The sequence below is a fragment of the Corvus kubaryi genome, unplaced genomic scaffold (genome assembly GCF_017639235.1).
Source record: "Corvus kubaryi isolate FWS band 111438036 unplaced genomic scaffold, C.kubaryi_AGA036_p1.0 37385, whole genome shotgun sequence".
Classification (NCBI taxonomy): domain Eukaryota; kingdom Metazoa; phylum Chordata; class Aves; order Passeriformes; family Corvidae; genus Corvus; species Corvus kubaryi.
The window spans coordinates 13,810,455-13,954,633 of NW_024581127.1; the positions used below are offsets into that span (position 1 = coordinate 13,810,455).

At 42.3% G+C, this 144,179-nt stretch overlaps 2 protein-coding genes and 2 long non-coding RNA genes across 4 annotated transcripts in view; 2 read left to right on the plus strand and 2 right to left on the minus strand.

The window, feature by feature from the left end:
- Positions 1–13,795: 13,795 nt before the first annotated feature.
- Positions 13,796–18,659, minus strand: LOC121668430. Its single transcript, XR_006017372.1, has 2 exons — positions 17,880–18,659; positions 13,796–15,162 (listed from the first exon to the last, which is right to left on the minus strand). It is a non-coding gene; the product is annotated as an uncharacterized LOC121668430 (long non-coding RNA).
- Positions 18,660–43,064: 24,405 nt separating this feature from the next.
- Positions 43,065–102,235, plus strand: SDC2 (syndecan 2). The gene is made up of 5 exons (XM_042036023.1): positions 43,065–43,335; positions 90,947–91,058; positions 98,762–98,895; positions 99,701–99,836; positions 101,037–102,235. The coding sequence occupies exons 1-5, from the start codon at positions 43,276–43,278 to the stop codon at positions 101,198–101,200; spliced, it is 606 nt and encodes a 201-aa protein (XP_041891957.1). The 5' UTR covers positions 43,065–43,275; the 3' UTR covers positions 101,201–102,235.
- LOC121668330 lies at positions 73,578–98,832 on the minus strand. The gene is made up of 3 exons (XR_006017344.1): positions 98,739–98,832; positions 88,710–88,717; positions 73,578–73,589 (listed from the first exon to the last, which is right to left on the minus strand). It is a non-coding gene; the product is annotated as an uncharacterized LOC121668330 (long non-coding RNA).
- Positions 102,236–113,349: 11,114 nt separating the features above from the next.
- Positions 113,350–144,179, plus strand: part of CPQ (carboxypeptidase Q) — a 149,090-nt gene continuing 118,260 nt past the window's right edge. The window contains exons 1-3 of the mRNA XM_042036244.1: positions 113,350–113,436; positions 131,295–131,752; positions 143,183–143,390. Coding sequence (XP_041892178.1) covers positions 113,357–113,436; positions 131,295–131,752; positions 143,183–143,390 — 746 coding nt within the window. The 5' untranslated portion in view covers positions 113,350–113,356. The remainder of the gene's footprint in view (positions 113,437–131,294; positions 131,753–143,182; positions 143,391–144,179) is intronic.

Genomic DNA, 144,179 nt, shown 5'->3' on the forward strand with positions numbered 1-144,179 from the left:
TCTTTTGTCAGAACTACAGTTCTTAATAGGTTGGGTAAAGTCACCCCAAACATTACTAATTTTCTTGTGTTGTCGTTCTTCTGCAGAGGACCCAGTCTGTTCTGTCTGTCTCTGCACATGACATACAAAACAGTGGGCTTTCAACTTTCTTAAAAGGAAGGATGACTTAGAAAGGGGCAGAGCTGTGCATTCCCAGACCATGAAAGCCTTCTGAAAGCAAGGAAAATATCAGGACTACTATCTGTAACATTTTCATGGATGCATGTGAAGGGGTGAAGAGCAGGATTTTTGCCTGGTTTCCCATGCCACCTCTGCCAGACCCCTGACTGCCCAAAAGCCAGGGGCTGTGGGTTGACAGACAACAGCAGGACGGACAGACAGACACCTGAGTGGATGGAAAGGGAGAGGAGAGAATGGCAGGCTGCAGTTAACAGCTCCCTTGCCATGAGCATCACTGCCCATGGGTCAGGATGAGTCATTTTGCATGGTTTTTATAGTGTTTGAGAAAATCTGGCAGCACCGGGAAAACAAACCTTGGGAATGATTTGCATTTATTTATTGTTTGTCTGTGTGAAGGGGTGACTCTGCAGAAGAGCCCACAAAGAGTGTGATCTGGGTAAGACATATGGGAAGCTGGAAGATAATGACTGACACCAGGGAGGAGGGGGAAATATTATTATACTGATGTTGTATGAGCACCGTAGAGGAAGTCAGTCTTTAAAGTGTGAAACCTCCAGCACTGGAAAAGATAAGCAGAGCCTGCAGAAATCAATTTGTGGGATCTGTTTCTCTTGCTGAGCTGCCTTTGAAGACTGGGGGGCTGTTTTGCTTTCAATACCCCCAGGGAAGTTTTCCCTCCTTTCTAGTCTTGCCATTGATCTGAGCTACACTCCCAGATCTGTAGGTGTCTGTACTCCTGTGGCAGCCCATGATAAAGCCAGTGGTTTTTTGAACAATGAAAATGATTGTACCTCACCTCCCTGTAGGTCTTGAGTTCAATGGCCACAGGAGACTGAGCCTGTCAGCAAATGAGCCCTTCATGGCTTCTGCTTTCTTAGTGAAGTGTTGGTTTCATGGCTCCTGACAAGTGCATCTCGATATAAAAATCATGTGTGCAAGTTCACTGTTCCCCCTCCCTTTTTCTTTTTCTTGTGAAAAACTGTTCTTTGCTTTCCTGTATTTCCTCTCTTGTGTAGGGATCAAGGACTAAATCAGTGCCTGCCAGCTCCCCTGCTGAGTCCAGGGCTCCACCTTCCCTCTAGGGACTGCATGTACTTTAATGGTTGATGTTCAAGTGGCCTTGGACAGACTAAAACTCTGGAGAAGCTCCTCCATCACAAAATCATAGAATATTCTGAGTTGGAAGTGACCCACAAGGATCATCAGGTCCAGCTCTTAGGTGAATCACAGCCTTTGCAGCGGTCAGCAAGCTGGAACCAGATGTGGACAGCTGCTGATCTAGGACAAGGCCACCAACGCTGGGGGACTTGTACCAAAGGTGGATCCATCCATCCATCCATCCATCCATCCATCCATGTGCATTCTGAGGCCAAGTTACTCGGGTCACCTATTTACACGCACAGCTTACTAGCTTTGATTCAAAGAATGAACTAGAAGATGTACTGTCCTGAAGACGTTCTCTTTCAAACCTGTTTCTCCCTGCGGGGTGGCAGGGGAAGTTGCTTAATGCAAGGTTGTCATCTGGTGCCTGTGACACTTGACTGATATCACAGCTCAATGTCTCCAGCAACATCGGACCTACAAGCTCCACAGGGATGACTGCATCAGCTCCCCCAGCCTACAGCCACACAAGCGCCTTTCCTTGTAGAGCAGCTGCTGCCTTCCTGAGCGGGCCCAGCCAGAGCGGGGGAGACAGCCATGCCCAGAAAGCTTGGGACCTCCTGTCCTGTGCTGCTCTGGAGGTTGCACACCCCCAGCACTGCAGGATGTCACTGCCTAGCTGCTGCTCCTGCTCTCAGCTGGCAGCCAGGCACATGTACAAAGCCTTGAAACTCAACACAGGCAACATGCAGAGGGGTGGAAAGAGGACAAATTCCAGATATATTGTTTTCCCCTTCTTTTCTATCCCTGAATCTTTCCTCTGGCAGCCTGTGTTTGACTGATAGTGAATCCACATCAGCTAATCACAGTGTATCCTGAGTATTTCCAGCTGTTCCTCGACAAATGGTGAAGAAAGTGGCAGAGCTTGAACCTCATCAAAGAGACCCTGTGGTCTCCCCTGGGCTTCCCCGTGACACACTCAGCCACTGTCACATGCAGACATCCTCTCTCCAGCCTGGCACACACAGCTCCACAGCAGCAGTGGGGAGTCCTACCAGGGAGCCCCAAATCAGGCTTGGGTTATTCTCCAGGCCTGATGGGAGGCTGCAGGAGTGAAACAGGGTCTTGTTGACCAAGCAGCAGAGCCAGCTACCTCACGGGTGGGTAGAGGTGCTGTGAGTGCTAGAGCAGGCCAAGAAACCAGCCAGCTCTATCAGAAGCGCCTATGGCAACAGCTGGGTCAGAGCAGGAACTTGAAGCCACACCTCCAGATGAGAAACTATAGACCCTGAGAGATTGACTTGGAAATGGGACAAAAGGTAGCAATTGTGTTTGTTTGCCTTGCCCTCTGACTTCACCCTTCGTGTTTCAGATGGGTCACCCTGACCTCATTTTCAGACAACATTTTCAGATTTCCTGGAACCACGATGAAGTCTGGGTAAGAGCACTGAGGGCTTTCCTGGTAGGTTTGCAAATGCATTTAGGCTTGGATTCAATGGGGTACAAAAAATCTTCAACTGTATTTCTTTCCCCTGGTCCTGGAGTATGGTATTTCATTTACAAATCTTTCAGGCTGCTGGCAGATTGCAGTCGTGTGACCAAAAGGGCCAGTACAGGAGTGCATGGGGCTGTGGCTGGAGAAATCTGATGTGGGGTTTTCCATTTGAGCTAAATCTCTTCCTCCCCATCAGGGTTAAAGTTAACTCAGCTGTGCAAACTCATTTATATTCAGCCACACGTGGCTATAAATGGTACTTTTTGTTCCTGACAAATATGAATATAATATTTGCTCTGAAAATTCACCATTTCTCATGAAAAATCTTCCCCCCTTGCCATTTGTCTCCGAGATGTTGAATTTTACTTGGCAGATGGACAGTGCAGGAGGGTGGCCAGGCTCCGTGGGAAAGAGCGAGTGCAGGGATATGGGGCATCCTCTTTTCTTCTGAACTCTAGTGCAAGTTTTACTCATTTAGTATGGTGAAATGCCAATGGCAAAAAAAGAAGCATTCTTACAAACTGTTGAGGACAAAGGGAAGACATCCTCCAAAGAGAGGATGGACAGAATAGTGGGTGATACAGTCCCCGACAGAAAACTTGTTTCATCTTATTTTCCAGCTTGGATTTAAATAAGGGAGCTGTCAGGACTCAGAGCTGTTATTCAAAGGCGTAGCGTATTTTTTCAGCTGCCCTTTCTGTACTGCTGGGTCTTTACTCTGGATGTAACAGCCTGGCACACAGACTTTCCTAACTAACTGGAAGACAGCACCCACATTCACTCGACTGGTGGTTGTTACCAAAGAACATCGATCATGACCAGTATGTACAGGACTCATTATATAATTTTTGATAGCATTAAGAGAGCCATATCAAACACATCTCTCAATTACTCAGGCAGTTTTGCCACTGCAAAACATAGCTAGTTGGAACGGGTCTGTCTTAGCCTGAAAGTTACTCAATGAAGAGTTTTTCAAGAATTTGAAATTTTAATTTTTAAAAGCTTTCCACTCTCAAAATCAGCAGGCTCTGGCATTTCTTTTTCATTTTTTTTCTGGAATTATCATCTCTATCTCTTAAAAACTATAACATTCTCTACATAATGTAAGTGAGACAAACCCATTTAAGATATTTCGGCTTGAACTTGGGAAATAAACTCTCCACATGAATATTTAATGTTGTAATGTCAGAAAATACATATATATATGGGGGGGGTGTGTATGTGTGTGCATATATATGTGAACAATTGCATATCATTTCCCTTGTTCTGTGAGCTGGGAAGATAATGAAGAAAGATTATTAGATAATATTATGCTGTTGGCCACAGAGCCGCTGTTCTCGGCACAGAAGGGCTGACTTTACATTCTGCCTGTTCACATTAACCACAGGCACAGAACTGAGGAGCACAGGAGAAATGGAAAAGCTATTCAAGAAGCTGGCAGTTGACAACAGGATCTTGAAAAATTATTTCCTTGGATTCAACTAAATTTCTTCTTACCCCTTTCCAGACAGGCCTCTGCTAGGAGACAGTTTGGTTCACTGTGGTTGAACCAGCTGTTGAAATCCCAGCCAGCTCCTGAGCGAGTGAAAAACTAATCAGAAGCTGCGTTCAGCAAGCTTTGCTTTCCTGAGCCCCACTGTCTCCTCACTCAGGCAGCGTGCTGCCCATCACCAAATCAACAGGCATCTTATTCCTGCTTGGCTCTCGAGCAAGGTGCCTCTGCCTCCTGGCCCCCTGCTGTGCCCTGACTACCAGCCCCCCTCCCACACCCTCCCCCCCATTCGGTCCCCTTGAGCCATCTAAAGCAGTGAAAAGTTTCTTACGCTCTAATGGCTTGACGCTAGACTTCTGCCAGCACAACACTGTTGATCTAGGACCAGGGGTACTCACAGCCCTGACAAGCAGGACATCTTTGACCAAGAGACCAAGGGGCCAGGAGGCAGAGCCACCTTCTCCAGGCTTTGGTCTGATGATGGGCCGTGTATGGCCTGGGCAAAGAGGTGGCGGTGCTCAGGGAAGCAGAGCTTACTGAAGGCAGTTTCTGATTAGTTTATAGCTCACTCAGGAGTTGGCTGGGATTTCAACAGTAGGTTACAAATCCTATTCAAAGACCTCAATTCTGTCCGCTCCTTCACCTTAGTGTTAATTGCACCTGTGCACTTTGAAGACCAGAGCCAGCCCTGATTCTAAGGCTGAGGCAGAATTCAAGCTCTGGAAGTACAAGCTCTCACTCCCATTATCATTTTTTTGGCAATCCCATTTCCATGTCCTCACTTTTAACCAAATGGAGGATACTCCAAGGCAGCAGTACAACACTGCACGTCCCCTCTCCATGCTATTGCTTGCAAGACCAGTCTCGATTAAAACAGGGCTGGTGTTTCCTTTCTTGGCTGCCCACCCTGGCTCACTGTGTGGGTGTCCCCACCTTGGCTGAACAGAGCACTGCAAAGCCACCCCACCTCTTCCAGCTGCACAGAGCCAAGCTTGCTGTGCCATATGGGTCTGCTGCTAATTGTGTGGAAGCTGCAGCGATACTAAGGCTGGACACGTGGTTTTAGCAGTTTAAACATAAGCCTAGCTAGGGCTTGCACTGAAGTCCTGGCCCTGATGGAGCACCAGACATGAGGACACCTGTTGCTGTGTACCTGGTGTCCTCCTGCTGCAGAGGTGGCCCCAGCTAGAGCCCTCCTGTGGTCCTTCTCACCCACATGTGCTGCAAACTCTTCTCCGATGATTAGATAAGAGGAATTGCCCATTGACTTTCATTTCAGTTGTGCGTGACTGGATCAAAGGATGCATGCTCTCTTTGCTTCAATTACGTATTTTGGGCTAATGTAGTCCAGATGGCTATTTCATCTCAGCCTTTATATTTATTCATGGCCTTTCTATTTAACTTTCCTAAAACAAATACTCACTTGTAGGCATATATTAATTCAGGGAAAAGAACTGCCTCGATCAATATGTTGAGGTTAAGTTTCTGTACCACAATAGGTCCTATGTACATAATTTCTATTTTTATTACCCCAACTCTAGCCTCAGATATATGAGCAATTTCTTAAAAGTGTTTACTTTGGCTTTTTACAAATTTACACAAATTACTTCTTCTCTGATTATTAGATTTACAATATGCAGATATTCTTTCATTGACCTTTTAGTTAAACCCTTCTGCAAACTTTGGCTGAATACTAATAAATTTACAAAAATACCAAGGGCTCAAATGTTTGCCAACATGATATTGCACCATCTCTGACTGCAGTGTGCCTGTCCAGCAGAGGACAAAATTTGCTGTTGAATTTATGTGCAATCTTGCAACCAATGTGTGAACACAAAGAGTGGAAAAGCTGAGGAGACCAACGAGACAAAAAGTTTCCAGTTTGAATTTACATCATCTTTTAAACTGGATCTGCAGGTTGGTGTTGTGAGTTGGCTCAGAGGCTGCTGGTGGAGAGCCGAAGGCAGTGCCTGGCAGGAGATGTCCAAGGAGGGGCAGTGCCTGGCTCTGGGCTCAGCAGAAGGGAGGGGACATGGGAAGCCACAGTTTAATCTGTCTGGAATTTGATTTGGGCTTTTGGTCCTTGTCGGGATAACAGGATTGCAATTCCTCTTGGTACACTTAAAATAAGAACATCTGAAACTCAGCTGCAGCCAGGCACGATTTTCATTTTGGGTAATCTGATTTTAGCTTTGGTGATTAGCTGCTCCATTGTCAATGGCCAAATCTAATTGCCATTGTAGTTTCTCTTCTGGATCCAACGAGTGTTAATGTCTTACAAGCTGGGTTTTACTTCACACCTTCTCTTCTTAAGCAACCTCTTCCAAAGCATTTGCAAACAGAGGAGGTGATTTCAGACCCAAGCATGAGGAAAATGGTAGCAATCACCTGTCAATTTTTCTGTTGCATGAAATGGACACAATGGGCCATCTTTTAACATCCTGGGTATTAGTACTGGCCTGAAAATCTTATATGTATATTTATATTTAGCATTCATAATATAACATACTTTCCAAGACATAGGTTAGATGAAGTTTTCCAGAACCAGATCCTCTTCAGCATTTTACACACATATTTTTATGTGTGAGTTTCACACTCCAGAAATCAGTGTGAAACTGGGACACGACAGCTCTCCAAGTTTTATTAAAGATTTTTTTGTTGTTAGTAGAACAATTTCCTCCAGAGTTTGTTTGATTTAGAATTAAAAAAAAGGGATGGTGAAACAATTTATGACAGCTCTTCCCTTCCCTGCCAACCCTGTTAAATCAAAAAGACAGTTAGAAATGTAGAGTTAACCTAAGTACAAATCCTTAGCCTGAGAAGAAAAGGAGACAGCAATAATAGTATGAAGACAAGTTTTTTGTAATGCCACTTTCCTTTTGGTTGGACTTCTGCACCAAATGAAGCTAAGGTTTAGATCCATAACCTGGCTGCTCTTGGAGAAAATATTTCAATCTTCTCTAAGGCTAAAAGCAGAAATAAAATGCTGTGATGGCTTGGAAAGGCACATGAAAGACAGCCTGCTCTGCTGTGTGTGGACGGATAGCATTGCTAATGCCACACGTATATAAAACAGCATCCACACAGTGATGCTCAGCACCTTCAGACTCTCCTCCCATGGAGCCCCCTGGGGGAACCCTCAAAAGCCAGTTAAAAGTCCCTCCCAGTCTATGCTTCAGAGAAAACCCCGAAAACCCCCATGTGAGAAACCAAGTGCTTTCCAATGAAATTACCTCAGACTAATTGGAAAAGCAGGAACAGTATGCAATTGCCCTCAATGCAGTGATATTTAGAGTTTGCCTGCACCAATTAAAGTCCACCCATGTGTCAATATTTCTCCAATTACTAGGCCACTGGTGTCCTTGCTTATCCCCAGCTCTGAGCAGCTCCAGCTGCTGTGGGTGAGCACATCCTGTCTGTGGCTGCTGGGATGGATGGAGGCAGGACCTGCCTGGCTGAGTGCCATCCACACCAGCCTGTGGAAGTTCCCAGGTACCTAACCTGCTCCTGCCCCACTGCTAGCCAGCCTGAATGAGGCGTCTTGTTTGTATCCAACAGCATGGGTAAGACTGGGGCTGGCCTCAGGTGCTTGACCCTGGGCAATATTTTTCCCTTCAGCTGGGGCCTGCTCTTCTCACTCCCATCGGTTCCCCATGAGGAGTAGTTGCCACTGGCAAGGAATCGTAAGTCTTGGTGGCAGTACGTGCAGAGATGGTGTGGGAACAACAGGGAAAAGAAGAGAGGATGTGGCATATTCAGGGCTTAAGAGACAGTCTTTCCAAGGAAGGATGGGGAGATTGTTTCACTCCAAAGCCACCACTGGCAAAGGTCTCAGTGAAGAGCCTTGGCTAGAAATTCAAACTTCAGCTTGGTTTCAGAGTCACTGAAATTATGCAAATACTTCAGTTACTGTGGATACAGGAAGAATTGTTAATTAGTCTGTTTTCTGGGTAAGCAATAAATACAAGTATTATGATAAAATCTGGCCACAAATTTGCTGGTTTGAATTTCTTTGTCTTAAATAACATCTTTGTGAACATGTTTTCGAGATCCTTTCCCAGACTTCCCCATGCCAAACTACCAGTACTTTGGAGTGTAGGCTTGCACAGGGCCAGCGACATGGGAAGTCAGCACAGCATTTTGGGTTATTCTCAGCAGTGCCTGCATTAAAAGCTGACATCTTCTGCAAGAATTTGGATTGTAAGTATTTGATGCTTCCTCCGTGCACACACACACCCCCGTAATGATCACACGGAATTTTCATAACCGTTTATGGTGTTGAAAAGAGGAGCCAGGTTTCTTGCTGTTTACTGTTATGGATATTATCTCAGATTCACTTTCCTTTATTGCTGTAGTTTTCTTTCCTCTGTTTTAACTCATCCCCATGGGCCGTCTTTAGCCAGATTACTGACAACTGATTTAATCGGTGTTATAGGGATGAACTCAGAGAAGGTCTGATGGCACAGCATGAGCTGCCTGGAGCTGGCAACCAGCTGTAACATACCCCAAGTAACTATCCTTTTCTATTTATTTTTGTAGTCTTGAGTGATGATGCTCTTCTTCATAAATGGATTGGTTTTGGACAACAGGATGCTACACTATTTTGAGAGTTTGTTATTGTTTTAAATGAACACCACTGTAGTACAGGTGGGAATTTAACTCATGGCTGGAAATCAGGAGGCCATCAGTCCTACACCCAGCTTGGACAGGCTGAGTCAAATCTTCTTTTGGGTACCTCTTTATGGACTAAGACAGTGTGAGTGCTGTGCTATGGGGCTGGAAACAAAGCAGGTTATTAGGAACCTTGGGTAGGGTGCTGGGGAATGGACTCTGCATGGGTCAGCTTGCAACTGAGGGCCAGTTTGACTTCTTCTGGCAAGGTGCTGGCTGGGCGGAGTGATGTATGCGGGTGGCTCAGAGTCAGTGGTGTTACCAGCTCTTCTTGCATGAGATCACTATTCAGGAAGCATTAATTTTAGCAACAGAACATGACTTTGTGTTGAGGGGAAGTACACAGAGAGCTTTGAGTAAAAAGCACATGACTACAAAGGAGTGTGATTACTTCCGAATTGTGAAATAAATGAAAGTGGCTTGTGTATTGTCTTTCTGTGGTGCTGCTTATAGACAGCAGTTGTACAGCAGCACTTGAGTTTCCTTTCTGGAAATATGCTGCAGACCACAGGAAATTTCTAAGTCTAAATAAATGGGTTTATTAACTAAATAGGAAAGCTACCAAGTCCAGACCCCTTGTGATCACATTTCCCATTACATTCTGGTAACTGTTTGAAACTCAGGCAAAAATCCTGAAACTCCAAATAGCAGAACCTGCATGGACTATCCCTGGCTTCAGCAGAACTGCATGAGGATGTGAAGAGGGACTGAGGCATGGAGTGATGCAGCCTTAGATATCACGTCCAATCTTCACAGCATGGGATCTCAGATGGCTCTGACTACACAGAATTTTAGATTGCAGCTCTCCTGTTTCCTTGCCATTTTCTCAGTTCCCTTACCTTGACTGGAGACTAACTTTGCATTAAAGAGATAATTGCTTCTGGCAGGTTGGAATGGGGTACTTGCCATGTGCCAGAAATTGCTGCAGCCTATGATGCCTGCTTCTGAGATCCCACCAAAATTACCTGACTCATCTTGGAAACACTGCAGGTAAGGGCAGGATTCTATAAACTTAATACTGCCATGAGGGGATAAACACATCCCACGGAGGCAGGCACAAGAGGCTGCTGACCACAAGACATAATGGAAAAATACCATGCTGAAAAAAGGTTGGTTTAAGGCCATTTGAATAATTGGTTTCCTCTTTGAAAATGTAAAAGAAGTGGAGAAAACTACCTTAGAAGTAGAAGAGAACTCAACAATACCCATAATGAGGAATAAGGAGGAGCCTTTTGATGCCACATAAGGGCAATGATGACTAAATGCCATCATCAAAGGTTAATATCTGAAAACAGTATTGGCCAGCATTTCTGTGACCCTGTACAACACTCCATGAGACAGCTGTCTGATCCTCGGCGAACACAGCTGGTACCATGTAGATGGAAAAACACAAAGCCTGTAGCTTCCTAGGAACTTGGGTCTCCTAGGTCCAACAACTCACTGAAGTCCTTCACTAAAAGGATCAAGCTCCATCTTAAAACTCATCAGCTTATTTTGTCCCTACTGCCCAACTAGGAAGCTGACCCATGACCTCCATGTCCTTGGATGGTGAGGTAAGAATTTACAGAGAGCAGCAGCCAAGGTCTCACTTTGTTAAGCTGAAGCAGCCAGCCTCATGCATTCCTGTCTATTAAGAGAAGACTGAGACAGCCAGAAAGCCACAGGGGTGGAAATGCTCTTCAGGAAGCTTTTGAGGTGTTACTCCCTTCATTACGGAGGTCAAAGAGCTGTCTAGCTGTGCTGCTTCTGTCCTGACCAGCTGTGCTGGTGACATGCTGGCTCTGTGTCATCCCACGAGCACATGGCCGTGGAGGGCAGAGCTGAGCCCTGTGTCACTGAACAAGAGGAAGTGTCTGACTCTGCCAGGGAGGAAACGAGTTCAGGCCTTAAAGACAAGAGCAGCAGGTCACTCTTCCTTTGTAGAAGGAGCTTTGATGTGCAGTTATGATGTCCAGTTATCTCTCTGTCCAATTAAGAAGCAAGGCTAGTGAGGGCTGTCCTGCAGAAGGCTGCTAGCCATCGCCTGAGCCACTGTACCAGCCAGAGGCGCAGCTCTGGGAATGAACCTGAGGGGACTTGGCTGATGGACACCCAAACACCCTGCAAACCCCTCCTGAGCCAGCCCCTCCAGCAACTTTTCAATGAGCTGAATCTCAACATAAATTTCAAAGGGGGTTTGAATTACTTGCAATTTTGTATTACAGCTACGTTATGCTTGAAGGCCCAAGTGTCCATGAGGGTCATTGAAATGCTATTTTTGCTTCTTCAAACAAAGGAACCCTTGATACCAAATGAGTGACTGTATCCCCCAAGTATACTGTCCTGTCTAAATATGGAAATATTAGTAAGCATTTGTTTTCATTATCCCAAAAAGGAGGAATTGCTATTTCAGTTTTTTTTCCTGAATTTTAATAGAGAGAAGAAAAAAACTCCTGGATGAGGACGGGTTTTTATTTTCCCAAGAAAAAATACTTCTGTGTGTGCGATACTGGCCTTGCTTCTGCAACAAAAATATTCTTTCAGGATATTTTGATGATGTCCCCTGGGGGGACATCATCATCAGCTGTTTTCCAGATGTTTTAGTCTTTCTTAATCATACTCTTTCACTAGCCAAGAGATCTGATTCAAAGCTGAAGAACGTCATTCCATCCGGCACAGCTCCTCTGAGTCCCCAGGAAGTATTTCGGTTTTGCAGCTTACAGACATGAATTTAATTAAAATATAAACTGAAATAAATCTATTTACAGTGTAGTTATGCATACAACACACCACTGGCAGTCTAGAGCTACCAGCATTGCCACTAGGCAATGCATGTTCAGTTTGTATCTCATGTGTTTTATGCATCAGGTTGAACTTTATAACCCTGCCCTGGGAAATGCAGGCTGCCTTGCTATCCTGAATACTTACTATCATCTGACAATGCTCTCATCTTGCTGCCCACCTCTCTGCCTAGGTCATTTGTGAGTCTATTGATCAGCAGGTCCCAGCACAAATTGCTAGTCTTTCGGTGACCTTCCTCCATTGTAAAAAAGTTGTGGTTTGTTTCCTTTCTTGTAACCAAGCCTGCAGTTGCCTGAGGCTCTAGTGGGGAGTATTGTCAGAAGCCTTTGGTCAAGAAGCAAGGCAGTCTCATCCTTTGCATCTGCCAAGAGTCAGTGCACAGTGGTTTCTCCACCAGCTCCGTCATGCAGGGATCTGCCTTTACCCTAAACACCAACCTTTGGCTTTTAGACCGAAGATCTCCATCACAAAGACTGTTTTCTCCATTGCTCCACTCTGTGTAGTCATCTATTCCTGCTCCTTAATCAAAACTGTACCCTCCACATCCATTTCCTATTGTATAATAATAATAATAATAATAATAATAATAATGACTTGCTGTATATTTCTGCTCTTTAAAGTAAATTGGCTGTGCATGTCTCAGGGAGTTTATGCAGGACCTAGTTTGGAGGGGTCCAAGCTGTGAATGAGGCCCCTGGGTTCTCCCTGGAAGCCTAACATGGAGATGACAGTCCTCTGTGTGACTGGAATCATGTCTGCTACACACATGGCGATCCCGATATTTTCCTTGCTCCATCAAGGGGTGTAGTCTCCAACTAGCAAAACAAAACATAGAAGAATTTTTGAAAAATTAGGTTCTGACTAATTCTGACTTCTGATTTTTTGAAAAGAAGCTTGGGGATTTTTTGGAAAGTGGTTTTTTCCATAATTCTGTAAAAATGGAAATACTTTCTTTTCATTGTTCTAACATTGTTTCTCCAGGAATCTTTGCTTTAAGTCATGTTGAATTCAATTAATTTCTCTTGTTTTCATTCATAAAGGACCAAGTCTTCCAAACACCAGAACTCAGCAGAACTTTGTGGGAAGTGGACATATCCAGCTTTGTATGCACTCTTGACCTTGTTAGCTTCCTAGAAACGTATCAGCCAGTATTTTTTTCTTTCAGAAGGGAGGGGAAAAAAAAGATCCTGTTTATGTGGATGATGAAAATAAATACTTTTTTAATGGATGCCAAATGTCAGGCTAACAACCTTGAGAGCTTGATCACACCTCCTAAAAATGCAGATGAAGGCAAAACTCTCTAAGTTTTTTCATGTTTTACCCTGGATTTTCCCAGTTATCAGACTCCTGGGATTTGCATTTTCGGGAGGAATGATGCGGTGTGGCCCCTTGGCTTCACAGAGGCTGAGTGCATGAGGTGTCCTTTTGCCAGACTGAAGACAAGACTTACCAGCTCCTTCCCACTTCCCTGTCCCCTGTGCTGGTTAGAGCACGTCAGAGCACAAATCACACTGAGGTCACAATGCCACCAGCATCCTAGGGTGAGCCCAAGGCTCATTACTAGCCTGTTCTGAGCACACACACTGTCAAGGTTTCATCCTCCCCAGCCCCTTCACTGTATCTCCAAATACATGTTGCCAGCCAACTGGGAGAGCAGGTCTTGTTTTTGTGTCCATGCCTCAGCATTTTGCTTCTGCTCTGGGACTGTGACCCCATCCATCCTTGACCTGCCCATGACAGACTCAGACAGGATGAAAGAGCCCAAACATAAAAATTCTCAAAAATGTAAGGTAGAATAATTTTTCTGTCATTTATTTTTGTCTACTGTCTACCACTGCTGTGGGAGAAGTCCACAAAAGTGAGCAGCAGAGTAGGTGGATTATACAAGACCATGGGCAGTTCCTGTTGCCACTGACTCTGCAGGGGCTGCAGAGTCCCCCAGAGTCGGAAAGGGAAGTTTTCCTGATGTGGGAATGCTTGAAATTGTTTAGGCACCTGCTCACATACTTCCACAAGTCTCAGTTAGAGGGAGGAAGAACCACAAAACTTAGAACAAAAACATATACATTGGAAAGTAAGATCTGGTGGGGTCTTTTCTTTATTTTTTGCTTTTGTAAAGGAAGCGGATGCAGGTAAGTAAAGAAAGGAAGGTGGATTCTAATTTCTTGGTATTTGATTATTCAAGGGAATAAGAGGTACAGCAAAAATCCAACATGCAGTTTGGCAGAGTACAATACCATTATCCCATAGGAAGTAAAGACCATTTATTTCAGTGCTCTCTCCTCCGGATTTATAACTCCCATGTAAACTTTATGCAGACTTCACAGAGCAGGACTGTGGCAGGTTCAAGGAGTAAGGTCTTTCCTGTACAGTCACATTAAAACAAACCTCGTATTTGCCAGAGGCAGCCTCCAGTTTGTTTTCAGAAAGAGGAAGTGCAGTGAACTTCTTCATGGAGACTTCACTTATGATCTTCCTCATTTTATTTCCCCTTCATATTAAAATAGACCTTTTAGGCTGAAAGTTGATGGTTCCACTTTGTACATGCAAAGTGTAACAGAATGGTGTGAGATGAAATGTAGAAGCTAGTCCAGAATGACACAAGGAAGAAAACAGCTTCAGCTGCAAATGCTGAACCAGTCAGGACGTGAAAATCATTCCTCTCCTTCAAGCTGAAACAAAAATGTAGCAGAAAATATAATGTCTGGGTGGCATGAGCAGAAGTCCTGGGATCAGAACAAAAAAAAGGAAATTATTTAAGCATATTAAGTTTGTTGTTGGAGCGTATAGAGGAAGGAATCATTTGCTAATTGTGCCATACATTTTAGAGGTTCTCCTTATTTATTCTAGTCACATACATATGCACTCTTTTACTACGGAGAACTATTTAGCCTGCAGAGAACTACATTTTGATGTGCATGCATTGTAAAACCACTATAGGAAGAGTGTTTAGTAAGCAGCTAATGACTTCCTTAAAAGGATAATACAGTTAACAGTTGAGAGGATGTACAGCTAAATATGGCCCTTGTAAAACTTAGCAGATTCCATTAAAAAACAGACGTGCAGGAAGTGTCTAGTTCCTATTAGAACTGATTGTACACAGTTGCATGGGAAGAAATAAATTTAGTGTACAGAATTTTACATCGCATCCTTTGAAAGCATTGATATTCTCTGGGGTCTGCAAATCTGTGCATCTGGTCCACATACACACACATACACACACAAACAATTAACTGGTGTGCAACTGCTTTAAAGGAAAACGTACATCTAAAACTCAGAGTCTGCACATCCCGAAGTGAAGGGCAACATCCTACTGACTGCAGCAGGTCTGGGTCTGGTTACACCTGAACCTGTAAGTTAGGCTCTCCCCTTATGGATACTGCACTCACCCAGAGGGACTCCAGGTCTGTGTAAAGGAGGGGGAAATCCATCCCTGTAATTTCTGTGTTAGAAAAACAATTCCATTTTATTATTTGATATAATTTTCTATTTTGAAAATTAAAACAGAGCTAATGCTAAAATTTCCTTCATTGGATTAGTCATTTATTATGAACAGCAATTATGCATTCAGTCTTACTCAAGTTAAATGATTTTATGAGACGCTGTGTTTATTTTCAAGGTATTTTCAAGGAAAAGATTTGGAGCCGGAATCATTTAGCATTGAAAGGTCGGTGGTCACAGGAACCTGAAAAACCTTTCTCAACTGTATTTGAAATGATTTTTTAATTCATTTGCAAGGACATCAGAGAATCAATTTGCCTCTAGCCACAGTCCTGACGCCAGCGGGTAAAGCCAAGGAAATGACCCAGAGAGCATCAAGATAAATCCCTGATGAAATCCAAGGCAAAACTGCCTACCGGAAACCTAATGAAGCGGACTCAGAGGATATTCATGGACCCAAACAAAAGCTTTTTCTTCCCCCAGAAAGACTCAATTTCCATTGACACAGTGAAGCATCAAGCTTGTAGCATGGGGATGCCCCAGATGAGTTCAGGACCTCAGGAAGGAGTGAAGTTTCAGGCATCTGAGCAGCAAGGGCTCTCACTAGTTACTTGTGCTGCTCTGCAGACCACGGTGGGGACAAGACTCATGTGGGGCTTCCTTGACCATGCTGCCCTGTGGCCTGGCAGCTGAGGAGTGACCAAGGAAAGAAATGTTTAAAATAAATAGTTATAGAATTGTTTATGTTGGAAAAGACCTCTAAGATCATAAAGTCCAACCATTAACTTGGAACTGCCAAGTGCACCATTAAACTAAATGCCACATCTACACATCTTTTAAATACCTCTACGGATGATGACTCCACCACTTCTCTGAGCACCCTGTTCCAATGCTTGACAACCCTTTTAGTGAAGAAGTTTTTCCTAATATCCAATCTAAACCTCCCCTGGCACAATTTGAAGCCATTTCCTTTTGTCATAGAGATTATTACTTGGAAGAGGAGACTGACCCTCTCCTCACTACAAACTCCTCTCAGGCAGTTGTAGAGAGTGAAAAGGTCACCCCTGAGCCTCATTTTCTCCAGACTCAGCTCCCAGCTCCCCAGCTCCCTCGGCTGCTTCTCATAGGACTTGTGCTCCAGACCCTTCACCAGCCCTGTTACCCTTTTCTGACACCAGTCTTTTGTGTAATGAGGGGCCCAAAACTGAACACTGAACTGAATTCAAGTTGTAGTCTCACCAGTGCCCAGTACAGGCGGACAATCACTGCCCTGGTCCTGCTGGTCACACTGTTTCTGATACAGGCCAGGATGCCATTGGCCTTCTTAACTACCTGGACACATGCTGGCTCACATCCAGCCACTGCCAACCAGCACCTCCAGGGCCTTTGCAATGAGTCACTTTCCAGCCACTCTGTCCCCAACCTGTAGCACTGCCTGTAGCACTTGTGACACAAGTGCAGAACTCCTCACTTCATCTTATGGAACCTCTCACACTGGCCTTGGCCCAGCCTTGGCCTTCCTACCCTCCAGCAGATCAACACTCCTATAGCCAAACATCCTTGAAACATCTTACTCTGCAGCACCCCAAAATATTTCCCTTCCTCTGGTGTGCAGTCCATCATAAACAGAGAAGTTAACTCAGATTGACAGAAGAAAGCAGCAGCTGTCATACTGTGGAAGGAGTCCTTCTTTAGCAGGTTAAAAACAATGTATGCCTGGTAGCAAATATTTTTCATATTCCAAAGAGAAAATTAAACCAGTTTGGCAGACATATCTGGGCTCTCAGTACCAGTAAGCAAGAGGGAAGTGAAGAGTATCACTATTGCAAAGAAGAAGGTTTAAAAAATGAGGAGGACTTTTCATTGTGAGGCTTGAGTTTATGTTGTATTTTTATTACTACAGATGGTTTTGTGGAGAATATGATAGCTATCCTGCTGTGATGGAAGAATTACTTTCTATTTAGAAACCTGAATTTCCAGTCTACAGGTTTTGAAGGAAATAAATAAACAGTTTCACACAGGAAATGAGCAGAAGTCTCTCTGTGGCACACAGCATTTGCACATCATTGATTTGTGATCTGATATTTAATGGACTACCTTGTGTTGAGAATACGGCACTGACATAAACTTCACAAACAGCACCAACAACCAGCTTCCTAAGAGCCCAGGAAAAATGAGTGCAGTCCCCAGCATCTCTTGTCATCCCTCTTCCAAATCTGCTGAAGTGCTTGGGCTAACAGCCACTCTACATGTGACTTTTGCATAGTTTGTCCGGAACTGGAGTGATACACTTGTGTTTTTACACACATAAAAATATAAGCAGGTTATAGATGTGGTGCTTAGAAACCACTTTTAGCAACAGAATCATCACCGATAGGCTTCTGCTGAGTCTGAGTCAAAACCACATAACAAGGGCTAACATGAGCTGCTGCACAAGACAGCAATTGGCTCTGATGGGCCTCTTGTAGGGCCGTCACCAACCTCTTCCTTGCCCTTTCCAGCCTAACCAAAAAGTCACTAATATTATTATTAGTAACACAACAGAAATCCTAACACATATTAAAAAACCTTGTAATTTGCCATGTTTGCCCAAGATGTCAGTGAAGGCTCAAGAGTTTCTTGCCTCCTCCTTCCCAGAATTGGTACTTCTGGTGGGATTTAGGCTCCTGGTCCAAGGGCAGGCAGCAGCTGTCCAGTCTCATGACCTGTGAGGCTTACCTGGTATCATTGGGGAGGGAGCTCATTAGCTCAGTTCTGTAACGCCACATCACATCATGTTGTCAGGCATAAGATCACCAGCAACCACTGCTGTCTCTGGAGCCTTCTCAGGCAGAGTGACTATCTCAGGAGCATTTCTTCCCCCTCCTGCAGTCTGGAGAAGTTGAAACTTTGCACACCCAAGGTGACATCCTCATACAGCCTGAGCAAACACCCCCAATCACTTTCTCCACTTTCTGTGCAGATGTTCATCTTCTTTACAGCTGATGGTTTGTTCACGCCGTTTCAGCATTCTCTGTTGCTCCAAAGCAGCAGCCCTCTGGGCAGGGACATGACAGACACCCTCCAGGTTTAGGACATGCTCTCCACAATAACCCTTGATGGGTGGAGAACCTGTAGTTGTCCTATTGTTTCCTATGACTGTCGCGGACCGCGCAGCTTGTCGGCGCCAGAGCACGAGATGCCGCGACCTTCCTAAAAGCGTCTCCAAAGCGAAGCCACTCCCAGCACACGCTCGCACACACACACGCATGCACACACACACATGGATAGCTCCAGGAATGGATGGACGACAGAGAGCCGGGAAGGGTCTCTGTATGGGGTTCCGCGGATGAGGTTTATTGCAACCACACCGTAAAAGGTTCCAGGGACGAAGACAAAGAACAATGGAGTGCCCAGGTTTAAGTCCGGGAGCGGATCGAGCTCCAGGGCCCAATGCTCTGATGGCACGGGAGCGGTACGAAGGCGGGACTGGGGAATGGGAGCCAATGGGGAAACTCTGAGGCAGTGGGGAGGGCCAAAGGCCAATGGGAGAAACAGGGAGTGGAGAACTTTCTAGGGCAGGGACATATCAGGTACAAAGGGGCGGGGAGGCCAACGGGCCGGCCGGGGAGTCAGAACTGGGGTGCATTACCATACCAAAGCAGAGCCGTCTGGGGGAAGCCTTTTCTGTTCATCCTAACCTCGGGAGGCTCTCTGATCTTAGGGACTCTCCTACTAGTGGCCTCTCTTTGTCCCTTGTTTCATAGGCTCAATGCCCGCCACATATGACTCCGTGTAGGGCAATGTAGCTATTCCCAGCTTGTACCATGTGGTGCTGTTTCTGTGTGCAACCCCAGTTCAGGCTCCCCAGATTTTCTGCCTGATGCCTCTTTTCTGACAGAGCTGTAGCAGTGCCTGCTGCAGCTGCAGGACCAGGTCAGCCTGTCCTCTGTAAAGTTAATTTTGCATTGGGCGATTTCCTTTGCCTGTCACGCATTAAACAGGAGGCTTCTGGCTCCCTACTACAAATGTCTTCAAGACACAAGTCCTCTCAGTAAAGATGATCAGAAAAGGATGGGAGAGGAAGGGTTTGTCTTTATAGCAAGGAGTGAAGAAAGAAATTACAACTGTCAGATGTGAAGTTTTTCTCACAGCCATTTTTATACAATAACACAGTGGCATGTTGAGACTCATGAAGTTACACCACCACACTATTGCATTAACACCACAAAGAGCCATCAGCCACTGTCCTCTCTGTAGCAGTGGTTGATCTGGGAGAGTCAGTCCTTCAGGAGATGCCTGTGTTATCTGCTGGCAGCAGGAGCTGAGGGAGGCAGCCATATGATCACATCATGTCTTAAGATCACACCCTTGGGCTGAACTGCCCAAATGACAAGTGATGTAATCCTATGGAAATCTCAAGTATATCTTCAGGGGAAGGGTGTTCTCCAGCAGCCTCAGCAGAAAGCACAGGTGCCCATCCTTCTCCCAGATGAATCCACCAAGATTGTCCCAAATCCCCCCTCCAGTTTGCATGGACACTGAGGCAAACACCTCTTTAGCATGTCACCACTGTTATTAGGCCTCTTTTAACTATGGAGATGGACTGCACCATCTCAGTGATCTGGTAAAGCTGTGAGGCCACGAAGCACCTTCTAGAGGGCTGTTTTCCTAAGAAGGGTTCCATCAACAAAAGGAAGAGCCAGGTCTCAGCCAGTTTCAGGACACCTATACTGGTCTGGAATGTGCTAGGTGGTAGGCAGGCCTGGAGGTCACACAGAGGGATTGTAATCTTGCCTGTTGCTTCATTCCATCTGTAGCCAGACACAGTGGATGAAGGTGTTGATGAAACCAGTTATTGCAAAGCCAGCATAAAGCAAACAGCCCATCTGAGAGCTCATTACCCATAAAAGAGGATGAGGAGTGGAAAGTGCTGGCCACCGGTGGTGATCTGCAGCCCAGGCTCCAGGGCTTGGCTAAAGAGAGCCTGGCACTGAACCAGAGCCTTGCTCAGCTCCCTGATGAGCTCTGGGAGGAGAAGGAGATGAACAATGTCTGAGGTCTCTCCCAGAGTGTCCAAGACCCAGATCGACATGCCACCATGAGTATCCACTGGCAGTTTAGGTTGGGAAGTAGGTTGGAAATGTAGTGCACCAAAAGACCTTGACTGATGGCAGATATGTATAACTGTGCATTTAAGTGTGGTCATCTCTTCTGTCTTCATCTTACTTTTCTACTCACCCTCTCTTGCTTGCAATCCCTGAGTAAAGCCAACCTTTGTTAGAGTGGGAATATAAACACTTATTTTTATGCATATAAATTCAAGGCCAAATCATGTGGCCATAAAACTGGAGACAAACAGGACATACCATGACAAGCAAAGAGATGGGACTCCCATTCAACTCCTCAGAGGTCACTGGCTCCTGAGAGGACTAACCAAGGGGAAGGTGGCACATCCCACCAGCCACCCTTGCACATGCCCCAGCACAGCAGCAGCATCAGCCCTCACCCCAGGGTGGCTGGGGCTCCTCTCTTTTTGCAGCAGCCATCTGGTCTCAGTGTCCGCAACCCTGTGTGCCCGACTCCTTGCACCCGAGTGTGGACAGCAGGAGCAGTGCTTCACCCGCAAACTTCAGAGCACAATCACGCACGGGGGGTTGAGGGTCTTTCTCAGGGAACCACTAAGAGATTCCTCCAAGAGCAAAACAGCTGCAGCAATGCAAACCAGAGGCAGATCAGCCACTCAGGTGCTGCAGCAGCACCTCTGCAGCCCGTCACCCACACTGAGTTCCCAGGGATCACATCAGAGTTGGCCCTGGCTAATTACTGGTGACATCCATGCTTAGCAGGGGTCAAGCCCTGGCCCTGTCTTTCTCAAAACAGGCTTAATAATTATTAACTTCAGGCTGGATGAGGAAAAAACAAATGTTAACTAATAACCTTGATTTCCTAGTACACACAAACCACAGGTTTTTCTAAAACATTGGCTCTGCTTGACTTTCTATTTGCCTGGGAAACACTGGTCTGATGCTTTACCCCCTTCCTGCAGTTTTATACCAAGGGAAGGACAGAAAATCTGGTGTGATGAATCAACAACAAAAAGTGAAGTCACAGATGTGCCCGAGTCAGTGGGTATGTGGCCGCACTGACAGAACCAGGACTTCTTTTCTTCCTCTTACCTTTCGAATTAATTTGCCTTCATGTCAGCTCACTTGTAACTAAACCGGCTTCTTTTCATCCCATTTTTTTAATGACGCACTCTGCAGCGCTTCGTGTAGCCTGAGGGGCTCGAATGGCATGTAAATGGATATTGCCCTGCAAGCTGCACTCTGCCATACAATTGCTATCGTCTCTTAAGTCTTAAAAGCCTGTGCATGATGTGAACTACAGGCTTTTCTTCTCCATGTGGGGCTCACAGCTTATAGTCCTAAATTACATTTTGGCAGCCTGTTGTCAAAGCAAGATAGAAAACCATTAAAAATAAGCTGCAGTTATGTAAGTGTTCATGAGTGTCTAAATATTAATGTCAGGACTTTGCATAATGGTAATACTCTAAATAGTCTTTTTAGCCTTTGTAGTTTAATCTTTGTTCATATTTTATCCATTAGTTACCTCTAAATAGCATGGTTCTTTTGATAAGTAAGAGGCTATGAATAACATTTACTGAAATTTCAGCAATCTTGTCTTTCACTGGCACAATCGGAAATGACTTTGTTCCTGGGGCCACTTGGTCTTTGGTACTTTAATTGCAACTGAACGACACAACCTGCAGCAGTTTAAACAAAAAAACCTCAAACCCAAACCAAAACAAAACTTAAAAAAAAAAAAAGGCAGACATCCCAGTGCCTATCTCCTGCTTCTACCATCTGCAGAGGTTGTTGAAATCTCAGCCCACTGGCAATTAGGATTCACACCACTTTTCTAAACAGTGTTATTTACTGGCTTCCAAAGCGTACCAATAAAATGCTGCCTCCACGACAAGGTGATGAGATAAAATGATAAAAGGCAGGAATTGAAAGTTTCATACTGTGCCTAACTAGCTGCCAGTGTCCCCATCTAAATTGTTGTGTCAGTGAATTGCTGGCCTCGACTGGAGGCCCCGGCAGTGGGCACCATGGATGCTGTAACATCCAGCTTTGGAAAAGGAGGGTTTCATTTATTTTATGTGATCTTGATATGGTGCAATCCTACCCTACCAGGGCTTTGATCTAGAAAAAAAATATGATTGACACCTGGGTACAAGGCATGTAATGTGCTGTGAGCATGGGTTTGGTCAGGGAAAAATAAATTCTATAAATACCCTAGCCCTCCCTTTTTTAACAAATGCAATTAGAACCTCATTGCTTCATTATTTTGTAAACAGCCAACTATATCAGCTGGTTATAAAGTTTTGAAATTTGTTTCCAAAATATTCTCTAATTCTTTTGCTAATTTATATTGCACTTACCTAAATAAAAATAACCAAGAAAGAGAGATTGAAAAGCTGCAAGAGGTCTTCCAGCAGGAGAACTGTTACGATTTAACTCATTCCACTACCATTGTTTAGGGCCATGGACTTTCTCACGTCCCCCCAGTGTCAAAGGAATGCCATGCAGACAGCTGAGAAAAAAGTTAAGGAATTCCTCGCCATTAGATTTGTGAACAAGGTTATTTTCTAGGCTGAGACAGTCTCATATCTGAAGATCCTATTGTGCAAGCTTTGCCATTGCAGTTGGGTTCTAAGAAAGGTCTGACATGGGTATAGGCTGTTGAGAAAGCACTAAACACTGGTGCTGAATGACTCATGGTATCACACTGGAGCCTGTTGCAGAAATAACTACTGACAGCAGAGAGCATCCCAAACTCTGGCCTACAAAGCAGATCCTCCAATGTGAATCACTTGGGAGTGATTCTCTCTCCTTGCTTCCAGATGCTAAATTATTTTAAATGTTGCTAAAAATATGACTATTGCCCAATATTACCCTTATAAGTAGTCTTTTTGCAGTATTATCGTGCAAGCTGTATGGGGAAATTCTCCCACCCATGTGACAAATATATTTAATAACTCTTCAGGATCTAAATATTCCAGTGGAGGCATTCACTTCCCCTATTTTAAGCACATCCTTCCTAGTTTGGTCAAATGGAAATGAGCATTAGATCATCAATGAGGTGAAAAGGAACCCTAACCTTCACTTTTTGTTAGCTCTGGAACCTGCTGATATGGGGAGGACTTGCAGGGAGGATGCACTGCCAAGCTTTTGCTTTTCCACAGCCTCGAAATCCTGCTGGGCACTGGAGCTGCTCAGCCCTCACCATGAAGAGCTGTGGAGCAGTGAGGGGGGCATGGCACAGTGAATTGCTGCCCAGACCCAAAATGCCTGGGATGACTATGACCCTATTTTGGAAATACCTCTGTGGAATAGCTGGTTTTATCTTACATCAGAGCTGCTGTTAATGGTAATGACTCATAAATTTTCACTCGTATTACCCAGGCTCTCTAGAGCACTCCAGTGTCCTGAACAAAAGGAGAAATAATTAGGTACCACTGCAGTGGCTAAATATTATTTGATTCTAAACATCAACTTTAAGGAAATTGACAATAAAAATGCAGCTCTCTAACCTTTTTTGATAAGGCTTTTAGACTGCTAACAGAGTACTAAATCTAGGCAGCATTTAGAGATTCTGCACAATAATATAGTTTGTAACTAAATTATTTAGTTTAGTAACACTAAACATTTCCTCAAACTGTGCAGAGGGGTCTCAAAATTGTATATTTTTACAGTAAATGCCTAGAAACTGTTTGTGCATATGGTATTTGCACAAGGTTAATACTTTTTTTCTGGTTTTGCATCCACATGTGTCCCTATACAAATGTGGGTGTGTATGCAGGCACATGAGGCCAGTTGGTAAAAGAAATCTACATTTTTAATATATTTTTTTAATACTCTGGGTCCAGTGGAATTGTCTTACTGACATTTTGACAGTATTTGGACCACTGTTCATGCCTACAAAAATTCCATGGAAGTTGATGATGAGCTGTAGAAGAAATTGTCTTCACAGCAGAATGGCATTGTATTCTGTCTGCTGTTCTCGCCTCTTTTCTTTAAAATACTTCAGCCATCTAATCCAGGATCAGAAATGACACTGTGTCACTTAAATTGCCAATTGCACAAAGTAAGTCCTGAATTGTGAGCGGGTGAAACAAACAAACAAGAAGTTTGTGCACAACCCATACTCTACAAATCGTGTTCAAGAAATTCAGTGTCAGCTTACAAATAACAAGCACCTCTGAAGAAATGGGTGGGGGCTCACAAGCTGACCTGCTAACCACCATCCAGGATAAAGGATTGACATACCCCCACAACATCTACTTTACTATCATGGAAAATTGGAATGCAGTACCTAGGAAATAAATACTTCTAGAGCAGTCTGCAGTGACCTCTCTGTGTTGCCTAATATTTTGAACGGGGTGAGGTTTTTGCAGTCATTTCCTATGAAGCTCTGATATCACCCTGATGTACCACTGCCTTGGGGGGCAAGGCTGTGGGAGAGGGGATGGCCAGACACCATGCAGTCCAACAGAGCTGAAAGTGGAGGAGGGATGATGCTCACTCTATCCTTTTGGATATTTCCAGTGCTGTGTAGGATGTTTTGCTGGGAAATGCTGGCAAAAGGTACCTGGAGACCTTTGCTAGAGCCACAGGGTGGAATGGTGAGGGAGGAGGGATGCAGGGAGTGGTACAGGGGCGTGGGCATGGGAGCAAGAGCTATTGCCCAAGCAAGGGCTGAGGCACTGTACCCACGCCCCAGGACAAGGAAACTGCTCCCTTTCTTACCACCATATCTTACACATGGCAAGCAAAAAGCACACATGAAGACACGTGGAGTAGTTCCTATTTTCAGCAACTGCTGTATGCATGCCAGAAACAGGCTTTTAGTTCTTTGCCGGCTTCCAGTTCATGCTAACGAAATACAATGAAAGCAATTGCTGAGCAAAGCCAGAACTGGAGACAGATGCAAAGGGCTGGGAGACTAAAAACTGAATGGCATCCCTGCCCTGCTACCCAGCAAGAACCACTGCGCGGTATTGCTGGGATTCTACCAAGTACAATCACTGACCAGGCATCACATATTTTCCACCTTTCTAAGCAAAAAAAAATTTGCTATTTTCTCTTTGAAATCCTTGGAAACTCTGCTAGAATAAACTCTCTAATCCTGTTTGAACAAGTGTGATTTTTTATTCGCAGTGTTTGCTTTGTGTTGCATTACAAACTCCCATAGCCACTCACTTGAAAAAATGCTTGTGGCTCAAATACATTGAATAGTCAAAACCAAACACTGTTTACTCGTCTGATTGAATTAAAAGCATTCTATTTAAAGTGTTTACAAAATCTTCTACATGTAATAGGGATTCACTGCAAAGCCAGAACAGCGCTTTTACGACTTTTTGAAATCACTGCCGAGGAATCATGGTAATTTGATTATGTTAGCAAGTCTGGTTAAAAATTCAGGAAATTGGGTCTCTGTTCAGTAAAATGAAAATAGGTTGTAGGAGAGAGATACTTGGGCATTAAATGCTACAAGACGTTCTGCTGTAAATTGCCAGATGTTCCCATTCGGTGAACTGAATGTAGTGAAACGTTTTGATTGAGGATTGCAACATGCAGTACAGAGTAATCAAACCTCCCTCAGGCAATGGGATGAAACTCCTCGTACCCTGCTGGAATTAGTCAGTGCAGTAAGTTCCTGTAAACTCTCAGCTCGGTGCATGGAAGTGGCTCACACAACCAACTCAGGTCACACAGTTCAGAGTTTGTTGCTTTGTGTCTCATCGTCCTATGCATGGGCTTCACAAAAGGTATCAGTTCTGGACATATGCTTCTCATTCAAAGTCTGCCTGTGTGCAAGAGCCATTTAAAATTGAAATTGCTGTGAAATAAGTCCTGAGGAATTTGGGTTTGTACTGGATTTTTCACACTTGGGGTACGTAAAACTGCAGTGAAAATCCATCAGCTGGTAACAACCATACAACAGTGTTGCATAGGTAATTCTCAGGCACAGTAACTCCAGTGGCTCTGGATGGCTCTTTCATTTTGTTTAATGGTCAAAAGGAATTTTGGTGACATTGCTGAGGTTACACATTCACTCTTCTGTTTTTCAAGGAATGCCACAGGATTGATCCCTGACCTGGAGGGTGACACAGAGGCGACCTCCACCTCTGACCTCCCTTCCCCTAAAGAACCCGGCTGGGTGATGGGCGGAGCAGCAGCCTGCCAGCCCTGTGCTGCTCTGCCAGTGCCACCCTCAAAAACAGGATTTCCTGTGGTTCTGAAGCAAATTTTCCCACCTGCCTGTGTTTCAGTTTTAGTAGCAGGTATACTGAGACCCCTGGCTGTTTGGCAAAGATGTATCACTGGAGGAACAACAGGAGGATTTTTATGCAATAGGCACAGCTGGAGAAGATACCAATGTGCTGAATCCACTGTGATTTTGGCCCCATTTCCTGCTGAGATAAATACAGAGCTTCTGAAATTGCTCTGCAGCAGTATGGTTCTTGAAGGGGCAGCACCATGGGCAGAGTGTCCAACAGGAGCGGTGCAGTGGTTCATCTGCTCTCTTGAACCTTACCTCAGGGTCTGGTTCTGGCGCCAGAGGGCAAGTGAGGACTACCTGAGCTGGATCAACACTGAAATCCAGGAACCACTAAGAAAGGGTCATTCTTTCCTGAGATAGCTGTGGCCATTCCTGGGTCTCCCTTGACCCTTTCTTGCTGGTGTCAATTTCCATGTGAGGCTGAACCTTTCTCTCCCCTCAGGTGTACAGATTTTGGATCAGATACAGATCTGCAGGAAAAAGTACAGTTTCCTTTAAGTTGGCACGCCAGCACTTGTGCCTTCCTCATGTTCGCCATGGTGTGAGCAGGCATTTCTGGCTCCATATGATGCTCACCCACTCTTTATAATCACAGTTTCTACCTGTTAATCCCTCATTTTTGTAAAATTTACTGTCAAGCTGACACAGATGTGAACCTCCACCCAACAGGTGAAAATCCCTACACTGTTTATACCTCCCAAGCATTCTTCTTGAAGCACTTTTATCAGCAGCACATTTGGGATCAATTTCAGATTTACATTAAAAAGGCACAACCCTCATCTCTTGCACTGTCACTACTTGGTACAGCTTTCTAATAATCTTCAAAGCGGAGGTCCAGAATAGAAAAATGTGGCTTTTGTAGTATGTAGAATATCCTTTAACACCACAGAGGTGTATCACAGTGAGGTTACTTTTCTTATTTCCTTTTTGTTGCTGCCATGACCATAAACTCCTGGGAGAGGTGTGCAGGCAGGGCAGGCAGCTCAGCAGAGCAGGCTGCAGAGAAGAGCAGGAGGCCTGGTCTCCATGGCTGAGCTCATATTGTGCTGCACCGTGGACCACACAACACCTGGGAATTACAGAGGCATCAAAATGCAGCAAGAATTTTCAAACACAAAAGTAGCTGCATGTTGGCATCACAGAGATCTGGGAGTCCAGTAAGCTGGTCTTGGATGTTGACGTGAGGAAAAGCATCATCGTGAGGCATTTGTGGAGTTCAGCCATACTCTCTCCTGCCATTGACACCAGCCATTCAGCAGGTTTGGGGTCTCTTTTGAGAGAAAGGACCCATAGTATCATGTTTGGAGAAGGACTCCCTACAGGGGCTTGTCTGGCCTCATCAAGTCAGATCCTCAGCCATCTACAGGTGGAGGGACTGAGTCCACCTTGGTCTTCCTCCTTTCCTATCTAAATCCAACATTGAGCCTGGCAGTAGCTCTTTCTGTGAAAATCCCTCCATCTGCCAGTACCTGAGCAGGGTTGAAATCAGGCTAAACATGCTCATTCAGCTTTATCTTCTTCAGGCAGGACTGACTGCAGAGGTTGGAGTCATGCACCATCGCTGCCCAGCACCATGACATTGTGGACCCAGCACTTTACAAAGGCCTTTAAGGGTGCTGATTATGTGGTGCTCCCTGGGCACAGAGTGATATGCACACAGCTTCTCACTGGTGTGATACCAGAACACCAAGAGACAGCAAATTGAATTTAGCTTCTTAATAGCATTTATTTAGATTTGCTTTAGTAACGGGCAAGAATAAGGGCCTAAGAGCCCAGGGGACTATAATCCTTTTAGACACTCAAGCTCCTGAGCAGAGTGAGGTGAATCTTCCAATGTCATGTAAAAGACCTGAGAGACTCAGAACCACAGGAAATGCAGGGAATCCTGTTGCCTCTGAACGAGGCAGCAGATGATGGATGGCCCAGAGGTGTTGTCCTCTCCTGATTTTTTGGTACTGCTGGGCTGAAGAACAGGGGTCATAAAGACAGACTGAACTGGCATGAAAATTGCCTTTCTAATATCTATAACAAGCTGTATCTCTTTTCCAGAAATTTTGTGAGAAACAAGAGAGATTTTGTTAAATCCGCACCTTGGCTATTAAGGCTTGAAGTTGTAGTGCTCTAAGCTGCTGAAAAAGTATCAAATCCTTCAGCAAGGGATTTATCAAAACATTTAAATGAACTCCTTATAATGTGGAGCTAGTATCCTTGATAATATGGTTTCTTACGAAGTAAAATAATAATGTAGGATTTTTGAAACAATTCAATTCTTGGAGTCTACTACTGTCACTGTGCTTTCTCATCTCAGGAAATTTCTGGGGACGATAACTGGTGAAGATTTATTTCATTGTGTACTTCTGAGGAAAAACCCATGTTAGAAAACAAGGGCTTGAGCTGTGGCAGATGGTGCTTTTCTGAAGAAGAAATTAGTGTTTAATAAGGATTGTAATAGTGCAAACCAGATGTTCATCTCACATTTAATCTTTGAAAGGATTTGGGACTATGCCATATAGATACATATGTGCATCACAGATCTTGAAAAAATACACAACTGGATCCCCAGGGGCTCATTAAGGGAGGAGTAACTTTCTGTGAGACATCACACTCCACTGAAAAAGCAAGGTCTGTTTAAACTGTGACTAAAGATCTCCTAGGAACTCCCTTTCACCTCTCACATGGATAAAGCAGCAGTCCAGAAGAATGAGGGTAGCAGCAACCTAGTTTTCCAAGCAAAATGGTGACTCTAGTTTCATAATTTTGGGAAATAATACTTTGCTAAGGAAGGAAGGCTCATCAAGAAATGCTACTCTTACTGGGCTTTGTCTAGCTCTGCACTGGGATGCAGGTGTGAGTTCTTAGACAACCATACTGTGACTTCCAACAAAACACAAAGCTGTAGACACTTTGCTCCTGCTACATGACAGCCTCTCAGCCTACAGTGCGCTGTCCCTGTTTCTTCCTGTGCAGTAGAGAAGTGTTCCCACTCCTTGTCCTTCCACCTGCAGCTGAGCTACCTGAAGGCTCAGCCTCACAGTAGGTGCTCCTGGCAGGGCAGAGGCCCGAGGTCAGAGCTCCCAGCCTGGTGCTGAGGTCTCGCAACAAGGCTGTTCTAAGCCACGTGTGGCTGTCACTCCCCTGCCTGTGCCACGGACCCCTTCCCACAGTGACACACGGCCTCAGCTGTCTGTGGACAGCACAACTATGCCTGTACTTCCCCACAGGTACAAGCCCCTCCTGCCATGCATCCCCAGGCCTGGCTGGTGTCAGAGTGGCTTCACGGGCAGTGGTGTAGAAGATTATTATCCTGGCCTTGTTTCCCTTTTGCACCTGCAGTAAACAAGCCCTTGCTTCCAACCAAGATTCTCTGCCTTACTATCTTCACTTAGCAAAACCACACCTTGCTGTAGAAAATCAGCCATGGATGGCTAAATGTCTACCCACCTGGGAGAAACCCAATTAAAAATGCAGGTGGCCAGTACTCCATCTGCAGTGCAGCCCTGCAGCTCCTCCCAGTGCTGGCAGCAGTGTCCTGGGACAGACAGAGGCACCCATGCACCCTCTGAAAAGAGTTACTCCTTTAGTTGTGCTGCAGGCCTGGCTCTTCGCAGGGTGGGTAAAATTCAGGGGGTTTGTCCTATGTCAGGGGCCTGGAAGCACCCATGGCTGCTGACCTGGGAGTGAGAGGAGGCGGGAGCCCCGTAGGAAGAGGCTGCTTCTCCAGCAGTGGCTGCTGACCTGCTTCAGTCCTTACTACTGCAGCAGCTACAGTTGTTCTTTATTTTCAGTTTTTTAAACAAGGATTTTGTCATAACACTGAAATAATGACCAAGAGGCTGAGCATTTTAGTTTGCTCTGCTATGATTACAAGTCTCCTGCAAGCCAACAGGGAGACCAAGTGGCTACATGCTCCATTTGTTGAGGAAGCACCTCTGAGTTCCTGCTGCCCTCCTTTCTCACATCTCTGCAGGCCTGCCTCAGCATACAAACAAATTCAGAAAGCACGGATGCTCAAGTTATGTGAGGCACATTGGAGAAGCACACAGAAAAATATCTTACCTAAGAGTCCATGGTGGGTGTAATTGCCAGGATGTTTTTTCTGGGCATGGCATTTGTAGTTCTGCCTATTGCTGGGGCATTTAATGCCATGGTTGTTTTTGCAGTCAGAGTTCAAGGTAGACTACATGAAAAAGTTTCCAATATGTATTGTATAAACACCAAAAAAAATTACATTAATTAATAGGTTTTTAATTAAGAGGATGAGATATATCTTGCACACTTAAATTATTTTATAACTGATTTACATAAATTTCTTTGCTATTAGTAATTTGTAAATCAATTAAATATGTCCACACAGGTTGATATAAAAGGCAAGAATGATTCTCAGATTGCTTGTACTTTCATTCCAGTTCAAGGTCTCTTCGCAGTGGGGCCAGACACCATCCTGTAAACAACAGGGTTATCTTTTCCAGCTTATTGTTTTCTTATGACTCAGATACAAAACTGAACTACTGTCATTCAGTTCTGGAGGAAATGCTTTAGCTTGAAATGCTCCCACCAGAGTTCATGCTGTTGCCTCACCTTGCAATTAGAGCAGGTGAGGAGTGTACATAAATGATTACTGACGTCTTTAGGAGCTCAGCTGATGCAAGGTTAGTTACTTAACTCAGTTATCTGCTGGAGCCCTTGAACTAAAATAAAGGTTATTCTCACTGACAGCATCTTTTGTGTGTGCAAAAGCACAGGAGAACTCATTAAGGACTTTTTTATTTGAAATTCTTAGGAGTTGCACCAAAACCCTGCAGCTGCTAAATGTGTCCTTCTAGAGTTGGAATTCAATGAATTTAAAATGTTGTTCACTACCGAAAAGAAGAAAGAAAGAAAAATCTTCAAGTGTCACCGTCTAACATTATTGAAGAATTTGGAAGGCAAATAGATTTTTTTTTCCAATGTGAAGATATTTGCAAGTTTTTCCAGCTTTTCTGGGGTTCTACAGAGGCACTGCATCTCGTACTGTCAAGCAAATCTTACTCTGTAAAGAATTTCCTAAGGACAATAGTGTGAAAGCACCTGTGATCTCAGAAGTGAGGTTTACTTTAGAGAGACCACACCAGTATTCAGAGCCTTCCAGCACAGGCTGGGAACATGGGCTCATTTCTGACCGAGTCACAGCTGGCACTACACCTGAAAATCAGCAACATCCTCTACCTCTTTAAGTCTCTAAGGCTTAAAAAGGACAATATGATTCTCCTTCTTTGTGCCTATTGCTGTTAACATGGGAAAGTCATACCAAATTTCAACTAACTGGTCAAAACTGTAGAAACATCCCTCTGTGCTCGTTCATCCCAGATGTAGCTGTCCATTATCCCTGTTCCTCATTCATGAAACGTCTAAGCAGTGAACCTTGTGGGACAGAAGCAATGATTTTCCTTGTGCCTAAAGAGTTGTTGTAGCATTTCAGGCAATGTCTAAGCAGATAATTTGAACAGCATGTGTGTTTATGATTTTGTTGGCTGCAGAAGAGTGGTTCTTCACCTTTGTCCTGGATCCTGTCCTGAAGGACTCCAACACTACGCAGTGTCCAATGCAAACTAATGTGCTGGCAGGGCCTGCCACTGCAAGCCGGTGTGCAGAGGAAGGCGCTCACAGAGCAATCCCAGTGACACACACGTGGGAATATTCAAGAGACTTCTGTTGCTCGTATGGGTTGCCATTAACAAACATGAGTCTTTATCATAAAGTTTATGACTGTGCCTACTACCCCATGTAAAGAAAGAGGGGAAGGAAGAAAGCACCCACTGCCTCTGTCAAGGTGATAATTCCCACTCCAATGAATATTAGTCTTTTTTCTCCCTAGTGCTTGCATCCTTCTCCCTCCCTCCCTCCTATCCTCCCATTTCCTTCCGCCACTACAAAGCCCTTCAAAGATCAAAGTCATCATTGACCATGAGTTTCCACAATGTTTCTGCTTCGACATTGGCTGGGAGCCAGCTGGCATGTGTTAAAAACCATCATCAGAATCTGTTTAATTACTGTTCCCAATGCAGTGTTTTAACAAAACACTGGGATGGACACAGTTCCAGCAAGCTGATGCCCAGTGATGAAACACTGCAGCAGCACAGACATTTGCTGTTTTAATTCTTTTTTATTCCATACTATTAATCCATTTTTTGGCCTGTTTTGAAAAGATGCCTTTTCAAGAACAGTAAAAGGATACCTCTATGATTTTCCTCAATTTAGTATAAATTTACTATTAAAATAGGTCCCATGTAGATTTGGATTCAAAATATATCATTCACAAAAGAAGACACTCTACTATGTCTCCTCGATCTGTGACCTGCTCTTGGATAAGGACACTCTCCTGGCTAGCCTTGGAGCTGCATGTTGGTGTGATGATCAGCTGCTCCAGGCGGTGCTTGCAATTCATACACTTGTTAAATTAAGCCCATTGTGGCTGTGGCTAAGCCTTTTCCTGACCTTTGATATATGTCTTGACTTCTGGTCCTCCCCAGAATCACTAGATGGTTCCTCTGGCCCACACCTTCTCTGGGTTCTACCCTGATCCAGGACCACATGTTCTCGCTGCCTCAGGAAATCACAGGCAACAGAGGCCAGGTCAACCATGCTCCACGTAGACAGTGGCTATCTTCATTGAAGGGCCTCATGCTGTACATCTCTCTAGCCAATGGCAAACATTTCCTTTCCCACCATGGTCTCAAACACCTGCAGTCAGCCAGCCTGGGCACATGCTGCCTCAGTGAGCAACACAGTCTGGCACCAGTGTGCTCACAGCTACCATTACCACTGTAACAGGACAACCAAAACCTCTACCCTCTTCAAACTGTGTAGCTGGACACCCTTCAGGTCAATCTGCACATTGTGTCTAAGACTTTGCAGCTCCAGGGACTCTGCCTGTGAGCCTCTGTGGTTACACTCACTTGGTCAGACTTGATCTCCTTGAGCATCTGCACTATTGCCCAGAATTATACCATAAGATTGACAGCTGCAATGCTCCAAACCAAGTGCATCCAAACCATGGAAACTCAAAGATTACCTGGTGTAGGAGAAGTCTGAACTATCTGGTAGTAGGAGAGCACCCATCCCAAAGTGCAAGGGAAAGGCAACAGTTTCACTGTGCCACTCAAGATGGAAATTACATCTGTGAGGCAGCAGCACCATCCACTGAGAGACAAAATCAGAGCAGTCTCTGGTCGATGCATAAGTTACCTCTGTTTTGAGGAGTGAAACTGTGTTCTTATGACCACTTTGACCACTGCTATAACCACCTGTTATGCTTCTTGTCACCCAGAAATTTAAACTGCAGGTGCCCAGGACGGGATGGTGATGACAAGGCAAGTCCTGCAGTTGAGGACACTGCTGTCCTGGCAGACGTGTCCCGCAGCTGAGGACATTGCTGTCCTGGCAGACGCATTCTCCTGTGAGCCAGGGAACCACTCCTGCTGCTCTGCAGTGGACAGCCTCTTTGGCAGCTCGAGGGACTGTGAATAATCCTTTTGAGCTCCTGCCACCAGTCCCAAAGTATGATCAGTACACAATGACGCCAATAGCATAGTGTGACCCTTCTCCTGCTTTGAGTGGCTGGGCTTGAACAACAGTGACAAGAAAGAGCTGGAATGTAAGGGACATTCAAAGGGCTCTCTCCTTCACACAGATCTCATGAGAGGAATGCAGTCACCCCATCAGATCCCAGGACAGTGCTGCACACAGGTCATGTATTAGGGACATACTGTCATGGCATCTTCACCTTGCCCCTGTCTCATGTGACAAGTCTATCTTCTAGTCCTGCTTCCCTTGTTCCGTCACACAGCCCGATGTGGAACTCAGCCCTGAGAAGCCTGACTCCCAGCATCTTGCCACAGGGTTTTGCCCATGTCAGGAGCAAATAGCCTGGGGGAAAAATGTGCCTTCAAGACAACCATGATGCTGGACTGAGACCCTCAGCATCCAGGATCCCCCAGCAGGGCACAGCACAATGTGGTGGCTGGGGCTTGCAGCACTGTCCCCGGTGACATGGTCATTTTAATAACTCCTCTGCTGCTCCTTCTTGTATACTAATACGCTTCATCTCCTCCATGGAGGATTTAATTGAGGGTTAACTGCTCAGAGCTTTTGTTCAAAAAGACATCAGAATCTTCAAATCCTTGGTCACCTATCTCTGCAGTTAGGGTCTGAAAAACTGTCTGGGCATTATCCTGAGGAGGAGGGTAAAATCTTGCCCTTGGAGAGATCAAATGAGAATTTTACCATAGATTTTATCAAATCCCTGGAGATGGGATTTCCCCCAGAGATTTCTTATGCCTTAACTGGGTGTTCAGTTAAAAAGACCGCACATGGTGCTGTCTGACTGGTGTTTAACTTTTCAGCTTCCAAGATTTGCTTGACCTAAGACAAGAGCTATGAGTGGAGGGGAGGAAGGGGAGACAGGCTGGGCAGGAAACAGAGTCCAGTGAACTTCTACAAACCTTAAACAACTGCAGTTGGCTGGGATTCAGTATGTGAGATGGATCAAGGTTCAGGCTGATTTATTTTATCTGGAATTGTTTCACATCTCTGGATGTAATGTGTGGGGTTGGCTCTCGCTCCAAAAGCAAGTGGTCTTCTGAAGAAGGCTTTCAAGACAATCTTTCATTTATCTGTAGTGCAGCATTTGCCTTCTCCACATTCACAAGTTTGGAACTAATTCCCTGTATGACATAGCATTTAATGAGTTTGTCTCCTGAATTCTGCAAAGCATTTAAAATACTTTGACGGCATTTTCTATTTAGTAATTAATGTCTTATCAGTGAGTTTTGCAGAGAACAATGGCTTGATTCTCCTTCAATGCTGTTTTACATCTCTGTAGCTTCACTGACTACAAATGAGTTACTCCTGCTTCACATAGGGGGAGATGAGAATTAAGACCTTAAGCCTACTACTATTTAATCACATGCTTTGAACCACTTTTCTCTCATTCAGAATCTATCCCTTGCTTGCAGCCCTGCATAATTGCCATTTTACTATCTTAGAAAGCTGGTCATTATTGAGAACATGTGTACTAAGTACTCTTTGATTTAAGAAACCCAAAATTAGGGATACTCCAGCCCGGGGAAGCCCCACACCACACCACCTCATGGCATGGTGGTCCTTCTCACCCAGGTACCAGACTTCCCCTGGAGACTGTTCTACAAGCTCTGAGGGACAGTGGTTATTATTTCATTTCACCCCTAAGAAGCAGCCTTTCTACATACCTGAGGAGTTTGCAATTAGACTCAAAAAATAAAAGCTTGCTGCATGAAAATGAAGCTTTCTCTCTAGCATGAAAAGTCCAGCTGCATTTTCTCTTGAAAACAGCCAGACCATGGACTCTCCTTGTACTGTAGACTAATTTGTTTTGATGCTCACAGGATGTATATCCTGAAATTGGAATAAATATGCTGAAACATGCATAACCTGGACACATCTTTATTTAATTCTTTTGGCTCTGGATCCAGTTCCATCCTGAGAAGGCAAAAGCAACACCAACAGAGAGAGCAACAGAAATGCAAAAAACCCAGATAGCTGTGATGACACAGATAGATGCTCACTTGCTGTTGGAATATATATTTATTTAAAATATATTTATATCTGAACAATAAAGTAGAAGCAGGCAAGAGGTAGCAGATACTGTTTTAAAATACTTTCATTAATTGCACACAAATCTGGACTAACTTTAGCATGTTCAGTGAATTAAATGGGCAAGTACTTCAGGATCTGTTTACTCCCATAAGTTAGGAGGTGATAAGTGGTGTCAGCTAATTCTGGTGATTTTTTCATGTCTGTAAGCATTCCTCATATAGGTACAGATTTCCAGGGCCAGACAACAGAAATTAGTTAAATGGGACACATTGGGCATTATATATTAAGAACAACATTAAAAAAACCTTTGCTATAAAAACATTCAAGCTACAAAACAAAGTGCTTGAAGTTGAAAAACATCAAAATTAAGGCTGTCCTTGCAACTAAAGCTTTATGATACCATCTTTAATTATAGTTGTCTGTGTCATTGTCTCCATAGCTTTAAATTTCTGCAACAAAATACTGCATGGATCTTACTGCTGCATGGATCTTATTGACAACATTATCTCTCACTAAAAAGCTTATTATTTATACTGATCACCCAGTGCAGAGCGTTGGGGCCAACAGACATCTTCCCTTTGCTACTTGCTGACAGCACAGGAAGATGGTGCCTTACCTCTGGTGGGGTAATTTCAAAGTCTGGAGGAGAGCACAGTTGTTCAATGATGGACAGTTATCATCTTGTCTTGGTCAGGACTGCATCTTTCCCCTTCTCCTCCCAGCCACCCCAGACACTGCATGGTCCTGCTTTCCTCCCTTGCTGCCCCCATGGGTATCACCTACCATGGGTCTGATGTCCTGGCATTTGCCCCGCTGTGCCAGTGTCTCCCTCCACCCTTGGTCCTGTCCTTCTTCCTCCCCATATCCCTCCTATATCCCCCCTATCATTATTATTACTATTATTACTATTATTACTCTTCTTCTTCTTCTCCTCCTCCTCCTCCTCCTCTTTGTCCTGCTCCTCCTCTTCTTCCTCTTCTTCTTCTTCTTCAGTCTCCAAGTCTTACAACCACTGACCTTCTCTTTATTCCTCCCCTCTCTTCCCCCTTTGCTGCACAGGCACACACAGCAGACCCTGTCTCACAGGTGCTAAGGGGAACTCTACAGCCAGCTGTTTTATTTGGAGACCAAGCAAAGAAGGATTTCTGTGGCTCTGAGCTGGAACATGTCTGGCTTAGATGGGATTTTTCGATGTCAGAATTTAACAAGTCTCTACTGAGCATGTACAAACTGCAAAGAGAGTAATGCTTAGATATGGTACAAAGCTGAGAATAGTTTCCCAAATGTGTTGAAAAGAAAATTTCTGGTGTTCGGTTGAGTCCTTTTGCCAAATCTTTGTGCTTTCCTCCCATGCATGGAGGTAAAACATTTTCTCAGGGAAATATTGGAGGGAATTTGGATTACCATAGACAAAATAACATACTTTCTCCTAACCTTGCTCTTGGGAACAGATGCACCATTCTTGATAAAACTTGCAAAACAAAAATAAAACAAATGAAGTCAGCTGGAGGTTGATACCCAGTATAGGAAATTTCAGCTTGATGCATTAAACTTTGGCAAATGTATAAGCAACTGACAACAAGATATAATAATGAAAAAGTGTTGGGCAATCATTGCACCTCTAATTCATAACTCCCACACATTTTAAGATAATGAAAATTACTCATGTTCATCAGGAATTGAATAGATGCCTCTGTTATTACTTGTATTATTCAGTTAGCAACAGCAGCCAAATGTATGTCTGACTTTCATTAACTTGAGCAGTATACCTTGCAGTATTGAAATCTATTTCAATTCAACCCTTCTGTATTTTTCTCCTGGTGTACTGCATACAAACCTTAACCATGATATGATCTTTTGGGATAATAAACTAAATCAACAATGCATTTCATTTACAGAGATCATCACATATGAGACACTTTCAGGTATGCAAATGTCTCAGGCAAATACTGAGCCATGGCTCTAAATGGAACCTTCAGAGATAAAGAAATATCTTTTCTATTTTAAAGGTACAGTTTGTCCTAATAAAAAAAAAGGGCAATAGCCTTGGCTAGAATTGTCAGAGTGGTAAATTTTACTCTGTTCAGGAAGCCAGCACAAAGTGACACTGAGTTTCTTACAGCAGTTAACGTCCAAAGACAAAGCTTCTGTACCCAGGACAGAGTGGGTTTTGGCCAAGTTTCATAATTTTTTGGTAGTTCTAGCTGTCAGCACTGTCATTCACTTTACTTATAGTTCTTGGTAGGCATCTCCCCTGGAAAAGAGATCAGCAAGGCACTTGGGGCATGTATGTTACATTTAAAAGATTTAGCGTGTTGCTGAATAGCAGGGGACAGGCCCTACTCAGGAGTGCTGCCAAAGCTGGACTTCAATGCCAGGTGTAAAGGCCATCTTTGAATCTGGATGAATAACTGGTTCAGGTGTTCCCCTCTAGGTATGGATCAGGACTTCCCAAAAGTAACTCTCCTGGAAAGCTGGCTGACCCCATTCTCAATGAGCACGGAACACTCCAGATCCCCCTGCTGCCCTGCACATCCCCCTCTACATCCTCTCACTGGCGCAAAGCCCCCAGCCTGGGTGCATGTCCCCGTCTCTTTGCATTGATACTCACTCCTTCTGTTGCACAGTGACAAACACAAACCAGCCCCATTTGCAGGCTACTTCTGGACTGTTTCACCCAACCCACCATCTCATAGAAGGCTGCTGCTTGTGCTCTGCCTTTAATGCCAGCCTTTTATTTTTCTTATTATGTCTCCCTACCACTATACTTGTCCATGAAAAATGAACAACAAAAAGTTCTGTCAGCTGCATGTTTCTGTTGCCAGTTGTTGCAGGCCAAGCTCAGACTTTCTGCTGCATTCATATAAAGCCCAGCATTATAAACCACCTTATAAACCCCATACAGCCCAGTTGTGCAGCCCCAGTGGTGCCACAGCAGACACAACAAGCCCTGGTTGCTCAGCAATGCCCTTAGCTCCCGCTGCGCTGTTGTTTCAGCTATCAGGGATACCTTGTTTTGTGCAGACATGTTTTTTACTTCATATCTAACCAAAATAAAACTATAGATACAATAAAAATTAAACAACCTGCATATCTCTGTGATTCAGAAACTGCATAGCAAAAGAAGCCTCTGGATCAAAGAGAGGCAAGCATGTCCTAGGGTATTTTGGGGATGCTTAGAAAAGCTACCCTTTAGAACAAGAGCCTGTTGAGGAAGGATGCATGTTCATGTAATTACACTGTTAAGACCTGATGCAGAAAAGAATCATTCACTGATGTGTTACCAAAAATTGCTGGCACCTCTCCTGTGGTTCAATGGCCCCATGAGTACCAGTCCCATCCTATCACATCCCTGAATTCAGACTATAATACAGAAATGAACACAACTGCACTTACAAGTATTGCAGACATTTTTATAGAAGAGATGAGCAGTTCTCAAATTGTTCTTAAATTAGAAGCATAAAATTTGGGAGTTTGGGGATGTGGTAATAAATCTTTTTAAACTGTCCTACCAACATATTTTAGCAAGTTTTTTTCAGATCATTGCCAGTGTGGGTTCAAACAGATTTAACATCAGCTGCTTTCTTCCTTTTCACAGGTTCTGTCCCTCTTTGAATAAGTTATTTGAGAAAATTTGCCACCTCTTATGATCTTTGAATGTGATGCCAAGGCTATCCCATTCTGGGCATAAATACAAACATCAGTCATTTACATAACAAACAGCTCTGGCCAACACCACCTTGTCACCCACTGCAGTGTGAGGTTCAGGGCTGTGCTTTGGGTCAAGCGTTCTCAACCACAACTTGTATTATTGAACAAATCTTAATAGAGAAATGGCATGATTAGGAACTCTCCTCCCCATGTAGATCTCTTTCCTTGGCGCTGCTTGTTGTGCAAGTCCCCTGCAGGATTGACCGTGCAAAAATGAATGCTTGGGAAGCACTCAAAAAATTGTGATGCATCCTTATCCTTAATGGTGCCTTGGCAGCCATAGGCTGGAAAACTTTTTCCCAAGATTTCCCAACTTGCTTTTTTGCACAGCTCCCATGTGCTTCTAACCATGACTCTTCCCTAAAGTTCCAGTAACTTTCCCGTTAGGAGAGACCCAAAACTGAACTTTCAAATTTGGTAGACAACTGGGTCTCTTCTGTATTTGATAACCACATGCTACACATGAGGTCCTCTTGCATTCTTCCACCATATAATACATTTTGAAAAAAAAACGGCCTTTGGTGAAGTTTGTCTCAATCCCACCTAAATCCCACCCCTGCCTGGTTTGACTCAATGTCGGGGTACTGACTGGGTGGCCCGTGTCCATTGGAGGGCTGGAGGTGAACACTGCCTGACAGTCCGCATAAGAAATGCCCAGGCCTGCAGCTGCTTCTCCATGGGACCACATAAGGAAGTGCTCTTAGTGCTGTACTGTGCTCCCAGATAGAAGACTCAGGAGAGTGGGGAGGGAGTAAGTGGAACCCAAGACAATATTTTGTTATTTCTGTGAACTACAAGGGTTATTTGTTTTCTATTCTTTAATCCTCATGCTCATTTCTATCTTTTCAAATCATCTGTGTGGCTTCCAGTCTTCAGTTCTGCTCCTTCTAGCATTGTGTGTTTATCTTCATGTTTAGCATCAGATATCGTCCACACAAAGGCTTAAGGATTTGTGTAAGCCTTTGGAGGTTCTGCAGGTCTTAGCCCCAGATCCTTCAAGGGCACTGCCCATACGTACACTGGTGGTCCATGAGGAGCCCATTTGTTGCCATCATCTTTGCCTGAGGAAGGTCTTCTCTTCGCTTGCTGCAGGTGATACTTTGATCGTTGATAGATTCTGCCAAGTATGTAAAACTCTGATAATCATGGATTGTAACACGGAAGTAAAGCTGAGCTTGGTTTATATGTTAAAAGACATGCCTGTTAAAGAATGTTAAAGAAATACCCTACTGTAGTAAATCACCTGCCCCTTGGTGTTTGACAACCCTTAGGATGCCTCCCGTATGCAGCATCTCCGTCTTCACATTTGCTCTTTTATGGTATTGGTTTCTAATGTGGCGTTCTGTTTTCCTACTGCTAAGGAATGCTGTTTCTGGTTTCCGCCTTGACTGGGGGCAAGTTGCAGCCTCTTCATCTCTCCCCTCCCGGCAGTCTGCGCTGCCTGTAAGACCCCATGCCTATGTGAGGTCCTACAGATTTTGCCCAAACGGAGTTTTACTCCCTTTTCTTCACTGTACTTTACTCACCCACATCAAACAGTGCTGAAATTGTTGCTTAGTTGAATTGAAATCTGGCTGCCTACAAAGGAAGAGGATACACAGAATTAGGTCTTAAGTATTTGCAACACACTTTGAAGGAGAAAGATAATATTAAACAATCTGTTTAATATAAGGAATACATTAAAAAATCTGTGTGTGTGACACCAACAAGGAGCAGACCACTGAAAATCTGGTAGGATTTCAGTGGGGAATGCAGCCTAAAATCAATGACATGGCATGTCCGGAAGGTGGATCTAGAAATAGCAAGTGTGGTAACTGTTGAGAGGTATCACGTTCCTGTGAGTGGGTCGCACAGAGTAAGAGCACTCCAGGCATGGCCAGCCACCCCTCTGAGGACACGGGTCCTGCCATTTCCCAGCACAGAGTCAGCCGCCGCGCCCACACTGCACAAGGATCGCCAGGGATGTGTTTGCCTGGGAGAGGCTGGGAAAGTGATGAGTGGGGTGAGAGATTGCTTGTGCCAGATTATTTTATTTTCTTACATGGCATGCCTGTTTTGATAGGAAGGCAAGCAGATCGGGAACTGGAGGCGGTTGGGATCTCAACACAACCTGTTGGCCAAAGTCCTTCACAGAGCACAGAGTAAGCAAAGTGAAGGGCATGCAAAAACATCTGCCTGGGAAAAACATCTGCCCAGGGTATCTCCCTGGGCTCTTCTTGAGCCAGGGTCCCCTGAGAGAGATAGATTTTGCTCAAACAAAAGAGATCATTATGGTCCTTGCGACCTTTTGATTCAGGCTATAAAACGCTGTTTGCTACCTTCTGACTTAAATCACCAGTGGTAGTTTGCAAGTGAGACTGATATATTTTGCTTTCCTGGTTATTGCTTCTTTCCCATATCCAGTGACTGATGTAATGTATGTACACTTTCAGTGGTGGAAACATGCTGGCATACGCAAATGGATTGGGTTGAGGCTTCTAAGCTCTGCAAAACCACCATTTTCCCCAGTTGAGAAATACCATGGACTAGTCGTAGCAAGACTTCTTGTTTTGGCTTCTGGAGCACACATTATTGGTGCTGTCAATTCCTGCAATATTTATTTTGAAAACATAGCTTCTGGATCCATGTCACTAGCTACAAATCGCGGCCCTCTCTTACTTTGCCACCCCTCACCCTTAAAAGTTTCTAGTCTTCTTGTTGAGGGCGAAGTGTCTAAAAAAATGAATTCTGAGGCAAAAAGCTAAGTGGAGATTCACAATGAGCTGGCATTTTTGGGATAGCCCCGCTTCCCGTGATTTTTGACCCCTCCATTTTGGTTTTTTTCCGACCCTTGAAGCTGCCACCGAGGCTAACCGGGGAGGGTGGCGCGGAGCAGCGGTGCGAACCCCGGCGGCACAGCACTAAAAACACGCGGTCGCGGCCAGATTTCTCTTGCGCAGGGGGAGCCTTTCCACGTCCCCGCTTTTTTACGGGACCAGCCCTCTCTTAGTCGGTCCGCGGCGCTGCTCATGTTTTCCACTGTGGGGGAGGACGAGAAAAGGGGAGACCAGGGCGGAGAAGGAGAAAGAGGAGGAGGCGGGGGGAGGAAAGTTGCTTGAATTTGCGAGGGGCGAGAGCCGGCGGCGGCGCGCTGCTTGTTTCCACTGGCTGGGGGAGCTGCCAATCTGTGTTGTAATCCTGCAGGAATTTCTGCGGGGTTTAACTGGGAGCCGCGGCGCCGCCGCCGCGCACTCGGGGCGGAGGGAGGGCGGCGGAGCCGGCAGCCTGCAGCCCGCGCGCCCAGCGCAGCACCGGGCCCGCCGGAGCGGAGTGCGGAGCCCAGCGCAAGGAGCGCGGCGGGCCGGATCCGGGGCGCCGCCGGCCCTGCCCCGCGCCCCTCGGGCGCTGCCGACGCCGCCGGCCCCCGGTTTCTCCTTTGTGCCCGGCCCCCGGCGGCCGCCGCGCCGGCTCCACGGGAATAATGCGGGGCGTGTGGCTGGCGCTCACCGTCAGCTTCGTGGCCTGCGCCTCCGGGCAGCCGGTGAGTGCCGGGGCGGAGGGGAGGGGGCGGCGGCAGCCCTGCGGGACGGCACGGGACGAGGGCGGCCACCTCGGTTCCGTCAGCCGAGCGCCGGGCGCGCAGACCGAGCCCTGCCCCGTGGCATCGCCGGGCACTGGGCTGGCTCCGGGGGGGCATCTGTTGATAGCTGAGCGCTCTGCAAACGGCAGGCACCGTTCCGTCCCACCGGCCAAGAAAAGAAAGAAAGAGACGACACCCCCGCAAAAAAAAAAAACCAAACAAAAACAAACCCAAAAACCCGAGCACCCCACGAAGCCGAGCGGAGCACCCTGCCGGAGCGGAGCACCCTGCCGCCCTACAGCGAACCTTGGCCGGAGTTTGCCGCGACGACCCAGCCTCCAGCCGGCCCCGGAGCCCCCCCGGTGCCTCTTTCCCTGCCTCCCCGGAGGAGGGGCGGCTGCCCGGCGGCCGCGGGGCGCCCGAGGGGCCGCGGTGCGGGGCTGGGTGCGGGAGGGGGGATTGTACCCGTCCCGGACCAGCGCCGGGAGCCGCCGGGCCGCCCCGTGTCCGAGCGGCCGCCCGAGGACATCGCCGCCTCCCCCGGCTCCGCGGGCGGTGAGGCGGGAGCGTCCCCTGCAAAACCCGCCCTTCACGGCCCGTTGCTAAAAAGAGAAAAGAGGCAGCAACTACCTTGGCTGCGCGGCTCAGGACCTCCCAGACCCCTCAGACATAACGCGCTGCGCGCCTCCCAGCCAGCCCCCGGTGCCGGCTCCGCGGAGCCCGAGCGTGCTGCGGACCCGGCCGGCCCTTCCCCGCGGGCTTGCCGCGAGGTGCTCGGGATAATACCGCTGTTTACACTTTTTCCGCGCCACCAGTATATTCGCTAACCGGGTCCTCTGCTTAATGCAATTAGCTCTGTTGCCGGGATTTGTACCTCTGGGAAAGCCTCTCTCCGGCGAACGCTCCCACCCTTTCGCGGCAGGAGCCGGCGAGGGCTGGCCAGAGGGTTTTGGTCTTTTCCATCTGTGGATCTGAGATTGTCTTGAGGGAAGGGATATGCAAATGACACTGATGCAGTGTTTGGGCAAATATTAGGAAATGATAAATTGAGGTTTCAATATGAAATTAAAAAAATACCATGATAATTTAATCCAATTAAAATGAGCCGCTTCACTGAACTAAATAATGTCACTAGCTTGGGTTAACTTTAGAAGTTCTCTAGCTATTGTATAAATTAGCCAAGTCACAACCTTCATGAAATCTGGCTCATCATTAGAGATTTCTAAGGATACAATTGCAAAACACTTTTCTTAAAGACTGATTAAAAAAGGGTTGGGTAGAACAGTGACTCTTGTTTCCACTAAGTGTAACTGTGCTGCAGAAACACCCTTGGATAATGAGGTACAATATACTTTAATTTTATAAAAATGCTGTTAGTACAAAGTTCTCTGATGGTGGAGTAGCTATTAAACTACCACAGTAATTAGTAAAATATTAAGTTTGATGGGCTTTTGCCTTAGGATGAACACACTGTGGCAGTGTGAGGTACGTTGTCGGGGTATACCCGGGGCTGTGTGGTTCAGGGGGCAGTGGGGAGAGTGAGGTGGGGGGAGCCTTCCTGGCTCTGCTCCACTGCCCTTACTACTGCCAGAAAGTTGTGGAGGGACTGGGAAGTAAAAGGAGGTTGGTGTTTTTCCTTTTCTTTCACCTTCCTTCTTTTTCCTCTAACTGTGCCTGGCAGCAGCTTCATGGTCCCTGAAGATAGGATTTTGTAGACCAGTCTGTGGGAAAAGACAGATGCCAAATCTGTCTTCCGTGCAGAAGTCTGTCCTTGTCATAAGAGGAATTCTATACGGATGCATAAAAAACTCCTCCGAGCTCTCCAGAGCACTGTCAAGTGGATTTAGCTCTTAATTTCTTCTTGTGTTTAGATTCTACTATTTATTATCATTAGCTAGGCAAAGCCATAAGGTAAAACCCTCATTTCTGAAGAAGTAAATTATCCATGAGTCTTTTAAGTAGAGGAGGGGGAAGCTGCAGCAGACTTTGTTTCTTAAAGCAATGAGTTCCCTATGTTTGGTCCACATAATCAGCAAACATTTTTATTGGGGTGGGCCAAGTAGATGTTAGCACTGTGTTAAGAATGTCCTGGAAGTGAGACCTGCCACTGAACCACGGGAGTGGTTTGTCGGTGCTGGGTGTGTGCTTCGTGTGGCCTGACGTGGGCTGTGGCTTCGCAGCCGTGCTCTGCTGTGCCGTGCCAGCTGCCCCAGGGGAGCAGCTGCTTCAGGACCGGGCTGTGATGGAGAGGGTGAGAGGGAGCCCAACCTGTTAGTGCCAGCCTGCACATGGTGGCAAGCGTTACCCACACCAAAGCTGGTGGAGTGCACCCAGGTCTTGCCGAGTGATTTGCTGCCATCAGTGCACTGTGCCGTGAGACATCAGATTATGGTGGGGTCTGGTAACCTGTGTGGGTCTGCAAGGATATGGGGGGATTCACCCAGGGTTGGCTGAATGGCAAAAAAATGTGCTTTCTAGCTACCTTGAAAGTTTTTTGGTTTGCTTATGCAAGAGAGAAAGACAGTGACATGAAACTGCTGGAAAGAAAAGGAAATCTCTGTGAGTGAGAGGCCTGATGTGCCTTTTAAAAGGCTGAGCCCAGTCTTGATGATGTTGGGAGTCAGCTTTTGCTGATTTTAATAGCACCAGAGAGCAATGCCTAGTATCCAGCTGTAGTTGTCAGCTCCCATTCGGAAGAGGTTGATAAACCTTTCTGTTTCGTTCTAGTTTGCAAGAGTGGGACAAATGGTTTTCCCGAGCTTGTATGACAGTCTGATCCTCTCTGCATGCCCAAGTACACATTGAGAAACTTTGCTGGCTAGCAGGTAGTGTTGCATACTGCAGTATTATGGTGCTGCTCTCCTCACAGAAGGTTAATTCCATCTCTCCTTGGGAAGATTCTGGAGTCTGGAGACTGCTTCACGTCAGCAATGCGTGCGTGTGGGGCTGGGTTTAGGACCTCCAATGAAACAGATCGTCGGGCCATCAGCTGAGAGGTCTTTCTGTTTCTTGTGTAAGCATCTGACCGCTGAGTTGTTGGCATAAATGTAATTATTGAAAGATGATCCAAGGGTAATATTTGGTATATTTTTCAGAAGTATTTAGTATTTTGAGAAGCATGATGCGATAATTTTCCTACATTTGTTTCTAATGGTTACTTTAGTTTTGGAATTTGGAAAATTGATAGTGTGTTGGAGAGGAGGAATGTGTTTTTGGAAAAGGCAGTTAGGCTTCAGAGCTAGTAATTAGAGGAGAAGAAGGGCTGAAGAGATAGGAGAGACACATACAGCATATAAATCTAAATACCAGCTATGTGTGTTAAATTTGTTTTGTCAAATAAGTTCCAAAGAAAGGAGGAAGCCTTTTCAGTCTTGATTTATTTTTATCCACCTCCTATTTACATGTACTTTTCCTTCTCACTGCAGACTTCACAAATGTTCATCCATTGCTTTTTTGTGGTTTGGCAACACCTGGAATCTGCCATGGCTGCTTCTCTTGCTCTAACAGAACTTCTAGGTTCTGCCATCCAACAGCTGTCTGCACTGCCGTGCACTGGGAATTCTGGGGAGCTCTGGGGTTTGCCACCAGTGTCGGGTATTACAGCCGCCCCTTAGGTGGATGTTCTCAGGAGCCACTTTCTGGAAATGGGTTTCCCTCTCAGGTTAGATTATCTTTTAAAAATTAAAGAACAGTTGAATCTTGACCCAAGATCAAACACTGAAGTTCCTCTTTTTAACATCTTAGCCCTGAGGTCTACATTGGAACTGACTTATTATTGAGGCGTAAAGTGCAGAGATGTTTTCTCTGCATTTTTTCCTAGATCCTTATCAAAGAAGTAGATGAGAGCATTGTGTTCAGGAACAAGTCAGGACAAATATCTTAGGGTTTGAAGCTGGGTGCTGGGGTTGTGGTTCTTGCGCAGGTAACACCTCTGTGGTAGGTTTGAGACAGTTACTGCAGCTAATGGGATAAAGATGGTGGACTTTGGAGAGTGCGCAGTAAGTCTGGCATTTGCTTGGAGATTGGGTGGATCTGAGTCTCTGTGGTCCTAAATTAAGTATAATCTCAGGATGACAAGATAAAGGCCTAATTTCTTGACTAGTAGAGGTGCAAGTTATGAGAAGTCGCATGTCAAACACACAGCCATGATCTAATGCCTCCAGGGAGGATGGTGGAGAGCTACCTGCCATCCTCAATGGGGAATGTGGCATTTTGCCAGGGTGTCCTGAACTTGGAGAAGAGCCTGCAGAGGAGCCAGTCATTTGCAGAGCTCTCCGTTTGCACTGCTCTTTATGGCAAGTTGTCTTTATAAAATGTCAAGCAGAGGCATATGGATGGCATTTATTAATTACATTTTCTCACCAAAATGATTTTTGCCATTGAGCAGTTCAAACATTTTGCTTATGGCAGAGAATTGTAGGCTTTAGTAAGGCTCAACAACTGAACAAAGAGCTCTTGTCTAGTTGTGGAGAAGTGCTCTTTTGTCTTCTGAACAGATTTGACAGACTGTGCTTTTTAACATAAATGTTGTGTTTGAGATTGGCAAGCTTATTTGAGGCCTCATATAAGACCCTACTTGAATCTGAGTCATAAAGATGCCCTCTGTGCTGCCGCAATTGAGAGAGGATGCGCAAGTCATGAGCAAGTGATTTGGTCCACATTCAAGTCACTTTGCAGTTGGTGTTGTAGGAAGGATGAGAGAATTACTGGAGGCTGTTCTGTGAACAGCTTGTTGTTTGGTTATCTTCAGTTCATGGTTACAAGATGGTAATAAATTGCTATCTATAATCTTTTCAGGATTAGTAATTTTTTGTAGGTTACATGACACTATTCGGTGATTGGGGAACATGATTTCTTCTGCCCACATTGAAGTATAATTTGCAATCTCTTGAGTACAGATTGCATTAGTGTTTGACCCTGTAATAATGACAGTTCTCTGTATGTATGTTGTTTTCTTGATTAGCTCAGCCCTGGGGGATGCTTTCAAAAGCATACTAGAAATTTAGGCAGAAATACAGAATACATGTAATCCTCAAAAGTACTGGAATACTGATTGCAGTAGAAGAAAATGTAGCATTTAACAACCATTTGCAACAAGTGCATTTGCGCTGAGCAAATTATTTTTGTTGATGTCTCAAGCAGGGGTTTCATTTAAAGTGAAATAATGACTAATAGGGCGGTGATGAATCTGCAGAAATTGGCCTTGTCTGTAGATAGGCTATTAGAGTGTAGTGTCATATAAGCTGTGCTTAACTAAAGCCTGAGCTGGACGCTCCATCTGAAATCACTATTTTTAGTTTATATATAAACAACTTCTTCAGAAATCTCCCTTCTAAGCTAAATTGTTTTGTTCCCAAGGTGAATTGATTTGGGAAAGTTCAAATAAAAACGTGTTTGTCTGTGTTTGAGTTGTGAGCATGAAGATAAATACATTGTACTTTTATTAATAGTAAGGAGACAAAGGGGCTTGCAGAAGGTCAAACAGCCTGTGGTATACACAGGAATGGAATCAAAATGTTAAGAAGCCAGCACTGTGATTAACAACCAGAATATATTGTCTGTATTTAAATATTATGTTGTCAGACATGTTTTGTTCCTGTTTGATTAACCATATATAATAAAGCATAATTTTCTCTAGATGTTCTTCCACATTAGTGAAAGTCACTTGTTGCCTTTCAGATCAGCGTGAAGTGACCTATCCCTGTTATTTGAAGTGTATTTCAGAACTGTGACTGTCTGTGTGGACTGAGAGGACTGACTCTTACAGAGCTGTAGGAAAGAGTGCTGTTAAAGTAATATAGCCTGGGAGATGAAGTACTTCCTAGGGAGCAGTTGGGTGCATGACCAGTGTAGCCTCAAGACTAAGGATGTTTCAATAGAGAAAAAAATAAATATCATACTTGCTGCCATGTGAATGAATAACCTAACCAGGTCTCCCCTCTCCCACCTTCAAAGGGATCATTTCTGGTATGTCTGCTTCTGTCCTTCCTTTAATTATACAAGTAGAAGCAAGCGTTTTCTTTCTTTGGGCTGAGCTGCATCAATTTCAGCTGTGTTGATTCTTCAGTATCTGCAGGAATAGCTGGCTGGACACTGTACCTGGAGGGCGCAGCCAAACCCCACGCACTTTATATGTTTTGGCTTTAAGAGCCGAGTCCTGTTTGCTTTTTGGACTGGGGTCTGTAGGGGAAGGCTAGAAATGGGTTTGAATACATGCTGTATGTTGCAAGCTGCAGAGATGAGAGATGTCCAGGAGACAGATTCTTCCTTTCCCAGGTTGTTTATCTGTGCTCACTCTGGATATGGAGATTTCAGCATCAGTGTGTGACTTACACTGATTACCAGGTGAAAGCATCTACAAAGCCTTTCCATTCAAATCCTTTTCAAGTGCAGTTCCATGTTCAAATATGCAGTCACTGATGTGTGACATTAATGGTGTTTTTATTATTTAAAATGAAAACCTGCAAGGGAAGCAAAGTGGAAAGGTGATGGTAGTTCAGAGTAATGGGAACACACCATCTTTGGGACAGCCAGAAACGGAGCTTCCCTTGAATATAAATTTGTGACATTGTATAAATAAAGATAGATATGTCTTAGTCCTATAAATAATAATAATGTACAATTACTACAGCAAGAATATGCATAAGATAATGCTGCTGAGAAGCAAAATTCTGAGGATTTTTGTGGACTGTAGATTGCGAAACCTTCAGGTGCTGTCCTGGCTGTGGGACTGAATCTTCTCCCGTTTGGGAGCTCAGAGGCACTTAGTACTTGCCACTGATGATGGTGCAAGCATGAAGGAAAGCATTTGTCCAGCTAGGAGACGGAGCAACCATGAAGAGGGTGTGTGAAATTTGGTTGTGTTAGTTACGGCTTGTGTAAATGTCATTGAGAGAAGGTGTAAAGTTCTCAGGAACTGCTGAGGCAGCATCCAGAGTTAGAAGATTAATGCTTCAGAATAATTGGTAGCGTAAGCATCGGTAGCATATGGAACTGACAAATCTTCTCCATGGCAGAACAAGAGCAATGGCTAGTCCTGGAGATAGACAGGAAAAGTTATTGTAGTTCCATGTATATATTCTGAATTCTTGTCTTTGGTGAAAGTGTTTATGATTTTCCAGACATGTGCTCTTTGCTTATTTCTCATCCATGAAGGCTGATTTTTTTCGAATGTGACATTTAAAATGTCATGAAATGAAACCTCTTGGGGTACCTTTGAAATTATGTGTTCACAGAGACTGTCTTCCACAGAGCATTCAGCACTGACCTATCTCCAGCTTCTGCAGTTCTAGCTTGGAAGGTCTTTGAAACTTTGTGTGTGTATGTGTTTTATATAGAACTTTATTCTAGATAGAGCTCTATTTTAGTTTTTTTTTTTTTTTTTTATACTGTTGTATGTGTGTCTTTCAAGTGTCAGGAAAAGAAATGCCCCACAGAACATGCTTTCCAGTTAAATAAACACAACAACATTGCTCTCAAAATTGTGTTACTAATTTTCTTGGCCGGAATTAGTTTGGAAGGAGCAGCCTCTCTGACCTTACTTACCAGGAAAAAAAGCCTTAAACAGAAGATGTTCTTTTCAATTGGTTTTTTTTTCCTTGTTCTTAATTTGTGATTTAATACAGCAGTTTCATAAATTTTCCACTATGCATATGATTTGATCCTCAGTAGCTCCCGTAGGTGCTTTTGGTTTGATTCTCCAGCACAGCCGTTTCTCTGCTGTCAAAGCCGTGGTACAGGGACAGGCATGGTCATCACTGCAAAATGTGAATGAGTTGGAAAAATTTGTGTCTAAGGAGAAAAACTGGGAATAGTTATTAGCATGGCTCTGTACCTGACCTGAGCAGGCTTGGGAGGTCCCACTGGAGCTGCTGTGACCTGAATGGACCCCTGGCTCAGCAGAAATTTTTTGTCCATGTCACAATTGAATTTTCCTTTTTATCGCTTTTGACCAAAATACTTCAGTGGATGTCTGTCTGTCTGCTGCATGGAAGCATGACAGATGTCTCCAGAAATTTCCAGAGAGTTTGGCAGTGACGAAGCCCTCTGGCAAACCATGAGATGGTTTTTGCTGTTCTGGTAGGAGCTGTGGTCCTTCCTGCAGAGCAGCACAGAGCATCCGTTGATGTGCAGAGGAGAGGAATGGCATGAAGGCGTTGGGAGAAGGAAAAAGTCTGCTGACTATAAAAAGATACATCATTTAACAGCCTTAAATAATCAGGACTCATGATTCGTGTTTGGATAATGTTTTAACATCTCAGTGTTGCTTGATGGTCTGACTGTGCAGGGTTTGAGGGTGGGGAAAGTAGGTTCCATGGCCACCTGTTAAAAACAGACTTACCTCCTTAAAGTGTGCGGGTGCTGGAGGAGACAGGGCCTTGAAGTTGAGTTGACTCATTGTCTCTAGTCATGCTGCCTATTGCAAATGTTTTTCTCTCTGGTGCTGTCTAGCCCAACCAGCCATGCCCTGTTGAAGAACAGGTCTGTGTCTGCAAGGGGGATCTTTTTGCCTTTGGTGGGGCTCAGGCTCAGTAATAAATAGCCTTTCTGCTGCGGTGGAGGGGCAGTCGTGTGCCCACTCCACCATGCTGGGGCTCTCTGATGGAAGGAACTTCTGAGCTCCTGGTAACACAGAGCATTGGATCCAAAATGGTTTGAGACAGTACTCTTAACAGTATTGCTGTGATGAAATGCCACTTCTTGTCTGTTTCGCAACTGTAGAGCATTAGAGAAGGGAAATTCTCTTTCTTTTCTTTTGTTTTAGTTCTTAGAGTAATTCACAACCTGAAAGGCTTATTGTACCCTTGGCTGGTTTGGGTTTTGTGCTTATACTAATGTTGCTTGACTGTATCGCTCCTATTTAACTGAAAGCTGGTGACTTGGCATCTTCATGTAGGTCTCTTCTGGTGAACACCTTGAATTGGTCTTCTGCCTGGTGGCATAAACATAATAGTGATGTAGATTTTCTTATACTGTTTTTTGAGAGCCGTGGATGTTGTCTGTGGGTTAAAGAAGTTTTCTGGGTTTGTGAATATTTTGTAATGCTACTGATTTCATGTGCCAGTCAGCTTTTTTTTCTTTTGAGTTTCTTCCTCTGACCTTCTCTATCTGCACTGATAGAATTAGGAAGCTTTAGGTTATGACAAAAAAGCCCCAAACCTTACTTTGGGGAAAAAAATGTGGTAGTTTTATAATGTACAGGTAGGAGTCTCTGTAATGCTTCTTTGCCATTTCTGGTTTCACATAACATCTGAGACTTGCCTCCTCTAGTTTACATGGGTAAGCGTATTTGACTTCAGGAACCTGAGGAAGACTGAAGAAGAAAACTTCTGGCAGACACCGTCAGTCTTAAAGTAGGTAGGATGCCTTGTCATGAAGGTTGTTGCTTACAGAGAGTCAGGGCTGGCACAGTTCCCATGGAGTGAAGGTTGCTCACATGGCATTTCTGTATTTGTGATCAGAGATGAAGGGGTCCTAAGGGAGGATTAGCAAGAGTATTTTGGGGGATTTCTCTGTGGCTTCCTAGGGATGCACAGAAAAAGCTAATCTCTCTCTCTCCCTCTCTCTCTCGTTATTCAATTCAGCTAATCTAATTGGAAAACCTCCTTAGAGCAGTCTCTGGCAGCTAGCTGTAGCAGCTGTACAATTAGTAGTGTCACCTAACAGGAGAGCTAAACAAGGAGCAGTAGGAAACTGGAGTAGGATGTTTTGGTGTATCTTAACAACCCTCCCAAAGACCAAGATTGCTAGAGTGAATTCAGCTGTGAATTATAAGAGATTAAAAAAAACCAGGAGAGGTCTGAATTTTTAAAGACTTAAAATTCTGAATGACTCGATGAAGTAGTTTTGAGGTTTGGGCATTGTTGTTGGTTATTTACAGATTGATTTATTAATGAAAATTTACACAAACATGACTGGATATGGGACTGGTGGGCTCTATTGCCCATTCCTCAAGGTGTGAGCAGTAAAGCTGAGCAGGGAAGAGGTGTATAATTAACTGCCTCATATATCTGGGGACATTTCTTTGACCTTTGCCCTCCCAGCTTGGTTATTGGACTGTGTTTTATTCGGGGAGAGCCCTGAAGACCATCAAGAGCAGGAGTTGTCATGGAGGAGAGCACCAGCCCCATCAGGAGATGATGGAGCCATTCGCAGTGATGTTCCCTGGTTGCACTGTCCAGGGCTGTGCATAGGCACAGGAGGGCAGAGGCAGGTTTGTATTTGAATCACCAGCTTGGCACTTTACAGCTTCACATCACTGATTACTGTGATGCTAATGCCATTTAGCCATATCTGTATATTCAGGGAGCATTTAGATAAGAGCATGTGTGGGGCAAGTCATGATTTAGCGATCTGTGTGGATACGTGGTTGTCATATTTGAAATGTGTGACCTGTGGCTATAAAGGATAGGTTTTAGAAGTGCTGTTAACCAAGTGGCATATGTCAGGGACTGGAAAATCTAGGCTATTTATAATTATCCACAGGTGGAGAGGGAAGCAGCAATGCATAATACCAATAATAATTATCAGCAGTATAGAAGTTCATCTCTTAAGCCGTTGGGTCTAATGCACTAAAAAGTATTTGATCTGGAATCTGGCAAAGCCTTCAAATGGAGCTGTTCAAAGGCGTCCTGACCTAATTTTGCTGCAGAAGTGTGTGAGTCTTTCTCGTTCCCCTAATTTCTTGCAGAAGGTTTCAGTGATAAAGTCTTCATCCTCTACGCATGCATATATTTTACTGCAGAGCTTTTGAATAAAAGCAGCCCTTGCAGGCCAGGTGGTAAATATAGTACTCAGCTTAACAGAAAAGATGTTCAGTTTGTCAGAGACATGTCCTCCCGTGTTTTGCAGTTGTCAATTAGCTTTCCTTAAGACTTCTTTTCATTAGCTAGATCTTTTTGTGATTGATTACTAAGTCTGAAGTTCAGTGCTGGCTCTCTGTCTATGAGTAAAGGCTTCGTATTATGCTGAACTTCTATTTTAGTGAAAACTTCTAAAATATAAAGCAGCTTATAAATAAAAGTTTGCTTTCTTTTCAAGGGAAATCATTAAATTACAAGGCATTGTCCATGTAGCGATGTAAATTTATCAGTTAAAGCATACAGCATAAGTGTTTTGACTTTCCTCTGGATAAATAAAAGCAGATGTAATGACATGTCTTAATGGACTTCTGTCTTCAAAAGAAAATGGGGAGAAATCAGGTTTATTTTTCAACAGTGGCAAAATAGAGTGTACTGCAGGGATGGGTAGTGCTCTGTGTTATTGTCTGTGTTGGTGTAGATTGTTTTTATCAAAAGATAAAAACAAACAAAGCAACACAAACTGAAGGCTTTAAAATTGTCTGACCTGTCACTCGTACAATTTCTCATGCCATTATCACCATGGTGGTGGTGTAAGAGTACCAGTTTCCTACCAGAAGTGCTGCTTTTTGTTCAGTGTGGGGTGTTTTAACTTGTGCTAGTGATATCTCTGAGCAATACTGTGCAGTACATGGTAACTATAGTGCACTTTAATTGTAATTTATACCTTAAGTTATTTACTTGCTCTTTTTCTTTGCAATCTCTTGTGCTTCCAACCTCATTAGACTGATTTTTTTCTTTCCCTGCTGCTGCTTTTGTGCTATCAGGCACAAAAGGTAACTGTTAGCATTGGCACAGCTCTTCAGTCTCATGTTGCAAGTACAAGATCCAAGAGCAGAAGAAGAGGTAGATGAAAAACTGGGACAGCCCTGGGCCTTTGCCCACTCTCAGGAATCCTTCTGCTCACTCAGCTCGCAGCAGTGAGAAAGAGGGAGTGGGGAGGAGTTGGTTGTGAGTGACCAAAGTACTGGCAGAGCTGTTGGCAGGAAGGGGATGCTGGACTGCTGACATGTCTTGGCCAGACCTTAATTAAAGGAAAAACCTGGAGGTGACTGGTTTGGGCTGGAAAAGAGTTGCTGTATCAGGGATGCTAATTCCATCTTTGACTCATCAGCTATGTCTGTTTGACAGCGCTGGAGTGCACAAACCAAGCGTTTAAGCAGACATGGATGATTTGAGCACTGCATCCCTCATCCCCTTTGCTTTTTGGAAAGTGAGTGTGTAGAGCCAAACGTTGCAGCTTGGCATTTCTCTCTGTTCTTGGATTTTCTTGGAAGACTTCTGTGTTCTCCTCTCTGACTGCAGAAGGATGGGAATGATGGGTGCAAATTGCTCCTCCTCTGATCTACAGCCTCACTTCAAAACTTGCTTTGTGCAAATCACCATTTCTGTTTAAGTGATTAGTAACTGTGCTGCTCAAATGGAGGGGAGCAGTCTGAAGTTGGGACTAGCTGAAGTGTCAGATTACTGAGGGCACTATAATCAAGGTGACAGCTGCTTTCCTTATGTTATACTGAAACAAAATATCCCAAACCATTCAACAGAGCTTCACCAAATACATTAAGCTCAGTGCTTTTACTCTTTCCACGACTTGGTGGATTACTTAATACTCTTGGCTAATGAAATGCTGGAGTGCTAATCTCTCTCCGTGGATACCAGAGGGGAGAACGTTGAGTGTTGCTACCCCAAGAGTGCGAACGTGTGCGTGAGCTAATGGCCACATTCAAGGGCTGCAGTGCAGGGAGGGAAGAGGTTTCTCCCCGAGGTGCTGGTGCTCCCGCTGGAGATGCTGAGCTTGGCACAGGGAGGGGGATTATCTGTGGCTCAGCAGCTGCCGTGTGCATGCACGCTTCTCCATACCCTGTGTGGTGAGCAACCTGGTAACCCAACCCTGTCTCCCTCCCACCCCTTCAAGGTATTTGCATTTGCCCTTAAGTAACCATTTCTTTCTTTGGCTTCTTAAGCTGACACACTTTGACATACTCAGGGGTGAAAAATGGGAGGTGCTTCTTGAAATAGCCTTGATGTGCTGCACAGGAGAAGGCCTTGTTTGAGGAGCGGGCTATGAGAGTCTTCTCTGAGCTCTATTTTTACCTTCCTTTTAGTAATACCAGTTTATTTTATTTTGTTTTGAACAAAAACTCATGTGGGTGTCTTAGCTACAGAAAAAAACCCCACAAAAACACCATGCTGAGGTTTGGGTGCAGTTTATTTCCAGTAATGAAGGGCAAGCCTGCATAGGGAAGAAGTTTATGTGAAAGAATGGGATAAATAAGACTATTAGAATATGCTAGTCCTGGGCTTTATTGTGGGACTTCAAGTAAAGTTTTGGGAATCATCATCTGGTACAAAGCCTTCTCTTAATATTCACCCCTTCAGAAAGAATTAGTGTTTGGCCTGCCAGAGGCTTACTCTGAGAGCAGTCAGAGGGCTATAAGCTGTGGTTTCCTTTGAGGCAGAGGAGCCTTTTCTCCAGCCTCTGAGGAAGGCTCTGCTGTGACAGAGAATAAGGGAGGTTGAACTGGGAAGCCTGAATCTGTAGAGATAGCAGGGACGAGAGACTTAAAAATTGCAGGGGGTAAAGCCAAGAATAATCTTCTAATTGCTGAGCTGCACTGTTCAGAAAGCTGTTACATCCAACTGCCACATCCCCTTTCTGGTTAGGAAAGGCAAGAAGAAGGAGTGAAAGGACTCTGAGATCATCTGAGTGAAACTTGACTCACACAGGTCTGAAAAAGGGCACTAGGAGTTTCATTGAGTGTATTTTAATAGATGGCTGTAACAGGCTGAGGCAGGTGGAGCTGCAGCAGGAGGGAAGGTGGGCAGCTTCCAGTTGTGGGGTTTTCAGGAGACTCCTGCCTTGCTCCCTCCATGCAGCCCTCCTGGTCCACTGCACTGCTTGTGTGTCTGGAAACTCACCTATCCCTGACCAAAGAGCCTCTCCAGTTTATGGAAAAGCATGTCTGTGTTACTTCATTTGTGGTCAATTGCATGAAATGTTTCCAGAGTTGAGAGTATGCTCTGAGCAGTGCTGATACTCCAGTCAGGGCAAAGAAATGGGATAAGACTTGAGTTATTGGTAGAGCATGAACTTTGTGTTTTCTGGGTTGTAGCTGCTTGGCTGGTTCAAAGCACCTAGTTTATCCTTTTATCTTTTCTCAGTCATACCTAACTTGAACAAAGCCTGTGCTCTGCAGAGACTCTTGGAAGACATTAGTCTTGAAGTGGAGAAACTGCTCAGTAGTGAGAAAGCATGAACATCTGACAAATTTGGTACCTCATAATTTTTGCTCATAGAATATCTGTAGCACAAGGTGCCCCAATAATAAATCTCCCATCAGCAGAAGACTGGGTGATGCATCCAGGCTCTCCTGGGGAACTATTTAACCTTTGCAGGAGGATGGCTGGGGTGTGCCAAGTCCCTGCTTGTGCAGCAGAGATCCCACATGCCCCTGTTGTCCAAATTCTTGAGGTTTTTTTGCTCTAAAATATGACTAGAATCTGAAACTGTAAGGCTGACTTCTTGCATGAGGTGACATCTTCCAATGGAGAAGGGACAAACCAAGGAAATTAAAGAGAGGGTTGTTTCAATAAGATTTTTTTAGGGCTGTTTTGTTTTCTTTTTCTGTAATTATTTTTAATCCTCTCCTGCTGGCAATGTAAGAGGCATCAGAAGAAGGTAGTTGTGTTCATTAGGTGTGGTGCAGGACTTACAACAACTGACCAAAATGAATAGGCTTCACTGGGTGGTCATGGAGAACATGCTCTGGAAATAACTCCTCCGTTTTCTCTTGGGGTTTGGGAAATGAAGGGAGACTTTCTTTCAGCCCTTCTACTTATTTAAGATAATATGCTGGCCTGCCAGGCAGAGCAGGATTTACTTTTTTCTAATGCCGGGAGAAGAAGCCTGTGATTAAGGAACTTTGGCAGTCTGTGATTCCTGGTTTTCTTGTATTTTTGTTGCTTGTGTTTGTATGCTAAGGTGTTCACAAAAGCATAAGAAAGTGTCTTTTTGAGAAAGATGTGAAATGGGTGACATTTTCCAAAAGGACAGTGTGTCTCTTGGCAGTATCATGGTCAAACAAGTAAATACGTGTTTTGGTAAGGAGCCTAATTTTGAGAGTATCTATGGATCTGACTTGTCATGCCCTCCTTACTGTGATTGCAATTCCAGGCAGTCTTGGAAATACCACAGATATCAAATCCAAGTATTTTTTCCTCCATATTTCATTAATTTAAAATTACTTTTTAATTCTATGATAATGGCTGGAGTGATGCATAGTAAATAAATACACTGGATTTCTAGTAAAATTAGCACAAGTTAGGGATGAAGTGGCCTGGAACTTCAGTGGTGGTGTCTCAGCACTGTCTGTGAGAAAAAGGTATCAACTTCTGTTCACTTTTACCTCTCAGCTGAAACTGCTGCTAACAGAGCTTGTTTGGGTGTCTGTATTTCTAATGTGGAGAGGTCTTCCCTCAACTAATAAAAAAGTGTCAAACTCTGTTGAAAATGTTGTAGAGGGGATGCTGTAATGCTGTGTTACTGCTGCTGATCTCTTGTGTGTACAGAGGACATTGACAAAGTCAGAAGGAGAGACACAAGGAAAGATAAGAGCCACGGTGTGACTTTACATGCTGAAAATCATTCTGTGACTGCTCACAACTGTTAATTAATGCCGTTCCAGAAGATTATGCATGTTTTGGAAGTGGCTGCAACAACGGATAGGAGAGAGGCAGCTTTCCCTGAAAAGGAGGGAAAACCTTGAAGAAAATACATGTGCTGTAACTTTTGATTCCTTCTACTTTTGTTTTGTTGGGGGTTTTGTTTTGTTTTGTTTTTGTTGTGTGGAAGATGTGACTGCAGTCACTTCCTCAGTCTGCTCTGTCCAAGAGCCGAGTGAAGCACTGATGGAGAGTGAAGAGGTACATGGCATTGTCATTCCCAGTGCATGGGCCAGAAGGTGAAAGAACTGACTTCTCACCAAACCCTTCCTTCATCAGGGAAGCATGATGGTGTAGCAGCTAATGTTTGAGAGATGAGGGCGAAGGTAATGGTGGATTTGTTTGTGGGACTTCAGAAAGATGACCCAGGGAAGATGAGGTGCTTGTGTGTAGCTCCTGTGAAAGCAGAGGACCACCTTCACCAGGAGAGATGGGACAGAGTGGCAAGTTGTAGCTGACTGGGTGGAAAAAGCACAAATACCCCTTGTGGTATTTGACATCTGAACTGATGAAAATGCATATCAACTGACGTGGCTGTCATGGAAATACTTAAGTGTAATCTAAGGAATTTCTAGCTCCTTTTGCAGCAACAGCAAATCAGTTATTACTTTGTTATGCTCATGTAAGAAGTACAGTACCTGTATTTTATCAGTTTTATCTTTGAAAATCTATGTTATTCAGGGCTTTCAGTATATGAATTAGCCAAGTTTATGCATCACAGTGCATATGGTTATAACATTCTTACTTGCATGGTGAAATTTAGCTAATATTTTAAATGAGCTATTAAAACTTACTTAGCTCTTACCTAATAAATATTTATTAGCTGCTAAATATCAGTCATTCATGCCTCATGAATGAGGTTCTCCAGGAGGCAGCTTCAGCTGGAAAGGCATCTCTCTTCCTGCCCTCCCTGCCGGATCTACATGAGGCAATGTCTTTCCCACCTGCTGCTTTTTGCCTGCTGTTGGAATGTCCCTTTTCAGTGCTTGTCAGTGGGTCTGGATGGAGATGTGGGTATCTGCACTTCCCAGCACTCAGAAAGGGGCCAGTTCTCCAAGGCAAATCCTTTAGAGATATGAATTTGTTCATTTCTCAGGGAGGATTGAAATGGATCGTCTACTCAAGCGATGCTGTGCTTTCTCCTGATGAATTTAGGTGGATATTATGCATGTCACACAGCTAAATTTCTGAACACATTTTTCTTTTTAAAATCTGTTTTTCAATGTCAGTAGATTCATCTCTGAAGCTTAAGCATCCAGAATTGACAGGTGTGTTTTTAGGACTAGAGAGTCTTTGTGCAGAGGGAAGTAGGAAAGCAGTACTAAAGTGAAGCATTAGTCTATTTGGGATTGTTTTTCAGCTTTAGTGTCAGAGGATATCTGGGAGTACTACAGATATATTTTCCAGAGCATCCAGAACATGTGAATGCATATAGAGTTCAGGCTGGAGCAGACAGGATTTTCTACAGGACATGAAAACAGTAATTCATATGTATGTATTATGGATGTTTGATGGCAAAGGCAAAACTCCATTTATACAGGAAAGGCAGAACAAAGGGGAACCAAAAAGAATTGGCCAGAAATGTATTGGTTTGTTTCTTAAAAAACAGCAGACTAGATACAAACAAAGCGAAAGAAAAGGTCAGCCCCAAAATTTGAGCTGATTTTACTACGATCAGTGAAGGAATAGCAATCTAGCCTCAAACAACAGCTTGGGATGTGTTGCTGGGTCTTTTGAAAAGAAATAATTGGTAAGTGGTATTTTCCTCGTGCATTAAGTGGTGGTTTGCTGCAGACTTGCCTTGAGGAATCAAAGCAAGTTAGGGACTTGACTTTTTCAAATGTCCAGTTCCCATTGCCCAGCAGTTCAGGGCTTTCCACGCATCAGCGTGATCTGCGCGGATTATGGAGACAAATTTAGTTCTATACTTTTGACCATATAAAAAAGTCAATGCTTCTTACTTTATTAATTTCCTTTTCAGTCAATGTGTTTCGTGTGAGGTTTTATTTCTTTTTTTTAAAGAGACTGCAGCATATGAAACTTTGAGGATTAAAAGTAACTTTCAAGGGCCTAATTACAAGGCAGTTCTCTGCTGTGTTACACTTAGTTTGTAAATTGTAACTGTCACTAGGATCTTACCCTTTGAATAAAGCCTTATGTACCACCAGAGTTAATATTTAAACCAAACCACCTGCTTAAAATTGGCTACCCATTACCCCAGTTATGTTAAATTAGAACCTCTCATAACAATGTGAGAAGGTTCTTGTTTTATAGGATAAGCTGCTTTCCCACCCTCAGGCAGCAAACTTGAAGTATTTTAAGTCATTTGCTTGGAAAAAGATAAGAGTCCAGTCCTCCAGCTGCACATGGCCATCTCAGCACCACGAAAATAGAAACTGGTGCTATCCCAAATGCATAATTAATGCAGTAGCTTGCAGGCATTCGTGCAGTGCAGCAAACAGCAGTGGCTCTTCCTTGAGCATGCTGTGGGTGAACAGCAGCATCGGGGCCACGGTGCCTGTGGTTGTGTGCCTGTTCCCAGCTCAGACGCTTCCGTCTTGTGCCTAGTGAGAAAGGTGCCCTAAAGATGATATGGGCAGCCTGGCAGCTTCACCAGGGTATTCAGGAACTCCTTTTGGGGAAGTAAAGGCCGACCTTGCAGCCACTTAAGTTAGGGCAAACCTAACTTGATGTTGTCTTGGTTGAATGCAAACAAAAAAGTTGTAGAAATGAATAAATCTCAACTTTCTGGTATCTTCTGGATGAACAGATATTGATTCAGGCTTTGTAAAGCATGATTATGTTCTGAATCTCTATAGGAAAAAGCAGTGTTGTAAGCTATATGCTGCCATCTTTTTTTCTTCCTTCCCTCTTCCCCAAAAACCAATGTTTTTCTTCCCCTCCATCACATCAGTGTTAGTCTAGTTACTGCCACCAAAACCAAAGAATTGGGATCAAGATGGTGCTCAGTGTTGAACATTAGAGAAGTGCAGCATAAAGTAGTTCATGTTAATAGTATCTTGTGCCTTGTCTACTTCTGAGCAAAATTTACTAGAGCATTTGCTAATTTCTGTTGGGATGCTTAGTGTTGCTTTTACTGTTGGTTGTACCTGAGCAAATGCCGTTGGCTTCAGTGAAGTCTGTGTTGTAGAGTTGGAGATCTTATTCCAGATGGAAAAGGGAAAAAAAAAAAAAAGCTAGAGCTTTGGAGACACTGAAGGATGGAATAATCTCAGGTAGAATGGAGAGCACGGAAAGGTGTTGTTGTTTTTCTTAGAGAGTGAAAGCATGACAAAGATAGCTGACCTGTTACTTGTTTTGATAATAAATACATGCACATCTATTTCTCTACTACTTTGATTTATAGAGGAATAAACATTGAGCAACAAAAATAAATATGGCGTGACAGAAAAAGATAGACGTTTAGGTGGCATCTCAGCAAAGAAAGGAAATGCTTTGAAGTATGTCCTGTAAAAGTGCATTGTGACAAGCATGCAGAACTTCATTACAATGCCTTTCAAAAGAGATTTATTTTAAATAGACTTCACCAGAGTGATTTTTTAAAAAAAGTTCCTTACATGCTCACAGCTCTCTTCATTCTTCTTCCAAGCCAAGCCATTTTCTGTAGCTATATCTCTGTGTGCACATGGGATGTAGATTTAGCAGAAATTCATTTATATGGGAAAAGAAGGTGCTTTGGTCATGCTCGGCATCCATTGATAACTTTGATGGATGCAAAGAAGTATTGACTGTTTCATGGTTATGGCTTAATGAAATTAACTCCCGAATTAAGTGGATACTTGAACTGGCAAAAGGGCATTCAGAGAATTGTGATCATCCTAATTTCCCAAGTACATCCCTAGGGCCTACTGTGGCGTGGACAGCCGTCTTGCCTGAGCCCTGCCACCAGCTTTCGCTGGGACTCATGCCCCAAGCCCCCTTGTCACCTCTGCAGAGGTGGAAGAGGGCTGGGATGGCTTGGAGGCTCCCAGTTCTGCTGCCAGCTGTGTTCTTGCAGGGGAGCAGGTGAGCTGAGCATGTGGCTGGGAGCCCCACACTGCCCCATGGTCCCTGAGCCTTTCCTTCTCTCACAGCAGGGGCTCTGGGTGGCCCTGCCGTTGGCATGTGATGGCCATGTGGGATAAGCGCTGCTAGTGGGCCAGGGCGTGGCCATATGGCATCAGTAACTGAAGACAAAATAAATTAGGATGCTTGAGGATTTCAGTCATCAAGGGAGAGGGGTTGAAATAGCAGTGATTCCTTGTGTGGGAGTCCACATCTATTAGTGCATGAGCTTTGCTCTGCTGGATGATGGTCTTTATTTTGCTGGGATTTAGGGAAATCCCACACTCTACATATGACCAGATGCTGCTGAAAAAGTGTCTTTTGGTTGTATAACATTAAATACTGGTTGATTCATCACCTACCTCACTTGTATCTCTTCAGCTTCTGATGATTGTTGACCTTTAAATAAAACTGTGCAACTGTGATAGAGTTTGTGTTGTGACAGGTGGGCCTAATGTTGAATATGTGCAGTTGGCACTGTCTGGAGAGGCTGGTGGTGATGTGCAGGTTAGATGGATCCCAGGTGTTTCTCTTTTGTTATTCTTGCATGTATCTCATTTTCAGACCACTCAATTGTTGATGATGCTAAATAAAAAGATCTTAGGGGTTTAAAGTACAAGCACTTACTTGTATAGTGTCCTGAAGTATTTTGGAGTTGTAAATAAGTAAGTAAAAAATAAGAGAACTTGTATTTTCAGAGCAGTTCTTTTCAGCATGAGTTAAAAATAAAAATTAAAAAAAAAAAAAGGCAAATCAGATGCAATCCATGACTTAAGCACATGCTTTAAGTTAAGCACACTGAGCAAGCCGAGATGGGGTCCCTGGTGGGACTCCTTGTTGTGCATACGTGAGACATGAGGGCAGGCATCTGATAAAGGTCTGAGTTCAGAGTCACGGAGTACAAGCTCTAATCCAAAAGTGATAGCAGGTACAGGGCCAAAACTGACCAAATACGTTCTTTGGAGGATTTGTTGGCTTTATTAAATTGCTCCATGGAGTGTTTTCACAGTTTTGTATTGATCCAAGACAGGCCAGAGCATGCTCTTGTCTGCTACTTAGTTTATTTATGAATTTACGAAATAATATAAGCAATTTGAATGCTCTGGAGGGAAGAGAGAATGGTACAAAATTCAGTATAAACATGGAATGGTATGAACACTTTTTCTGTCAGTGAAAAGATGGAAGTAAGGCAAAGTCACGAAGTGTTGTGTTGAGAGGAGCAGGCTGATGAGGAGGAGCTGACAAATGCAGAGAACAGGCAGCTGGCTGCTTGCAAGTTTGTCCGAGGAACTGTTGGTTCCTATAAAAAGTAAATTTTATATACCAAAGGCAGTTTACTTGCTGTTTGGCAATAAAAGTTAGGAATGCAGCTGAGAGGGGAGATGCAGATCACTGCAGACAAACATGGAATTACCTCATTGGGAAAGATGAGTAACTCCAGAAGAAAGTGCTGTACCAGTGGCTCACTTACTTTGGTCAGTCCTTGAGAGAGGAAATTAAAATGACAGAAGTTTGTGAGTCTTAACAAATCTTCATTGGAAGAAAGGATGTTTCTTCTGTGTTTCATATGAAGGAGACCAGTGGTTGTCATTGCCTGTGTAATTCTGTTAACTTGTCATTCCTACATGTGACTGAATTAAAACGTGTCATATTCCCATTTCAGTTAATACTTTCCATTCCAAGCTCTCCTTGCTAAGTATTTGTGAAGCAGTCATGCTTTTCTTACTTGATAACTGTCAATTGTCTGCCTGGTCTTCTCTCTTCCCAGATCCTCCCCCCTGACCCAAACTCAAATTACTAAGCATTGTAGGGATAAAACCACGGCATCTCCTCTGTCTCTGGTACTGCAGCACAGGCCTGGCTGAAGCCCAGGGTTTTGGATGGCCGCTGCCTTCCTCTTGCTTGAGAATACTCTTCAGGGCAACATCAGTGGATATTTGCAAGGGCTGGAGTCTCACTGTGGCATCTGGGAATCTGCATCTGTAGACTGGTCTAGCACTGATTTGGCCAGTTCACACCAGGTGTAGGTACTGGTGCACTTGAACGTCAGCAACATTGCAGAGTGGGTCCTCCAAATCTGTGTCACGTATGACACAGGGACTGAGGCCTTAATTTTACTCTTACATACACACTGTCCCTGGAAGTTGTTTATAATTCTGATTCTGCTGTTTCCTACCAGAGAAGCTTTGGTGCCTTGTCCCATGTAGATCAGGCATAGATGAATTCTAGTTTATTGAAGTCAAGGGTTTGCTTGAAACTGTGCTCAGCTGCGTGTTCCTCTGAAGCCAGATGTTCTGGCCCTGGCCTGGGGAGCTGGCAGGGTTTGTGGGCACATACTGTTCAGTGAATGCAGTAAGGTCGTACCTCTGAAGCCTGTAGTCAGTTCTGCTCTGTTTCAGAGGATTTGGCTTTGTGAAATCCTTCCCTCTCTGCTGTTAGGCCTGACAGATGAATGTGATTAAAAATAGATCTGGCTGCTAACTGTTTGAATTCCCAGGTGGCTGAATTTTTGTGTAATAGGACTTTCACCATAATTTATCCTCTTGGGGTGTATTAGCGATGAAAAGCTGCCTTTCTGCAGTCATATTCATCATATGATTCATATATTCATCATATTTTGTTTTTGCAGTTGCTCAACCTTTATATCATTCATCTTTGCTACTAGGTTGCTTTTGCTACTGTAAAATTTGAGGTACTCTGTTGAAGAGAAGCTGTACTGGGAAATTACCCCTTTATTTCACCTGGCCTCGTATATCCTTTCCTTCCTTCCTTCCTTGTCTCTCCATTTTTCTCACTGCTGTGCCTGCTGCTCCCATGGACGGGTCTGTTCCTGGCAATGAAGGGCTGTTCCTGCGGCAGCCTCACCAGCAACAGAGGGAGGGTGGCTGGCATCTTGGGAGTAGAAATAACTGGTGTAGACTACATGGCCAAATGTTTTTTTTTTTTGGCAGATCTGCTTTATTTGTCAAATTCCAGCAGCCTTGCTTTGGGTGACTCTTGGGGAAGCAGGTTTCCAAATTGTATTGGTGTGGTGACTTAGCTGGTGCCAGCTGTTGGTATGACCTCTGTTTGTCCTTTAAAGTCTGTGACAATTGCTCGAGTAATGCTGAGGAAAGTGAAATAGGCAGAGGAAGTTTTTCCACCTTGCCTTTTCCAAGTGAAGCTTCAGCTTCGGACCTCTCTCCTCTCAATTATGCCACGGGAATACACCTCAAAAAAGGTGTGTGAGTTTGAAAGCACAGTGTAATCTGCAGTGTGGAATTTCTGTTAGCATGTCACCTGCTTCACTGGCCTTTTGAAGAACTTGACCAGGAAAGTCTAATTTATAGTTTACGACAGGTTTATATGGAAATAACAGTATTTTACTATTGTCTCCTGTTTTTCATTCTCTTCCCTTAACGCAAACTACTCAATTTTAGAAAGTGTATGCATTATAATTTAGTTTCCTGTTTTTATATCTCTTACAAATATTTTGTGGGAACTTTTTATAAAAGATACCTTTTTTGACATTGTTACTTTCTATAACTTTTTCAGTGTTGTGCGATGCTGAATGAGCATTCCTCCTGTTTCTTGAAGCATCTTCCCTTTGTTAGTGTATAATGTTTCTGCAATTCATTAATCTTTATATGAGTTTCTTCGTAGTGAATGAAAAGAATTGCAGCTATTTCAGGAATCTGTGAATAGCTATTTCATAATAAAAGGCTAATAAAAGAGGAGCATTTTTTTCCTGGTAATCTTAGTTTCAAGAGAGGTGGGTACTGAGAGCTCAGTGTTATAGTCTCCTTGCTAGAACTCGATACTTCAACTGTGTAAAAGAAGGCTGTAGTCTTCAATGAGATTGCAGAGATAAAAATACAGATCCATGCTGTGTCAGAGTAATTCTCGCCACAGCACTGAGTGCGCACTGAAGTCTCTTTATCTAAACCATAAGTGACAGCACTGTTGCCTTCAGCATGGCCAAGAGCTAAGGTAGAAGGAGGGAGACTGGATAACAAGTCCCATTTGAGTGCCTGTAAAAAGTAAACAACTAAATTACTTGCAAATTCTATAGTATGCTACAAGTTCTTCTCTGTTAAGAAGCATTAAATAATTGTGATTTGGAAAGACATCTCAGGATGACCATTTTACTTTTTAGAAAAGGAATTCTGCTAGATTGCTTTGCTCTGTGTAGTGAATTGTGGTAGCTGCTGTGAGAGCCCTTCAACCTTAATGCCTTCCTTTTAGGAAGTGGTATTGGTAATGGGAAGTTGTTCAGATTAGGTTATATCAGTGCCTGGTTTCTATCAAACAGCTTGGCAGGAATTGCTGCGTTCTCTTCTAATAAATTTGTTCCTCTAATGGCATCTTTCTAAACACAATCTCAGATGAGATGCTGTAGTACAACTGTTGTTTCATGGCTGTACTTAAGAGCACTGCCTTTATATTGTGGAGGCTTATTGTGCTTCAGTTTATTTATGTTTAATTTTTAAGCAGGGGTTCCCTTGAGCTAGGTACTCAGTTTTACTTAAGGAATATAATAAGTAAGTATTAGATGTGGATGATTGTTTTACTGGCTATGGATTTTCACTGTATAGTTAAGGTTAATGTTTTCCTAAATTTATTTGGTTTTGTATCCTTTTCAATTAGTGTCTGATGTAAAAGATAGGTTTTTATGCTACCTCTGCTCTATTTTTTTTTTTCTAATGTGATTTAATTATTTCTGAGGGAAAAAAATCTGTCTGGTTTGGCTTCAGTGTTTCAACAGCCTGTAACCTTAGAGGAATGTGCTAAAGCCTGAACTTTTTTTTCTCTTGTCAGTGGTTGTCAGGAACAAGTTCCCATAATTTAAGGCTACCTCTCCAAGGGCAGTAATATTACCTGTGCTTTGGATTCAGCCCACGCAAGGTGGGGTGTCATGGTTTAACCGTATCCAACAACCAACCACCAAGTGGGATCAGGGAGAGAAGCGGAAGGGTAAAGGCTGGAAAACTTGTGGGTTGGAATAAAGACAGTTTAATAGGGAAAGCAAAAGCTGTGCACACAGGCAAAGCTAAACAAGGAATTAATTCGCTACTTCCCATGGGCAGCCATCCCCAGTCGAGCAGGGCCCCATCAGATGTAACGGTGACTTAGGAGGACAAATGCCATCATTCCAAACATTCCCTTTTTCCTCCTTCTCCCCACTTCATTTACTGAGCATGATGTCACATATTACAGAATGCCTCTTTGGTCAGTTTGGGTCACCTGTGTTTCTTTCGGTCAGTTTGGGTCCTGGCTGTGTGTCTTCCCAACCTCCCATACAACCCCAGTTCCGTGCCCCTGTGGCAGTACAAAAAGCAGAAAAGGCCTTGGCTCTGTGTAAGCCCTGCTCAGCAATAGCAAAAACATCACTATATTGTCAACCCTGTGTTCAGCACAAACTTGAAACACACTCCCATACCAGCCACTGTGAAGAAAACGAGTTCTATCCCAGCCAAAACCAACACAGTATGTTTCATTACTGGTGCTGAACAGGGGACATCTCTCAGTCAGTAGTTCCAACAAAATAAAGGTGGTTTTTTTCCTGTTGCCAGAAGCAGCCTTAGGATTTCCCTGTTTAAGAAAGTTACCTCAAATAAGTCTAAATTTACTTGTGGTACTTATGCTGTATCAATTTTGAAAATGATGCTCATTCCTTCCTTAAGTAAGAGACATTTGATTTAATGCTGCTGGTTCAAGGCAATATCAGGAAGACACAGACAAATGAATCTTGTCTGTGTATTTGAAAACAGTAGAAACATTTAAATAATGTCTCGCTTTACACAGGAAAAATTTTAGGCCCAGATAATAGAGTTCATTAAGCAAGTTTAAACTTGGAACATGTTTTCTGCCTTAAAAGGACAGAACATAGAGTAAGCAGCTTGCTAATGACTTCTAGATACCTGGGACTGTTATTGCAGCGACCGCACTTCATGGGAAAATCAAAGAAATTTAGAAGTATAGCAAGTTTTCTAATTTTCTAAGTAAAGATTTAAAAAAAATCCTTCCCCCATACCCCAGTCTGTGCTGGGATCGTCAGGCTGTTGTGAGGAGTTTGTGTATTGTTTCCTGTTCATCACAAGAGGTACTTATATTGAAAAGAAATTAAAAGCCCCTGTGGGAATAGCTGTTCTGTAGGAAGCTGTCAAGGCTTCCTAATTGTATATGCAGTAAAGCTTATATAATACTTTCACAAAAGTTAATTGCTCATATGTTTAATTTAATCACAGAATTCAAGCCTGTAAAGGAATTAAAATCTGGGGCTTGTCCTTTAATGGTGATGGCTGGATTTTGTGAACAGTGTTTTGAGTGTGTTTCTTTTGTGTGTATATGTGTATACAGGTTTTTGGATTTTTTTAAAATCTAAAGTTGTCCTTTTATTCCTTTTGGAATTATTGCAATAAAGGAAATTGCCTGTTTTTAATAGATGTGAATGAGGTATGGTATACAGTCGTGCTTTTTTCCTTTTTTTTTTGACTGCCTGTACAAATTAAATTCTACATACCATGCTGCAGTGTGTTAGGCAGTCTGATTTATGGTTGAAGAAAAATACCATTGCTAGTGGTTTTGAGAGCCTGGGAAGGAAGGAAATAGGTGGCCTTTCTGGTTGGTCTTTAGTGGAGTGCTCTGAAATGCTTAGACTTCAGTCAAAGGAACAAAAGCCTTCTTGTCGGTTTATGCGGTTTTGGGGTGTGCCTACGCCCTAAAAATGTTGTAGTAGGATTTATTTTGGAAGTCTTATTTGGAGCTTTCATCACCACCTTGATGAGGAAGGGAGAGCTACTATCGACTCCCCTGTCTGGCCGGTTTCTGGCTTAATCCAGCCAAGACGGAAACATTGGTAATAAGGCATCAGTCTGGGCAGATTCTGCCTGGACCTGTCTTTCTGGCCTTGAAGAAAGAATGAGATGTTCACTGAGATTTTTTGCTGATGTCTGTGTAAATATGGCTGGTGATCTGTACAATGGAAAACTCTGGAAGAAGAATACCTACATGTGTTTTAACACAGACAACTAGTAATGCTTCACTTTGCTGTCTTCGGCTGCTCATCTCATAAAAGATCCAGTTCAGGATTGCAGCCTTCAAGTCCTTCCTAACATACTTTTTTTGCTGTGGCAAAGGGGAGGAGGATTGTTCCTTCTGCAAGAAGCTGTGGCTGATGTAGCAGCTTGCCTCCTGTAGCCTCTGACATGGGTGTGTCGGAGGCAGCAGGGGATGAGGGGAACTTCGTGATGTGTAGAAAAGCTCCGCAGGGAGAGCTTAGACATGTCCCTTTGCTGGTGCAGGAGCTATTGCAGATTCTCAGGGCTCTCTTGCAGATTCTCACAGAAGCAAGGAGAACCAGTTTAAGCAAATCTAAGTTGCGGAAGGAGGGCAAAGACTTGGGTCCCTGGTTTTCTAGTTGTTAAAAAAAAAATGTCTAATAGATCTGTGTTACAAAGACATTAGTGTTCTTTTCACTTCTTTGCCAACAGGTTACTTAAATTCGCTTTGAAGGTTTGGAAACTTTCTGTGCTTGGCATTTTTAGTTAAAAAAACCAGCCTGATGGGGAAAAAAATTCTGAGTATAGGTCTTGTATCCCATGTAATCATCTTGCAGACATGGGATGCAGAAGTCTAGGTTGATGTCTGCTGCTGTGAGGAGCATCTGGGGATTTGGCTCTCCAAAGCTTGCCTTACTGTGCAGGGGTTGCTGTTACTGAAGGTTGATAAGCCAAACTTTGTTTATGTTACAAAGCTGAGCATTCCAGAAGTGTTTTAGACATCTGCACAACTTCATTCAGGGTCGTTTGTCTTCTATGCCACAGACCAGTCCCCAATTCAGAGACAGCCTCCTCCTTCTGCCTGCAAATCCAGCCCTCCCAGCATGGGACACAGAAGACAAATAATCTTAACTTTTTCGTGACATTTGAGATACCTTCTGATGCTGGGAGGTTCGCACAGTCCAGTCCAGGAAGGTGCAATGGGATCTGCAGGAGACGCATGTCCATCTGGAGCAGGAACTGGGAACAAGGCAGTGTGCCTGAGGCATCACAAGCAGTGCTATATGCCTGTGTTAGGAAGCTCAACAGGGCTGCCCTGGCCACAGCTACAAGATTTCCAGTGATTAAAATAGGATTTCGGGCATGGAGCTCAACACAAACACCTGCCTAAAAGAACGTGTCTCTGAAGCTGAATGCCTCATTTTAAGCCTGGCCCTGTGGGCAGTTTGGGCTCTCCAGGAATGGGTTTTAAATTCTCCATGCTTGTTTGTGCTTTTTCTCTTTTCCTTTTTCCCTGTCGCTGATGAACAGCGATGGTACTTCAGCTTGGGGCCAGGAAGCACGCCAGTATCCTGTAATCGCCTCTCAGACATTTGTAGGGAAGTTGCTTTTGTATAATTGTCTTGTTTTGTTCTTGGCTTGTTTGTTCCCACAGCCTCCTATTACATTAGGACAATTTGTCCCTTTTGGAAGGTTTTCTAAGCCACTGTAAGGTAATTTCATCTGTTCTGACCAAAACATCATTGCTTGTAAGTGCATTATATGCAGGTATCCTTATGGGGTTTTCATACTGTGTGGGCATTTATCAACAGCCTGGATCTAAAGTAAAGAAGGTGTCACAGGAGTAGGAACTGGAGTGCTGTCTTACTGTGGGAGTAAGTTCTTATTGTCTGCAGGTGGAATAGGTGTATAATTACAAGAAACTTCAAGCACTTTTTAACACAAGCGCAGCTCCCTTTTAGAGGTTGGCCTTAGGTCAGTTTTTCTGCTGTTCTGTAACTGATAGGTATACAAAGCTCTTTTACATAGAAGAGAACTGTGAATTTTGAACTGGTTTGACTGGTTTGTGTCCCATGGCATGATAGATACAGGATGTTTAATTTTAAGGCTTAGTAGATTACATTTCATTCTCAGTGTGCATGAGAAGATATAGTAAAATACACAGTCTGCAGGTTTTACAAACCATTACATCCTTCTCGGATAGTGCCAATCTGAATAGTTGCATGTCTTGAGGATTTCAATGACTGTATCACAATGCAGCTACTCCTTTGGTTTCCATTCCTCAAAGTGGCACATGAAAAATCTTACTTCTAAAGCATTATTAGGTTCAGCGTGCATTCTCCTCTGCACACTGGATGGCATTCAGAATGGATGTATGTTACTATTGATTTCATGACTGTACGGGGTAAAATTAACATCTGGAGGAGAGTTACAGTTCTCCAGGTGTGGAACAATATCATTTTCATAGCAGTCACCAAGTGACTATAAGAAGCAGAGGAAGAGGTAAAAGGTTTACCTGAAAGAATTTTTTTTGGCCCATAATGCTGTGCTAATTATCCAGCAGAATTGGTTTTCTATACAGCCAAGTCTGCACATTTAGTTTCATGACAGGGACGTCCAGGTGCTTATATAGCTGAAATAGCTGCTGTTGTACATGGCTAGAGAAATACAGCTGCTTCTTGCCGAAAGAGCTCTGCAGTCAGGAATTATGCTGTGGTTGCTATTTTTCCCCTTCCTTATAAACTGTCCAGAGAAATGAGTACTTGCTGTTCCAGGCAAGGGACAAGTCACCTACTTGGCTGGGTTATAGTGTGTCATTGCAAATGAACAGAGGTCTCTTATTGGAACCATCAGTTGCACAAGTGTATGTCTGCAGCCCCAAGTCCATGGGGTTTGGGTTTTTCTTCAGCACATCTCATGGCAGCTCTGAGATTCTGAGGTTTTTTTCTGAGTCTCGTAAATGTTCTGCTGTCACAGTAATTGTTCCCTTGAAAGATGCAGATGATCTGCTGGTTTTGCAATGTGCCTGTCTAGCGTTATTCCAAAACTCATGCAGACCTACTGGAACCTGATGTTACACGTGCTATTTCAGTCAGTTTGACTCCCTTGCTTATCATGTGTTGGAAAGACTGTTCAGCTGCTAGCTGAGGAGTCTGAATTCAAACATAAAATCAGGACTGTGAGCAGCCTGCTGGAGAAGTATACCTCTCTCCATTGATGTGTAGAAGGACCTTTTGGTCCTAAATTTAGCTGCTCTGAATGGAAGTAAAGTTAGGTGCTTGAAATACACAGTGACTTTGTCTCCCTACCTCCTTAGTCTCATCTGAGAGTGCCACTATATTAAAGCTCTGAATTGGATAAACCAGCATGAGGCCAGTGGATTCAAAATCTCAAGTGAACTCTATCTGTAGTGATTAAACCTAATTGTACATAGGTATTAAGAGGGAAAGGAATGTGCATGTGACTCTTCAAGGACTTGCTTTGATCCCTTGTCTTCCTGTGCTGAGCAGAGAGACACAGCGAGTAGGAGTAGATGGAGATAACATTGGAAAAATACATTAGGTTTCATCCAAGGTTTATGTTATGTTTCAGGCTGTGGCACTTTCCGTGAAGCTGGCTGAAAACCCCAGCCCATGTAGGAGACACCACTGAGGTTGGGTGACTGCAGTCAGTAGCAGAGCTGAGTGAGGAGCAGTGCCCATCTTCTGAGCTCCTGGTCCAGCCCACCATGCTGGGCGCTTGATAGACACTCAGAATTTATTGATGAATAAATGGGTGGGGCAGGAGCTGCTTTTAAACTAGTTGTCAGCTGAGACATGTGAATTCAACCACTGATGATACCCCTGTTAGGGAGAACTGTTTCACTTTTGCCACACTAAATTGAATGGTGTAACCTAGGGTGTTTGTGGGACAACCTGTCTGACCACTTCAGAAAAAGCAAGGGTCTCTGTCACATGAAGCCTGGCACTGGGGCAGGGGTGAAGGTGTCAGCTTTTTGGTATCAAAGGGACGAACAGGTGGTGGATGTTAGTCATGCTTTATATACCATGCCAGAGAGAACTTTGCAACAGCCTGTGCACAACAGAATTAAGGAACGTGGAAAGGTTGAGCATTAATCCACGCTGGAAGCCTTCTCTTGCATAAGAGGCATGGCCTGGGCCTGCTCACATCCAGCTGAGGAAGCAGTGTAATCCAGGTGTGACCCTGTCACAGGGTACACTGAGCCTCTGGGAGCTACCTGTCTTTAGCTCTGGCCTCGCTCCAACCTGTACCTGGATCAGAGTGCCCACATCTCCTTCTTGGCCTTCCCCTGCTTAAATGGAAACACCTTCAGTGTTCCTGAGCAGGGAGGTCAGCTGCTGATCTGCACAGCTTTTGCTGGCAGTGTCTGTGTAGCTCCCTAGAGCAAGGGACGCTTACATGTTAAGCAAAATGTGTGAACACAGATTGTTAAAAGAATTAAGAGTTTGAATCCCCAGCACCACAGTCTTAATCCCACAGTCACGACAACATCAAGCAACAATTCTGAGAAAGATGTTGAGCTTGCTGCTGTTGCTTCGGATGGCTTCCAGCCAGAGCATCCAGACCCCGTTGGCGGCATGGGACCACAGCTGCATCCTGTGCTTTCTCTGAGCACCTCTCTTCTGAGGTGCTGAGGATTCAGAGAATATGAGGATGAGGACTCTCATGGGTTACTCTGCTTTGGCAAGTCCTCAGGGTATTTATTGCAGTGGTGCATTCAGAGGGGAAGTAAAATGCCAAATAGCTGCCATAACTGGATGTTTCACGGTACTTTCTGTGCTTTGCTTTGAAAATACAAGCCTGAGACTTGACGTGTGCCAGGATCACTGTGAATGCAGACTGAAGCTGTGTTTAATTCCTCTTTCGTGTTGGGGTATAAACAAGAAGTATGTGCCCTGGATTCCATCTACTTGCAGAGAAGCAGTAATGGAAGCTCAGCATTGAGACTGATTGATTACTCACAGATTATAGAGCAGAAATTGCAGACAGTTTTACTGTTTAAACACTGCTTGGCATTAAACCTCTTTTATAGCAGATTGGAAATGCAGATGTCCATTTAATCTGTTTGGCTCTTTCATTGCTGCATATAGTGTCATGAATGACAACCTTCTCCAGCAAAGTGGAAACCTTCAGCTGTGTGATTCAGTGGAGTAGGCTTGAAAGTCAGGGAGAAGCTCGCTCCTTTTAGTGACTCTTTCATTGACAGGAGCTTTAATTTATAGATGATAGGGCTGGTTATAAATTGAGAATGGGATATCCTAAGATATATAGGATACTATATATCTTGCTTATAAATCAATAGTGGATATTAAGTTAATTTCCTAAGATATTTTAAGATGGAGCAATGGTGTGAAGTATCCTAAACTATCCCTTAATTTGAATCTCATGTATTGATTTAAAAAGAGAACAGATGAAAAAAGCAGTACTGTTGCACCCATCTCTCAACATACAATCTGTATGTACTGAGGTTTTGTGGTCAGATCTCTAAGTGCCACCTTTTTTTTCAGCAAGTGCTGAAGGACTGCTTTTGGCTGTTCCCAACTCGAAGTGCTTTTCATTTTATGTTACCTCTGAAATGTGGCAGTAGTGAACACAGAGAGGGGAACAACACAGCCCTCTCATCCTCCCAAAATGGGGTTTCAAAAAACCAGGTCCCTGTGGCTGGCCATTGCCTAGCTGGGCTTGTGTTGGAGCTGCCACAAAGCGAGTGGGGACAAATTAGTGTCCGGGGGCGTGTGCCTGGAGATGGCTTGCTGGAAATTTCTCCACAGCTTTCTGGTGACAAAATGAGAATATTTTTCTCTCTGAATGCAAGTGGTGTGCCACTTCGAACTGGCCCTGCTGGAAAAGTAATGAAGAAAATGCTGCATTTTCTGTAAAAGCAGGCTGCAGCTTGCCTGGAGGGATGCCTTTGGCTCCCAGTGCCGTTTGCTGCCTGTCTGAAGCCGGTGGCTGCTGAGATGGTGCATGTGAGGAGCAGCAGCATTCCCACGGCCAGTAGCTGCGGATGCCATGGGCAGGGGACAGGTGGGATGGACCTTTTCCTCTCCTTTCTGCTCCATGGCCTGCCATAGGAAAGGGAGTGATCTTCAAAGCAGATTTTGATAATATTAGACCTGCAGAGCATGGCTTGGTCTTTCTAAAATTGTAAACCACCTCATGAAGGACATGGTGTTTGGGGAGAAAATAAAGAGCAAGTTCTGCCTTTCTGGGAGGCATCGAGGCTCCTGACGTGGCCCTCACTCCAGAAAGCAAGACCTGAGGTGTTCCCTCACCACTTTGCGCTGTGGTTTATGTCACTTTTTTTTGGTGATGTTCTTCATATACATTCATTTTTTCCCCCTTCAAACTAGCTTTAAAAGAATGAAACGGAGGCTTGTTAAACCTTTCAGCTACACACATCTGAGCTGTAAGCCAGTAGTAATCGGCTCTCCCAGCCCATTAGAGGCTTCCCGGGGGATTGCTGCCTGGGCCTGTGTGTGTGTACATGTAATTAGTGGAGGAAGGACAGTCCCTGTCAGGAGCTGGGCTGGGGCTTTGGTCTCCAGAGGGGGCCATGCTCTGTCAGGCTGTGAGGTGAACAGTTTCAGCGCAGCAAACTGGGGAGGTGTCAGCATATCTTGATAAGACAATTTTTTCTGCAAGGAAAGTGCAGCTATGTATTTCACTGGACAAGTATCATTAGTTTTGGTGGGATGTGTCCAGTATGGAGTCAATGTTTTGTAAAGAAATGAAATGGGTTGATGACTCTGCTTTATCAAATGATGGTCACTATTCTGTTCCTCTGCCTAGTGGTCTTTGTTTATTGTGTCGTTATGAAGTTGAATGAATAGTCATGGCTCTAATTTTAAGCAGAAACGATCTTCACCTTCTCAGTTCTCAAAGACTTCTTGGTTGTCATCTGCCCTTCTTCAGTTGTTGTCCCTTAGAAAGGCATGGGAAAGTATTTTTCTGATGTCTTTTGTCTTGTCAAAGTGAGTAATCAAATGCTGCCTTCTATGATGTGATATGTTGGAATTGGCTCCTTACGTTCTTCCTCGACTTGCCATAAAAAGCTGCTTCCATTTCTATTGTTTGAAGAATTGTATTTATTAATAACTTCTTGATCTAATTTGCTCATATATGTTTGAGGAAACCTGATTTACACAGTTCATGCCCTGCCCTTTGAGAAAGGGTTATTCTTGATCACTCCTGTACGCTTTTTTTCTAAAATCACATTACATGAGCATTCTATGCTTTTAGCTTTATAAATGCTTATGTTAAAATGTTGCTTTGTGTTGCATTGCTGTCATTTGAAATGCAGTTCGTGACCTCTGTTTTCTTAGACGTACATATGCAAGTTTGTGCTAGTAATGTTGCAAAACTATTCTGCATTGTCTTGCAGTGGTCTGTGTGGTCTCCCTAAGCAGAGCTTTTACACCTTCCCTCTTTGTCCTTAGATTTTTTTTTTTTTTAAGTTCACAGAACCCAGGGAGGTGAACAGGTTTGTGCAAGGTCAGGTCTGTTAAGCAGCTGAGATCCATAACACTTAGGCTGATGAAACCCCTATTTGCTTGTTCCATTTCTGACTGCTGAGTGACCCTTTTCCTGAAGCAAACAGGAACCAAGAAGCTTTCTAATGCCATCAGTGTAGCAACCTTTTTTATTTCTTGCATAGAAAAATGTGTGGTTTGAATTAAAGTTTTGTTATTAATCTTGGGATATCCTTGCAAAGTGAATTTGCTTTAGACATATCTGCAGTGAAAACTGAAGGGAATTTGTCCATTTGATTGACAGCTATATGGAGCAGATTATGTGCTGTATTTTTGGAGCAGAACTGTTGGAAATAAGGTGCAGATTATTGGAATACATCTGCACTTTATCTAGAATAACACAGGGTGGACAGGTTACTTATTCATTGTGTCTGCTATTTTTGCCAACCTTTAAGCATGTTAAATAGCAGAAAGATGTCAGTGCTGAATTAGTTGCTTCTATAGGACGTTGGTTAAAAGCTGTTTTTATGGTACTCGCAAGCATTACAGAATTGATAACTTAGAAAACATCCATTCTTTCCATTCTCTCCACAAGGTACAGGTTTAACAAGGAAATAGGAAACTTGATCTAATATCCAGAAATAAAATACCACTAACAAAGACTTCGTGGATTAAAGTTCAAATCTCTTTCTTTTACCCTTCTCCCTGGGCAGCTTCCACTGTGTATCTTGGCCCTCAGCTGAGAGTCTAGTTATCAAGTGTGATGCTGAAGTTGGTATCAAATCTAAATCTTCTCTGTGCCTGTTTGGGCTGTCAGTTTAGTAGATTTTATGATGTGCCCTTGGATTAAAACAACGTAGGTATCCCAAGGGATAGTATGGGTCACTGAGCACACAAGCTTTCGAAAAAAGCTTCAAAGTTAAAGTACAAGCAAGAGCCACTCCCTCGAACAGGATCACCTCATAAATATTTTTGTAAGTAGAAAAGTAGAAGATGCATGGATGTGACTGCTTGACAAGGGTGTTCATAAGTTACATCCAGGGAAGATCTCTGTGCTAGCACTGGCCTTCTCTGTTGATACCTCCAGGCACAAGCCTGCAGAAGACCATGAGATTGCTTTTTGATGTATGCCGATATATATCGGGTTGAGATTTGCTTTTCCTACCATGCCAAAGAAATCTGATCCTCAAGCTGGAGACCTTTATCTGATAAGGGATTTAAGAATAGAGCAGAGTATTCAGGGTTTGAGTTTGCAGTATGAGAAATTTACCTTTTTTTGTTGTTCTCTTCCTCACCTCCCAAGCCAGGTGATATATTTTCTCACTCAGTAGGTAAATACACTTGCCAGATTCTGTTTCTCTGCTGTCTATATATAGTTCAAACAAGGCAAAAGAAAGTGTGCAAGTTAGAGAACATGGTCCCAAAAATACATGAATTCAGTCTGTTTTGTCTGCTGTGCATTCACATTGCGCCCTCTCAGGAGGTGGCTCAGGTGCATGGAAGAATTCCTGGCAGCAGGGCGGTGATCTGTAGGGTATTAGAAGCATATCAGGAAAGTGGAGGAAAACAAGAAATAAAAAGAGAATTTGACACAGGCCTCATTCTGGTTTCTGCTTAGTAGCTTCCCAGTTTGTGCCGTATGTAAGCAGTGCTTTAGCCATTATACAGACAAAGCCTAACAAAGAGACTTGCTTGCTGGCAGAAAGTTGCTTAAAATAACTTACTGAGGATAAAGAGGCTGCCCAGGTCAATAATGCTGTGAAATCCTCAATGTGTAGCAGCTCCAGGAGGTTTTGTAAGCATACAGATTTTTAAAAGCTTTACACTATTGATAAGGCAGTGAAGATTGTAGAGTGGTGCTAACCTTGTATTGATGGTGCTGGGACAGCTATAGGAAGATTTGAGATTTGTCTATAGAAATACTGAAATCTTTGTTCCCTCCAGCAGAACTCTGATTTAGAGTATGAATGCAAGAAAGAAAGAATTGTTCTTCGTTAGAAGATACTTAATACTGTTAAGGAGTCTTTGTTGTATTTTACTCTTCAGTTGGATCTATGACTGTTAAAAATGCTGTCAAACAACTTACTTGGCTTGCTTTCCACTGAATCAAGGGAAGTAGATTTATCTAATATGGTGTAATTGATCCCTACCTTCATTACGAATGTATTAATTCTTTTGGTGCTAATTTTATATAGCATTATTTTTTAAAACATCAGCTGAAGATAATCAATATGAAGCTTATTTCAGTTTTATTAAAAGTAGTTGCTCATGATAACTGGGAGAGATTGTTGTAACTAAAACTTGAATTAAACCAACAGCTTTCTTAACCATGCTTTAAACCAAAAAATTATGTGCTGTTTGAAGGAGGTCCCTTATGTAATTCCAGTTGAAACTTTTTATTTTGAGAAATTCCCATATCTTCAGAGTTTTTTGATCCATATTCTGCCATATCCATCTGCACAGCTCATAGGGAGGCAGTAGCACAAGGGAAAGAAGCAGGAATGGGGAACCTGTGTAGGAAATCTGGCATCAGGCCTTCCACTGCTTGTGGAGTAGCCCTTTTATTTTAGAGTACATTTTACTGTGCAGTTTTAGCCTGATGCTCTCCATGTCCATGTACATTTGTGGGGGCTTTTAAGAGCAGACATGTTAGCTGGTTCTTCTCAGGAATATGAATGCTTGTTAATTGTTGCAATGTGTGGAAGCGCAGGTATGGCGGCTCACAGCAGACTGCCTCACCAAGGTTCTGCCTTGGTTTGTCTTGCTGTGCAGTTGATGTGGGCAACCATGTGGGGAGAAATTCCCAACAGTGTAGTTGAAATTCTCTTTTAGTGGTTCTGCTCAGTATATCCATCTAGTTTCTGAATGCAGCTCTGGGCTGTGTATGTCTTTAGAAGAAGTTGTACCCATGGTTCCCTTGTCCAGTCTGATGCTGCACTGGGAGCCCCAGAGAACCGACAGGAAAGCCAAAGACAGAGGGAGGGTAGGAGGGAAAATCCTTCCTTCTTGCCTCATCCCCAGCTGGCTAGGAATTCGTCTAGCATTGCTGGCAGGATGCTGTGTCCTCCCCAGCACAACCTGTTTGCTGTCTTTGGCTGTGCTTGTGTCAGTGCTGCACTAGTTCTTCTCCCTGGTGGAAGGAGGCACCAGTTCCTTCTCCCTGGTGGAAGGAGGGGAGTTGTGCCTGAAGGGCAGCATACCAGACAGAAGACTGCTTCTGAAGCCACATAGCCTGTACAGGCCACCCTATCTCTGATTTCACTCAAGTGCTTTTATAGTAGAAGTTATTAGAATGATGTTTTATCCCATGTGAAGGAAACTCATTTCTTATCTTTGTAGGCATCAAAGAGGATATGAAAACCAAGCCTTTGTAGTAAAAATTCAGTTAAGTAAGATGGGATCAGAGTGCTGAATTCAACAATTTAATCTTGGAAACCAGTGAGATGAGTTGACGCCTGGAAATAGCAATAAAATCATCTTTGTTGTCTTTCTGTGTGGGGATCTGGAATACAAAGAGGTATCTCACACAGATGTACCTGGTGTCTCAGTGCTGTCTGTGTTTGCTGTCAGTGTCTGAGAAGAGTATACCAGTGGAAAGAGTAGCAGTGATACCATTTATGTGTCTGGCAGCAGAGACTGTGGCCTAATTTAACCAAGTTTTGAATTTACCAGTGTTTTTGACCTAGGACAAACTAACTCCCTACCTCTGTGCTTCCAGCACCTAACAAGTTGGAAGTAGTTACCTGAATAAATGAAGTGATTGTTTTCCTGGACTGGAGAAAGAAGTCAGCACATCCAGCGTGTTCTGGCTAATGCAAAATTCACATTGAACTGCAGTTCAGTTTACATCTTGCATCATTACACAGTACTGCTTTTGAGCTGACTATCTTCTCTACTAGCACCCAAAGTGGTATAAAGATGATGATTTGGGGGGTTTTATGTATTTGTTTAAAGGGTGAGTAATTGTTCTTGTTGAGTGCCCAGTCTGCATATTCTGTTGCAGTGAAACTGAGGGACCCTGGTGCAAAGGTGTTTCATTTAAGCATACTTACAGCTTATTTGAGCTCTAGTTTCCTTAACTAAGAATCTAGCAAACCTGGGATATAAATGTGCTACCACCCGCATTCATCTCAGTTCTATAGAATCCAGGATTTCTCTTAATTTAGTGGAGTTTATCTTCTGAAATAGGCTGCATGTGTTTGTAGGAGGGAGAGAAGTTCCTGCAGCTAATTGCTACAACTGAGCACAATTTTAGAAATATCAAGGAGATTGTGGGTGTACCAGTAGTCATTTTTCTGCTTGTGGGGAGCTTTGGTGGGATGTTACCAGGAGTGCTGGGGGCTGCAGGTGGCAAACAGGAGTGTCCACTAAGATAGTCACAGACCTTGTTGTTCGGTGAGTAAGGCTCTGTTGAATAACAGATTATGCATTACAGAACTGGAAATGCTCACTCCTTAAACTGTGAAGTTGATTCCTCCTGATCTCTGACAAATTTCAGTTACCATGCATAACATTTGCTAGCAGTATTTAATTGCTGCATAATGTAACCATAATAATGTAGTTGTTTTATATGTGATTTTCCTGTTTATGCAGAAGGAATGTAATTGATTGAGACAGTTTATTGCTAATTCCTGCTACCACTGGCAAAGAGATCTCAATTTAAATGATTACGTGTTAGTTGACACTCAGTTCCTCACATGGGGTTATTTTGTTGAAATCCATGGACTGGAAAGGAATCAATATGGGGATTCTGAAACCTGGTGGAGGTTTGCAGTGCTCCCACTACGATTCATTACAGCTGCTTTTGTAGAGTTTTAAAAAGAACAATCTGTATTAAAAACATTATTCTTTGGTATGAACTAGAACAACTCCACATAGGTTTCCATGGGGTCTGCCCTGCAATTTGACCACTTGAAGGGATTGCAGTAATCACCAGTGGGCCAGGGCAGTGAGGCAAAGGAAAGGCTATTAGGTGGGGAGTTATTGGCATGCATGCCAAAGAGGTTACCCTGGCAGCTTTAATCATTCATCCACACTCTCAAGAGGAGGGAGGAAAATATAAGTGTTAGTTCTTCTGATTGATTAGCAAAAAGGATCAGTAAAGCATGAAAGGAGAGAGGAGGTGTGTGTAGAAGAGCCAGTATGCATTAGACTTAAAAGCACTGACTGGGGCAGGTACTTCAGTTATGACCTCTACACCAAAAGCTACCTGCTTCTCCTTTTACTTTCAGACTTGTGACTGGTGATTCAAAGACAGGCTGACCTCTTCATTCAGCATTTTCAAAGGAGTTCATTTGGCTTCTCAGTCATGGCTGTGCCTTAAATTTAACCTGTCTGCACATGGGACTGATGTGTCCTTAAAAAACTGATTACCATTTTGAGCTGTGGCAACAATTTGCATGGTGATTTTGATCCTATTTTTAGGGAAACCGATGGATGCTTCTTGGAAAATGTGCAGGAAATTGCTGTGCTAATTGAGATAAATCAATCTGTGATGCACATTGCTGGCTGCTGGCTTCTGATGCTGTTTCGCCTGTATATTGCCCTTTAATATTTCAGTCTGGAGTAGCACTTTGGAAGCTGATCCAGCTGTAGCCCTTTAAAATAGTTTCTCTGTTGTATCGTGCCTACGTCGAAGACAGAGTTGAAGAATAAACCTTTCTTTGCATTGATTGATGGCTTGGCATGAAAGCTTGGAAGGGCTTTGAATCTTGTAATTTGGGGAGACCCAGAGAAACTTTGATACTAAACTTCTGCTTCTACTTGAGAAACGGGAATTGATGTGTACTCTAATTGACTGTTAAGCAGACTTGAGGTTTTCAAGGTGAAGGAGACAACTGCAGTGTTCATTTCTGAGTTTCACATACAAGAAAAGACCATTTGGTGTGGAGTTAGAGAACATCAAGCTGAGGGGTTTGCATAAGCAGCACAGCAGTACTGTTTGACTCAGCTGACATCAGATTTGGTGGGCCCCTCTATAATTTCTAAGTAACCATTTTGAAGATGGGAGTAAATTTTATGTGGTCGTGGAATTAGGAAGATCTCTTGGTCCTAGGCTGTAGCCCGTGTAGAACTGCTCTTCACTGTACTATAGTGGTGGCAAAGATCCACAGAGGTAAAGGTTGGTTTTTGCAGAAAATTATTATAACTGAATGAAGATACAGGTAACTTCCTCAGGGTAGATGATGAATGTATCTTTGGAGGGGCATGACTATGGTCTCATTCAGCTAGCAGTCCTTTAACACTACTCATGAGCTTGAGCCTAATTTAATAGCATTGGGAGGCTGTAAGGTAGCTGATGTGGAGACTGTGGAGGAAGTCATTGGATCTGTCCTTCATCACCGGTGATGCTGTTGGTACTCGTGTGTAAGGACAGACAGCTCTGCCTTGTCTTGCTGCCATGCTTGCTTATCTCCCTCCTGTATCTTCATACAGCAACCTCTGTCCCACCATGGGCAAGACAATTTCTGGATAAGGACTAAAGTTTGGTCTCTTTGTGCACTTAGTAGGTAAATTATACACAGCTGGAAATCAGACACTGTGAAAATAAGTGGAAAGATAGAGGCTTTTCCCATTGGAATTCATCACAACCAGGCCAGAACTTCAGAGGACGTTTATCTTTCTCCTCAAGATAGGACAAGCTTCAGCTCCAAAGCTGTAAGCAGGCCAAAGACCTACTAAACAGATCTGTGAGTCTTCATAATGGGAAGAAAAACATTTTTCAGTTAAGGTTAAACAAGCTTTCCTGTTACCATTTTAAGTTCTGTTATCATGCAGTGTACCATATGGCATGTAATTGCACATTAGGGAATATTTCTAAAGGCACAGATGACTGTTAGAAAACAGGCACATGAGATTCTGTGGCTTTGTGAAGAGTGTGAACTTAAACCTATCAACTGCAGCACTGTAATTTCTTCGGTGTGTGGCCATAAGTGAAAAGTAACTAACGTGGTGGTGGCTTGTTGGTGTCTCCTTGGATGTGGTGTATTTTTTTTTTTCAGTGTGAGCCATGACATCGACTGCTGAAATGCCTGACACCAGCAAGAGTTGTTTTATTAATGCTGTCCCTGTCAAATATGCCTCTGTTTTGGTAATTAGTCTGGCATAACAGATTGTATGCATCCTAAAAGCCAGCATATTTAGACTCTTGGCTCTGACATGAGGCAATCTCTGTAAATCAGCTCTTTTGGTAGACTTCTCTATTGTTGAACACCAGCAGTAGTAGAAGCAGTTTGCAGTACTTGTGTTTATTTTGGGCTCTCTGCCTTTCTTCAACAGCCACGAGCGGTCAAACCCTTTCTTTATCTGTCATGAGAGATTGGAGGCCTAAAGCTATAGTTTTGTGCAGGATCAGGAAGTTATACATGAGGTACAAGGAGCGTGAATAATCTTTCTGGCAGGTGCTCGAGCCGCAGTAGTGGCTCCTCTCTGCACCACACAGGATGGCAGCGCCACTGCTGTCCCACAACAACCCACACCGCCACCCCTAGAGGCAAACACTACACTAGTAGGGACGCCCATGCAAAGCCAGTTTGCTCTTAGGTGAGGAAGGGCAGCAAATGTCCTCTAAGATTTTAAAAATACCTGTGGAAACGAGCTGTCCAGAATGAGTCACAGCAGTCAAGGCTTGTTATTTAATTGGCCAAAGGCAGCAGTGGAGGAGGTGGTGGTGGCTCTTGCAATTCAGTCCAGGCAGTTCCTGTCACAAGGCTGGTTTCACATTGGGCATGCAGATGGGCACAAGGATCGGTGAGGGTTTTAAGCCATTTTGAGATAAAATTGGGAGATGGTAACTGTCAGAATGATTTGGGGTAAATGAGCAATACAGATACTATCTTCTGTATAAAACCCTTGCTCTCAAACTTGCAAAATTCAATCTGGGGCCTGTCATTATGGGAAGGATATTTTGGCTGTGATCAGTGACCCAGACTGTGGTGCAGGGCAGCTCTCCTGCAGCTGGTACCTGCTCCACTAATATCAGCATTGTGCAAGCAGGATGGTGTCTCTAAGGAAGAAAATGGGTAGTCCTTAGAGTGTTTTGCTTGAATGATGTCACCAATTATTACCATCTTACTTCCCAGAAAATCCCACAGCCATACCTCCCACCAGCACTTACGCTGAAGGCACCACCGTGGTTGGCATAGTGCACCTGAGGTGGGGTTTGCTGGGAAGACTTTGTCCTGTGAGTACTTAAAAGTGGGCAATGTCACCTTGAAAGGAAATAATGGAGACTACTTCCCTCCTTTTCTACTGTGGCCAGACGTAGGGCATATCAGTGAAAGGACAGGCAGACATCTGTACTAAGACAAGTAGTGGTAAACATACCTTGTAACATAAAATCCTCTGTCAAAATTACATGTTTGTAGCTGGATACATGTGGGCAGCATAGGAAATTGCAGACTGAAGGAGCCAGCGGAGGCTCATCTCTGAGAACCAGTAACACGATGAGAAATGGAAAATGGATGTTCTTCTGGTTGGCATTTTTCTCTGGGAAAACATGGTGCTTTGAAGTGGAAATCTGATTTTCAGGTTTTGTACTTCATTTTTTTTGTTTAAAATCATGCCTCTCATTCCTGGACAAGGTTAACAAACACTTTGACCTTTCCTAGTGTGATGAGGGAAAGCAAAGAACTGGCGAACAACAGTAGGAGGACACCTGCCAGCTTCAAGGTCAGCAATGCTGAGGTTTGTTAGGACTAAATCCTGTAGCGTGGCAGATAATAGTTCCTTTTGCAGGAAGCCTAGAGGGAAACACAGCTTCTTCACACAACTGCCTTTTCTCCAGCCTTCAGTGAGAACCTCTGTGATGGCTCTCAGGCTTTAGATGAATGCGTTCACATAGTTAGCTTTCCAAAAATATAGTGTATGTGAAGAGTACAGCACTCTAGTGAACTCAGACTCACCAGCTGAGCGTGTGAGAAAATCTGTTTTCTTTCTCCTTTTTACATGGAAGATCTCTGCCTAATCATCAGCTGTAATGCTTGCAAATTTTCAGAGGCTTCTGGCTTAGATATTTGTAATATAACATCACTCTTAAAATATTAGTCTCTGGTTCTCTGCATACTAAATGGGTTGCATCTAAAAGAATTCCATCGGGGGAAAAAGGGAGGCAAAGTATCATTAGTAACACAGCTGCAAACCTCAGATTCGCTGTCCCGTGCATATACCCAAAGACAGAGAACAAAAATTTGAGTTCATCTGTAGATAATAAAGTGTTTCTTTCCACGTGTCAGCTACTCGTTGCTCGTGTCTGAGTTTCAGCAGTCACGACAGCCATGGTAGACGTTACTCCTTCATTGCTGCTCGCACCAGCAATGTTCTTGGCTTCATCCACATGGCATAAAAGTCTTCAGTGTCTTACTCCAAAATCACTCCCATGGAATGGGAGGACTGACAGTAACAGCAGAACTAGGAAAGGGAATGGCTATGACAGGACACTTTGTATTTTTTTCTAATGAAATACGCTATCCATTCCCAAGCCTCCCATTGTCTGTTTTCAGTTTTTGTCATTGTAATTTTGATGGATGACTTAGGTGTTTCATGAGATAATGGGACAGGAAAAAGGGGGTTTTTTGTTTTGTTTCTTCTCTCAGTGTCAAAATGTGGGGTTTGGGCATTTTTTTTTTTAATATGTCCTGGATGATCCCAGTTCATTAAACTAAAAATTACTTTAAATGTAAGATTTAGTAAAATGAAGACACTGAGATTTCAAATTCAACATACTATTGGTAGGGAAATGTCTTTTATCTAGTACTTAATGGGTGCTAATCTACACTACTTCCATGAGATTTAGATTTATGCCAGTGTAGTCAATAACCAGGCAGGAATCAGTGACCATTGGCATGTAGCATGTGAAGTATTTAGGTCACAGGATTTTGCAGCATTATATTCTTGGAATAAAAATGTAAGTGGGATAACAATGATGGACGAGAATGCAATCTCTGTCAAGAGGTAACAAGCAGTTTTTGTGGCTTCAGGGCCAGATTAAAGGGCTGATAAGAGAGACATCCTTGCCTGGTGTTCCTGCCATTTTAATAGGTCTGAAAATAAGGCTGTTACGTAAAAGTGACATGAGTACTCTCGTTTCAATTGTTAGCCACAGGAAGTAGTCACTTAAATATTTGGCCTTCATAATACCTAAAAATAGTTTTATGGATCTAGAATTTGCAAACTTTTTTTATTTTTCCTCCTAAATATATTGACATGCTAGTACAGACCTTTCTGTGTCCAAGCCTACTGACAACAGATTTGTTTTTCCAACTTGTCTTTTGTGAACATCCTGGAAGTAGTCCATGGACCCCCACGGATTCCCAGCTGACAAGCAAGAAAACATTTCTAGAGCAAATACTAAATCAAGTTTATTTTAACATAACAGAGCATAAAATTGTAAAGTGTGGCTTCAGTGCTTGGTACTGACCTAAACACCATAAAATATTCTTTTTATTTTCATTGTTTTTCTCTCATTTTTTTAAGCTTAATCTTCACAGAATTATTTTTAATGGCTGTGGGGTTTTTTGTTAACTGTTGGGCTTTTCTTTTTATTCTGAACCTTAAAGCAGTTTTCATTCCAAGTGGCCTAAGGCATCTATGTGTTTCTGAGCAACTGGGATAAAAGGGGCAAGCTGTGGGTATAGAGGGGGTGCTTCTACCCCAAGTCTACTAGCCAGCTTGCAAAGACAGTGCAATGAATGCATTTATCTATGCAGATGCTTTGAGATTTTTAAGCTAGAATATGCTTCCTTTGCCTTTGATTTGAGAGGGTGCTTGTGTCCTGCCGAGTTTCACCAGATGAGAATCATTTGTACTGAAACAGGCTGAACTGAGGCAAGGGGCTCTGGTCAGAGAGACTGCAAAGCATATTCCTCAGGTGGAGCTTGATGTCTGATCTGAATGCATTTGAAATTACTGTACCGTGTATTTCTCCCTATAGTAAATATTGTACTGGTTCTATAAGACTGTGGGGAATAGTTTGCTCATTCTGATGATAATGTGCCATCCACAATACTAGATATTGAGTAATGTTTCACATTGTATTCTTTGCATCCCCAGAATAAAATACAACAGATGCTCAAATTCCTGCTGAAAGCTACTCGGCTTCTCTTCCATTTCTGTTCCTCTGTGTTCAGCTAGTTTAAATCCTAAGAACATCTCGGCATAGTGAGAAATAAAAGCTTTTGGCAGCTGAAGAGACATAATTCATCGAAAGAAAAGGAGTGAATATGATGGTGGGGAGCCTGGCTGACCAGGCACTTGCAACTTGGGCTGGGTTGGGTTAGCTGCTCATCTGTCTTACAGAAACTGAATCGTTAGAAGAACTGTCATGAGTCATTTCTGTCTTCTCTGAGTTCTGTGAGGCTGAAAAGAGGAAGAGAGCAGGGTGGTTGTTTTGAGGGGGGCAGGAGAAGCAAGTGTTTTGTTTGGTTTTTGAATCCTACTAAGTTTGCTTCTGATATAGACAGAGGTTGGAAATGGTCTAGGGAATAAATTTATTGATAAGTTCATATTTTTACTGAACACTAAAAATTCTGGGCATGGCTGTATGATGCTTCTATTCTCATGAAGACTGGTTTTCATTTCCTACTTTTGCAAACTCAGGCTGTTTCTCACCTCTTGCCAAAAGCAACTTCCATTGTTGGGAAATTCCTTACATGTAGGTCTTCAACTTTTTTTCCCAACTTAGCATTGGGTAACATTCACTGCCTCTGATACCTTTTGAGTATTGTATGCCTTTTCTATACTCATGGCCAACCACCTGCATTTCCTTTTTAAAATGTTTTGTTTTTTCCTGCCTGATATTGAGGAGTGGTCTGTTTTGTACTATGATTGTGTCTGAAAGTGAAATAGGGTGAAGTGGCTTGGTCCATTGTGGCAGCTGGATCAAGAGCAGGATATTTGTCCTGTGACAGGGAGTTGTTTTCCTATACGGAAACAGTCTCAGCTGTGTCTTAATTGCAATACCATGTATACACATACTAAGGTACTTCAATACTTCCTTTGGAGACATCTTTTAAAAGAATTAAGTTGTTTGATAGTGACCAGACATCATCTTGAATTTCTGCTTTGGACTGCAGCCAGTTCCAGGCAGACCATGTGAACTAACAGCAGCAGATCAGAGCAGGTGTTTGTAAGCTTATCTTAACAACAGGATGCTTCACCCCCCATAGCCCACACATAAGAGTGGCCATAGTAGGAGTAGACTTTGACCAAGAATCATGTTGGTTTTCTTTTCCTCTATAGAAGAAAATTGGGGTAATACTATTTTAGTTCAGAGCTGTTCAGAGAAGTATTAGGTACCCCCCATGCAAAGATCTTTTACTGTGAAATACACTAATAATCAGGATGGCCTTTCTGCTTTTCATAAAGAATAATTTTTTACTGTAGATCAACTTGAAGAACAGTGTCTTGCTGTGAAGAGGCTTTAAACAGGAATTTGTTGCCAAAAAAAATCCTAAAAAGAAATCGCAAATGTCTTCAACAATTATTTTAGACCTCTGGGGAGAAAAGTTACCTTGTGAAGTTAGATGTGAGTCTTTGCATATAGGAGTTAACCCATTCACAGTTCGGTACTCCTTTAGGAAAGCTACAGTGAATGCTGGATGGAATGAAAGGGGCAGTCAGTGCCATGCAGTAATAAGTAAGTTGGAAACCTTTGGGACTCAAAGCAGCAGGATTGAGTGCTTATATGAGATCCTGAATAGATGAATTTTGGTACTGCGTTTTGGCATTTAGGTTTTTTTTTACTTAAAAAGTCCATTTATAACTGTTGTATTTTCTTTAAAAAGTCATGACAAACAGGCATAGACAGAAGTGCTGGTTAAAGTAATAGGAGTTGTAGTGGCAGGTACCTTCTCAGCCATCCAAGATACCTGGCTCTCCTAAGGAAGTTTATTCTCTGTTAAGAAACCAGAAGCCGAGGTGGAGGAATAAAATTCCTAGTCTTCCTAAGCCTGAATTGTCAACTTAAAAGGTGACTGATACCTTGTTCTATTTTGAACTCGTTTTAACAGAATCTCTCTTTAGTGGTGAAATACTTGCAGACATAGAAATGTGGTGATGGTCTGATGCCTGTTGAAGATGCAGCTAAATTTTAGGAGAGATGTATTCATTTAAGAATTGGAGCATAATGCTGTTTTATCTGGCTGGAAATGTCATAATCCTTAATCAATAGCACTGTCTTAGAAACATTTATATTCTGTAGTCCCAGTTGTTCATTCTAACTACTAGAGAGTTTAATGAGGTTTGGCTTGATTAACCTCTGAGATAGTTTTTGATACATGCTTTTGTTCCTTCTCATCTGAGATCAAATGAACAGACTTCATGTGTCAACCTACACATTTGTATATTTGAGATCCTGACAGAGGGCTTCAGTCCTGGGATTTGCTTCTTGTTGCAGAAGCTCTGCAGAGTATATTTGCAAATCCTATTTATTCATTCATGCATTTAATGAGATGAAGTGTGGTTTTCATTGTGCAGCCTTGGAATTTTTTTTTTTTTTTTGGTAATGCTGTAATTTTTACAAATTTCTTTAACAGCTTAGATGAATGTGTGGCATAAACTGAAAGTACAACTTCAGTGTGCCACCATCAACTTAGAAAATAGAAGTGAAGATGAAGAGACTGCTGTGCTGGAGAACTGTTATCCTTTTAACCATTCCCTCTTATCTGTTTTCCAGAGAACAGATTTGACCTCTGATAAAGATTTATACCTTGACAACAGCTCTGTTGAAGAAGCATCAGGCGTCTATCCAATTGATGATGATGATTATTCTTCTGGGTCGGGTTCAGGTGAGACACCATGTCACAAATTGATTTTCAAAAGTGTAAGAAGTAATGCAATTATTTGAGGGAAATCTGTGCAGTTTTGCTTTATAAGCTGGAGATGATACTTTCAGTGAATGTCCTGAGTGCTTTGCTATTTTACAGAGCACTGGGCACCCCTGTGGGCCAGGTTTTAAGTATTAACTTTCTGCTCTTTTCTCTTACTCCTTAGTTGCATCATTTCACTGCATTATTTTCTCTCTGCTGGCTCTCTCCTTTCCTTCTGATTTCTGTGTAGATCTCCCTGGAGTTTAGACATAAGGATTAGAGAAGGCTTAGTTCTCCCATGACATAATGCTAATTTAGCACTCCGTAAGAAAACATAGCAGCAGCAATCTTATTTTCTCTTATATGCAGTCAGGTTCACGTAAACATGGTGTCCATTCCTCTTTTGTTGTTGTTCTTTTACATTTGGAAATCTAGATACTGCCAAAACCGTGAGTTTTCTCTGAGGAAATTACATCCATATAGTGAGTAAAGACATTCTTAAATACAACATACTGAGTTCTCAGACTTAAACACTCATTAGAGACATGTAGCTAGCTCAAAATTTTTCAAAAAAAGTGTCAGTGAGAGCTCATTAATCATTTCTCTTAGAACGTTTCTTCGATGAGTATCTTCTAGACTAGCTTGGAGACTCCAAATATTAAAAGCTAAGTGCAGGATTTTATGGTAGCTCTGGAAAAGACATTTCCTTATTGTTATATTTGCTGAGCTGTTGTGGAAATCCCATTTATTTTCCAAGTGTGTTACTTACATGTTTGTTATTGTACTTTTTTTTAATATGTCTTTCGATGCTTATATATAATTTGTGTACTTTTAAAGGATAAGCCCTGCTTCTAGTGCCTTGTCTGTGTTACCTGTAAGGCACACTTCAGATTTTTCGGATGGATTTTCGTTTTTCTTTTCTTCTGGTGATTGAAAGCTATGTTAAAATAAGGTCTGCAGACATCTAATTGTGCTGCCAGGCAAATCTAGACCCATCATCATTCAGGGCAATTCGACATTCCAGTGTGATGAGAGGCTTAACTGGACCTCCTTGATGGAGACTTGTTTGAGGAGAAATTTAATATTTCATTTGAAAAAAAAATATTAGTGAATTGGTGATTTTATTCAGTTCCCAGGACTGTCTAAGGGATATTCTGATCTCCAGGAAAAATGTGCTTTCAGTCAGCATCCCATTCTGTCATGTCTTCAGATGCTGGTGACTTTGTAAGCTTCAGGAAAGGAAGTAGGTTGACAATAAATAGTTGTATGAAGAACAGTCTGGTGTAGTTTTTTTCCATCCCTCTGTGGTGTTGACTGTTTCTAATACGGAAGATAAAAAATTCAGACCTGCTTTTGAAGTGGAAAAGCAGCACAAGAACTGGCTTCAGATTTTGTTAACCCAAGGTTCAACAAAGGAACTGTAGGATCCTGCGCCTGGGGAGGAATAACCCCAAGTACCAGCACAGGCTGGGGATTGACCCAGCTCTGCAGAGAAGGATCAGGGAGTCTTGGTGGATGAGAAGCTGACCATGAGCCAGCAGTGCCTTGTGGCCAGGAGGGCCAGTGTTCTCCTGGGGTGCATCGGGAAAAGTGTGGCCAGCAGATTGAGGGAGGTGATCCTGCCCCTCTGTTCAGCCCTAGTGAGGCCACATTTGGAGAGCTGTGTCCAGTTATGTGTTCCTCAGTTCAGGAAAAGACAAGGAGCTGCTGGAGAGGGGCAGGAGAGGGGCACAAAGATGATGAGGTGTCTGGAGCATCTTTTATGAGGAGAGACTGCAGGAGCTGCACCTGTTTAGAGAAGACTGAGAGGGGATCTCGTCAACACCTATAAATAACTCAAAGGCAGGTGCTGAGAAGATGGTGCCTTTTCACCAGCTCTTTTCAGTGGTGCCCAGTGACAGGACAAGGGGCAATGACCATAAACTAAAACACAAGAAGTTTCACCTCAATAGAAGGAAGAACTCCTTTACACTGAGGGAAGCAGAGCACTGGCACAGGCTGTCCTGGGAGGTTGTAGAGTGTGCCTTTGGGACGTTCAAATCCCACATGGACACATTCCTTTGTGACCTACTCTAGGTGACTCTGCCTTGGCAGAGGGGTTGGATTGGATGATCTCCAGAGATCCTTTCCAAGCCTAACAATTCTTTAATTCTGTGGTAAAAGTGAAGCCAAAAAGACCGAAGTCTAGACTACTTCTAGACTTCAACAGTAACACCTTGTCTTTCTCTTCTTTATTTTCCTGTGCTCAGCCTTGAGCTATGGGTGAAAGTTGGAGTGCACTTCTGCTGTCTCTGGCAATCTCTGTTTCTTTCCTAAAAGAAAACAGGGAAATTCTCATTGCAGACAAGCTTGGTGCCCCTGCAGAGAGCTCATGTGACAGTACCCAGATCTAATATTTTTAAACAAAGCAAAAAGTCTTCAGGGAAGGAAAGTAGCATCCTTTCTATCCTCCTCCTCCTATACTTACTGCTCTCTGTTTTGTGTTGAAAGAGTCCTGCAGATACACCATTGATTGATGTTTCTCATATATGTTCAGTCTCTCTCTCTCTACTTGATACTCAGTGATGTAATGTAATGTTTCTAGCAGGAAGAGCCTTCCCACTCAAGAGTGGTTTTCTTGCTTTGTAGCACACGTAGTCCAAGCAAACAGATCCAGGATGACAACACTGCTGACTCCTTCCCTTGCTGTGAAAATTGTTAGCTGCCACCAGGCCTATGGAGATAAACTGGAATTGTCAGCACCACCATTAATGCCCTTGTAGGTCTTCAAGTAGCATTAACATGGACAAGTGTCACTGTAGACATGACACATTTCAAACTAGAAATTGGCTGAGGGCTTTTTGTAAGGAGTAGCAAAGGTGTTCTGGTTTTTTCTTTTCTTTCCCTTCATAGCCTCTTTTTTCTTTGCATACATTCAACTACTGTTGTGCATTTGCCCAAGTGTTGAATCTGAATCCACAGGTCAACAGTTTACAGAGGAGCCATGCCTGCCTCCTGATTCTTGTATATCAACAGTAGAATATCTGTAGAGATTCAATTAGTCCATTGTTTCCTTCTCATAGTCTCCATCTCAGAGGAGATGCTTCAGTCTATCATCACTTCTTTAGCATTGGTGTTTTATATAGCATAATAATAAAAAGTAAAAAATAGTTTTCCAGCCTATATACAACTTGAAATGCTTTTATAATTATTGCTACTTTTTCATCTGGCATAAAAGATTTTAATAGAGCCTTGTTCTTGGAGATCAGTGAAAGTAGCTGCTAAGCAGCATGACTACCCATTGTGTTAAGGAAAGATACCATCTTTGTCAGATTTATCTGTGAGTTCTTTGGAAAACTGTCTGTCTTGTTCTTGTGTCTTCTCTAAAAATACTCATGCTAATATAGATCATAAAATCATGCAAATTTTTCCTTCCCCTTCTTCTCTTCCCGAGCCTAACATTTCTCAGTTGATAGCAGCTTGAGTTGAGAACATTGGCTCAGGATGAACTCTGTGTATTCTGACACTGTGTCTGGGGACTCTTCTTGGACAAAAGCTGTGGTAGGGGGGTCGGAGCTTCTTCAAGAAACACAAGAGCAGATCTGCTTTGGCTCATGACCGAGAGGGAAGCTGACATTACACTCCAAGGCCAGCAGCCAGTTTGGGAGTCCTGCGGCTGGGAGTGGCGTGGCCAGGGCGCTGTGTGTCGTGGTCCTGGGGCTGAGGAAGCTGGGGGGCACGGGCACTCTCCCGGGTGCTGCACAGGAGCCAGCACAGGTCCAGGGCCGACACTGGGTGCTCCTGGCCCGTAGGGCAGCGTGCCTGGCATGCACACCTCTCCTGGTGTGCTTCCCCTGCAGGTGACAGGCAACACAGCAAGGATTCACTTTCCATTTGCTATGGTCTCACTCATAAGTGCCTTTCAGATTGTCTTGGAGCAAGAACTTCTGTCCACCTGCTAAACCAGCCCCAAGCATGCTTCATGACATTGACTGCCTGGTTCTCCAGGTCCTTGACATAAAAATCTACAGTGATACTGTTTGAAAAGTGTGTTTTTGATGTGCTGGAGAGAATCTTAAACTTCAGCATAGTTAGAACTATGCCTTTTAATCCTTCTTCAAGTTTTGTTGGTTTTGGTTTTTTTTTCTTCCTTGTGTGAGAGCTATCAGAGATGTGACATCCTTGCACTGTCTCCATTTATTTCAGTTGCAGTTCCCTGGCAGGGCACAGAATTATGTTTACAGTGTCATCTCTGGGAGCCTGACACTGTGTTGATTAAGGGTTGCATTGGGGACTTTTCAGTGAATGGAGGCAAGATAAGTCAGCTAGAAATGTGTGTCACGTTGCTGATAGAGATGGAAGGTATGAAAGAGATGGTGGTTGTGTGTGCCCACCTTGGCACATATTTGCTTGTGTGGTGGTACTCTGAGTGTGATGTGCAACAGCAGACAAATAAGATGCCAAAAGATAGGGTGAAATGATTGGATTTTTTTGGTAGGAAGTGTTAATCACTGGCTGCTTTGCAAGTAAGAGTGCTAACTACTGTGGGCTTTTTTTTTTTTACAAAAAATATTACTATCTATACAGTAATTTCTGCTTTCTGTGCAGTAATTTAAGGTGGCACAATCTTGATTTCCTGACAAGTTTCCTCTAGCACTAAGAGTGTTAAGGAGTATTCACATTCCTGTCATCCAAGGGTGGCTAATAGACACATCGCTGAGGGTTATATTAGATATTTCCAATACTACGGCAGCATTTAGAGCTATTTCGACCACTCTGAAGACAGCAATTGGATGTCCTGAAGAAGTTACAGTGGATAAAAGATGCAAGTGATGGTCAAGAGCTTTCAGCTCTACCACAGAGATGGCTATGGGTTTAATTACTGCAGGGTTTTTGTGGTGCCCTCAATAAGAGGGACTCAAGGCAGTGAATACCCAGCACCATGACCCAAGCTGACCCAATCCAGAAACCAGCTATAGAAATAGTGATATTTTCCAGAGGAAGAAATCAACACTTGTACTCAATCTTCTGCAACAATCTTGTACTCCAACAGTTTCACAGTATTCCTCTTAACAACCTACTTAGAAGTTATGCTCATGACACTATAGGCTTTTCCTTTCCAATCTTACTTGGATTTGGTGATGCTCTTATTTGTGCTTTTTAGGGAACATGATGTAAATGTGTGTTTAGGGAACTATGTAAAATGCTATTGCTGTGTTCTGGAGAGGACTAGTGAGTGGTTTTTTTGGTCTCTCACTATTTACAGGTAATTCCAAAAATACTGCTGTCAGTTTAGCAAGGTAAGTGTCTTCCCCTTGTTTAGATCTACTCCATGCCAAGCAGAGACCTGTTTAGATAAAGCTAATTAGAAAGCAGGAACCATGGGGATGTGTCTGAGCCTGTACCCGAATCTGGCCTAAATGGTAGTTGCTTCAGTGTTTTGGTGATTGTCAGGATTCCCCTAAGGCTATATGGAAGAAGAGTTGGGTACCTTTGGTGCAAATCTAGTGACTAGTCCAGGGGTTAGATTAGTCACCCATTTGTTGAGAGAACATGGATCTGCATCCTCCTTAGCCAAAGAGGTTCAGACTGTAATGCTCTCCATTTTATCTGGCAGACACAACTATTGCCTGAAGCAAAGGTGGCATTTAAGGATTTGGAGGAACAGTTGTGATTAAGTGGGACTTTTCATTTCATAAAAAGAAGAAAATACATTTCTCAAGGTGTGTTTTATCAGATCTCTAATCTGATCATCAGTTTTAATTTCCTTGGCTGTGAAAGCTTTGTGTAATACGGAGGAACTCTGGAAGGTAAAGTACTGGAAGGAAGAACTCTGAGCTATCCAGGGGGCCATTACTTCTCAAAGAAAACTCTTGAGTCAAAGCCAGAAAAATTTTCCTGTTGGATGCCTTTCCTCACCTCTGTTCTGAAGCAGGATGTTTATTTTTTTGATCTTTGAGTAGCATTTCAGGAAAATACCTGATTCTTGTTGTGAGGTCTTCAGTATAGAGGTTATGCTGTAAATTCAGTATCTCTGAAAGTTTTTTTTCCCAGTATTATTCTGTGCCAGTATCTTTAATGTAGTACTTTTTTTAATGATTCTGAATTTTATTTTCTACCAATCAGAGGTTGTTTTTTGTTGCTGTCTTGTTAATGTCCCTCCTTTAAATGCCAAATGTACGTAATTCTTGATCATGACTTCAAAACATACTGTGCTCATATTTTCAGCCTGCTTTCTTTAAAAAAACAAACTAAAAAATCAGTTTGGAATGAGTGAGTCATACTATTCTGTTGTAGGAGCGTTTTATTTGTTAGGAACTACTCTTATGCACATTTGCTAGATTTATTACCCGAGAGTTACTCGGGTAACCAGTGCCTGTAATGAGCAGAACATATTGAGATTCCTAAGGAGTGGTCCAAGAATGGGTCAATTCTTTTTTCCTCTTTCAGGCCTTGCTAATAATTTAGTCTCTTTCCTGTGTCTTCTTCCTTTCACTATCACTAAAGGATATTTGTTAGACATGCCCATTACCATATTCTAAAGGGGCCTTCATACTCCAGCAGGGCTTTGAATGTGGAGGAAATTAAATTTAAGGTAATCTTTAGGGAATTTTTTGTCCTCTTACTCATTTCAAAAGAAAAGGGCTTCTGAATTATGTGGAGTTTAAAACCATGTGAGTTCCTAGTGACTGAAACAGAAATAATAATCTTCCTATAGATAGAAATTGCTTAGTTTTTTCGAGTTCAACAGATATGCTGTAGAGGAGAAATGTTGTTGTTGAAGCAGTATGTGACAGGCAAAAACTGTTCAGTTCATATGGTTTAAGTAAAGATAAAGAAGTGTATTGATTTATTTATGGTATGTAATTAACTAGCAATCACTGAGCTATACTTTTAGGCTTAATATCAACAGTGCAACAGACAACCACAATACCTGCCAGTTATAAAATGGTAACAAGCAACTATAAATATGTAAATCACTTTCTGTAACTGATCCAGTGTGTGCCACATCAACACAGACACCCATCTCACAGGCCATGGGTGTATAAGCTCCCCTCATCTGAGTGTACAGGACCATCTGTCCACACACCCTTGCTGTAGGGGACTTGGGTACCCCCATATAAGCCTGGGCCCCCACCACCACCACCTCCTGCCACCCCCAGGAGGAGACCCTGCACCCCAGGGTGTGGGTTCCGGGGTGCCCATAGTGGCTCTGGGGAAGCTGGAGGTAGCTGCTGGGGGTACCCCAGGGTGGGGGGTGGCACTGCCAAGCTCCAGCAGAGCCCCTGATGCCATGGGACCTCATCAGACCCCATGGCACTGGAGTCTGCCCATGTCACCCAGGCCTGATGGCTGCTGCTTTCACTCTAGACTTTCTGCCCCTATTACAAGTGTTAAAGCTTATTTCTTACCTCTTTTCAGGATGGGTTCTTCTATTTGAAAAGTATCGTGGTAATTTCTTGGTTGCTACTTATTCCAGCTGATGCACTCCCTTCCTTTTTCCTGGGGTCACTTGGGGCAAGTATCCCTCTGACAGTTTGGGCACACTGTTTGCACTCATATCTCTATCTTAGCAGGCATTGTCATCTAGGCACCTTGCCTAGGGTGGGCTGTGCAAGCACCTCTACCTTGGTGTCATAATAAAGAATGAGTTGGTCTGGAGGAGTTTCACAGGTCAACGAAGTGTTACATTTTGTCTCCAGGTGCCGAAGAAGATGAGGATAGTGCAGTGATAACAACATCCAGAACACTTCCAAAGTTACCGACAACTAGTGATGCATCCAGGGCCGAGACCACCACAGTGAAAATGCAGACCAAGGTGCCTGCACAAACAAAGGTGCGTGGCTGGAGAGCAACACCATTTAAAATGGTTCCACTGTACACTCTTGATGGCTTGATGTTAAGTCTCCTATTTATATGGATTAAAAAGCACCTCCAAACTTTACTTACTACTACAGTGTGGTAAATGACTACAGAGCTGTTTGTTTTCATTCCCACTAGAAAGTCTGTATGGGAACATCTGGATTTCACATGAAAGAAAAGAGAGATGCAAAGTAAGAATGTATCATGATACACCAGACAGTCTCTCAAGATATCTTTGAGTTTGAGGTGCACCTTTTTTACATTTCTCAAAGAGTTACTCAAAAATTCTGTGTGAAACTTCCCTTCTCAAAGGAGAATGCTGTACGGTTTGGCTGTAGTTTGAAAACTCGACAGATTCCGTTCAGTATTTTAGTATTTCCTTCTACCACCATAGATAATACTGTCTAGGTTACCCTCAAAGGTGTTCTCTGCATATAACATGTCTGATGTGTCAATTTCAGAGTTGTTACTTCATTGAGAGGCTGTTATTCTGATAAATACAGGCAATATTAACAGCGCTGGTTCTCTAAATGTACTTTTGGAGGTTTTAAACTTACAGGCAGTGTTTTTCATTCTGACATTGTGACGACAGATAGATCCAATTACAATGTCTAGACCAACTTTCTGTGCTCTTAAAGCTTCCTATGTGATGTGTTGGTATTGTGCAGTATGTTCATGGAGCCCACAGCTATGTGACTGCCCACGGCAGGCAGTGACTGTGCTGACTTGTGGTTTGCCCTCTCTGTAAGCAATGCTCAGTTCTCTTTCTTGTGCCACAGTCACCTGAAGAAATTGATAAAGAGGAAAGGCCTGAGATGGATGCCAAGAAAAAGAGCGATGAGCCAGGAGATGACACTGACGTGTTCACTCAGAAGCATTCAGAAAACCTCTTCCAGAGAACAGAAGTTCTGGCAGGTGAGGCAGTGTTTGCCAAGGTCTATCTCACCAGAAGTAAAACAGAAAACAGAAGGGATCCATATTAAATAATGCAAACGCAGCATTTGAGTTTTCTTGGTATATTCGTAGTATTAAACACATTTAGTACTAAGCACATTCATAGTGGGTAGCCAGTGGTTGATTTGATGAGAATGAATTGGGTATCTTGGGGAAATACTTAATAGCGAAGTCTGTTGTTAATTGATTTGATGCCCACAGGTTGAACACTGCCAGCTGAGTATCTGGAGCTTTCACAGCTCAGAAAAGGAGTTGGAATTTGATTGATGCTTGTAATGTATTTCTCACCTCCCAAGAGCACATTGGTGCAGATGAACACTGCCTGGGAGGAGCTCATGGCAGGCATGGGTGGATGGAAAGGAATGGATAAGCACAGTCCATTAGGGTACAGATACTCCTTGAGAAAAAGAGGGTCTATTTCTATGTATAACCCAGAAGGCACAAGCTGGCCACCAGTGTTTTCACTACCTGTGAGATTTTTTTTGGCCTAAAGACAGTGTTTACAGGTATACTTTCCCCCCCTGTATTTGGAAGGGGAGTTGGGAGCCATGAAAGTCACATAATTTTGGACCACATCTTCCTATGAGCATCAAAATGTGAATAGCCTTAAATCCACATCAGTGGAAGCATGTGGGTTTCCTCTTGAAGTCTGGTTGGGAGTTGATACTTTGCACACACTCACAAGTGCATGGAGTGTTCTCTCCTATTATTCACCAATAGGAAGTTCATTTTAGCCTAGAGTCAGAGTGAAAACTGGCAGAGAAAAGGAAAAGCCCATTTTTTAGTTAGGGTAACAAAATCTTTTGAAGTTGAAAATGTAACTGTTTAAAAAATGAGTTTGAAAGACAGCTTTAAACTCTGGCAGTAGTAGTGGTCTTCTTAATTGAGGCTTTGAAAAAAATTTAATAACTTTTTTAGAACTGTGGGTTGTTGGAACTCTGACTTGTAAGTGGAATGTCGTTTTACATGATTGCCTTCACGAAAGCAAACAAGCTTTTTGACAGTATATTTCAGGATACTAATAATGAAGACAGTTGCATAATGGGAGCCCTTTCCTGCAATTTGAAAATAATAGCAAACTCGTTGTGTGAGATGAAAAAGAAGTACGGTGCTAAACTTGTTTTACTGGCATATTGTGAATCTCTGTTTCTTTGATTGCAGCTGTTATTGCTGGCGGAGTTATTGGTTTTCTTTTCGCAATCTTCCTTATCCTGCTGCTGGTGTATCGCATGAGGAAGAAGGATGAAGGCAGTTACGACCTTGGTGAACGTAAACCATCCTGTGCTGCCTATCAAAAGGCACCTACTAAGGAGTTTTATGCATAAAATTCCAACTTAGTGTCTCTATTTATGAGATCACTGAACTTTTTTAAATAAAGCTTTTGCATAGAATAATGAAGTTTTTTTTTTCATTAAAGAGCCGTTATGGCACCTTTATGATAAAACCCCATTGTATTTAAAACTTTTCACATATTCGTTTAAAAATGTAAAATTAAAACTTAACATTTGCAGTGTTCTGTGAATAACAGTGGCAAAGCATTATTTTATAAAACCATTGATGTTCACTGAATGATTTTTAAAACTTTATGCATAAATATAAAATAATGAAAATTATTGTTTTATCCTATGGTTCAATGAAAGTTGTTTAATTTTTGTCAGCATGTCTCAGATTGATCTTACAAGTTAGTTTTTATTTCATTAATTTATCTGTTTCCAAAAAATACCTTTTTGTAGTTGTCATGGTGCAATTTGTCTTCAGATAATTCAGATAACAGTAACTTTTAGTGTAAATGTAATTTTTCAGCTATGTAAACTTTAACCTCCACTTTGTATAAATTTAAGTGTCAGAATATCAATTTTACACTTTGCATTGTTTCTCAGCATACCTGTAGCTTCAGTGAGATTTGTAACAGCAAATTAATGTGTAAAATTGGATTATTACTACAAACTGTATAGTCATATTCTTACTAAACAAATCTCCTGTAAGGAAGATTTGTAGTAAGCTACTGACGAACCTAAGCAAACCCAAAGACTCTAACAGTATTTTGAGAAGTTGCTGCAGATTTCTATGGCCACTGTATTTGTTAATTGCAATTTGAAGGTACAAGTAGAGGTTTAAATTTTTGTTCTTTAAAAATGCATTTAAGTTGTAAACGTCTTTAAAGCCTTTGAAGTGCCTATGATTATATGTGACTCGTTGCAGACTGGTGTTAATGAGTATATAACAGTAAAAGAAAATGTTGGTATTTTATAAGCACAGACAATTCTAATGGTAACTTTTGTAGTCTTACATGGATAGACATAATTGTAATTTGGGAACATAAACACTACTGAATAAATCATGTGGCCTAATACTGAGAATTCTTCATTGTGATATACTTTTGTATGTTTTTCATTTTATGTCTATTTGCTTACGTTTTAATGTCACAGAGTACACTAGTAGATCTTAAAAATCCAGACCAAAAAAAGAAAGGCTGTTGATCAGGGTGATCCTCATACCAGGTTTATTGCTGAAGTGGCAGAGAAAAGTGGGAATGTTTAAGTCTTGCATCTGGTGTATTAGCTGTGAGACATTCGACTTTTGCATTATGTTTAATGGCAGTGTTGACACAGGGCTGTTCTTCCTGCAAATGTTGTTTTCCCTACTGTAAAATTCAAAGGAGTACCCCAGTTCACTTACTGTGTGTATTTGTTTTTGATTTGTTGTTTGGGTTTGGTTTTTTTCCCTGTCCTTTTGGAGAATTTTGGTTTATTCTGCTCAGACTCCAGCAGAAGAGTTGAGACAAGTGGAACATCTTCATAAGAGAAGAAAGAAATATTCCGAGTAGAAGAGAAAGTCTCTGTTGCTTAGACCTTAGATAGGTGCTGGATAGAGGGACACGGGGAGAAGATGATAGTCTGCCTCCTTATACTATGCTTTGTAACAGACAAATGGCTTCGTCTTCTGCTCTGTTGACCTCCTCATTTTTTATTTTTGGGATTTCCAAAGTACAGGTGTTCAGGATGTCAAGCTGAAGTGCTTTTCGGAAATGGCAATGTATTGTAAATAAGATCTGGTAGCTCTTTAGATAAGAGTTGCGCAACTTGTGTTTGTTGCTGTCCCAAGTTCAGTGGTCATTTAGGAACAAATGAATGCTATCCTGTGCTAAAATATTTAATATATTGCTTTTTACTTAACTGGCAAGTTTTTCAAAGCCATACAAGTTCAGCAAGTAAAAACAGGGTAAGAATTTAACAGGTATATCTTGTGCAATATTTAGTGAACTTCAATTAGTAAAATAAGTGCTTGAAATAACTGTGCCAAGAAAAGAAAATTTCTGGCGAATGCTGTGCCACTGCTGTAAAATAAAGCATTTGTTAAAGTGCCAAAATAAAGTCTACCATGCCTAAACTAATACTTTATTTGTATAGTCTGACATCCAGTTTTTTGAAGCCCACTTTGCTTAACATAGTAGATCCGAATTTCTTTCAAGGGTGCAATGAATATTGCTGTAAGTATAGCTGTAAATACTAAACACCAGATAAACTGTCTCCTCCTTCTTCATAAGCAAATTGATAATAACTAGCTGTTTTGATTTTATTTATGTATATTAGACTCTGCCTCTATATCTACTATACAGGCCACTTTATCCAACATAGACATCTGTTGTAATTATGCAGACTATCAAATATTAGGCTTGTCTGGTTCCTCCTGCATCTGTTTACAAACAGAAGCAAAGGTAAATTTTCAGCTTTATTTCACCATTCACCCTTTTTTACCTGCACGCTCATTATCCACTCTTTTATATGCAGAAGAGGTTTAATGCTTCAGCTGTGTACGTGGCCCTGAAATACTGCAGTCTTCCCACCCTCCCTAACAAAAACCTGAAATTTTTGAACGTGTAGTAGGTGTGTTAATAGGATTTATCATCTCATGATCTCTGCCTTTCTGTTTTTAGTGCCAAACCATACTACTAGGGAAAAATTGTAACAGAGCTATCATCTTGGTTATAAACACAAGTTCAGTTTTCATCAGTCTGAAAATCAGTCTGGTGCAGACACTCGACTGCCAGTGATGCTGTTCAGAAGAAATTGGCAGCCAAATATGTGTCTCTAAACGCTGAGGCTTCCTAGCACGAGTTGGTCTTCGGTTTCCCTTCCCTTTTGTTCTCCACTTCCTGGATGTGTTTCTAGCAATACTCTGGCTACTCATGGATGTTGCTGGGCAGCTGGCAGTCTTGGTGCCAGGCTGTGGGTGCTGCGCCACCTGCCCACAGCCAGTGATGGCTTTTCCTAGAGACCCTTGGCTCTGCTCTGCTGGAGCTGCTGTAGCAGCTCTGGAATTCCTCAGCAATCTGATACAGAGTTTCCTGGTGATTGACAGGCTCTAGTGTTTATCAAAATGCCATTTTGCTTTGATTTACCCTGGGTTATAAATTGTTACTTCCTCTTAGTTTCTTTGTAAAAGAAGCCAAATGCGACTAGTGTAAAACTTATATTGAAAGAAGGCTCTCGCCTTTGCTTTATTCATGGCAAAATAACTTCAGAAGTTGAATACATGGTTCCTCTGCTTGCCAGCTTTATGAGTGAGCTGTAGCTCATGTTTACAAGCTGCTTAGTTAGCTTTTTCTTCACTTTGAGCACTGCACTTCATTTAAATAGGATAAATTAAAATAAAAATGGTGCTCTTGCATCTCCTAACAAGAGAGTAGCATATTTGTAACTGTGACTAGTAGTTCCTTTTATTTTTCCTTAGAGCTATGTATGGAAATGATGGTGGAGTGCAGTCTTAAATGATAGATACTATTTTTAAGCAACATATGGAATACAGGAAACTTTTGTAAGGAATCCAGATAAACATGATATTACGCTGAGTATTTATGTATTTTGCTTAAGCAAGTGAGAAGGGAGGGGAGGACTGTTATTCTTATAGATGAAAATAATAAGGCAAATTTTTTTAGATTTGCAATCAGTTATATTTGTAAATTAGCACTTGCTTAATCAGACTGGCATAATTTCCTTTAAGGAAATATTTGTTGTCCACTTTCAATGAGCATTAATACTAATTTTGTTACATTTAAGCTCTTGGCTATGTATCCCGGAGCTCTGAACTTTGGTGTGAAAGCTCCGTGCTGTGAACCTTTAGAGTATTGCCTTTCCAAAACACTCATCTGGTTGAGCAAACAGGACTTTGCTGTACAGTTCATCTGAGAAAAGACACAGCTAGTATACCACTCCCTGGCATGTCTTCTGGCTCTGGGATGGTTTGTGGCTGGAGCAGGAGAGGGGGATGCTGACATGTGCATTTGATTTCCTCACAACTCTCGGGCTGACCAGGCACTGGGCTCAGCTGCATGGGTGGGAGTGGGGGAGCTATAACCCAATCCTGCTAGGGGAAAAAAGATGCTTTGCTGAGGTTTCTTCTTCTGTGAAGTAAAGTAAGTTGTGTATTTTTTGCTTTGAAATCAAATAAGTAATAAAATCTAGGTTCAGTAGAACTAGAAATGGAGATGTGGGTGCCTGCCCTGGCCCCTGTGAACCAATTTCACATGTGCATCAGATGTGCCGAATAGCTGCTTATGTGGGTGGAAATCTGAAAATCCCTCTGTGTATTTGCAGTATCTGAGTTTAGTTTCTAGTGGGGATAAGGGGGAGGGGACAGGGCTCATTTAGAGCTGCAGACATTGATTGGGGGTGAGTGGAAAGAAGGCAGGAAGAGAAAACTGTCCTGACAGCCCCTGTTTTCCACTGAAAATTACAAGGCATTTTGTTTTCTTGAGTTGTTACCATTGCACTGAAATTGTCCTTCACAGAGAGAATCTATGGGCAGGGGAACGAGGGACTGCTGGTGTCATACCCTGAGAGACACTCTGGTTGCACACAGCTTCCCAGCACATCAGAGATGTGATACCAGTCACAGCTTGTGCTGCTGGCTCAACCCTGGAACTTTGGCTACAGCAAAGCAGGTGGAGGATCTGCAAGGTTGACCCTGTGCATATCCTGCTGCCCGCACAAGGTGCTGGGAGGGTGGCAGGAGGCGATGATTGGGCTGCTGCGCTGCACTTGGAAGGGTCTGGGTTGTCTTGTCCATGGGAGGTGGGAAGAAAAGGATGAGATGTGCAACAGGGGCTTTGCAGTCAAGACGTGCTGTTACCTATTGAAGCAACTTTCCATTTCTTTCCCATGCTTGAAAGATGTCAAGCTTTCACTACATCAGACTCTTTTGATATATGTTTTTATGGCATAGCTTGCAAAACTCTTTAGTTTTTTAATTCACATTGCAGCTTTAAGTCTGTAGATGTAATAGATCTGTAAAATGCTGTAGTTTGACTGGGGCTGAGCGCCTCTGTCTCTCATGACTAAAGGTCAGGTCCAAAGAATTCCTCCAGCCTGGCAGTTCAGGCCCTGGCCTGGAATGAGAGGAAGCAGGAATGCTTGTGAAAAACTTCCAGCAAAATATTGCAAAACCTGTAATAGTTTGTTGAAAATAAACAGAGCCCAAGTTCTCTGTAGGGGGTGACTTTAATTAATTTAGATTTCTTCTGGGGCATTAGCAGGTTTTTTTCCCATGGATTTTTATTTGATGAACACAGAGGAAGCTTCTGATATTTTTCTATGTTTAATCCAAGCACTGACGTATAAGGAACAATAATTCCACCAGGCAACCTATTTTGAAGCTTATCCTAGTGGTGGGAAACTAAGCTCAGTGGAGGAAAAAGTTCTGTGTCCTAGTTACCCACCTACCTTGTATGGCCATATGTAGTCATAGAGTGTAAACAAAGTTTGGTACCCATTTTCCTGAGTTCCTGTGGTGGAATAGGAGCTTTCTCTAAACACTGCAGGTCCCCAGAGGATACCAAAGAGAAATGAGAACAGACTTTCTTTTTGATATTTTTATGTCATAACCCATAATACTAACACTCATCTCCTTCCTACTCCCCTTTCTAAATATAGCAGTGGGGAGAAGTCAACAACCATCACACTAAATGGTACTGAAAGAATGTAAACCAGCCCAAAGTTCAGTTTTCATCATTCATCCCTATAATTTTCAATACCACAGAGCTAACACAAGAGTCTCTTGTGAAAGGAAGAGAAGCAGAGCATGAGCTTCCTTCTGGGCCAGCCCACAGTGCCAGATGAGTTAATGCTGACTTGGCGAAAGTCTCAGAGGGCAGAGGGAATGGCTCACTCCTGCTCAGACCAAAATGAATGAAGGACCCTGCCTTGCCCTATAGCCTCCCTGCCAGGCTGGCAGCTATGCCACTTCCATGCTGGGGAGCCAAGACTTCAGGAGCAGTTCTAGGGAATCTTCATGATCTGAACTCCATCCCACAGGAAAACCTTCCCTGAGAATCCCTGTAAGCTTAAATTATTGACTACAATCAAAACAGCAGCTAGAAACTTGTCTTTAAATCATCAGCTTTCATCCTGTTTTGCATGTGCTCAGATTTTTTCCTAATGATAATTTTTATTGGCTGGTAAACAAGATGGCTTGTTAACTCACCATTTATTTAATCTTTACACTAAATTTTGCTCTGCAGTAGTACAGACTGTTCTCATATTTATACCGTTACAAAGCTTAACTTCCATTTTTTTATATTTTAGTTTTTCCATTCTGTTACGTTAAAATGGTAAATAAATATTTATTTACCAGCTCATTCAGTTTATAGCTTTTATTTGTTTCAACTTGCTTTTCAATGTAAATTGAGAATTCATTCTGAATGCATAAAATGAGCAATTCTTATGAAGTAAAATATATTAGGCCCATCAGAACAAAGTTTAGCAAAATTATTTTGACTATAAAGCACATGCAGTAATTGTAACTTATTTATTAGGCAGAAGCATTTCTGTGTGTTACTGAATTAATTCCAATCACAATGTCTGGTAATACTTTAGAACCATCAAGTCTCAATCTATCTTCTTTTTTTCCCATAAGTTGGAGGAGTACAAGGTTTCCACTTTTTCATCTTCTAAGTGGTTTTATAAAAAAAAAAGGCCTGAAAAAAATAATTATACCCAAAGAAGAGCTGTCAAAGAGTCTAAAGTTTTCTTTTATCATCTCAAAAATTGGTTACAGGTGCCCAGCCATGTGACTTCTCCCAATTCATGGTTTGATTTTTGTAACAGCTCTGGCAATAGAAATCATCATTTTTTCTCTTCCAGTCTGTGCTTTTTATAACACACTTTGCGTCACTAAAAGCCAAGTGGAATTTTACTTTAGCCTTTCCTAATGGGACCTTTAATGCAGATTCTGAAATTCCATAGACTTGTTCAGGTCTGGCTCTTCTAAGAAATACTGTACCTCTTCTTAAAGAAGCAATATGTTCTTTTAAACAATCTCTCAGTATATAAGATTTTACTTTTCAGCATGTTTATCAAAACTTTCAAACTGTGATCAGACAGACTTTGCAAATTTGAGTAGGAATCATGCCATCTTCTAAATTCATGTTGTAGAGGATCAGGACTCCAAAATTTTAGTTAGTTTTGGAAGTAACACATTGACTCTCTTGCAGAGTCACATTTTTTTTAAGTTTAAATGATTAATGCTTGACTTGAGCAGCATGTTCAGAGTCTTGTAGTTAAACCTAGAATGAGATACTGGTGAAGCTAGATCTCACAGCATGAATCCACACGCTGAGTTGTGTCTGTGCTCAAAACCTGTCACAAAATAAAACACCCCTCACTTTTGGGCCTGTTCAGATGATAACAAGCTATTTGAGCATGCAGTTTCTGTCCATCTGTCTGGTATCTGCCACTCCAAGAACATTCCCCTTCCCAGTAAAATGGCTGGCTGAAGCTTACTGAGAGAAGTCACACTCCTGCTCAGCCTCCCATCTGCTTCTGTTAGACGGAGATTTTATGTTGACATCCTGTGTGAACATTGTAATGTGTTTATATAATCATGGGATGGTTTGGGTTAGAAGGGACCTTAAAGATTATCTAGTTCCAACCCCCCTGCCCTGGGCAGGGGCCCCTTCCACTAGACCAGGTTGCTCAGAGCCCCATCCAACCTGGCCTTGAACACCTCCAGTGATGGGGATGGGGGGGCTGTTCAATACAGTTCGATTCAGCCCAAGTCCAGAAATAAAGGATGTATTTTATCTGCATTTTTAAAACTATTCATGGATTTAAACTTGTCTGGGACAAATATGGGTGGAATAAGTCAAACTTGGATTTTGAGTAAGTTGAACCTGGGTTTTATCCTCACTAAAATACTGAGAAGAATAAAGGTACCTAGCTCTAGGGGAGAGAGTTCTTGAGAGAAACTATAATTTAACTGCTTAATTGTAAGGAAAGCTCTTTAGAGCAGTATTTAATGTATTTTTAATGCAAATATATGATAATTGATGTCAGACATTCAAATACCTTTGCTTTGTAAACACGAGTGGAGGCAGACCCATGTATGTTGCTGGACCAATTGCTACCTGAAAACTGAAAATCCGTAGGAATGAGCAGGGAGGGCTCCTTGCACGTCTGGTTTTACATCAGATGCCCATGTTCTCATCTCCATCCATTGCAGCACAAATCACACAGTTCATAAGGAGATTCAAGTGGGAACATGTTCCACCCATTTTTACCAAAACCCTGTCTGTGGTATGGCAAACTCACTGTCCCCATAAGAAAACTTGTAGTAGTCAGCAGGAGAAATCACCCAGCCAGACTACATCTTTAGCAGGAAGTTTTGCTGCCAGAACTTTTGTGGGGTCATGAGTTGCTGACATTTTTATGTCCCTGGAGCATGTGTTCGTCATGGTGTTTTGGAGATGTTGCATCCCCTCGCTGCAAGAGGCTGTAACAGCAGAAGGGCTTGCAGTTGCCAGGAGCACGTATACAGTGGCATTTTGCTACTGGCTGATGTTATTCAGAGAGGAGATCTCACTTTGGCAGGAGAGGACTCATTTTGTTGGCTTGTATCAACTTTTGATGTCTTGTATCAGCAAGAGATACAAACTTGAGGCAACTAATTCTGACTTCTGACAGCAAACCTGCATTGCACTGGCCAGGCTGCAGCTAAGATACGTCCCAAGCAAGTACACCCTACCAACCCACTGCTGGCAGATGTTCTGTTCTCACCTGATGATCTGATCTTGATACCTGAAATAAACAAGTCTCTGACACAACAGCAGCAAAACAAATAGACCTGTATAGAAAAATATGTGTTTTGAGGTGCTTGCTGTTTTTCTTTCACGATGTCCCTATTTTTTCCCCCGTTCTATGCATTACTAGGATATATTAATTTGCTGCTAGGCTACATAAATGGAGACATATAAGTCAGGATCAAGCTTAAACACTTCTTTCTCCAAAGAACTGAAGAATAATTATTCTTTGAAATTTACGAGTAATTCTTTTCAGCTCCTTTAGCTGGAAAAAAAAAAAAAAAAGGAAATAAAAGCTGAAGTTTGCATTAATTAGCAGTCGATTTTTACCTGCCTACAGTGCAAAGCAACAGAGAAAAACTTTAAATGAAGAAAACATCTTGTAGTAGTACTAAAATCCAATGCAGACCTAAAGGAGACTGTTGGGAGACTGAGTCGAAAAACAAAAAATGCTACGCTAAAGCAAAGAAATGAAAATTGACAGCATACTCCTAAATAAGGGTAACTGGTATATTGGTAATTCCTTCAGTCTGGTACAGTGTGCTCCCACTTCAAACACCTTTTGTATTTGGACCTGTGCTGGCAGCTTTTCAAAGGAATCTCATACTTTCTTCCCTCCCCCTCCCTACTTTGCATAATAATTAGTATGTGAATATGCTTGTGATTTCTTATTAATACAGTCACATTTTAGAGACTTCATAAATTTTGGAGGACAACCAAAGCAGTTCTTGCTCCAAAAGCCGTGCAGTCTAAATGGAGTGGAAAACCGAAGCACAGCAAAGTAGCATCATGTCACCCCCCTTTCTGTGCAGGGAGAAACATTGTACCAAGCAACTGCCGGTCAGGAGAGATTGAGGAGTTGCTCAGGCAATGTCCTGTGCCTAGCAGCACACTCCACCTGTTGCTTCATATGCTGTATAATAGGTGAAAAAATCCAGCAGTAAGAAGTGTCATATGTCCTCATTTTAGGTTGAATTCCCCTTTCCCGGAGTTAGATACCAGCTCATTCCTTGAAGCACCAAGTTACAATCAGATAATTCTGATTATTTTTGACATTCATACATATCCAATCCCTTTCTTTAATAGTAACTTCTTGACTCTGACACTGTTTCAAGCAGTATAATCACAGCAATCTTGTAAAGATGCATCCGTTCAGGGACCTTCAAGCACCTGATAGTCTTTATGAGTTCAAGAGTATGGAAGATGGATGACAAAGATGATTTCTGCATGGTGGGACCAGGATTTTGCCCAGCATAGTAGCCTATAAAGTTTGCAAAACTGATCACAAGACTCCTCAGCTCCAGCCTCTCCCTGATTTACAATTACAATCCCGAGTAGGGAAAACAGAGCAATCCGCAAGTCCTGAGGTTGCAAACAAATCTATGTATTTAGTGAATAATGCAAAATAGAGAAAATAATGTAAGAGATGGGTGTAAGGGAAATACCTTTCCCGAGGCTAAGTGGGTATTGATGTGTTTCAAACCTGTAAACAGATTTGTGCATGTTGCTGGCTGAAGAGGGGTGGAGCTCTAGGTTTTGTTGTTATGTCTCTTTACTTGCTTTTGTCAGTTCTCTAGCAAGGACAGAGTTCTCTACCCTCTGACCTAGGATTTATGACAGCCACACCAAGATATCTCCATCCTTCTGACTATCTGATGAAGGAGAAAAAAAGGCGGCCTATTATCACGCTCCTTTTGACTTCTTGGTATAGAAGGATTAACAAAGCAAGCTAATTAAGGAAAAAATAATGGGAAACCAGTTGGGTGAAGTGATTTAATTGTAAAGGGAGCAAATGAAATCACTCTCATGAATCAACCAAAATCCTAAATTTATATACCACAAGTACAGTTTTACACGAGCTTTTTCATGAAGACATGTCCTGTGTTCTATCTTGCTGAAAGTGAAAAGGAAGGCTGTACATTGGTAGTTAAGTTCAAGGTGTTGTGAGTGTAATAGCCAAACTTTGAGGATGGCATATTTTCTTGCATGACTTTCAGTGACATATTTATCACAGTAATCACTGTATAATCTCTTTCCAGAGATACAGTACTAGATGGACGCTTACAGCTTATAGGGCACTATTTGTAAAGAATATACAGAATGGGCAGGAAAGAAGGGGCCAGACACGCAAATCTCTGACAGACTTTTCCTTGTGTAACATTTTTGTTGAAACAGTTGTTTTGCTACCCTCAGTGGAACAGGACTCTTAAGGACTGTGGCAGTTTGAGAAACATATTGTTTCATCCCACCAGCATGCTCCCTGATCTGTATTGCAGAGGACACAGTCCCAGCTGCAAAAAACTTGCTGTTCAGATGCTGTACTGAAAAATACAAGTGAAAAAATACAAATGAGTCACCTCAAATAAAGAGGTGGAGGAGTCAGGTTGGCAGGAACAACCATTATCTTACAATAATGTGTTTCAAACCCCTCCTCAAGGTACACACCCATGAAGCTCATTAGTGTAACAGTCATTTCACTGAGGCAGAAAGTTCATGAATATTGGAATACAGTGTTGAATATTAGAGGGAAATTCTTCAATGTCTTCCTGCTACAGCAGCTTTTTGGAAATGCGCCAAGGGCTTTGATCCTAAAAACCCTTGCCTCTAAGCACCTGGGTAGTCCCATTGACTTAAACAGAATAAAATGAGAGCTTTAATTCAAGTGTTTGCAGATTAAGACCCATGTATGTATTTTAAGATCTTATCTGCAGAAGAAATTGCACTCATTTACCTAAGTATTTTTATAAACACACTTTTATTTAAATGAGTGTAATGTTACTTCTGCAGGCGGCCACCATGTGAGGAGCAGTGGCCCTGCCTCAGTTCCCAGGAGCATGAAGGCAGGAAAGCCTCTTAGACAGCTGGAAAACATCAATGAACTACACAAGCAAGAATAGCCATGCTCTGAAATACTCAGAAGGATGCTGCCACAGTGCAGCCAGCAGGAAAGGCTCCTCATGCTTCGTCCATTTTCCATGTACCCTTGCACAACTATCACACGTTCCCTATAAAAGTGCAATCTTAGAATCATCACAGCATCATAGAGTGGTTGGGGTTAGAAGAGAAATTAAAAACTATCTCATTCCAACCCCCTGCCACGGGCAAGGACACCTTCCACTAGATCACGTTGCTCAGAGCCCCATCCAACCCGGCGTTGAATATTTCCAGGGACGGGGCACCCACAACTTCTTCGGGCGGCAGCTTCGTCCAGTGCCTCAGCACCCTCACAGCCGCTCCCACGGAAGGTGTCACCCCCCTGGAAAACCCGGTGGTGGCGGGTGATGTTTTTCAGGCCCCCGGGGCTGGGCGACAGCGGCCGGGCCGGGCCCGCCTCGCCTCGGGTCGGGCTGCGAGGCGCCACGGCCGGGGGCACCGGCGGGTCCCGGGCGGCGGCCCGGCTCCTCCCATGCCCGTGGCGGCTCCTCCTTCCCCGCCGGCTGGGGGTCAGGGCTGCGCCGGCCCCGTCGCCCGATCTGCACGGCGAAGGTGCGTGTTTGCTCCGCTCTGCCCACCGCCTCATCCTCCTCCTTTCCCTCCTTCTCCTCCTCCGCACAGGGAGTCCCCCCGGGCTGCCGGCGCCCCTCCGCCGGGCCGTAGCGCTTTTTCGGGAAGCTCCGGCTCCGGAGGAGGGGCACCTGGCCGCCATTCCCGGCACCCCGGCTCCTTTTCTGGCTTTAGAGCTGTGCAACGTGTGCTGCCTGTCCCCACACTTCACCCCTCCCGAAATGGGGCCTTCGCCCGCTGGGCCGCAGCCCCGGTGCTGCCGGCCCTGCCCCGTGTCGGTGGGCTGGAGCCCCCAGCCTGGCAGCGGGGGTCGGGACCACCTCGCTGTATCCACTGTTCGCCCTTTGCTGGAGGAGTGACTGACACCAGCATGGTCGTACTTCAGGAGCATGGGCATTCCATCGCGTGACACAGCGGAAAAGGATCTGGGGGGTGCTTGTCGACAGCTGGCTGACCATGAGCTAGCAGTGAGCCCAGGTGGCCAAGAAGGCCAATGGCATCCTGCCCTGTGTCAGAAACAATGTGGCCAGCAGGCAGTGATTGTCCCGCTGGACTCGGCACTGGTCAGGGTACACATCGAGTACTGCATCCAGTTCTGGGCCCCTCAGTACAGGAAGGACATTGAGGTGCTGGAGCGAGTCCAGAGGAGGGCAGTGGAGCTGATGAAGGGTCTGCAGCACAAGTCCTGTGAGGAGCTGCTGAGGGACCTGGGGTTGTTTTACCTGGCGAAAAGGAGGCTAATGGGGACCTTATCACTCTCTACAACTACGTGAAAGGAGGTTGTAGCCGAGTGGGGATTGGTCTCTTTTCCCAGGTAACAAGTGACCTGAGGACAAGTGAACATAGTCTAAAATGTGTCAGGGAGTTTGGAGGAATTTCACAGTAAAACTAATTAAACATTGGAATGGACTTCCCAGGGAAGTGGTGGAGTCACCATCCCTGGAGGTGTTTAAGGGAAGACTGGACATGGCACTTTGTGCCAGGGTCTAGTTGATGTGGTGGTGTTCTGCCAGATACTGGATTCAAAGATCTCAGAGGTGTTTTCCAACCTAATTGATTTTGTGATTCTGTGACATGAAATCCTTGCTTACCCTCTTGTTCCTCTTAATTTAAAAACAAATATGGACTCAAAGTTCGTAGTCACACAGTGCTTGGGGGATGGTCAGTGTTAGACTAGATATGATGCTCTGCCATGATCCTGAAATGAGCAAAGTTGACAGCAGTCACTGACTGAAAGCTGTGTCACTGCAAACAGATAAACCCCATAAATACCAGACTGGGTGCATTAGATATTTAATTATGTTTTACAGCACGTGTCATAGTGAAGAGGTCCCAGCATGTAAAGTGGTGTAGTGCTTGAGAGTAAGAAGTTCTGGTAACTAGTACCCATTAGGTTTGTCTTGATGTCTTCATTCTTCATAGACTACCTTTTCCAGTTTGATGCAAAAGGGAAAAGTACATAACAGAGTCATTATTAAAAATGTATTTGCAATTTTTATATATGTGAATATGCATATACATATTTTATGAAAGTATTAAAATACATAAAAGATATAAGTATTATAAAAATAGTATATAAAATATAAAAAAAAACATTTAAAAAATGAAAAAAATATAAGTTCAGTGGGCCGAATCAGATTTGACTAAGGAAGCATTAAATGTGAAGGAACCTTTTGAACATAGTGGTTATATCTGCCAAGTTGTAAGTGTGCTCAGAACTACAAGAGAACAAATTCAAGATACAAGCATAAGAAGTCTGATTGTGTATTAATTACTTATTTCTTCCTTCAAACTGTGATATTTTGAGGACCTGACTTTCCCAGGTGCTGCCTGAGCACCAAAAGTGCCTGCTCAGACAGTGCCATACACAAAGGCACCTAAAATCCTAATCTCTTGTTAATTTTTGAGATTTTGCCTGTCTGTTGTTTTCACTCTCTTCGAAATTAGATTAGTTTTTACTCTTTCTGGAGATAGTTCTCTAGAACTGTTGTAGCACTGTTGTAATCTATTGATTAAAGGGGAGTATGTGAGCGTTTCTTCTTGCAAAGCAATACTTGGGATGGCTGTAGAACAGACTCCCTGTGTGGCAATGGAATAACTGCTTATATCTTCATCTGTCTCTAATGTATTTCTCTATTTTAGCTTGTGAAAATTCCCAAGATTTAAGTTAGGGTGACAAAAGCTGGCCTGGATTCTGTTCTGGTTAATTTTCTGCAAGGATGAAAGCTTTTATTGGAAGTCTTTCTCATGCTTACCTGTCAGTTCTTAAAATCACCTTCCAGTCTTGTCTGCTGCTCCCTCTGTTGGATTATTATTTTTAATAAAATCTCAAACCCTTATTTCCACAAAGAAGCCCCACAAAGCCTGTCATGTGTATGAGAGTTCTTACATCCCTTGTTTCCTTGTAAATTTTGTCTAATTCCCATAGACATGTCCACCCTGTCTTGGATGGCATCTGTCTGTTGTCCCTTGCAATCACTTTTACTTTACCCAAACTTCTGTCTTTCAGATGAAGTCTGTGCAGATAAACGTGGATCAAAGCCACCACAGCTTTAAAGATTCATACAAAGCCTTAGTCTTACCCGATCTTGTTTCTTGGTGTTTAAAATACACATCACTCTTTTGAACAGCAAAACAATAAGATACTGAATCAGATAAGAACAGATTGCAAATCTGGGCTGGGGAAGAACAACCTGGCATTGACCCCTGTTGGGAGGCATCTGTTAGCAAAAGCTCATGTAAATTCCTATTTGTTTTATACCACGGTTTTGCAAATGCCTGTGTGTCTTTAATGCCAATTTGCTAAAGGAAACAACTTACAATATCTTATATAATATTGATATAATTGCACAAACTCATAATGCACATGGGATTCTTTTATCTATTCCTGCTATACTGTATAAAACTTTCTTGTTTTAAGACTGAAAACTTTGCCTTGTCATTTCTTCCTTTCTTTCCAATTGTGGGAGGATGAAGATGAAGGATGGCAGTACATCTAAGAGGTAGCAGCTGCAGGGGTGAAATATTTTGCCTAAAGAAGTACTTTGTGGGTAGAAATGTACGAAACGATTACAATCTTGAAGCACTACAGTTCTTTCTGCTATGTCTCGACAGGAAATATTATCTGTCAAAAACTGTATTGCAGTAATCTTTCACTTTTTTGTTACCAAATGTCTGCAATAATCTCAAAGTAGTAAAATAAATGTAAGGTCTTTCTTCAGTTGACCCCAAGTCACTTACATTTTCACTGTGATGGCAGTAGTGAATTTCTAGCTTGGATTTGTAATCTCTTAAATGCCAATTACTTAATCAAGTCAGTATTTTTGACAGAATCTGTGAAGAATGCTTTGCTCTTTTTTTGTTTCAGTTTTACAGTACAAGAAACAATTGTATGTGAGCTTGAGAAAAATGTTAGCCTTGTTATCCTGTAGTTTTAAAAAATGATAATTTGGGTACCTTGATCTTACAAGAGACTTGATTTCTGATTTTGAGATAGAGAGAGTGGACCAATGGTGGGAGGTTTGCTTTTAATTTATTTATTTATCTATCTACCTATTTTTTTATTTAATGGAGAATATTCAGACACATGGCTCACTTGGATTATTTTTTTCTGTACTGGTATAAATAATATTAATATTTTCTCAGACTCTTTGAGTCTAATTAACTTAGGTCTCTTCTATGAATTTTCTCCACAGTGGGTGAGAGAAAAATGTTGAAATCCCTTGGGTGCTGTTGCTGCCAAGAGAGACTTGATAGAAGTATATAGACATATAGATTAAAATACATCTCTAAGAATTTATGTATTTTGGCAAAATGTTTTGCTGTACTACACACTGCAATCAGAGGTATGGCAAAAGACCTGTGATCTTACAACCTGACTTTAAAAGAATACTAATGCCATTTTTAAAAAAGGAAATATATCAGTCAAATTTATCTCAATTCGGTAAGATAAATTTTAAATCACTGATCATTATGTTGTAGTAAAAGGAGGTTAATGTCAGGTCACCTATCATAGACATTTCTTACATCTTAGGAGTTATAAACAACTAAGATTATTTTAAACTTGCCTGAGTGACCATCTTGCATTCAGTACCATGTAAGTACAAGTAAGAGTTTCTACAAACTCGGGATTTGCCCAAACCAGATTTGTGACCCCACAGACACAGCATCTTGTCCAACTGAGAGTTGTTGTCACCCTTTTAAAGCCTATTTCAATACTGATATGAGAAAATAGTTCTGGGTTTAAGTCTGTTGTTTTCTATGTGTTTGGGCTTTTTTCTTTCTTTTTCTCAAGTTGCTGGTTAAGGTGACTGATCTTTTACTTAAATGTAGTGATAGTACATTTCTTGACTGAGCACTCTGTGTGAAAGGGAATGAGACCACTCTTCTGTCCTCTCCCAATATTTCTAGCTTTCATCTGCTACATGTTCACTGATCTACTGTGCCTTTAATTTTTTGTTAGGTTTTTTTTTTCAGAGGAGGCACTTGACTGTGAGTTTACCTAAGGCAAGTGAGTCCAAAGTAATTTTGTGTTTTAAGTAGCTTAGTAGTAGTTTCAAAAGGGGCTTATATAATATTATGCATGTGCCAATAGTAATTTGAGAAAGAAATGTTCTTTTTTGAGGTCTTAAAATATGATCTGAGCCAATGGGCTCCATTGGGAAAGCATCCACTATTTTATCTGTAACATTTGCAGACCAGATAAATTTGATTTATCTTAAATGGTTTCCCCTTCTACTCTGCTCAGGTTTTGAGATTAGCATTTCTGATTCTGTTGATTTATACTATTCTGAATCACAGGGCTGATCCTCTAGTTCTCTCTCTGGTCATGTTCTCCTGTACAAAAAACAAGTTCTCTTTTGTGGCAGACTATGAAACACTTCTTGGGGTTTTAGTTTAATGAAAATCTTTATTGCTTTGGAACCAGAAAGAATTGTAAGTTACTAATTTCTTTGAGATTGATCATATGATCAGTCATTAAGATTGATCCTGTATACTGCAGTGGGCTATTAATATTTTCTCCTATGACAACTAGGTAAAGCAGACAAGTACATTACTAATCTCAGTAATCTGTTCAGTGCTGCTGAAAATATGCAGAGCAGACATTTTCTGCCTCAGCAATGCATCATGAGATACCCAAGAAGGAAAACAAAGTCAACTTGATTTTAATTACTTGTTCAGTTTGGTTGTCTTGAAATGGCTGTTGTGTTAGGAATTTCTAGAGGGTTTTCAGTTGAAAAAAAGTCTCAGGAATAAGCTTAGAAAATTCTATGCAGGCTCTGAGTTACTGCCCTTGTCCATTTTACCTGCAGCTGCTGCAGTTTTCCACCCCAGCCACCCTAGTGGCCCTTGGTCAACAATTCTCACCCGGGTGGCACTAGTGGTGGAAAGAGCAGAGCTGTCCCTCACAGTGCAGGGACTTCTGCAGTCCAATCTTCCTTTGAGTAGTACATCTTTATTTTCTCTTTGGCAGTAGCCGCCCGGTACTAATGCTTATTATTAATTTCTACAAACAAAGCAAAATTGCTTTTCACTGATTGGTTCTCAGCTGCTGATCATATGGACAAGGTTCTGGGGCAAGTGAATGTCAATTTAAAGGGCAGAATGACCATATCTGGGATCTAGGTGTACTTAAACCACAACTGATCCAAATCTGTGTCCCACTCAGTCCAGGCTGGTAAAATACACATACACTGATTTTAATATACATTACTCCAGCAGCTAGGGTTTGTGATTCATGCTTCATCTTGGACTTAGGATTTACAGCTGAAGAGAAACCTGGCAGAAAGAGTGGTAGTGAGCAGGAATGTCTCTGTGGCTGCCCTTCGGAGAGTAACTGAATGAGGGCAGATGTGTTTGTTTCCAGAAACTGATGCCACCCAAGTCAGTAGATATATTTTGCTTTGCAGTGCTCTCTGGTGTACACTACAGTTGTTAAAAGGCCTGGCATAGCCAAATGCAATGTATCCAACACAGATGCATTGTACCGGGCTCTTTGGTAGTTGTACAGTTTTGGACTGTTCAAGCAAATCTGGCAATGGAAGAGTCTTACAAGAAATATGGAGAGACTTTTTACAGGGCATCTTGTGATTGGACAAGGTATAATGGTTTTAAACTAAAAGAGAGTAGAGTTTGACTAGAAGTAAAGGAGAATTTTTTTATACTGAGGGTGATGAAACAGTAGAACAGCTTGTCCAAAGAGGTGGTAAATGCCCTATGCCTGGAGACAGTCAAGGTCAAGTTGGGTTGGGCTCTGAGCAACCTGATCTAGTTGAAGCTGACCATGGTTGTTGCAGGGGGGGTTTGGACTGAGTGACCTTGAACATGTCTTCCAAGCCAAACCATTCTATGATGCTGTAGTGGCTTTCCTGAAAATCCACAATATGCAGGCCAATTGAGCAGCTGAAGACAGGAATGGGAGCGTAGGGAAGTTCCTTTGAAGAATCTTATATAAAAATAACTATTGGGAGCTTATCAGTATGTGAACTCTAAATTAGAAAAACAGATGCATACTGGATAAATAAAAATTAGAGTAGGCACCTGTCTATTGCTACCTCCCAAAATTATCAAATTGAAACATGCTGTCTTACATCTCCTGTCCCTACAGACAAGTGGCATAGGAAGGATGAGTCAGCTATTTTCCCTACAAAACATTTTCAGCTGTGGTGTGATAACACCTGAGCTGTTTGCTGCAAGCATCACTGCAAATGTGGGTAACTGTGTAAACTCAGCTGCTCTTCTGAAAGCTAAAGGTAACTGCTGTAAAAAAACCCCTTAATCCAGGAATTAAACAGGATAGTAAACTTGAGAAATGTAGGCTGCTTGCTGACCTTGCCTTCCCTCCAGATGTTTATATCTAAGTACTTTGTACTCAACAAGTAGGACTTGTTGATAAACATGGATTAAAGGGTGTGGGGTTATTGTTGCCGTCAGATCTGTTTCAGGGCATAACTGGGAAGTTGTCATAGGGGAGCAGGACTAAAACATAAGTTTAGTCACATGTGGTGAAATCATCATCCTGAAAGGATCAGCACTTCATTTAGAAGTCAAAGATGCTTTTGAATGAAGGAGCATCAGTAACCTCATGTGAACTCTGGTTTCATCAGTTGCCTGTGCTTGCAAGCTGATGTATGTGATAAAATCAAAACCAAGTGTAAGAGATCCTCCAATACCAGTTCCATTTTAACTTGGAATTACTTTTAATTAATCAAGAGACTGACATTTTCAACATCTGGATTTACTGAAGGATGCAGAGGCTCCATTTTTAACTCACAGTGGTAACACCAGAGTCCCAAATGTTTGATAGTTGCTTTATTCATGCTGTAGATAACGCCCTCTGAATTTTATGCAGTTATGACTGGGCAAATGTGTGGGCTTGAAAATCAACATTTATAGCTAAATCAAAGTAGAGTGCTCCAAGTACTTTGCTTCTTCAAGCTTTTGTCTTCTCAGTGGTTGGTCTTGTGACTAGAAACAGTTTAAGGCCATGTTCCCAAAGCTGTGGAGGAGTTTGTGGCTGTTGCCTGCAATAGCAGAAGGGTTGGAGGAGCAATGGGGGTATGGAAGTGAAGCTGTGGGCTCTCTGGGCTCTGTTTGGCTGAAGTCTCTGTGTGTTTCCTGAGCTCAGGTGCAGTCATTTACCTGACCCGGTGTGTTCTTAGGAGTGCCAATGAGTTGGTTTTCTCAAAGGTAGGTAAAAACTTCTTTGGAGTTTGGGAGCTGGCACCTGTGTGTTCTCTTTACCTTATGAAATCTGAACTGTGCAGAGGTATTTAATATCTAGGAGGAAACTCCTGTCTGTTTTGTTTCCTCCCATACTTTCTTGGCATAATCTAATCTCTGAGTATTATTGTTCAGGTGCAGTATCAGAATTGTGTCAGTGCAAAATCAGGGAGATGCCTTAACATTTGCAGAGAGAGGGTTGATCACATTCTGTCACTGTCCTCTCTATGTAATTAGTGTGTTTATGGTATATTTTGGGGGAGGGGGTTATTTGTGATTTTTATTGGGTTTTGGTTTGGGTTTGTTTGTTTGTTTTTTCTTTTTTCACTTTGATTGCCAGTTGGTGTTTTGTGACATGACCATTTGCTTCACTGCAGCAAGCTTTTGATCATCTACTCTTGGTAGTGTCAGAAGAAAGGGGCTGAGTGGTTATGCTGATGTCTTTGGTGGGGCAACTGAAGCACTTGGAGATGTCCCTTCTGGGTCCCTCCTCTTCCAATTGTTTGTTCATTTTGTCTGTAGTTGTAAGGCCTGTTTCTCTCAGCATGTCTATGCAGTGGGTAGCCCTGGAGACCCTCATGATAACAGGGACGTGTTGAACACTGGTCAAAATAAAAAGAGAAAATTAGAAATTAATACTGATATATGTCTGTTGTCACAGCTGACTTTTTTATCCTGCAATAGCAAAATGGTTTGATAATTTTTGTCTTTTAAATAGCAATAAAAAGTAATCAGAAGTTAAATACAGAATCAGAACTGCCTTATGCATGGTAAGTGTAGTGCTCCATGATCCAATGTGTGATGCGCTGGGGAGTAGCTTTGATGAAAAAGTGATGTTGGAGCTTTCTTCCACATCAGGAAGAGGTCTGGTTTTGCTAATTTATTTCTCAAAATTGGCCAAAACCCAGATTTCTCTCAAGCTCTTTAAGTAAAGTGTATTTGTCTTACTAGCAGTCTGTTACATTTAAGCTTTTTAATTTTTTTTTTCCACATTTCAGTGCATTCAGTTGGATGGTGGCCTCAGTTGTACATTGCCACTGAGCTGTAGCAACTTGTTTCTGATGTTGATGTGTTGGAATACAGTGTGATATTTGAGTACCACTATTATACTTCAGTGAACATGATGAAATCATAAATGACATACTTCATAATATATCTCATCGAAAGGAATATCCTTTCCCACACTTAATATAAGTAAAGAAATGTGTGCATCATAAAGATAGCTTTTCTGTCAATTGTAATGAGAAATTCTTGATCCTGCTCTTTTTCATGTAGTTGTATTTACAAATTCATCCTTTGTTGCTCTGGAAAGGGAAGATTCAGTGGGTATATCCTACAATAAGGAGGGGAAAGACTAAAATACAAGTTCTTAACAAGTCTTGCAATATGTTGACCAGATTTCTCAGCTTCGCGAAACCACTTAATTATGTACTGTAGCAGTATGAGGAACTTACATTTTCTTGTGACTGTAGAGAAAGACTGTATGAAAAAACCTGATAAATGAAAAAGATATTTTTAAAAGTTACAGTTATTTTAATCTGGAAATTTTTTTTATTAATATTCTTAAATATCTTATATTCAGCAATAATCAATGATTATTGACTTAATTTGGAATTAGGGTGCTACTTATAGTCTGTACACTGGGTTTGTAGATGTATGGAGTAAAATAGCTAAAATCGTTGAATACTTTTGAAAATGTTGGTATTGCCCTTTTTTGGTCTTTTTCTTTGAAGTGTTTAATGTGCATAACTTTTCTCTGAATTTGTTGACTTAAAATGAAAGATTTTATTCCATATACAAAGCAAAAAGTGCTTTGTAGATGTGTGGTCGTAGAGGCATATTATTCTTGTCATATATGAAAATGCTAAGAATTTAACTTACAAATTTCTAATTCTGGAGTGATATATGTGTAGCTGCAAATATGTGGTGTAATTTTTGTTAAAATTCATTAGAAAAGTTGGTCTGTTGCACTCCTGTTATGCATTACATAATTAGTAACTAAGGTTGCTTGGTTTGGTGGTTCATTTTGGCAAATATTGTGACCCTTATCAGTGTAACATGTAGTTGCCTTTAAAACTGAGATTTAATTGTTGGAAAGAGCAGCTCAAAGTATTTGTATTTTCTGGCCAAAATCTAGAGCATACACGTGTTCTGGAGGACTGAACAGCCTTCTGCTGGAACGCTGCTTGGAGGCGCACCAAGAAGTGCCTGCGAGTGCCTGATGCATGGCAGTGGGATTCCTTTTGGCTTTCACAGGAGTGGCAGACCAGCTTTTGACAGTAACAGCCCTGTACTGACTGTTGCTAACAAAACTTGGTTTGCTCCTGTTACAAGGTCTGTCCATGAATTTTAGCAGCTTTTGCTATCCAGAAGTGTGGATTGATCATTTGCTCATGGCTCATACCTTCTGTCATAGGCTTCCTCCTGGTAGGAAGATAGGTTTCATCATTTGGCTGGGTGCAGTCTTGCTAGTCTTTCAATAAAAACTCAGAAAGAAAATATTTGACATCAAATTTGTGGAATGATTTAACTTAATACAGGATATAAGATGTCTTGTTAAACATGTTTACAAAAAGAAACTCAGTTTAGAATTTTGGGTGAAAGAAGTTTAAGTGTTGTTTAAGCATAAGTACAGAAGAGGTTGTAAGAGAAGATTTCAATGGTTATGTTCCTTCATTAAAAAGGGAGCGCTTTTCACCTGTAGGAAAGGCTGAAAAAAATATGCAATTCTGAAGAGTTTGTCTCAGTAATTTATGAATTTTGAGTAAAGATACAAGATAGCTGTCTTGCTTTTTACACTAGGGGAATAGTTGTGGATTTGAGCGAAGCTGAGCGTAAGAATACCAGGTAGTATAATTGTAGCCCTATTCTTGTATGTGTTGATTTAATTGTCCAAAATAATTCCCCCCCTCCCTCCCCTCAGCTGTCTTTCAACACCATCAGCTGGCTTTAGCTATGTATTTTGGCGTTTAATGTAATGTGAACAATACTGCATTTTGGTATCGTTTCCTAACTGCCTTCCATTCATTAAGTATTTCTGTTGAGCTCTCATCTAAAAATCCCACTGAATTCCTTTCTTTTGCCTCTGAAAAGATAATGTACTCCCTTTTGAGAACTGTCTTTTCCATGCTTATTAAGAAGAATAATATCAGCTGCTATGTGGCTGAGGCATTGTTCAGTGACTATGGGGGTTTTTTTGTTATTCTTAACTTAATTTTTGTCTGGGCCACACTGCTTCTTAGAGAAGTAGCTGACTGATCATTTTTGTAGCTTTGCTGATACAGTACTCTGCACATGGATTATGGTGTGATTGTTCAGAATTTTTGCCATCCATTTTAGCAGCAGCTACTGAATAAGAATATATCAAGGTAGCCTGTGACTATTCTGAGGCTTGGAGGTGAAGAAAGACGGAAGAGTGGCTCCTTTTGCTGCTTCCTTTCTATGTTAAGCTGTAGTACTTCCCCCATACTGACTATAAATAAGGAATGAACTTCTGCCAAATGAGGAGCTATGACTGCAATGTGTCTTGGAATGTTTGGACTTTCTCAGTCTTAATCTTTAGAGTTCTTAAAACTTTTCACTTCCTGTTCTGTCTGCATAAGTCAATACCACTACTAAAGCCTGTATGGTCATAGATCACACTTACCTTTTCAAGGATTTCAGTATGTGTCTTCAGTTGTAGAAAATAAAAATAGTTCTTCTGAAGCTGGTAAAAATAAAACAGCTCAGGTGTTTCCTTTGGTATTTTAGACTTTTTGGTCCAAGTAATAAGATTATCCAAAGCCTTATATCCATGTTGTGTTGTACTCCTCTTTACTCTAGGTTCACATGTCAAAAGGTTAATTTTAAGGACTTTGTAATGTAAGTGATAGCTTCAGCTGTGTGTGTTCCCAAACCCAAGATTTTCCAACTGATTAAATGTTCTCCCGGAGGAATTATGACAATTCTGGAAAAGCGGTCTTTGAGGAATGTCTGCTTTTCTGCTTCACTCTTCAAGATCATAAAACTTGTCTTCCCCCCTCCACTCCCATCCCATCCACCCCTCCTCCTTATCTTTATAAGTGATGGAACAAGTCTATGACTTTATTTTTAGGCAGAAATCTCCTCTTCATTTTGCAAGTTCACCTAGCCTTCCAGCCATCCTACTCCACAGCTGTCACAACAAACTTTTTTCCAGTGCTATTAAATGTATCAGACATCACTCTGCAGCATGTTAGTTTGTTACCCTGGGGCTTTTCAGTCTATTCTCATGTCATCAAAACCACAATGTGATTTCAAGATTTCTTACATATTCCCTGAAGGAAAATCAAGTGGTAGTTAGGAAACTGATAGATACTCTGCAGATATAGCAGATCTCTAGCAATTAAGTGGTTAATAGCCTCAATTTATTGTTTTCATTCCTCATTTCCCATAACCATGACTCCTGTGAACTCTCTGTATGCTTTTGTCTGTATTTTCAACTGAGATTTTGGGAAAACTTTGCCACACTGGAGAAGAAGCACTGCTCTAGCTTTGTTTATCCTATTTTTATGCCCTCTGCTCCTCTTTCTGTTATCTGATTGCTGTAGACAGTGTTCTCATCTGAAAGATTCTTTTGTCCTCTTTCTCTTATTCTTTTCTGTCTGTAACATTTAAGTAATTTATATTGTAATGATTTTAATGGTGGAAACACCAGTTAGCCTGGTGAAAGATTGGGTGTGCTCCTCTTTTCTGTAAGGCCATCATTAAGAAATGCAGATCCCGATGAGCTTGGCCTTTAGCATCAAACACAGCAGTTAGGTACAGACAAATTGGCCAGACAATAGGTAGGAGCATCCTACTAGTAACTACTAATAAATGTGCCTTCTGACAGCCTCTGCACAACCTGCACAGCATTGTGCTGTACATTTCATTCTCTTTCATACTAATTTGAGCTGGAAAAGACTTACTTTCTGCCTTTAATTTCTCTTTTTCTTCTACATACCTAGAACCTTTCTTCCTTGATTTTTAAAAAGCCTTTCAGCTTGTGTCTCTGGTGTCCTTTCATATTCTGAATCACAGATATAGTTTGAAAGACATCTTTTGAACTCTAGTCCACACTGCCTTTTTAAGCAGGGTCAGCTGCAGCAGGTTGTCCAGGCCCATGCCTAGATAGGTTTGGAATATGTTCCTGTATGGACACTTTACAACCTCTCTGGGCAACCTCTTCCAGTGTTTGACCACCCTCACTGGAAAAAAAAAAAAAAAAAAAGTACATTCTTGTGTTCAGATGGAATTTCATATATTCCAGTTTGTTTCCATTGACTCTTGTTCGGTTGGTGGGCACCCTTGGAAAGAGCCTGGCTCTGTCTTCTTTGTTCCCTCCCATCAGGTATTTATACCCACTGATGAATCCCTCCCTGTCCTTCTGGAGAAGAATCTTTTCTTCTCCAGACTGAACAGTCACAGCTCTCTCAGCCTCTCCTCATGGGACAGATACTCCAGTCAGTTAATCATCTTTGTGGCCCTTTGTTGCACTCTCCAGCATGTCCACATCTCTCTCATACTGGGAAGCCCAGAAATGAAGAAATAATCCAGGTGTGGCTTCACTAGTGCTGACTAGAGGGGAAAGATCACGTCCCTCCACCTGCTGGCCACCCTCCTTCATGTCCAGCCCATCAGGCTGTTGGTCTTTGCCAACATGAGGTTTTGCTGACTCATTCTCTGCCAACACCTTTCCAGCTGGCTATCCCCAGCTGTCTTAGTGCATGAGGGTTAGTCTTCCCCAGATGCAGGACTTGTTGAACTTCATAAGGTTCCTGCCCGCTTGCCTCCTCATGCAACCAGTGTGTACACAGCCACTCCTCCCAACCTTCCCATCATCTGAGGCCGCACTCTGTCCAAGCATCCAGGTTACTAATAGAGATTTATAACAGCTCTGGACCAGGTGTGAACTTTTAGGGATCACCACTAGCTGCCATCTGCCAACTAGATGTCACACAAATAGTCAAAATCCTCTGAACTTCGTTGTTCAGTTGATTTTCAGTCCACCTCACTGTCTGCTCGTTTAGCCTATACTTCATCAGCTTCCCTGAGACTTCTAGGCAGACTGTCAACTGCCTTACTAATGTAAAGGGAAACAAATCCACTGCTCTCTCCTCATCTACCAAGCCAGCAATTTTGTCTTAAAAAGGCATCATGTTGCTTATGCAATTTCTCCTTTGTAAATCCGTGCTAACTATTCTGGGTCACCTTGTCCTTCATATGTATGGAAATAATTTCCAGGATTTTTCTCCTGTGCACTTGCCAGAGCCTGATGTTAGGATGACTGGTCTGTAGTTCCCTACATCTTATTTCTTGCACTTCTCAAAGATAGTGCAAGACATGACCTAAATAAATGAGAGTGGCCTCATAATGACATCTGATCCTCAATATTTGTGGGTGCAACCCATGAGGCCCCATGGATTTATATATGTACAGTTTGTTTTAAGTGCTACCTCACTTGGTCTTCCTCACTCCAGACATTCCCTTTTAAATGTTCTGGTAGGATTTGGCAGGAAGAAAATCTTTCTGTGAACTATATTCAAAGCATTCCCTTCCTTCTCTATGGATCCAGGTACTACCATGGCTGGATGACCTCTTTCTGCTTCATGAACAATTAAACGCAGTGAACAACTTTGACTGTCCTGTTATTTTTTATTAATTTGGCTGGCACTGTGAGGCTCATTTGCTGAATCTTAACTAGTTAGATGTGGAAAAATAAGTAATCTCCTTTGCTAGATGATTCACTGGGGTGATAAAGTTCCAAAGACTGGGAAAACAGATGTGGTTCTTTCCCTGGACTAGCAGTGGAGTGATTCCTGCATTGCAGTTTGAGTATAATGTTATTTTACCCAGCAGGGAAATATTTCAGATAGCTGCTTTTGAACAGATTATGCTGGAGTATTCAAGGAAAGCACAATAAATGACATTCCTATTTTTGTGTTCTTGACCAGGGTTTGAATTCAGTTATGTTCCTCTTACAATGCATTGGCAGGCAGTGAAGTGCTGTGCAACGCAGAAGCATGTTACATTCACAGAAGTTGTGGAAACATGTCTGTTCTCCGTGTTCAGTGGGAAATTCCTGGAAGAAGTGTATCTCTTAAATGCATGTCCTCTGGGGCAGCCTTTGGAATGAGGATCCTGCTGGTTTTTAATGAGGCTAGGAAGAACAAAGAAAGCATTTCTTAGTTAAGGGAAATGTGATAACTGCAGTTGCATTTCTCTATTGAAAAAAATGCATGAAGTTGGTAGCTGGGGGCTTTTTGAGGTGGCCAGTGCTAGTTAAACAATCCCACTATGTTTTCTTGTGTAACAACTAAGTGTATCAGCTTTTTCTGGTAGATTTTGCAAGCCCTTAAACAAACAAAACCCCAAACCTTAAGTTTTTGAAACTAAGTCTACAAAGTTGTTGTCTTACTTCATTCAGCACTTATCCATTATCTTGCTTACTTTTTTGTCCATTGATGAATTTGGCAAAAATCAGGGACTGAGCATGGTCATCCTGAGAAAATTACTGATGTCTCTACAAGATGATGTAGAGCATGATCTATGAGCATGTAATTAACTGGTCCAAAGGCAAAGTACATGGAGAAAGTGCAGAGCATCGCAATAAAAATACACCAATAACCTTCTGTGTAGTATAACCACAAATAAACAGTAACTCAGACTATAAAAGGCATTTTGCAGTTCTCAGGCAGTGTCCTGAGCTAACCCGAGTCTTCTGCTCCTGGTTGTGTGAGACCTTTGCCCTGTCTGTCTCAAAGAGAGAGCTGAAATCTCTGTGATAGATTCATCATTCACAGATGAAATCGTAGATGATTTTTGTTGTTTTGTGAAAATTATGCTTCACTGTGAAGAACTTATTACTTCCTTGATCTCAAGCTTAGGCGACATTTGAATAGTTAAGGAGAATAGCTTAGTATTCTTATATTGCTAAAGCTGTTGTTTAAATTGCTGTTTGTGAAGAGACCCATAAAGGCCTATGGAAGGCTGGCAGCTTGTGTTGGTTATCATACGAGCTAGGCTTGGTGACTCCAAAATGATTGTGTGAGTGGTTTTTGTGGGTGTTGGGGTGTTTTTGTTTATTTGTTTGTTTCTGAATTCTGGTGGTTTATGGATCCTAGAAATATGGTTAGTACTTTGACTCTTTCTGTGTCTTATTTCTGCACTGCACAGCCAGCGTTTCAGATGGCATCTTATGGGTGCATGCCTGGTGGGTTATCCCTGCTTTTTGGGAGCTGATCAGAAGCTCTCATAAATATTGTGGGTTGCCTCTTTTGTTTCTGTTGACAAACCTATGCTTCTAAGTGCCTGTACAGTAAGATTTTGAACATGGGGAATAAATCAAGAAGTTAGAGGTCTGTGCTCAGTTGCAGGGCTGTGATCTTGTTGGGATCATGGAGGGATAGCTCACATGACTGAAATGCTGCAGTGGATGGATAGATGCCCTTTAGGAAGGACAGAGTGGAAAGAAGAGGAGCTGGAGTTGCCTGTTATGTGAGAGGACAGCTGTAGTGCTTGGAGTTCTGCCTGGGGATGGATGATGAGCCAACAGAGGGCCTGTGGATAAGGATTAAAGAGCAGACCCGTATGGGTGACTGTAGCAGCTGTGTGTTATAAGCCACCTGAGCAAGAAGAATAAGTAGATGAGGCCTTAACTGCTAGAAGTAGCTTCTCATTCACAGGCCCTGTTGCTCATGGTGTACTTTAACCATCCCAATATCTGCTGGAGGGTCATCACAGGTTATAAGCAATCCAGGAGGTGCCTGACACAGGTTATAGAGAAGCCAGCAAAGAGAGGTGCTACGGTGGACTTCATAAAGCAAAGAAGGGCTGGTTGTGGTGTGAAGGTCAAAGGCAGCCTTGGCTACAGTGACATGAGATAATGGAGTTCAGGATCCAAGGAGCAGGTCAAAAAGCAAGATCACAGCACTGAACTTCATGAGAGAAGACTTTGACCTCTTTGAAGATTTGCTTGATATAAGTCCTGTGGAATAAAGCCCTGAAAGACGGAAGAGGATCCAAAGAAAGCTTGTTAATATTCTGGCATGGTTTAACCCCAGATGATAACTAAGTACCATGCAGACACACACTCCCTTCCCCCTCCCACCTCTCAGTGATATAAGGAGAAGACACAGAAGAAGAGGTACAAAAACTTGTGGGTTCAGGTTAGAACAGTTTAGTAGATGGAAAGAAGTAGAGTCTTACAATAATAATGATTATAATAATAAAAAATAAATAAAACCCAAGAAAAACAAGTGATGCACAATACAATTGCTCATCACCTGCTGATCAGCCTTTCCCTGAGAAGTGATCAGCCCCTTCCACTCAACTCCCACAGTTTGTGTACTGAATTTAGTATGGAATATCCTTTTGGCCAGTGTGGGTCAGTTGTCCTGGCTGTGCTCCCTCACAGCTTCTTGTGCAGTTCCTCACTGGCAGAGCATGAGACACTGGAAAGTCCTTGATTTAGGGTAAGCACTACTCGGCAACAAACAAAACATCAGCATGTTATCAACATTATTCTCATATTAAATCCAAAACACAGCACTGTACCACTTACGAAGCAGAAAATTATCTCTAACTTAGCCAAAACCACTACACAGGAGGCATTGGATCTAAATCGCTCTTACATTTTTAGTAAAATAAAAAGTACTTTCCTGATTATGAAGATGGAGATTAAGAAGAACTTTTTATTCATGAATAGTTTTAAGAAAAGCTTTTCTCTGAATGTTTTGTGTAAAGACATTTGATTTGGCACTTCTGAAAAGTCCTGCTCCTAACAGAAAGGAGATACAAAACTCCTCCTGCATGGGAGCAGCCCTGGGTTTTGATTCATTGAAGAATGTGTTTATTTAAAGAGATGCAGCATTCCAAGGATATTTCTAAAGACTGCAACAAAGATTGTGTCCAGTGGCCTAAGTATCTTTTTCATTTGCTTTCAATAACTCTGTCTTCAACTTGAGTTTACTTTCCTGCTAGTTCTGATCAAAGCATTTGCATGAAAAACTAATTTCTTTTCATTTCATTTCTGTCTGCCAATCCCAATAGAAAAAAGTATTGCTGATAGGTGTATGATTTTTTAAACTTGCTTTTTTTTCTTTTTGCCTCTCCAACAGGCCATCTGTGGAAAAGAAGAAAGAGAGAAAAATGAAGTACTTATTCTTAATATTTCTCATGAATTTGTTACACCACTATACTGGGAAATCTTTGAGAAGATATGGCAGTTCCCTGAAGTCATTTGAAGGCATTAAAAATGAGATAGCTGGCTATACTAATATTGCTAAGGCTATTATTGATCTTGCTGTTCATGGAAAGGCTCAGAACAGATCCTATGAAAGATTAGCAGTTTTTGCTGACACCATAGGACCTAGACTCAGTGGTTCAAAAAACTTAGAGGCAGCCATCAAATATATGTTCAGTGCCCTGCAGAAAGACGGGCTGGAAAATGTGCATCTGGAGCCTGTGAAAGTACCACACTGGGAAAGAGGAGAAGAGTTTGCAGTGATGCTGCAACCAAGGAATCACAGCATTGCTATTTTGGGACTTGGGAACAGTATTGCAACTCCTCCAGAAGGTAACTCTTCCTTTTGGAATTACGTATCACTTGCTTTTTAACACCAAACTGTATTGTACCCCCAATAACTTCTCTCAGTCATCAGACTGGTTTTCTTCTTGCTGTAATAGTTCTGCAAAACAAGGTGCTGTTCTCCTGGGATTTTTCTATATGGTGTGGTTGTGACTGATGCAGTTTATATTAGTACTGTTGGGTTGAACAGGCTTGTAAAATTAGAGTTGATTCCTGAATTTTCCATTAAGTTTATACCGTTTTGTTGAACACTGCTGAACCTCATTGCAAAGATTCTGGTGCTCCATTGTGGTTGGCAGGAAAGAAGTTCTCCATGGGGTGTCAAGTTGACACATGATTTCTCCTTTTCTTCAGCTGCCCTATCTTGCCAAGCTTAGCCCTTAACTCCAGTAAAAAAAAAGACAGCAGGAAAAGGAGCTGAGCTTGGAGTGTTCAAGCCCCTTGCTAAACATGGCAGTTGGTATCTGTGTGTCCTTTCCTTCCCTGTCTCATGTTCACCTTGAAACTTACCTGGTGACACTGCTTACATGCTCACTTTGTCACTTACCTGTTACTTATCTGTGTGTTGCCTTTTAGATGATCACGTGTGATATGTTACTCAGGGGCAAGAATAACCATGAGCTGCACTCAACAAGATTCTGCTCTTTTAAACCCCAAAATATCAGCTTGTCTACGAACAAAATGATTTATAAGATCTCTTTTTGTACATATTGATGTGAAGCTTTCAGAATTGTTATTTAAAGGCCAGATGAGAACCTTCTTCTGTGACTGCTCTCCATAAAAACCAATATGCTTATTCCTAGACCACTTCAAAAGCATTTGTATTTCTTTTTGAGAAAATAAATTTAGTTTAGGAAATAAAACCTAACATGATACTCATAATTTTTTTATGAATTGTAAATCTTTGTGATAGCGAGCTTTCTGTTTGAAATGAAACAATGTATAAAAGCTGGGTTTTTTTAGAAAAAATATCTAGCCTTTCAAAATGCAACAAATAGAACTGGATAATTTAAGATATGCTTGGAATAAATCATACTTGGTTTGCAAAATTGCAGCTGTCAGTTTATCTGAGATAGTTCTGTCATATGGAGGTAAACCCATTCCTAAATGCAATGCAACTAGAACCATTAATATCTGTTAGTCCCATGATATGTGCAAGGTTTAGTGCTTTGATAGGAGAATATTTACAGCAAAGCTTAAGCCTACAACTTATTTTGTATCCTTTCCAGTCCTATATCAAGCTTCCTAAAAAGTAAGCTAAAATTAGAAGGGGTTTTTTGGTGTTTAGCAAGTGTTGCTGAACCTGCAAAGGGAACCTGCAATTTAATTTTGGCAAACATCTTCACATCCCAAAAAGTCTGTTTTTCACTTCTCTTTCTTAGTTGTGTAGTTTTTTGCCCTTGCCTGGTTTTACTCCTAGGTTTGCCTTTTTTTTTTTTAGAGATTTACTGAATTTACATGTTAAAAATACTCACAGAGGCTAATTACGTCCTTCTTTTTCTGTGGATACAAATATGCAGCTAGCAAGAATTTCTCTTGCTTCTTTCCAGTCCCGTGAGATATTTTTCTCTCTCACAGAAGATATTAGCAGAGTTCTATAAGTTATGAACACCTGCAACCTTGCAAAACCTTGTTTATAGTACAGTAGGAAAATATTTTGACAATGGATGTTTTAGGATTTTTAGCCAATCACCCCAAGGGGTGGCTGATCCTTTGACCAATTAGACTATGAAGAAAAAAGCCTGTAAAAAAGTTGTAAAATAATTAAATGAAAGAAATCTTGCTGCACAATTCTTGCCTGCTGGATCTCTCTTCTCCTCCCTACCACTGCAGGACACTGTGATATTTTTCATCTGTAAAGATCCTATATGTTGAAAGATAGGATCATATCATCCAGTGCTGGTTTATCCTGAGTAGTGTTCAAAAACCTCACATCATTCTTTCTCACAATTTTACTTTCCTCTGACATCTGCCATGTTGCTGAAGAGGTATATGTGTTGGTGCTAGAAGACTTTACGGCAATGAGATCTCTCACAAAAGAGTGGTCTGTTTCTCACACTTTCTGGAATATTTTTGGTTAAATTACTTATCTTATGACTCTCCTACCATTTGTGCCTTTTCTTATTTCTGCTGGTCTCATCTTGCTCTGCGCAAGCTGTGACAGGTTTTCGTGCTTGAGAAGGTTATGTGGGGTAGCTGGTCCCTGGTGAGCACTTGGCTCTTGTTCTTCCAATCACTGGACCATCCTCCTGGCTGACGGAAATGTCTGGTAAGAGCTGCTCATCACCAGCCTCTGTGGGCAAGAGAACCGGAAGGCGTGCTGTTCAGAAAAGTGCTGTCCTAGAACACTCACTCATACCAAGCATGGAATAAAAAATGTGTAGTTAGACTATTAAAACCACTGCCTTATCACTTCTGAGGATTGCCACAGTACCTTATTCCTAAGAAAAAGGGATAGAAGGCTGCCCTAAATCACATCAGAAATAGTTGAACAGTTTCCCTCTGAGGGATTATCAGCAGTTCTGATACATCTTGTATTAGCCAAGAAGCTGTGGGAGTGTGAGTCTTCCTGTAATCAAAATAATGCAACTCAGTGTGAGATGCCTGATGCCAGTTATCCTGTCGTTACAGTACTGTTGTTACATGGGATCAGACTAGGGACATCTACTGCTGCTGTGCTGAGCTTTGGCAGAGGGATGTTTTAAAGGCTGAAGACTGTCCTTCAGATGTTGGCTCCATGATGATTCTTTGGTTCCTTCACAGCTGCCTCTAAAGTGGACTGTGCAGATGATCCCTGGTTGTTTGGTGTTAGCTTGATAGTTACTGCATGTTTTAAGTCAGTGTTCCTATCAGGATATGTTTCAGACCCCTCTGTTTACAAACCACTGTCTCGGTATAGCCCAAACAGATCCCTTCCTTGACACTACTGATGCCTGGAGACAGAGGATGGCATTGGTTGGACTTCTTGTCTTTTAAGGTCTAGGAATGGGGTTAAGATGAGAGGGGCTGACTCCCACATCCCAGCAGGAGGTACAGGAGACCATTTCTTGTTTTTTCACCTTCTCAGTTATGTCTTGTATTCCTCCCTTCCCATGATTTGGCCCCAGGCTTGTGATCTGAGAAGCTAAGACAATAGGAATTGTCAGAAATTTAGCTTAACAATGGGCAGAAACTTAAAACTTGGTGCTGGACTTGGTGGCCTTTGGTTCCCTCAGAGCTCCTCCTGGAGCTCAGCACCCCGAGCAAGTGCTCTGGAGGGCTCTTCATTAACATGGCAATAGCCTAACAGCAATTAGAAACCTGGCTTTGGATGCTGGAAATTCAGGAAATTATTTTCCTTTCTGTCCATGGAAATCCAAACCAGTGTTTCCTAAGAGTGACCCAATGACTACAGCACATGCTGAGGTTTGTTACTTTCCATTTCAGCATACACCATGTGAGTGTGGAAAAAAATCTGCAGTCCTTCAGAGCAGGAACAGGAAGCTCTAAAAAGCAGCAGTATTTTTAGCTATGGAGTCCAAGCCAGCACTGACTCCAGGATACCAGGAATGTCTCTTCCTGCAGGTCTTCTATCTAACTCATGCCTATGGCATTGAAACCCTACTGGGATGTGCACAGAGCTTTCCTCATCTATTTGATTTGATGAGATTTGCCCACATTGGCTTAGATACAGAACAGTTGGATGATGTGCAGGAGGTTTTTCAGTACCTTGTGATCTTGGGGATAAAATCCTACTTTCTCCTTCATGACTGGGAAATATGCCAGGATGTCGAGTTCCCAGATTCCATCTGATTTACACAGCAAAAAAAGGGGAGAGTATAGAAAAGGTTAGATTTTTCTACTGAAGAGGAAAAACACCCAGTGTTCTCCCTCTCCAAGTGTATTCCAAGATGTGAAGGTGTTGCGTCAAAGAGAAAGTTTTCACTTCCTTTGATCTCCTTACAAGGAGGGAGTAACTTTATGGCGCACTTTAGTGACAGGAAGACAAGAAACATGAAACAGAGTGACCTGGATTTCCAGAAATCAGCAGAGACTGAAAACAGTCATCACCTCGAAGAAATGGATTCCTAGGTAATAAACAGGATTGAATGTTAGAAGAGCTCAGTTTTGGGAGCTGGAAAACTAGAGATTTACCATATTTAGTCAATGTCCTTCTCTAATTTTCAGTGTTTCAACATTGGCAAGCATAGATATATATATAGAGAGAGAGACTGTTGATTTCTGGTAGTACTGATTTTATCCCCCAAATTCTGAGGAAAATAGATATAATTGTTGCTTTGAGAATCCCATAATTGAAGGAAAGTAGTAGTTTAGCAGATGTTTGACCATAAAGTATCAAAGAATTCATTTTTTTGCATGTGTTTTAAGATGCACTTTTTTTATCCTGATGGGCGACCATGCCCTTTAATTTTAAAGGAGTACTGACAAGCAGAACCAACTTCAGAGCAGCCTGCCCTGAAATGTCTCCTCAAGGAAAGGAACAGTCTCTGGTTTTTGTGTACTGTTGGTTGCAGCAAAACTGAAATAATATACACATGATGTATTGGCAGACTTTTTCCTAGTTTTTGTCTTCAAGTCATGGAGGGGTTTTTTTTGTTTAATTGTCAACGTTTGGTCCAGCTGTGCTCTTACAGAAGGTGATAGGAGTTTTGGAGTTAGATAATATGAAAATAGTTCCAGCCTGTTATGTATAAAATGGGAATAATGCATGTTGTCTTGAAGTTGTTGGTGTATGCTGTTGCTGTAGGTCCACCATTTTATTAAACCAGGGATGTTGCTGAAAGAAGTGGTCTGGCCCCAGTCCTGGCTGATGCATTTTGCCCCCAGTGTTGACCCTCCTCTTTTTTTTTCTCAGTGGTGAAGTGGATTAGGGGATTCAGCTAGATAAACAAAAGGCCAACAAAAAGTTATTTTTAATGTGTATCAGAGGATTTACCCCTGAGCTGCCAGCATCTTGGATAACCACTGATCTCCTGGAAGAAAATGTGATCCTTCTGGAGGGCCTTGGGTACCCCTTTAATGAGGGGTTCAGTGGTGAGAACAGGGGATGGAGAGAGTTGTAGGCATGAGAGCACAGTGCATGGCAAAGCCCTCCTGTCTTCACTGGATGCCTCTTCTTTCATGTGTGAGGAGCTATTGATTGACATCTTGAGACCACGAGCCTCAGTATTGCATGCCTGGATTGTTTATTATTACTTAAAGCAGCACTGCTTGTGCTATGGTAATTATGCTACCATTTTTCTTGGAATGTAAAAGATGAGATCCCTGAAGGACCTTAGACACTGGTCTTCAGTGACCCAGCATCTGGGCTAAAAGTTAGTGCAGTAGCGTTTCAAAGATTTGGAGAGTGGGAGTAGCTGCATGGCTTTGAGGTGGACGTGCTGTCTGGGAAGAACATCGGATCCAGCCGCTGCTTTAACGAATGTTTGCGTGAAGTGTGTGGATTGCCAATGGCAAAAAATTGGATTTTCGGGTCTTGTTCTTTTGCAGTGTCACTGAGTTGAGGGTGGTTACCTCAAGGATGTTAAGTCCAGGCTGAAGCTAATGAAGGCAGGATTTGAATATGATTTTCTGCATGTGTGGGGTATGCATGCACAGCTGGATGGCAACGTTCCCTTCATCCAAAGGAATAGCTGGCAGTGACTGGCACCTTGAGGAGGGAATGGTTGTCCTCAGCACTTCCTGCCTTGAGCACCTGTGTTCTCAGCAACTGATTTTTGTGGATCTGGTTTTTGAGTGTCTAATTCTCCCTATACAATGCATAGCAAGCCTGTGGTCTGTGCAGGGCTGCTCCCAGGAGAACCTAACCTGCTGCCCTGCTCTTTTGGCGTCCAAGGCCTTGTGCTGGGGGATAGGTCCAACCCATTTTCTCCTAGGATTTGTGTTGCACAGAAAGCTACATATTATTGAAACCAAACTGTTCTAAAGAGAGCCAGTACTTGCTGGAAATTTTAAATCATATTTTTCAAAAATGTGACTATTATACACTGTTAATTTTTCTTTGTGTTCTTAAGGAATGGTACAATATACTTAGTCTCTGTGCAATGCATCAGCGCTGAATAGCCTCATATCCTTTTTTATAACTGTCCTATGTAATTTTATTTTCATGAAGTAATTCTCTTTGCTGTTCCACAGAGTAGGAAGGTCACATTTTCTAGAAGTATTATTCACATTTTACAAAATCTTTCTTCCTGATAAAACCCTCTTCTTCATTTCACGGTTCCCCTAAAATATTTAATATTTTCTTCATATTATAATTCTTATATTATTACATATTTATAAGTGTTGACAGAGCAAATGTGTTTCTAGGTGTTAGAATATTTCAATTTTTCAGTACATGCTAATAATTTTTGAATGAGAAAGAAAAAGAAGTGATGATATTAATCTTTCATTTGCTTCAGCCTGACATGAAACCTTAATTGGATGAGGTCATTAGAGACAAAGAATTTGGGTTTGTTTTTCTGAAAATCTAGTTGAATTTTGTGGAGCATTGCAGGAAAGCTGAACTAATTCCTGGAGAGTGTTAGAAAGCGACATGTTTTTAAGAGAGGTATGATAGAAGTTGAGGAGGAAAATGTTTTCTGAGCTGATTTTAGAGGATAGTGAACTTAAAAAAGGATATAATTCCAAGTCCCTAATCTTACTTAGCTTTGAAGAATATATTTGCCTTTTCCCTCCATTCCCCGAGACCTTCTTTCCTTAGACCTGTCCCAACAACTACCTTATCTCCAGATATGCACATCTACCTTTGTATCCTGTGACCCATGCAAAAAAATTCTAGGTTCTCTGTAACTCTGTGAAAGAAACTACCTTGCAAATGGGCACAAGACAGTGCTCATGAGCTGTATCTGAAAGAAGCATGGGCATGGTACTTTCAATGTGGAGAGAGGATCAAGTCTGAAGGACAATGGGAATAGCCAGGCTAAGGTAAGAAAAGCTTGGGGCTACTGCCTGCGTGTGTTTAGGGTCAGCATGAAATACAGTATACCTTGATGAAGCAGCTTTTGGGCTAAATTAGCTTTGTGGGGAGAGCTGAAGTAGAAACAGAGAAATCTGGGATGTTGCAGGAAATGAGGTATGAGGGTGGCCTGACCTTGCTGCTCTGTGAGGCAGGGCTGCAATCAGCACATGGATTTCAGGCACTGTGCTTGTGTGTTGTTGCCCTTGCTCTACCATGAAGAGCTCTCTTGATTTCCTGTCCCGATACCCTGGTGTCTGGGTCTGATGAATGGGGAGGTAGCATTCTGTCTCCCTCTTGTCTTCATGACTGCAGAGGCCAGGACATGTTTCAGATACATCTCCAGTTTCAAAATTTCCACAGTTATCAGAACAATTAGGTATGTTGTTGACTTTTTGTGTTGATATTTCTTTTCCAGCTTTGTTTTGTCTAGGCTTAAAATTACTGTATTTTAATTGTTTTAAGCAAAAATTGCCTTGCTCATCAGCTTATTTATTTGATGGTGGCAGCTTCAGTGCATGTGGATCAATAGCATCACCATTCTGTAGTGTGATTTGTAGAAGAAATCATAATTCTTACTTTAGTGTGAAGTAAATGGAGTTTGGGAGGTACATAGGAGTGAGTTGCTTGCTTGCTGCTATTGAAAATAATTCATTGTTAAATAAATGATGACTGAATTTGGCTTTGTAACTGGATCTCCAAGGTACTGATGCTATTAACTGGATGACAAAAATGAGACTGGGGGGAAAAAAGAAGAAAGTAAGGCCATAGTTAAGTAGTGAGGAAATTGGTATCCAGTAAGATTAAACAGTATGCAAATAATACTTCTTTCTGGGTTTACTAAATCCTTTTAATGTAGTAATAGATTGTAACTAACTTGATTGAATTTCTGTGTGTTTATGAAGAGAGTGTTTCTGGGATACTAATAAATAAAAATGTATTCTGTATGAAATTTCATTGATGTTTTAATAAAGATTCACCAGTCCTTAAAATCTGATAATAGGATGGATTTTCCTTTTTTTCTTTCTCTTCACTGAAGCCTGTTACTAACACAGATAGATGCTTATCTCTAGATACTAAAATGACTTAAATATTAGCTGCAGTTAATCTTGTGGAGAAGAAGTTATCTTGTGAGGAATCCGTTTGAACTAATCTACTCCTTGCATCATTGCTGGCAGGTAAACAGCTGTGAGGTGGTGACTCTCCAGACAGATTTGTTCATGCCAAGAATCAGACTTCTTATATATGGCAGTGTTACACACAGCTGATTTATGGGTGCTTTTACATATATATACACACATACACACACACACATATATATATATATATATATATATAAAAAATCAGTCTTGTGTCCATCCCGTCTGTGACCGATTTTAGATTGCTAATGCGTATCATGCCGCTTATTCCAATTGGCAATGTGATCATCAGAGGTGTGGCATATTCAAGTTTTGAGATAGAAACATGCATTTCAGGGTACAGAGGACTTTGTAAAATATTTTTTTGTTGGTAATTGAGATTTGCCTGCTTGTTCCCACCATTAACACCCTTCCCATACCTTAATTCTCAGAAACAACCAGGTACAATTTGCTGTTTAATATGAGAAATGAGAGGAAACCTATAGTACTACCTAGATTCTGTTGCTCACTTGCCCAACCCAACAATATGTTTCATGTGATGAGATCAAACAAATAGTCTTCAGCTTTATACACTCAGCCAAGTTTATCATGTTTGTAATTCTGCTTTCTATGATTCATGCCCTTTACTTAGCTAATTCCCCAAATACTCTGTATTCATCTCTTGGACTGTGTGGGTTATAATCTTTATAGCTTGCTTAAGTAAGCAGGCAATCTGTCTTCCTCCTTACATGGGGTTTCTGAAGAATTCTGTTCAATAACACACAGCCAGTAACATAATGATAGGTGCAAGAAAGAGAGACAATATCTTTCCACATGGGAAGCAGAGCCATGAGGCACTGAATTGGTAGGAGACACTAGGATAGATTTCTATTAATTTGCTTAAAGGTTCAGTAAGGTGAGACATTTCCAGTTTCTAAAGGGAATAACTCGTTCTCCTTAAACAGGTAAACTATTGGGGTTTTTGTTTAATTTCCCCTTTTGCACAGAAGGTTTAAGGGTGGTTTGTGTGTGTCCACAAAGATAAACATTGCTCTTGTCTCTTCAGTTGAAGAATCTGAAATGGTATAAATTGGCACTTAAATGCACGTGAGTAATTGAATTAATCAGAAGCTACACAAGAGTGAAGTTTTACAGAAAGCACTGTAATTCACGCTTTAATGTATACCATGCTGCCATTAAGTTAAACTTGCAGAGAGAATGTTTGTTTTGTTTTATGAAAGGATGGCTTTATTTAGCTTCTTTGGGGACATTCAAGGGTAGAGATACTGAGCTAGAGTTTGCAACTCTGTGTTCTTTCCCTTAGCTTTCCCTTAGCACAAATTCCCAGTAAGTCTCACTGTACAAACTCCTGATGCCTGTCATCTAGGAAGGGCCATAAATTTCTTAGGAATTATAGATAGTTACTAGCTGTCTGGAGCTTTCTTAAAAAACTTTTCAGAGGTGGTGTTTGTTCATCTATGCAGTAATGCCCAGAAGAGTTACACTCCTCGCTTCCTTTGACGAACAGCCACCAAGACGTGCGTCCTTCCAGTGCCTGCTGCACGATCCAAGTGGAGCACTGGGGAGAGCTAATATGAAATAGAAATTGCAGTATCAACCTACTGAGACCATGACTTCTCTTGTGGAAAATGAAATTTTGCAGATACCTGGCTTTATTTCCAGTGGCATGGTTTCATACCCAAAATGATCCTGTTGCTGGGATGTTCCTTAGCTAGGCAGCTGAACCTGCCATTAATTACAAGCAGCTGGAGTCTGTTAGTATGCTCACCTGCCTGCAAACAGCAGCTAGTAATATGTGAAGGTGATTCTATGGTTTGCCTCTCTAAAACACTGCCAGGTTAAGGTAAGAATCTGAATAGTTAAAATTTTTATGCCTCTCACACTAGGTTATTTTTGTAGCTAAAACTCACTTTTGTTGTAGCAGTAAATGTCAGTTGAACTCTTAGTGGTACACTCTAATGAAAGCAAACTTCTGTGGAATGGTTTATTTAAGGTTTTGAAGTGTAGTTTCATCTTAAGCCATGAGCCTGGGTGCACTGATGCTGGGAGACATTACCTTCCTATTTTTCTATGAGTTTTTCTCGTGTATTATGGTCTTAAATACAAGTCTTTGAAATCCTCTAAATAATTCTTATTCCACGCACACAAAAAAACAACCAAGCAACCAAAAAAAGGGACTTCTTCAAGAAGAATAATTTTATTCTTAAAAACATGATAGTTTCACTTTATTCTGACAAATCCTTGCTAGAGGATTTGTTATTCGTTTCAGTTTTCACTGATGTATTTTGTGACTTTTAAGTGAAATGTACAACACTAAAATTTCAGACATCCATTACTTCTTCTGTATTTAGAAGCAAAGTACCAGCCCATGTTGTTAAGCAGTCTCTACTTATCTCTGTAACCAATCAACAAATTTGAATTTTAAGCATTGTGGCCATTTTAATAAACTACTTCTCAAATGCTGTGAAATATAATTCCTCAATTAATGTCCTTAAAAGTTAGAAGGATTCTCTGGCTTATCTATAACATTCTTTGTGTTTTCAAGTAAGATAATACAGCAATTTAAAACTATTCCAACTATTAAAAACAAAGAACTGGGTGGGATCTAACTTACCATGTGTGAATAGTCCTGTAGAAGAACCTGCCTGCGTTTTCTGTATCATGACCTCGGAAATGTGGATTCCTGGAGAAACTCCCAGAAGGAGATCCAATAGAAATGTTATATTCTCTTGAATTAAATATGAAGATATTAATATCATTATTATTGTTGTTGCTGTTATTATTCACATTGCAAAATTTGTTGACACTGCAGAGCTTTAATTTAATTTCAATTATGGATTAAATCATTTTATAATAGTTACGGTCTAAAAATACGGGCTTCCAGCTGTCTTACGTTAAGCTAAGTTGTTTAGCAACATATCAAAACATTTCCATGAAAAGATTACTATCTTTTTCTTTTTTTTTTAATTAATCCCATAGGCAGCTTTTGCAAATGTTTTTGTACTATAAGTGATTACAATGAGGCATTAAAGCACATGCAGAGAATAAAATTCCCCCCATGTATCCTTCTTGCCCTTCAAGCTGTTTTAATACCAGCCTGATAGCATAGTTTACAGAGGTGTGTGTACTTGATCAGGGTGCTATTACATCTATTTAGTACCAATCCCTGATGAAACATTTCACATAGTCTTCCTTTTTCAGGAAAAAAATTAATGCTGGTTTCCTGAGTTCTGCACAGTGCATGCTTTTCTGTCTGTTAGAAGTGGCCATAGGAGAGCTACAGGCAAGCATTGCTAAAGCCACTGTAATACTTTCTTTCAGGAATTACAGCGGAAGTCATAGTCGTAGCCTCATTTGATGAACTGCACAAAAGAGCTCAGGAGGCCAAGGGGAAGATTGTCATCTACAATGAACCTTTCATCAGTTATGGTGAAACTGTGCAATACAGGTTACAGGGAGCAGTGGAAGCTGCTAAAGTTGGAGCAGTGGCATCCCTCATTAGGTCTATTGCTTCTTTTTCTATTCACAGGTAAGCATTTTTCTCTTTTCTTCCTGCAACTCACATTTCAGTGTTAGCTGACATGTCATTTCTGGGCAGGCATTTTTGTTCTCTATGGCTTACACATTGCCAGTTACGAGTGGGTGTTTGGTTTTGAAACTATTGACTTCACAATAGTTCTTTTCCCCTGTGCTTTGTCATTCTTTCGGAATGTTTTCATTTTTCTTTGTTACTGATCCAAATTTTGTATAATATTTGTCTTAAAGAACTTTCTACATTCTCAGGGCTGCAGTAAATATTCTGGGAAGAACCAAAACCAAATGTCTTTGGTGGCAACAGGCTGTCAGTGATGATATGAACTGGTCATTCTGTGTGTTTGACTAGAATGTAAGTGTACAGTTTTCAACGTATCGTTAATTTTCCTAGCATGAGGCTGACTTGTACTAGATGAAGGAGTAGTCTGCTTTGAATGTAATTATTTATGAAAACTAAGAACACTTTAGCAGCAAGGTTTGTAATTCTCACACTGCTTTTTAAATAAGGTATGTGGAAATAAGAATTTTTTAAAAAATGTATATATTTTTAGATTTCTTAGTACATTATTCGTTTATCACATGTAGCATTATGTTACTGAAATTATATATTTTCGTTTTCTGGTTGGTAACAGAATTTGGTTTTTATCTGGGAGTTTTTTCCAACTCCGAAAGCTTACACTTAAAATGCTTATCTATTGTGAAAAAGACTAGTTGAGGCATAGAGAGGAAATAGAGAAGGGTCCAGCCATGTAGTGAAATGCTGACAGATGCACGCTGTCCTTTT

Excerpts from the sequence above, each read along its gene's own strand:
- SDC2 (XM_042036023.1), top strand. The coding sequence starts at position 43,276 with ATGCGGGGCGTGTGGCTGGCGCTCACCGTCAGCTTCGTGGCCTGCGCC. Across the intron at positions 98,896-99,700 it reads AGGTGCCTGCACAAACAAAG|TCACCTGAAGAAATTGATAA; the intron begins GTGCGTGGCTGG and ends CTTGTGCCACAG. Across the intron at positions 99,837-101,036 it reads GAGAACAGAAGTTCTGGCAG|CTGTTATTGCTGGCGGAGTT; the intron begins GTGAGGCAGTGT and ends CTTTGATTGCAG.